We start from the raw sequence: 125,204 nt of genomic DNA, 5'->3' as shown, positions 1-125,204 counted from the left end.
CAAACTGCCATAGTTTTTTAGTCAATTCAAAGAACTGCCCTCAACAATCCTCCTTTTTTCGAAACAACCCCATAGCAACTCAACGTATAAAAATGTTGCAGTCACACAAAAGTGTTATCAATGAACAAGTATAGCTACTTGATTCTGACAATCCCAATTGCTTCTCAGCACCAAGGTTACAACCTGCATTCTGACCTAGTAAATTTTGGAATTATAAATGCATTATAGCACAGTAAGGATTGAGAGTTAGTCATCAGGCCTGAGCATCAGAGAAATAAATGTCTACGTATCCCAATGGAAGTTATTCTTATTAAGGTATTTTAACAGTATTAAGCAGTCTTTCATCAAGCATTTGCTAATTATGACTCCATTCAAACCCTCTGTCTCCTCCATATCTCATTTAGAAGCTTAGTCCTCTCCCCCACCATGTCTAGTACCTCTTCATTCCTCTTCCTCTGTCCACTACACCATATTCCCCCACTATTACATTATGAACCATCCTTTTCTTTCCCTGTCCATCCCACTTTTCCTTACTGCAAAAGGTTACACTACTGATTGACTCTTTAGTAGCCTTTTCTTTGAAATCTTATGTAAGGATCCTTTCAATTTCTTCTTCATGAACTTCTTCTCAGCCAATGATATTCTCCTCCTTCCATAGGCGAATACATATGGGGATGCGGAGGGCATGCGCCTCCCCCTCCCCACTTTGCGGGGCTGCCTGCATTGCCGAACATTGTAAAAGCACAATTGCTAGTTTTTTATACCACAAGGTGGTATTGTCTTGTATACGACATCAGTTTCAATATAACATTCCTAAACATTGCATGTGAATCCATTATTTTTTGATTACCATAAAAGTAAAGCTAGCTTCAGATATCTTTTACATCCCCCCTCCCATCCTAGCGTTTTTTTCTGTGTCCTACACCCACTGCCTCCTTCTATCCTCATACTCCCATCTAGTTCCAGTCTACTCCCTCACGGCTTAAAATGGCCAACTCCCTTTCATTCTAAGTACAAATCCTTTTCTCTTCCAGCCTACCAGGCACTTTAACTTTTAGTACTGTTTTCAGAATCTCTTCAGTACTCCTTCCCTCAATGCAAACCCTCTGTCTTATCCGTAGATGGATGGATGTACCTACACATTTGAAGGAGATCTGGTATGAATGTAAGGCCACTCAGCGGCGTAATTAGGAATATGGCTTGGGGGGATGGGATGGCCTAGGGTGGCTACCTCTCCCCCCTCCAACGCAAAATCTCACGAAATTTTTGAAAGATATTAAAAGGACTGGAAATAAATTTTACATCATTTTCGCACTAAAAATTGAACTTTGAGCAGATGCATTTATTATTAGTCAAAATTAGACAATAGTTGTAAATAATTTTTTTTATATCTCTGAGGCTCTAGGGTGTGGGAACTATCCCCTCCCCATAGTTATGCCACTGAGGCTGCTCTTCTCTGATTACCATATCGTTAAGGCCAGAGTTTGTAAATGGCAAGGTGAACTACATTGAATTTTGTGCCAAAGTAAAAATTGTTCGTTAAAAATCCACGCATCCATTTTTATGTGTGTCTGATATTATTTTGGACCACAGAAAAACTGTTAATTTACCAAATTCACTGAAAAATATCCTAAATCTGCTCAAAACTCTATAAATGTTCCAAAAATTTCTAAAATATATCAGCAACTCATTTCTAATTGCTCGATTGAAATGCTTTTCTTGATAATGTTTGACTTCATCGCGCAGCTAAGAAGTACATGGCGGGGAAAAAGTCACTGAAAAGGCATTAAGAATATTCAGCCGAAAGTTGAAAAATTTAAGTTACATTATAATAAGTATGTAAAAGTTGGTTAGTTTAAGTATATGAAAATTTAAAAAAAGAGCTCAGAGAAGCTGATTTCACTCATTTTTACTTCCTGTGGTCTTGATGAAAGGAGAAACCGAATTTTACTTTCTTCATAATTATAAAACTCGGTGAAAATGTTTTAGAGGACAATGGAATCGATTGTGATGAAGCTTGGAAGTTTACAGCTTTATATATTAATTTCATGACGTCATTAACTCATGCTGAGCGGGTCAACAGCTCCTCTGCTACTTCTAGACCTCTCTCATCCATCTCACATGATTCGGATCATTAACACTCCCACGAACGATTCCCTTCGCCAGGCTCTCAATTACGTTTCGATGTGCGTTTAGACCTCACCCACAACCGGCATACAACGGCCGCGTTTAACTATTTTTCAAGTGTAAGGGTCGTCACCTTCGTATGTTGGTTAGTAGTACCAGTGGCGCAGTGAGGGGGGTTATTGGGGGATAAAACACCCCCCCAGAGCTGAGAGAAAATTTTGATTTTAAACCATTTTACATAATTTGATTGATATTACTAATGAAAAAGTGTAAGGATTAATAAAATCTCCCTCAGAAAGCCGTAAAACTCACCACTTTGAACCATTTATCTTAAAAGTCCACAATTTAATAATCGCGTACCTACTGCTTATCCTGGGGGGTATTCCATACCCCCACACACCCAGGTATTAGTTGCACATTAATCCCCCCCCAGCCTTAATTCCTAGCTGCGCCCCTGTGTAGTACCTACTGCTCGTTGTTGTTGAGCTTATTTGGAAGTATTTTATCCAGTTGGTTTTTCCATTTGCTTTTTTTCTCTTTAAGTGTCACCGACAGGTGGAATGAGTTCTTGTTCTCTACAGGCGAATGTCAGTAACCTCCGTTTCTGAAACATTACGCCTCAGGATAATTTCTTAATTCTTGTCACACCTGAATTGTGTTCTGAAAAACGGTGAAAATAATCTTCTAATGAATTTTATTCCCTCTGATTCTTTTCATGTCCAATTCAATAATGCAAAGGTACGGCACGGCGTATTTAGGGCGGCTTTAGCATTAAAATTTAGATTAAAATAATAAATACATTTATTGCATTTATTCTAAAATTTGCCCCCTCACAATATAATGTATGGTTTGGATTTGGCGGTAAAAGTTCACCCTATTTATACGTATTTCCCTGATTTCCCTTCACCACATGTGAAAAATTGAGATCAATCCCAGCAAGGGAGTACCAAGTATCAAAACTGGGAGTGGAAGGGCAAGCCGTGGTCACTCAAGTTGTTAGGAAAGGTTAATGAAACCACAATTTTGAGGAAATTATGACAGCGATTTATTTGTTTTAAAAATTATTGCTTGAAAAATTAATGATTTTTATTTTAGTTCCATGTCTTATACTAATATCATTTATTTTCATAAGAAAAGTTTTCTCCAAAATTTTCGTTCGAACTAAATTTATTTTCCCTTCTACAGGGGTAGCTCTCCCCCTCCTCCCCCTGCTGGGTATGCCCATGAATCCCAGAGATTTTCATTAACTCTATAATATGCCTTTTGTAAATATGAGCAATCACACCTTGTATACCTTCATTAAGATTTAAATTACTTCAGATAACTATATTTATATTCATTCAGTACTAATTTTACTTTTTTCTTATTCTGCACAGGATAAAAATTGTTATATGTATTTCACAGCCCAAAACATTCACGTAAAAATTTCTCGAAATTATACTCAATCCCCCTTCCCTTGGGCTACAATCTTGTCGCGGTCGAAGGGTAGGAGCGTGACGAAAGGTAGTCCACGTGATGGTGTCATGTGAAAAACACTGTTGGAATGGAAGGGGGAAATATACCAACTATCTCTTCCCTGAAAACATGGAGTACAACCGAATGAGCCTCACAATCTTATCGACCGAGTGCAAAGGGCAGAGGTCGGTCACGGCAGCGAGGTCGGCAAGGTCCTCGGGGTCGTCAACATGCGAAATCCTTGCAGAGACTTATCATCATCATCAGCAGCAGCAGCAATGAAGAAGTAAGAAAGGAAGACCAAGATGATGGTGAGGAAGAAGTCGGCTATGAATGTATGGACGTGGAATGTGAGGACAATGGTGAGGGCGGGGAAGTTAGAAAATATCAAAAGGGAAATGGATAAAGGGAGGATAGATATCTTAGGGTAATGCGAGGTGAGGTGGAGGGATGTCGGGGACTATTGGAGTGATGGGTGTAGGGTTATATATGGTGGTGGGGAGGAAAGCCAGCAAGGGGTAGCTTTAGTATTAAACGGGAAGATGGGTAAGTGTGAGGCAGGTATAGACCAGGTAAGCGATAAGATTCTGGTGGTAGAAATTCAGGCGTGGCCCACCAACCTTGTGACGGTCCAAGTTTACATGCCCACTAGCAATCATAGGGAGGAAGAAGTAGATGATGTGTATGAACAGCTCGAGGAAATAATTAGAGACACACCGGGTAAGAAAAAGCAGGTAGTGATGGGGGACTGGAACGCCTATGTCCGGAAAGGGAGGGATGGACACGAAATAGGAGATTTTGGACTAGGATTACGGAACGACAGGGGAGAGAAAGCAGCAGAATTTTGCAGAAGAAACAAACTATTCATGTCAAACACGTGGTTCAATCATCATAAAGGGCGAAGGTACACAAGAAAAAGTCCAAAGAATGTGGGGAGATATAAAATAGACTACATTATGGTAAGACAGAGGTTTAGGAATAGTGAGAAAAACTCGCGCAGCTTCCCTGCAGCGGATACGGATTTGGACCATAACCTAGTGCTCATGATATGCAACGTAAGGTTCAAAAGACTTATGAAAGGCAGGAGGGCGAGGAAATGGAATGTAGATGCACTGAAGGGGACTATGAGGATAGAGTATCAGGAACTAGTGGACAATAGTATCCGGGAGACTGGAAGTGCACAGAATTTAGAGGAAGAGTGGGATTATATTAAAACGGGAATAGTCAATGCGGCGGAGAAGTCAATCGGCTCCGTTGACAGCAGAAGGATGAAGAAGCCGTGGATAGCGGAGAACATGATAAGGGAAATGGAGGAGAGGAGGAAGTGGAAGGAAGTGGACGCAGAGGAGGGCAAAAAAATGTATAGGGAATCTATTACGACGCGAAACTGAGAGGACAAGCGAGGCTTGGTGGAAAAAGACTGTGAGGAAATGGAAAAGTTCCAGAAGGATTGAGAAGTAGACGCGTTGTACGCTAAAGATAAGTCGCTATCAGGCGGTAAAAGAGGGCAAGCCATGTCTAAAATTACGGCTAAAGATGGGAGGATGCTGACGGAAGAAACAGGCTGGAGAGATTGAGTTCAGAGGAGGAGAGTGCAGCGGAGTAGGATAATCTTGGGCGGGGGAAATTAGATTCGGAGATAGGGAGAGCACTTCGTGATATGAAGGCTAGTAAAGCAGTAGGCGTGGACAATATCCCGTGTGAGCTTCTGAAGAATATATGGAAGGAAGGTAAGAAAAGTTTGATCGAACTAGTACGCAGTATTTATGAGGAGGGATGCTGGCCGGAGTATTTCGTGAAGACGGTTTTAATTCCGCTTCCGGAAAAGAATAAAGCTGTGGAATGCGGAGATTATAGGACTATCAGCCTAATATCGCGTGTGGCGAAACTGGTACTGAGAATATTGAACAGACGAATGGAGGCGAGGGCAAACGAGTATTTGGGCGGAGATCAGTTTGGTTTCGGATGCGATAGCGTGGAGAGGAACCTGGAATATGACCAGGACGTATATGCCTGTTTCGTGGATTTTGAAAAAGCGTTTCATAGGGTGAGCGGGGTATAGTAAATAATATTCTCAAGAGAATAGGTGTAGATTGGAGGGATAGGCGACTGATTCGTAATCTGTATATGACCCTGCGCAAGTGAGGGAAGACTGCGCATAGACTGCGAAAGTGAGGGAAGCGGACGGAGAGACGGTGGGAAGGTTTGGCCGAGATGTCCTCTATCGCCGCTGCATTTTAACGTATACGCTGAGGAGATGGTAAGAGAAGCTTGGGACGAGTTGGAAGCTGGAGTGAAAGTGGGAGGAATGATGTTTAAATCGGTAAGGTTCGCGGATGATCAGGCGCTGATTAGCCAGTCAGCGAGGGGAATGCAGGCTCTAGTGGATGCGTTAAGACGAGCGGTGCGAGGAATATGGGATGAGGATTAATTACAAGAAGACTAAGGGTATGCGGTTTTGTAAAGTATCGCGAGGTGTCACAAAATTAGGTGGGGAAAAACTTGAACAGGTAGAGCAGTTCAACTATTTGGGCAGCACATTAGAGGAAAACGGTCAAAGTAGCAAGGACAACAGGAAGTGAATTGTACTAGCAAAGGAGGCGTTCATGAACAGTAAGGAGCTTCTGAGAGGATCGTTATGTATGAGTTTAAAGAAAAGGTAGAGAAGAGTTTAATCTGGAATGTAGCTCTCTACGGTGCGCAAACGTGGACGCCATTTAAACCATTTAAGAGTTGATATCCTTCCTGAATTCAAATATTTTATTATCAACTTATTTTTTTCTGCGCCCGTAAATAATCTTATTGATTCAAACTCGGATTGTGCAGCTAGTCATGCACTAAATAAATTTACCTCCCTCTTCGCGCGATTTCAAAATATTTCGTTGGGCGGTAAAATTTTCCCCTCACTATATTTATGTGCCTTTCATTTATAATTTCTAACGAATATTTTTAGACTACAATCAGTTTATGTCATAAAACATTGTTTATTTCGCTTTAAAAATCATTCAAAATTTTTAATTCTGAATAATGCCTAAATTCATGCATAAAATTAACCACGAGCATTAAATTATATGTCATCATTGTATTCATTATATCAAGATCGAAAGTAATCAACTTACAGAAGGTGTTCCCCATTGCGCTATTTAAGATAGGACTTCTTAATTCTCTCAAACTTCTTCAAAACAGTCTCCAGGCTCTCCAGTCTCTCGGCAGTCTTCAGTTATCGATGCTTCATTGAAACAATGACTTCGTTTTTACGGAGCAAGTATAACCATGGCAGCGGCAACAATGGGTGTACCGCAGATTTGCGGCGGATCATTCTCTGGGAATCCAATCCTTATACCTTGATTCGTTGTGAATCTACTCCACCTTATAAATTTGGGTCATTCCTCATCATTTTAACAGACGCTTGTCCTTTAAATACTCAGTATTTTAAAGGAATTATCTGAAGAAGGGTGTATAATTTATTCAGTTATTAATTATGCGATAAACTTGCAATTTCTAACCTGCTTGAAATAAATTTTTCTATTCGGAATTCCGAAAAATATTTCAGATTTTCTCAGAGCAATTCACCGACTACTCTTTCCTCGATATTTCGCTGTGAACTTGAATTGATTTATTGGGTATTGAGCGCTGTATAGCGTAACTTTCTTATGTTCAAATTCCTTCGATTTTTTACCTAAAGGCCGTTTTACACGGTACACGGAATTGCGCAATCTGACGTACGTGCGAAGGCGCAATCAAAATTGCGTCGTGTAAAGCGGAGAATTGATAGAACACATGCGAGAATGCGTAGATGCGAGACGGCAAAATGCCCGTTCTACTTTCGTTTGTGCATTTGCGAAATTCCGCGCCATTTTAGAAATTAATGCAGCTCCAACCTGCGCAATTCCATGCGCAGTGTAAAACGGCCTTTACACAATGGACTTTTTGAACAATTTTATCTCTGTTTCCTGAGGTCCTTTCTAACATCGTTGTTGCACCAGCGAGGTGCTTTACATTTCAGTTTTTTCGGATTATATTCGTTGGTTACTCAAAGTGGTATTTCGAGGAAGTATTTCCATGATGGATCGGTGCATTTATCCTCAGTTTCAGCTACCAATTTCGTGTACATATCATTAAGCATCTCGCCAAATTTTTATGAAGTCGCATTTAACAAATAAATCAATATTTTGTTTTTGTTTTACAGCTGACTACTTCAGTTTTTAACGTTGTAAAATTACTCTGTTACCACTCATACCGTCAATAATATCGATTTGTTTTATTAACTGAGGAGGTCTTTGTGCCGAAGGGTCTCATATTTTATTTCCTCTCGTAGCATTGTCATTTACTTGGGCAAGTGAGTGATTTGCACGGGCGTTGAGTAAGATGTCGATAATTTCTCCATTAATTGAATTTGGTTTTACAGCGTGAGTATCCCAAGTTAAAGATGAGAGATTAAAATCTCTCCGAATAATTACTAGTATTAAACTTTTATTCTCTCTCTCTCTAAGTAGCTAAATGTTTGATTTTCTACTTGATAAATAATATCAACTTCGGAGTTTGGAGGTCCATATAAAGAGCAAATATGAATACTCCATGTGTTCGTTGTTTAATTTTACTCCATACGCTTTCTCTTCCATTGTCAGTTATTTCGTAGGCGGTGCTGTGTAAAAGTGATTTAAATGCTATAACACTCTTCCACCTGTCCTAGCGCGTCGATCGTCGGATTTTTATCCTGGAGAAAAACCTTCGCAGTCACTTCAATTCTCTGTAAGCCAGCTCTCCGTTCCCAGGGGTGGTCTGGCCATGTTCGTTGGTCAGCAATCGCCGAGGGACCCGAGGATTTTTCAATTTTATCCTCATGTTAAAAAGGCCAGATTGGCGCCCATGCGATGCCACTCCACGTGACGTCACAGGGACCTAGTTTCTATATCTGCGAGTAGATAGGAGTTTTACATCGTCTGAGGTTACCCAATGCATGCATGAGGCACAGAGCTCAGTGAAAAATGTCTTAATAATCACCTATTAAAATTGTCTATGATCGGAAAGTTTCCTTCGTTTGATAGGGTATTTATAATCCTTATTTAAGCCAGCGCTACTTACTAGCAGGGTACTCTGCTACCAGCTAGCATCCTGCGTCGTAACAGCGCTCAAAGCCTCGCCCCAAGGTCGCCTCACTTGTGGAAGAGGGAACCAGAACGACGTCACACTGAGTTTTTCCCGGCATTCATACTTACCCGTCGCGTTCTCGCGCGCTTGAAGAGGTGCGAGAGTAATAATTTGCGTAATTTTAAGATAAATGGTTCAAAAATGGTGAGTTTTACGGCTATCTGAGGGATTATTATTCATCCTTACACTATTTTATTATTAATATCAATCCAATTAAGTAAACTATAAAATTTCTCGGAGCTCTGGGGGGCTTTTATCCCCCAAACCCCCCTCGCTGCGCCACTGGCTACCAGGTAGCGCTTGGCTTAATTAAGGATTGCCTTATTAAACGAAGGAAACTTTCCGACCATAAGCAGTTTTAATAGGTGATTATTAAGAGATGTTTCCCTGAGCTTCGTGTCTCATGCATGCATTGGTAATCTCAGACGATGTAAAACTCCTATCGACTCGTATAGAAACTAGTTCCCTGCGACGTCACATGGAGTGGAATCACATGGGCGCCAATCTGGCCTTTTTCAAATGCGGTTAAAATTGGCTGTTGCCAATTGCCATTCGTCTAAATTGGACTTTCTAAAACCGAATAATTTGTTTATTATGAATACATTAATGGTGGGTCACGAATCGCAATCAATGCCTTTCGTTTTCTTTGATGAAGAAAACTACCCTATTCTAGGATGCTCCTCCCATCACTTGAATACATTAGTCCAGGGGCGGTCTGGGGTGATTGGGGGCCCTCGGCCGGAGCTTATGACGGGGCCGCTCTTACTAAGAGGCTTTTCGGGCTCCCCTCCTCCCCCGAGAAGTTTTACGAAATTGCCTGCCCGGGAATGGATTTTGACGCTGTTCTGGCACTTAAAAGCCAAATAATAGTTAATGAAAAATAGCTATTTCTTAAGAAAAAAATATGATGAAATAGAGAACTTCCGGCCTCGGTGGCGGTGGGGTAAAGTCCTCGCCTGCCAAACCGTAGGTCGTGGGTTCGAATCCCGCCTGGGTAGGTGATCCCTATCCAGGGCATGGATGTTTGTGTTGTACTTTGTTAATATTGGAAACCCTCGTTGTAAAAGGCCGTTATGTGCTGTTTACGGGGGATGTGATAAATAAATAAATAAATAAACTTCGCAGCTTGTAAAATTTAATGATGCATATTGGATCTATCATCTATTATTTAGTGCATTTTCTTACTTGAAACCGGGCTGAAATCTAAAATAAATACTCTTTATAAATAATAAACTTTTCGAATAACCCTTTCAAAAGAGCATCAAGCTCTCTTTTATAGTCTGAAACCTTTATCTTAAGTTTTATAAAGAATTATATCACGGAATGTGTTGTAAATAAAGCAACTAATGAAAATGCAGTATTTTAAACAGCAAAAAAACTTTGGTTCAAATACTCTTGACTCTTTTAATTACACCTCTCACACATGCCTCCCTATAGACGCGAGCGTTATCGGGGCCCTCGGCGATCGCTGACCCGCAGACCAGGCCAGACCGCACCTGTATTATAGTAAAATCTGTATGTTCTGCAGCGACCATTCCTGGTATATTAAAAGCTGATATCATAAATTAATAACATCTTGTAGCGGAGGAATCATCCATGACAACGCGGATTATTTGTTTTAACGACGATGAGATCAAAACAGAGGATTGAAGATATTGTGTTTTGAGAACGAAGTAAGAGTTAATGTGTACCACTTCTACTGAAATAAATGTGTTAAGTGTTCCGGAAATAGGAATAGTTGTTTTTTTGGAACCCTCGCACGTAACAACTGGTGTCAGAAGGGGACAAATACATAAATTATAGTGTTTGTTTTTTGTATGAAGCACGACTTATTTTCAATCGAAGTAGGAGCATGGCTTCAAAGGCAGCTAAGTTAAGTGAGTTGAAAGGTGCGGATTTGAAGCGCGAGTTGGCGGAACGTGACATGGAGACTAGCGGGACGAAAGCAGTCCTTCAATTGCGACTTCGTGAGGCGCTTCAGGCCGAAGGCGTGGACCCCGAGGATTTCTCCTTCGAGATGGAAGTCGGCGCGCATGAATTCACGCATTTCCTCACTGTATTTAAAGAAGAGCGTGCCGAGTATTCCAGAACTTTGAAAGAAATTGCCAGTAATATTCGCACGATCAAAGACGAATTGCTGGGGAAGATCTCTGAAGTAAAATGTGGGTTGGAAGACGACGTCAGAGAATTAAAGGACAAGCTTGAAAATGACGTTAGCGGAGTAAAAGATGAGCTGGAAGCAGATGTCAACGAGATGAAGGAAGAACTAAAATGCGTCACTTCGGAAGTACAAGGCGTGCAAGAGAGATTAAGGAACGTAAAAGAGGATTTAAAAAATGGTTGAAGTCGACGTAGAGAAGCGTTTTGAAGATCGTCTGAAAACTCTCGCTCAAGAATTGACGCAAACGGGCACTGTTGGAGTATTGTCAGGACTAGCACCTATAGTCCAGGAAATGAAGCATTTTGGCTTGCAATTTTTTCAAACTGAATCGATTTTCTTGAAATTTTCACAATAAGTAGGGAATATACCAAGAATCAAAATCTATATCATGCCGACGGGCGCTTTTACCCTGGGGGTGGTTTCCACCCCATCTCGGGGGTGGAAAATTTTAATTATATTTTGACCACAGGAATCGATAGAAAAATAAATTCTAAGAATAAAATGTTCTTTTCATTTTCTGCGTAAAATTAATATTTTTCGAGTTATTTGCGATTGAAAGTAACAGTTTTTTGATGAAAAAATTTAATCGATTATAGGAAAATAACTTGAAAAGTATTAATTTTATTAGGAAATTGTGAATTACAAAACTGTAGCTTGTAAAAAATTAAATAAAAATCTTATTTTATATTTCCTTTATGACCAAATCGGACCGAGCTACAACTTGTTGATGGTTATGTATTGTTTGTCATACGCTAAATTTTAAAGGTTCAATACCAAATAGCGGGAAAAATGTAATTTTCGAGGAAAAATTATGTAACCTGTTTAAAAGTGTTTTTTAAAACCTTTCTTATGATGAGAAAAAATATTTTTTATCATGAAATTTGAGCGAGTTATGATTAAAAATAAGATCAGTCCTTACTTTTTTGTACGAAAAAATCAGTGAAAACAACTCCTTATTACCACACTAGACAAAATTGATCAATGCCCTTGAGTATTTCTCTTTATTTAAGTTTTGTTAATTGATTCTAGAAGTTTTTTTAATTTACAACTCTAAATTTTGAAAAAATTGGAGGAAAAAGTGAAAAGTCATTTTCTACAATTTCGTTAAAAATGCTCTTTTTTTCAAAATAACTCCAAAAAAACTGGAGAGATGAAAAAAATGCAGGAGTAATAAATTGTAGCTTCTTTATTTTCAAATATTTTGGTGTGTTTTAATTTTCTATACAATAAATATTTGGTGAGATATTGATAATTAAAACCTCTATTTCCAAGGGAGCTCCACCTTATTTAAACCCTTAAATCCCTCCCCTTTCAAAATTAATGACTCGAAAAAAATTTAATTCACATGAACTTGTAATCAGTAAAAACCCTACAAAATACAATTTAAATGAACTTTTTAAATACCAATGTTTGTTGTACCAATCAAATTTATTTTCGAAAAATTCGAAATCCACAATTCAGAGCATAATATTCCTCATAATCAGCATATACTTTGTGTACTTTACATTAGAAGCTAACGATACACTCAAATTTGCTACAAAATAAACACATACCCATAAGATGTATATATACATACACATATGTGAGTAGGTGTGCTCTCGCTACAGGTGTGAAGACTGGAAGCCATACAGTCTCCGTTTGATTGTGCTTCATGTAATGTCTACATAAATGTACATTTATTTGTTTATGTTACCATGACGAAGTTTGTTCTGTTTATCCTATTGTTATATCTTTTCTGTGCTGTGATTAAAATCATGAGAGAAAAAAGTGAATACATAATAAAAGGAGTAAGAAAGTGAATAAGAAGATACAATGTGATAAATAATTTTTATTTTTAGGGTAAATAATTTTTTTTACATTAACCCCCAATAAGGGTTGATTTTTATGGGTAGAAATGCCTTAAAATTATTTTCCAAACAAAAAAATAATTATACAAATAATTTAAACTAAATTTTACCCGTATTTAGCTTTAAAAAATAATTTTTTAAGTTCCAGCTTTTAGGGGTAGTTTTCACCCCTAAAAAATAAAAGGCGCCCTTCGGCATAATATAGATTTTGAAGAAGGGGGTATGATTAGTCTAATCCCAAGTATTTATGCAAATCGATTTGGTTTGAAAAACATTTTTAAAGGAGGTATGATTAGTATAAACACAAATTTTTATGCAAATCGATTCAGTTTGAAAATTCTTTTTTACATTAACCCCCAATAAGGGTTGATTATTATGGGTTGAAACACCTTAAAATTATTTTCCAAACATAAAAAAATAATTATACATATAATTTAAACTAAATTTTACACGTAATTACCTTTAAAATATAATTTTTTAAGTTCCAGCTTTGAGGGGTAGTTTTCACCCCTAAAAAATAAAAAGCGCCCTTCGGCATAATATAGATTTTGAATGAGGGGGTATAATTAGTCTAATCCCAAATTTTGGTGCAAATCGATTCAGTTTGAAAAAATTGCAAGGTTTTTCACTTTTATGAGCTTCATTTCCTGGACTACTAGTATCAAGGCCGTGCGTGTAAAACCACCTACAAACGACGGCAAGATTCCTTGGTCTACTTACTTCAAACAGTTTGAAGCCGCGGCCAACGCCAACGGGTGGACGAAGGAAGACAGAGCTACGGGCTTGATTGTGGCGCTGCGAGGAGACGCTTTGAACATTCTTCAAGCGATGCCTGACCATGAACACAGGAACTACGAGTGTCTGGTGGGCCGACTTGAAATTAGGTACGGTCACAAACACCTTCAACAAGTCTACCACAAGCAATTGCTCACTAGATGTCACACCCTGTTATGTGCCGTGTGTCGTGTTGTAAGTGCATTTGGTTCTTCCTTCAGCAGTTAATTGCAATAATCCAACAAAGAAATAAATCTTTTTCCTGACCAGAATGCGAGCCCGGGTATTTCAAAGTGACGAAACTAAGGAAATACCTCTACTTAATCGGAATGATTAATTTATGATTAATATTCTTGTGAATGTTTGCATAAGATATTGCTCTACCCATTGTGCAAAGATCAGTATTCCTGCTTCCCTCGTCGAAAAGGTATGCAGATTACTGAGAAGACGTGAATATCCTCGTTCATCGATTCGATAGTTTACTATAGCTAACCCAACGAATGAAGTAATACCTCCAATTACCTTAGGTTCATCGATTCACATTGATAAATAAAATGTCAGGCACAAGGCACAAAGCGCTCAAAGGTGAAGACTTTCTATTTCAGAGTGATGCTTAAGAATAGGTACCATGATTAAATATTTAACTGAAACCTACGAGTGATATTCAGAGTGGAAAAGAAATGAAGAAAAATTGTTCATGATTAATCTGTTTTATAAACAAAGCCTTTTTCTCTCCATTTCAGTTGATTTCAGTCCATTTTTGCCATAATGAATGAGAATGTTCATGTATTATGATCATACATTAATTCTCGTATTTCTTCACTCAGTACTGTCACTGTCTCCCACTCCCATAGAAGCCATTCACAAACCCTCTGCATCCAGCTCACACAGTTGGACACTTTGGTGTAAATTCCATACTTGCTGCATTTACTACATCCTTCACCAAAGCTTGTAATGCCAAAAATGGTCCATCTCCGATTTGATCCAACACCGCCTTGTCCAGAAAGGCAGAGAAGAAGCCCACCAGAATCCCCAGCACAAGAATCCATCCTTCCCTAGCAATACACAGTAGAGAACATGTTTGCAGTAATGTAGAATGCATTCCTCGTACACATCTCTACAAATTTCATTGGACATAATAGAGACCTAAGGAGAAAAAGAAAAGCATTAAAATCAGGCTTTCTGCCTCCATGGCCGTGTGTTCAAAGCAGGTTTCACAATATCATCTGTCGAGATCCAGGTGCACTTGTCATTGTTCACGACGACTATGATTCAAGTGATATTGTGTCAGGATCTTACTTGAAGATCATTATGCAATTGAAATACGTATCAATAAAATGTAACACAGTGATACCATCATATAAATCTTTGAGGTGTGAGTGAAACTAAATGCTTGCTCAGAATTAAAATCAGCTTAGTCACATGAAAATGACATAGAGTTAAAACATAAAGCTGAAAAAATTATTGTTACAAGTATTCATCCACTCCAGTTAAGCTATTGAGTATTAATGGATGAGATACCTTAAAGGAAAAGTTTTTCGACGAAATACGAAAGGATTCCAGCAGTCTTTTGGGTTTACAAGCAACACGGTCGGATTCTTGGCCACCCATTTGTATGTATCTGCTGCTGGAGACAGAGGCGTGGGAAGGGGGAGGTCTGAGGGTCCCGGACCCCCCCAAAATATAAAAACACAATTATTTTCCTACATAAAAGATAACAAAATATTAAAAAATCATGTATTTGTATAATATTTCTTTAACAAATAAAGTTTTTGTATTTATGAAAAGTGTTAAAATTAGTTTAAAACCCATTACTTAGTACCCTGTTTTTCAAAAAATTTCCCCCCTGATTTTGGACCCCCCTCCCCCCGAACGAAATTCCTGGCTGCGTCACTGGCTGGAGATTAAACTGATTACCAGTCATCCAACCGTGATACGGGTACACCCAAAAGAGAATATCAGTGGGCATCATGGACTGCCAAAGGTTTAACCTATTGATATAAAGGAGTATTTATTTTGAGAAAGGATGGGTGAGTTTCACTTTTCCCTTCATTCTGATCTGTTTGGTTCCTGACATTGGGTTGTTGTGACAGTTCCTCATTCTGGTTTTCATAATCTGCTCTTATAAATCATTTTTTGAGAAAAAATTTTAAATGCTGTCAATGATTTTTACTGGGTTATTATGAAATCTAACTACAATAACGCATTTCACAAGAGCATGATTGGATCAATTGCTGTTGTATATTTTTAGTAAGTTGACATGATTGATTTTTTTTTAGCTAGCAAAATCTCTTTCTCCAGGCACGGAACTAGGGTGGGGTAGAGGGGGCACGCGCCCCGGGTGGCATATTAAAGGGGACAGCAAAATTTGTAAACTTTATTTTAAAAAGTTATTTGATTTTCTAATTATATTATTTGACACTAATTATAAATTTATAAATTATTAAACAACAGGAGCAATAAAAATTCTTAATAGCAAGTATACAATGTGTAATTTCAAACATTGCATCTAAAAAATAACTTATGGATGTATTATATTTTAGCGATTTGGGGGGGGGGATGAGAGGGCCTCAGGGGAGGGGAGCGGCACACTGAACTTGGCCTCCCTAACTAAACTCCGGCCCTATGTTTCGCCACTCCGCCTTTTCATCACGTATCTACATAATACCCTACGAGCCACCTCTAGGGTGTTTGGCAGGGGGTGAAAAATCACCAACATGCAGCATGCAAGAGGACCGCCACATGCACACCGCATGGTCATAGAAATATTACGCACACTAGAAAAATATACATGCTTATTCGTAAAAAAAAATTCTTATGGTTAGCAATTCCTACAGCAAATACATGCAAGGTTAGAACTATGAAAAAACATGCAATGAGTGATCCTAGCGAGCGACGCCATTAATCCTATCAATTGAGACAATGTTGCTATCCTTAATATTACGAGGGAAGAATGACGTTTCAAATCTCTCTGTTTTGCAGCCTATTTCTTTTATTTTTTCTCATGATCACGTCTACTGTAGTACGATGGTAAACGAAGGATATGATTCACGTCATCTGAGAAAATACCTTCTTCGAATTTCCTAAGTAAGTTAAGCCTATGCTTCGATCTATGCTCCTGTAAAGATTCCCATCCTGACTCGTGTAACATACTGGAAATGCTGCACTTTTTGTATCGTTAGTCTTTCATCCAATCTCCCTTTTTCTTGCCTTTCTTGTGTAAGGGGTCCTGATGAAATACCCATCGTAATGGGTCCCTCAAGAATTTTTCTTCCCTTGCGTTGAGAGCAACCAGAAAGAGCATGCAGTATAGCCATGTGCAGTGCCCTAGTGCAAGGTTGTATTCAATGAGCGAGAGAGGGGAAAGAATACAGGTGATAGGATGAGTAGAAAGATGCTCTTCAAGCAAGGGAATGCGTTACTTACGGCGAAACAGAAACACATTCCTAACGAATGAAATATTCTTACCCACTGCATCTACTCCCTCCAGCCCCTCGCCTGAATGTGCGGAAAAGACAAAGTTTTTATTATATAATTAAGTACATAATTATTCAGTCATAAATGTTCAACTTTTCCATAAATTAACTCCTGAAATAATCAATTTGAATATATGTACTATTAATTGTGTTGTGTTGTAATCTTTTCACGGAAAAATAACGTTTTTTTTATTTCTTAAAAAATAAATAGAAACAACACGTTTTGGCAACCAACAATTGCAATGTTGTTATCTGAAATAGAAAAAAGTTGAGTTCCATTTCCGAAATAATGTAACTGTTCCAAATCCACAAAAAACTAAAATCTCAACGAGGTATCGGCCCAGACTCGTCTAAGAAACTTGATTCAATAGAAATCATTGATTGGCCTGTTTCGCAAACGGTGATTTGATAGGGACTTTAAAATGAATGGCATCCGGCGATCCTAGCGGAGCAAGCAGCGTAAATTACGGAGGTAATCTACGACTCGATAAGTTACGAAGATACTCCAATCTCGAAATATGAGCAATGGGCGCGGAGATTTCTTGCTTCATGAAGACCTTTGGAACTATTTTCAGCCGTGGAAATAAGTAAATAAACTATGTGTTGAATGAAGTAACAGCGGAGGTGCCTAAACAGCAGAGTAAGCAAGCTAAAACGAGATCGAAGATATATGTATTACTTCGTCAAGAACTGAAGACTAAGGTCGTGGAGTGCAAGACGGTTAAGACGATGCGGGAAAAGCTGAAGACAACATTCGAGGATTGAGGTGTTAATCGTCTTGTTACTCAAAATACCAGCTGATTCAAATCAATCTAAGGCCGTGTTCAAGCATAGACGATTATGTCCAAAAATTTAGCGCGATCGATGCGATGTTAAATGTCATCGGGAAAAAGATCGATGACGGAACTTTTGTTTCGGGGCATTAACACCGGAGTACCTACAGGGAGTTTCAAATGGCGCACTGTGACCGAAGCCATCAAATCCGAGCTGGTGAGGCAGTGTGTGCTGATGGAAGGCAACAAGCGAGCCTCGGAGTCCGAAGGACAGGAGTTCGCATTCGTCGTCAAACACGACCAAAGGCGTAAGGGAGAAAAGCGTGGAGGCAGGGGCAGTCTGCGGTGATTGGAGGTCCTCCCCTGGAAAAGTATAGGTAATTGCATGCCCAGAAATGGATTTTGACGCTATTCTGGCTCTCAAAAAGTGGATTGAAGTTAATAAAAACAGCAATTTCGTAATAAAAACACTATGAAAAGTGATAATTTTACATATTATAAAATTGAATCTATTATGATTCTGTAATTTATTTGGTTAATTTGTTTCTTGAAATTGGGCTGAAATCTAAAAAAACTCTTAATTAACCTTTTCGAATAACCCTTTCGAAAAGCATCGTATCCTAATTGTCCATCATATCACGTGGGTCTGTTTTATCATCTGATGCCTTAATTATATTTATTTTTTTTCACTCTGCATTTTGTAAATAAGGAGCTAATGACAACGTATAATTTTGTAATTGCAAAAAAACTTTGGTTCAAGTAATATGAGTTTTTTTATATACATTTTTCATGCCCGCTTTATGATAGACGCAAGCGTTGTGGGAGCCTCCTATTAAGTTCAGGGCCCTCGCCTATTGCCGACCAGCCGACCTGGCCATACCACCCCGGCGTGAAGGGCATAATGGTGACCAGCGCAGCATATATCAACTGCAGCGCAACGGATATCAAGGAGACCAACGCGGCGGGCGGTGTTCGCACTCTGCTATGGGAGCTGGGACATCGGAGTGGCTCCGAAACTACAAGAACGTAAATCACGACATATTGTGCTCTAGAAAAGCTTTCAAATGGAATTTCTGCAAATTATTACTGCACCAGTTCTCTTTTCTTAACTTCCCATCCTGGTTCCAAACTGATGAATTCGTCGAACCAAATGCCGAAGAACTGTATCCCTAATTGGAAAATCCATATTAGAAAATCTAGATCAGTGGAAATGACCAATTACCTTGAGAAGATCCATCTCGGAATGGCTGGTTCATTAGGCTCATATGCCCTCCCTACAGGAATTTCTGGCTGGTCTGTCTCATACGACCTCCCTGTGGCCCTCAACCATCTAGCACCATTGGGGTCTTCACCCTCGTACAATCTGCCCAATTCATCCACCGCTTCCTCTGGAATGGTTGGCATGCGAGGGTATAGGCGGAGAGCAGCTTTTCTCATTCTATGCCCCCTGGTCTTTTCCCACCGCATGAGATGCGATCTCAAAGACCCCTCCATTCCAACCTCTTCTTCCTCCTCCTCCTCACATTGGCGATTGTAGCAACCTGTGCCAAACAAAGAGAAACCTCTTCGTTAGTACATTTCGCTAATCAGGTAGATTTTTTCAGACGAGGCCGCTTGGTCTTCTTCATCCGAAGTGTCTCGTGTTTTCTTAGGGACCCCTCCATTCTCTCCTCCTCTTCCTCCTCCCTGCGTTGGGGACAGCAGCAGCCTGTGCAAAAATAAAAAAGGAGTAATATCAGGGTGAACCGGAGTTTGAACCCCCTATTCGCCAATTTGCGCCGCGCGTTATGGTTACTTCATTTTTTTTAACAAATCCCGGATTTATTATCGAATTTACCCATTTATAAAACGTTCGAGCATGATTTCGATGGAATCTGTGGATTATAAGAAGAATTTGGATGAATGTTTTTTGAAAGAAGTGAAATATTCTAGCGTATATTTCGCATTGTTGCCTGTATACGGTCAGAAGTATGTGTTATATTGGTGTATGAAAGAAGGTTTCATCGTCCAAAATCGTAGTCAAATTGTTTTTTATTTGAAATTATAAATTTCTTATTAATTATTTCTTGTTAATTATATGTTGTAAGTACAAATAAAATTATGTGTTTAAATTTTATTTTTGCAGTAATTTTACACATTTTTCAAAAAGTTTATCGTACGCCGACCACGGGGTCAAACTACGGTCGCGCCAAAAATCATTACTATCAAAGGTTTCTAAGATTCAAATTAGGTTTAGGAATAACATGAAATTTAGTTTCGTGAAAACTGCAGAATTTAAAGACTTTCCATGCAAGCATTTTAAGTAAGGCTTTAGGTCAATAGAAACAAGCTATTACCTTAAGAAAAATCAGCCAAGAATTGCTGGCTGATATGGCTCATCAGACATAACACCTATGGCTCTCATCCATCTGGCACCGTAAGGGTCTTCAACTTCATCTCCATGCAACCTGCCCCCCTCATCCTCGCTTTCCTCTTCAATGGGTGACATGGGAAAATATGAGGATCTAGGAGAACAGGTATTCGCAAGCGAGACCCCCTTCCACCGGATTATATGTGCTCTTAAAGGCCCCTCCAGTTCATACTCATCTTCCTCCTCCTCCTCACATTGGCGATCACAGCAACCTGCGAAAAAGCATGAGAAACCTCTTCGTTGGTGTATTCGCTAAGAACGTTACCCTCCTCAACCTCGTTGCCCTCCTCTTTGATGAGAGGCATTTGTGCCCACCTGTAGTTGGTGAGGAGGGCAGGTGTTTGGAGACGCGGCCCCCTAGTATTCTTCATCTCAATTTGATGGTGTCTTAGGGACCCCTCCAGTCACTCGTCCTCAATGCCCTCCTCCCGTGGGGAACTGCAGCAGTCTGTGAAAAAATAGAAGAAAAATGTCATCATTATTAAATGACTCTAAGGTTCAAAGAGGGTTAAAAAATAACACATTGTAATTGTATTAAATTCCCGTATGCCATTCATGCAGAGTTAACAATGTTTAGTCATACATACATGTAAGAATTATTTAGGAATCCGTGATATTACATGCTGAATTAACTATTGAATGATTTCCATATTCCAACAATAAAAGTTATTGTGGCAACCAGGGCTAAACATGCGTTCAAAACATTCTCTTTAAGGAGGAACCTGCGCTTCGAAATACTGCTTTCATTAGTTAGATAAACTCGATAACAACGAGTTAAAATTGCTCAATTAGTCATTCATAAAAATTAAAAGTAATGCTAAATCAATCAAAATAGCTGTACAATGCATGAATTTTACTTAAAATGGAATAATCTAGTGATATGAAGAATGGCTGTTATATTGACTCTTAGGTATCGGAAGAATTTAAGTACTTTCTCTGGAAATACAGTAAAGCTTTATAACTACATCATTTGTGATGAATAAAATGAACTTAACTAATGAGACCTTTTGCTCTGTTAATTTCAACCTAATTTGGAAAAATGGTTTATTTATAATTGCTGACCACCAACTTGACAACGCTGCCAACATATCGTAGTTTCACAGCGGTTGAGCACCTTTGTTTGTTTACGTTACCTCGCTGAGTTACGTTGCATTGTGACAATATTACTCGTTTTATTATCCCTTTTACTTAGCCTTAAGTTATTAAATATACCTTTGGGCTGAAGTGATGGCGTCATTATGCCGATTTAAAGGCAAATTTGTGTCTGAAGGTAAAGGTAAGAGCTTGGATTATTTGAGGAAACGAAATGTGGCCAAAAGTGAATCCATCAATTCCATCGAAGCGATTTCAACGAGTGCATCTGTTGAAGGATACCGAAGCGTTTACGTGCATTTTTAATTTATTAAGAAATTTTTGCAATATTTCCCAACATAAAGTGTCCATCATTGTTTAAATAATCAATGTTTATGTCTTGATTTATGAAGATTAAAGTCCCTGTCGAATGACTGACACAAAGCTCTTTAATGTTTATTTCTTTGTAGATTTTCCATTCAATAGCCTCATCCATACTATTAATAATTAATACTAATATACTAAGGAGTTGATTAGTGAAAATTAGAAACTAATGTGTCAGTTATAACCCAAATGTAATTCGAATCATTAGTATCAGGATAATTAAATAATACTTGTTCCTAGTGCCGAAGTTTCAGTAAATTTGGAAGGCTGGCATTGCAACTTCTACGGACTCACTTATGTCAGCTGCCATCGATTGTTCAGGAATGCATCCTAATTTTTATCCTCCTGCAATGACTTCATGAATAGGTAAATGTATTTACTGTTGTTTTTTCAAATTATGCTAATTGGACCTTTGGAAAACGTATCAAAGTAAATTGTTTGGTCAGTGAAAAAGGAAGTACTCTTGTCTATTTTATTTTATACTTTCGAAGAACTACAAGGGTGAATATTCGATTAATTAGTACGTTCGCGAAGTTGTATGTCCAAATACTACATAGTCGGTACCCAACAACAATATGCTTGTCTCGTGGTACATTCATTTACCTGTACACCTTATTCTAGACATTTAATATCAATTAAACTGATGATTAAATACATAATGCGCTAGATTTTCTACTTTACGCTTAGAACTTCTATTTAAATTAGTATTTTCTACATGTTGAAAACGATGCATATTTTTCGAAATAAACGTAAAAAAATTTGAAGTAGTATTCAGAAGAACAGATAAACTATCGCAAGTCTCATTATATTCTATCATTTTCGCTTTTGAAGCGATACGCCGACAATTTCAAGGGATGTATTGAATTCCGGTCATGATTATTCGCATGTTTAATAAAATGTAGTCGCATATAGGAATTACTTTAACAACCAGCACTGATAAATTTCATACTTCGGTGTATAGCACGTTTCGAGATGAACTGAATATTCGTTTAATGATTACGTATAAAAATGACTCCGAAAAATCCAATTCACTGGAATTATGCAGCGGTCGACAGGTGCAATATCGCTCTTCATATTTAACCTCCGTATATTTGCAACGTTGCCACTACCTCCGCCGCATAATGGCTGCTCGCTCTGCAGAAAACCGGAAGTATGTTCTTTAAACTTAAATACTGGCGCTAACATATCGGTAACCCCTTCTAAAAAAATAGATATATTAAGCATCGATGTCTATTCTATGCTGTGCTAATTTTTCAACGACATATTTCGGGCCAAATTTGAGATAAAAAATGTTTTACAAGGGAAGGTCATCATTCTCCCATAAAGACAATGTATTTCAAGGTGGAAATCCGTCATTTTCAAATCCATAAATCTTTCTTAAAAGGTCGGTGACATAATAATATTTTTTCACTATTCGATAGAAAAAATAATGAGCAACAACATATGTCAAAATAAGGGGAGGTTTTCGAGCATGTTTGAAATGATGGTTCCTCCTTAACAATTTAATGCATTTTTCCAGCCTTTATATCAACTCACCAACCTGTCTGTTTGTTTGTCTGTTTGTCTGGTACAAATCTTGTAACTCAAATTTGACTCACTTCCTGTGAAGCAAAAACGCTGAAATTTTGCACACTTCTTCATTTCCGATGACAATACATGAAAATATAACTTTTTCTCTCCAACCACCCCCCAGTCAACATATAGCCCCCCAAAACATGTTTTTGATCTAAGAAGTTCCAAATGGTTGATTTTCGTGTATACATTTAATTTGTGAAATCTGTACAACAGCTAATTATGATCTTTATATATTTATTAACAATTGTAAGGTTTTGTAAATGTTTGAATATTGTTTTACCGTTACATAAAACGTACGGGGTGGCATTTTTAACATAGTGGGGTGGCATTTTTAACATAGGGGTAGGCATTTAAAAGCATAGGGGTGGCATTTTGAAACATAGGGGGCTTACCATTCACTGAAAATTTAATAAATATAGTGACTTTTTTAATACGTCACTTTTGGTTTTTCGGGGTAACTGAGTTTTTTTGCTTTGTGTCATATATAAACGTTGCTCATCCCCTGTAATCTAAATATAAAGGCTGGTTTAAAAAAAAAAATTTTTATAAGAGCTTATTCTTTTCAAATATATTAATTTATCCAGATTTATAATTTCAACGTGAATCGTAAACCTTAAGATTGAAAAAAAAATTCTTTATGTTTGAAACAGCACCTTCACGATTTAGTGGGTGTTTCGAATGATTTAAATGCTACAGAAGTCTGTTGATCGTTGATTCGAGCATTCAAAACGACGTAAAGGACTGGTAAACGTAATGCAGCCTCAGAGTGAGTTATTTATCGTGTACCACAGAGTTTTGTAACAATTTTTCCCACAATTCCCGAGCATAATTTTAATGACTCCAATGCAATCTTGGTTAATTCGGGTGAGCAGTTCATCCAAAATTCTTTCGGAACAATTTATTTTTATTCCAAAAACTTTATCAAGCGTATTCGTAGAACAGGAAATCATTGTTTGCACTCCACTCTCCAGGCATAATTTTTTTGCGAGGAGAAATGAGAAATTTCTTCGTGTTTTCATGAATATAATTCGGATAATAAAAAAGATAGCAAATTGTACAAGATCCGAGCAGTTAATCCGCAGACAGTTTTAATTCCTCAAATGTCTCCTTGCACTCCTATTTTGCGTATTTTCATATTTGAAACGTATCCGCCTAATTCGGATGAATCTTGACTAGCTTCGAATAGGTTGGTTTCCTGTTGTTTTTTTTTTGCTAAATCGAAAGATTATTACTCCTGGAGTACGCATTTCACGCTCTTAGATTGTTAATGACGATATCTATTTTTCGAGGTTAAATGAAAAGTGAAAAATTTCAAGCACGCGAAAACGCGACGGCTAAGTAGGAATGCTGGAGAAAGCCCGTGTGACGTCATTCTGGTTCCCGCTGCCGCCGAGGAAGGTGACCTAGGGGCGAGGCTTTGAGCGCCGTTGCGATGCAAGCTGCTAGCAGGTAGCAGAGTAACCGGCTAGCAAGTAGCTCTTATGGCTTAAATAAGGATTATTAATACCTTATCAAACGAAGGAAACGTTCCGACCATAGGCAGTTTTAATAGGTGATTATTAAGAGATGTTTCCCTGAGCTCTGTGCCTCATGCATGCATTGGTAATCTTAGTCGATGTAAAACTCCTATCTACTCGTATAGAAACTTGGTCCCCGTGACGCCACATGGAGTGGCATCGATTGGGCGCCAATCTGGCCTTTTTCAAATGAGGTTAAATTGACCGTTAACATTCGTCTAAACTGGGATTTCTAAAAACCAAATAATTTTTTATCATGAATACACTAATGGTGGGTAACGAACCGCAATCAATGCCTTTTATTTTCTTTGAGGAAGGAAATTACCCTATTATCCCGCACACGTTGTATCATTGATCAACATCATGGCTGTTAGGCGATACTTAATGAAACTTGGTGACAGGAAACATGATAAAAGATGCACTGATTTGAATGTTCCACAGAAGTTTATTTACCCGATACAGGTTATGCAAGTACTGTGGACTTATTCATTTCCTTCACCATCCGTATATTCCCGAGTAACGCACATTTATTATTTGGCCGCAAGATTATATTGAAGAATATATTCTATCTTGCAGCATAGCGAAGGCACGGTGCTACATTATTAAACTTGAAATGCCACAGCTTCACTATTGCTAGAAGCTTATACTATGATCGGATGATACGGAAAAAAAGTAATCCTTCAAGTCGCGAGACCCGCACTACATATTTACGCGTATCCTGTACGGCGCGAGACCCGCAATACAATTGATTTGATCCCCTTTACTGCTAAAAAGGCCTATTAAATCGAGGGGCAATATGAGTCACGGTTACAAGTGAACTCATAAAGTATCAATAAAATGGATTCACTTGGGGAGAAAATTGCTGGCCTACCCCACGGAATAGAAATCTAAATAGGTATGTTGCTTTTAGAGTTAACAGAGGTCGTTCGACACAATGAATAACACAGGGAGCAGGGGCTGATCCAGGATTTCTTTCTGGGAGGGGCACAAGCAAGGCGGTATCCAGGATTTTGTCCAGGGGGGGCACAAGGATACCTCGTCATACAAAACAAAATTATTAAAAATCTAGTATATTTTTTAGGGTCTGGGGGGGGGCACGTGCCCCCGTGCCCCCCCCCCCCATTTACCTATTACATTGTATATCAAAGAAGTAACGTAAAATTGCAATTTTTTAAAACAATTTTGTGTACCTACTCAATCTGCTTTCCATCAGAAATTTGACGTCGGGAAGGCCTGACTTTACATATTTTCCCTCAAAACAGCATCCTTCACTCGGAATTTGCACATGAAGAGGTCAGGACTTGGAATATTGTTCCTCTAAACGTTAGTCGTGGCAGATTACCGGTCATTCATTCATATCAATAGATCATTACATTCTAAGAAGTTTTCAGTCAATTAATTAATTGTAAATTGGCATTTTCAGCTATTGCAAGCAATTTCTCTTGGAAAGGGTTTAGGCTTTCACAAACAGCTATAGAAGCAGAAACACATTGAAAAACGGAATGATATGGAAATGCATTCCATTGAGATAGGCGAATTTATATCTACATTTACAAACTACCTCTCTTCGGGGCATTAGGAAACTACACATTAAAAAATAGATAGAAAATGGGCTAAATAAAAAATTACAAAATTGCGATTCCTATACCAATCCGTTTGGCAATATGTATATCTCTCATAATTTACGGCTGACATCGGACAAAAAATTTTAAAAGGCGATTTCCCATTCTCCTATTTGAATGAATCTTATTGATTGTTAGCAGCCAGGCATATTTTTATTCAGTGAACTCATCTGAAATTTTACATTGAATCAAGGAATAGGGCTGGGATCATAAGAAAATTAGCCACAGTGAATTCAGTCACATTTGTCCATTGCAGGCACTGTCATGGTTGTATGCTTATCTACGGAGAAAAAGGCAGCCCTTCCATGGAGTTGAATTCAACCTACTCTATTTACTCTATGTACAAGAACCATTTGGTGCAGTATGGCCTAGTGCCATAGGGAGGATACACGAGCACAATGAGCCAGCTACTCCAGGCTGGCTCTTCCTATGGTAATTGGTTATTTCCACTCATCCAGAACCTTACTAAAAATATTTAATTGATTGTATTAAATATGCTGATAATCTGCAGTTTTCATTAGGATTCAGTTCAACCAATTCAGGCATGATATATTGGAAATTTGGCATGCTGAAATGAAAGACTTCCATAATCAATTAATGCGTACAACATATTTCAACTCACAGAACAATCATCTGTTGCCATGGCTCTACCATTCACTTCATTTCATTATGATTACTTACATATGTACTAAGAATTCAAAGCTTATGTGTATCATGAAACATATGGATTAATTTTGGATGCAATCAGATAGCATTCTTTCAGTATATGCAACCTGCACACTAAAAAAACATCCACATAGTAAATTTCTAACGTTATGTCAGGTTAAACTATCTAAACTACTTCATTATCTTAGGAAGTAAACTGAAGTACATCACCAGTGGTGTAGCGAGAGGGGAGATCCAGGGGGTCGCCCCCCCAAAATATAAAATCACAATTAATTTCCTTCATAAAAGAAAAAATATTGAAAAATCATGAATTTGCGAGACAGTCTTTGACAAATGAAGTTTTTTCGATTATGAAAAGTGTTAAAATTAGTTTAAAACCCTCTATGTATGTACTTAGTACGTAACTGTTTTTTCAAAAATTTCCCCCCCTGGTTTAGAGCCCCCCACCCGAACAAAATTCCTGGCTACCCCACTGTACACCACCATATGTCAGTATTGAATAATTAATACTGTGAGGAAACTCAAGTAAAAATTTCTCCCTTGAAACTTGACTAAAACTGGGCTGAAACCACCTTGAAACTCACTGCCTTGCTTCTATGCTGAAACTGCATTGAAATTGAAACAAAACAGTGGAGTTTGGAAGAGGGATGGCAGTGCAGTAGCAGTGCAATTAAGTACTCCATCTACTCCAATGAAACTCCCTTGGCCGACTAAACTGAAACTCCCTTGGCTGGCTACACCGAAACTCCCTTGGCTACAGACTAGACTGAAACTCCCTTGGCCAGCTAGACTGCAACTCCATTGGCTAGCTAGACTGAAACTCCCTTATTTGGCTGAATACAATTCCCCTACCCAATCCATTAAAATTCCCTTGTCAAATCCTATGAAGCACAGTAAATTAACAACTTGCACAACCCAGCCAACAGTGGATGATCACATATCAGGTTTCTCCCACAATTTTGCATGCATGATAAAAGATATAAGGTGGACTGGTGATTGCGATCAACAATAGTTATTACTCCAATGACCTCAACATTTTTCAAGAAACAATTTATTAGAACTTGAAAATACATCAATAAATTAATAACTGTTAAAAGCACATACAAAAATTTGCTAATTGAAAGAGGCCCCGGAAGTTAGATGCTCCTGCAATAGAAAAGAAGCATGGCTGATGAGAGTCACAAACGACTTAAACCAAAATCAAATTAGCAAAATTGCACATTAAAAAAACTCTTGGCTTATTAGTTACATGGTGCATTAATGTGAAGCATTCAAAATATAGAAAGCAAAACTTAAATTATCACTGAGGAAGCATGCACTTTGCATCATGGTTCAATTGAAAAACGAATTAGCGATGACTCGTTACTTAGGCTACGTGTGAACTCCAAACGAAAACCACGCAAGCTTCCAAATCTATCAGCCGTAACTAATAAGTATAAGCAGTAAATTTACATTGCACTATAGCGATACCCACCCGCATTCCTTATTTCTTCGAAAGCCCGCTCGAGCTCATAGAGTCCGTTAGGGACTCCGCAGGATGACAAACGGAAGGTGCGGCATCCACGGTCAGCGGCATTGATGACCGGTCGGTGTATTCTCCTCCTCGTCCGGGGTATCCATGAGGCAGGAAAAGTGGATGGCAGTCGCCTAGGCGTTGAAAGAAGAATTCGTTATTGGCGGCATGAACCCCGAAAAAGGAGCTCGAAATCCTTAAACCTGCCTGGATTAAAACACGAATTCAATGTCAACGTTCTCATGGCTAAACATGGAAGGAATAAGCATGCCATCAGAGAAGTTAAAACGCTTACCTCCAATTTTGACTGCAGTCACCACCACCGACCTCGTTCTCCCCTTCACCTTAATTTCGATTAATTCTTGCCGTTAACAACCGTCGAAGTACCAGGAAAATATTTGTCATCAATCTTTTCATGCCAAAACCCACGCTCACCACTCGTCTTTCGCTCCTAGCAACTTGAGAGAAATAACGGCATCCGACAGCTTTACGCGCGGGAAAAGATATACGTGTTGCCAAAAGCTAAATTTAAAAAATACATTGCCGCTGTAAACAGGGGTCGCTTATATGTGTGGTAGATGGGTTGGTAAAACTTACGAAGGGAAGCACACTTGCAGCAAGGGAGTAGCAGTCCAAATTCATGAGGGAGAGGGGATACCCAAATGCTGCAGCAGCTCTGTGGCAGGGCAGTAAAGGCATTCGGCAAGAGAGAATCAGTGGAGTTATTAAGTTGGCCTGGCCTATGAGCCTACCGTCCAGTTCAGTGTCAGTAGAGCTCATGTGCAGCAAGGCAGAAGCAGTTCAAATTCTGAGGGAGAGGGGATACCCAAATGCTGCAGCAGCTCTGTGGCAGGGCAGTAAAGACATTCGGCAAGAGAGATGCAGTGGAGCCATAAATTCGGCCTGGCCTGAGGCTATTGTCCAGTTCAGTATCAGTGGAGCACACATGCAGCAAGGGAGAAGCAGTTCAAATGCAATGGACTTGCAAGGGAGAATGGCATCAGAGTTTCAGTTGAGTGCCCTTTTTCTTGTTGAGGACAAGGCAGTGCAGTGCAATCACAAGGTTGTTTCAAGGCAGTTTCCACACATTCAGTGGAGTTTCAGCCCAGAATCAGCTCTGTTTCAAGGGAAAAATTTTTACTTGAGAAGAAACATCATAACTTACGTGATTAAAGCTCTAGTCCTGGTTTACTTTACCATGCCAAAAACTTTTCGGACTCAATAGCATGTCCTAGCTTCCAGCAAAGTGTCTAATACTTTTATATGACACCGACAGTGCTTCTTTGTATGTTAGTCTGAGTTAGAATTATACAAAAAATAATAACATCCAATTCCAAAATGAAAGGAGTCATTTCGACCCCTATCTCACTTCTAGTTTTAACTGCCTGTCAAGGAATCATGAGTTATCTCCGCATCTTCACCAACCAATACATCATACGTTTCAGTTCCATCTATGCGAGAGATACAATTTTGTATCTATCACATAGATAAGAGACTTATTCTGCACTTCATTGCTGTTGAGTTCTTTCATGTTCATGCTACCATAAAATGAATACCAGCAATAAATTTTTTATCTCCATAACTTCCTCAATGATACTGACAATTGTATCATTGCAGTTCTGTTAAAATGTGTCCAAAAAGTATCACTTCACAAAAGAAAATGAATAATGCCCAATTTATTTAAAGGGAATGTTATTTTTATGCTAACCATTTCTCAACACACTCATCTTTGAATGATGTTTTCATTTCAGAACCAGAACATATGCGGTAAATCCCCTATAATGGCAGTCCTCTACACCGAGGGCAGACCCAAATCCACCGAGACCCTTCCAAACACACATCGCCACTCCAACGTGACCTCAAACAGCAGGTTAGTTGACATCAATGAAAGAAATTATATCTTCCATAAGCCCTACACATTCAATGAAACTATCAGGGATGTGAAATTCCCTAGCAATATACGTAAGTATGTACGTTTAACCCTTAACCGGTGACGTGCGGTCTGAGAGACCGCTGAAATTTGACCGCTGACCGTTCTACAATTATAAATATTTTCAAAATTGATATTACAAAATATCTATAATCCTCGTGTCATAATTTTGTATAATAAGGACAACACTCAAATTTAACGTTGTATTATTTATTTATGAAAATTTGCGACTGAATTTTAGTAGCCGTCTGTGAGACTTCACGTCACTAAATACAAAACGTTGTTAAAAACAATTCCTAATGATTTTTCAAGAATGATAATAATTCATAATTTGTAAGGAAGCATTTTTAGTTGCAAAACGTGGATAATTTAGTGCTTAATTAAAAAAGTACGATAATAATAACTTTCATAATAGTTGAGAAGTCAAAGAAACATTAAACTAAGCGATAAAAATGACTGCAATGTTTTATGAATTTTTGTTTTATGGCGGCCTCCCAGACCGCACGTCACTGGTAGTGTAACAAGAATTGCACATCACTGGTTAAGGGTTAATATCCACTTTACACTTTGCTTTGGGCTACAAGCAAAAGTCGTGCGAGTCCACATTACTACTCAAGCTGCATTGGCACCATATAACTCCACAAATTACTCTCGGTAGAGGTGCTCATGCTAATTAGGTCAAAGAATTAAAACCAGCAAATAAGTATTCTACAAGGTGGTGTCACATACATATGTATAAGAATTGGATGAGATAAACTGATAGATCATATATCAGTCATTTTACAGTCACCATTAAACAAATTGCCTCAGCCAATGGTTATTCCCAAAATTTAATAGACAAATTGATATGTATTTAAAAAACAGAGCAGATTGGCTATCGACCTAATGTTTTCCATGGACAAGATAAAAAGAAGCAGTGGTTCACAATGACGAGGCCTTCTCATCATACTTCAGGTGGTTAAAGTTTATGAGCTCACTGGGAATCATAGGGTGTAATAACTTAAGTTGATGGAGTGTATTTATGAACAGCTCAAGGAAATAAAATTTAGAAAAACCAGGATGGGAAAATGTAGTAAAGTGAGGGATGGAAATGTAATACAAGAACTAGGATCTGGAATGAAAAACAACCACAGGGAGAAACACATACAATATGACATGAACCATTAGGCACTCCAACAAAATTCCTCTTTTTCCCTCTAGGGCTGAAAGACTGACCACATATAACACCATACTATTGGCTTGGATTCAATAGTTGGCCTTGGCTGCAAAAGGTAAAAAAGAGATATCATTACAATTTTAGCAGAGACAGAACGACCTGCAACATTTGAAAGTTTCTTTAGGCCATTGAAATTGTGCCCATATGGGCACACAAGCTTAAAATACCCACTTAATATTCGTCAATAGTTTACCCCAACTAATAATACCCAAAAGATAACCAACTTTTCTAGAAATTACTGGGAGTGAAGAGGACAATAATCTGCCTCTGTAGATTTTCAAAAATGCTAGTTGCTTCCCTATCTTTATGTCACCCAGGGGCACAGCTAGGAATTAAGGCTAGGGGTGGTTTAGGTGCAACTAATACCGGAGTGTGTGGGGTTATGGAATACCCTCCAGGATAAGCGGTGTGAGTGAGATAAATAAATTGCGGAATTTTAAGATAAATGGTTCAAAATGGTGAGTTTTACAGCTTTCTGAGGGATATCTTATTAATCCTTACTCTATTCTATTAGTAATATCAATCCAATTAAGTAAAATGGATTAAACTTTAACATTTCTCTGAGCACTGGGGGGGGGGGTTTATCCCCCAAACCCCCCCCCCCTCACTGCGCCAATGATGTCACCGTAATTTACATTAAACTTCATATGTGTCCAGCTGCTATCCCTGGAGGTGTGGAGGGCGGCTTTGCAGTAATTCTGACTATAACCGTGGCTGTTAGGGCAGGCTCTGTCTAAAGGCTTGCCATTGCCAAGGAAGTGGTTCCCATTGAGCAGTCAATCTTTGGCCTCAAGTCATGTGCATTCTGGGGATGGAGCCAAGTGCAGGGCCCTCAAAGCACTGCAGCTTGGCCATGGCAACGGGTCTTTATACCGCATCTACCATTTTGTTATAACAATGCTTGTGGGGTCGTTCCTGAGAGGTATGTGGGGAATGCATTTCCCCAAATAATTTACATGTGGAATATGTTCCACAGAGAATTTAATGAGGAAATTATGGATTATTGTAGAATGGGAAAAATACTTTTAAATCACCATTTCCATTAGATACATTTTGTTAGTCAGGGGGAGGGCCCCCTTCCACTGAGGGACATATTCCATACTATCCTAGACTTGCAGGAAGCCTGTCCCCATCAAAGTTTTACTGCAATTGAGGTCAATGAACATGCTACTGCTGTGAAGCATAGGTTCTTAAGTAACTAATACCTAAAGAGCTACACCATTTTTCTATTGACAATTTCAGTTCAGCATGATGTTCAGTTCAAAATGATGGGAAGTAGTGACAATTTAGCAAAAAGTATCTCATTCATCTCTCACAAATTGAGTCCACTTTCTGAGCTGCATTGCATTGCTCAAAAGAAATAAAAAGCTAAGCCACCCCGAAGAAATTACTCGAAGAGTGAATGAATATTTTCTGAATTCATAATGATTGATAGATGTGTGACAAGCAGAATAAATTTCAATTCTAAAGTTCTTCCAAGTTGATACCTACAGCTTCAATGGCTTCTTTCTTGGATGTGTTACAATGAGACCCTCACAAGAAATAATTAATATTCCACTGCAGCGAAATCTAGTTGAAAAGAATCATATTAGTCAAAATGTCATAAAAAAGACCCTAACAAAGAATTTTTTAGGGGAATTTATTGCTCTTCTTCTCTTTTTGGAGAATTGGATCAGAATCTGTGCTAAAATAAAAACAATTTCACAATATTCTATACATACAAGGACAAAATCCAAAAATTTAAATTTTAGTTTATATTGCTTAGGCTCACGAATCAACATAACCTTTGGCAACTGGCAGAATCATGTAATATGTTAGAAAAAATATGCATGTACACACACAGGGGCGTATCCAGGATTTCTTTCTGGGGGGGGCACAAGCAAGGCCGTATCCAGGATTTTGTTTGGGGGGGGGGGGCACAAAGATAACCCGTAATACAAAACGAACGGGGCCGTATTAAAAATCATGCATATTTTTTTACGGCCTGGGGGGTCACGTGTCCCCCTCTAGATCCGCCTATGTACACACACATATTATATTATCTTTCAACAAAATATTTAGTGTAGCGCCGGTTCGCTGGAGAAGGATATTCAAAATAACGTTCGCTCACTTCGAGGTCCAAAACACAACTCTTTATTTGTTTCTCTTTTACAACGGGCCCAAAAGCCCTTTTCCCGTTGAGGGCTTCACGCCCCCACCTCTTGGGTTTCCCCCAAGAGTCCATGCCCTGAGCAGCCAACCGCGCGCTCCTACATTTAGGATTCAATAGCCATTGTCAAAAACCACAACACAAATTAAATTGTTTATTGACTAAGGACAAACTGTGGTTATGCAAAAAAAATGGCATTTGGTTAACATAAGCATTAGACTCGAAGGTTGCCATCTATATTGTAGCAGCTCCACATATGATTACCATGAAGATTGCATCCATCCCTTGTGAGATTGTACCCTAGAGCCTTCACTCCACTCAGAATATCTGGATGGTCACAGTTGGTTGCGATAATCGTCCTTGTAGTCTAGGGTGATGGAGTTATTATATGTAGATGAGTAGCCCAAATAGATGTTGGCCTGTGGTGAAATTTTGATGCCTTTGACTTTTTGCTCTATCATGCTAATTTCCCATAAGTTTCTCTGGGAGTTAATATTGTGTGCCTGTTCATCATTGATGAGTGAACTGCCTGCCAGACATTTCTTGCTTGAGGTGATTCCTGCCTCTATGGTCGTATGTGGCAATATTTTTTTGCCTTCTTTGGACATTGTTGCACATTTTACGAGGGTTGTACCAAAAGTAAGGTTCCCATAATTTTTACGAATACAAAACTTTTTTATTGATATTAATTTTCACATGGTTGAAAAGCTTACACTTTTTCCTATTTTTCATTTTCAATGTAGTCTCCATTTTTTTCGACACACTTTTAAAGACAGTGCTTCAGCTTTTTTATCCCTAAGTTGAAGAAGTCTCCCACCAACCTGTTGAGGAAGTGTGTGACCTCTGCTCGGACTTCATCGTTGCTCTTGAAGCGTTTGCCCGCGCCTAAGAGTTTTGTTTCAGGGATATAATGAAATACCCACACTTCATCTCCAGTGACGATAGAGACCAACAACTCCTCCTCCCCCCCTAATATTGTTGAAGAAATTTGCGAGCAGTGTCAAGGCGTTTCTGTTTAAGTTCTTTCAATTGTGCCGTGAGTCCAAAGCTTCAGAAATGCGTCCAACAAATTCACGGACAGTGACCCTCCGATCTTTTAGCAGCTCACTGTTGATCTTCTGGACAATCCAAACTCGGCGGTCTTCCACTCCGTTCTTCATCATGAACTTCCGTGCGACCCTCAGCAAAAGCCCTGCAACATTTGTGGACCTGCTGAACGGACACAATTTCTCAAAAATTTCGTAAGGCACAAATCAATCGCCTGCTAACTATCTTACCTTCCTGTATGGGTCCTTATACGCTGCGTATGAAATTTGAAAAAAAATGTATTTATGAATTTTTTTGGTGAAAAAGTTATAACTTTATCTTGAGTACGAAAGGAATTTTGAATTTTTAATTTTCTCAAATATTTTTACCGCTCCATTATTTAAGGCGCTTGCTATTTCCCGGCCTTTTTTGTGGATTTTTTATTCAACTGTCAGCTTGCAGTTTTCAACACTCACCTAAAAACTGCATGGAAAGTTTTTGATGCCTAATCTTCTATATATATAAAAGAAAGTCGAAAATCGTGTTAGTTAGAACACTTCCCAAGTAACATTTTTGGTTGGCCCTCTGTTGGCAGATGGTGGGACACAGCGGTTGGCCCATGGTATGATTTGGCCACCTCGCCAACCGTATCCCAACCAACGATTCCCCAACGATGGGCCAACAGAGCATTACAGTCGGGCCTTCGTATTCCCAACCCAAGGCCAACAAATCTCCAACGATATACCGTTGGCCCTTTTACATTCTGCCATCCGTTTCCCAACAAAAGCTATATTTTACTGGCATTTCTCATTTTTATAGAATGAAAGTTAAATTAATTTACTTTCTCACTTGATATGATACCGGTAGATAGAATCTTTACCTTTAACTCCCTATAAATCAAAATGAAATTAAATACATAAACAATCAATGCTATTGGACAAAGTAAGGTTACAGTGGTTAAAAGTGGAAAACAAAAAATCAATATCAGTTCAGAAGGTTCCCAACTTTTATTTTCACAAATTAGGACAATTTTTATTAGGACAAAATTAGGAAAATTTCAACAGCACCTTTCCATATTACAATATGGCACACACAAAAACTCTCCATCTTCTTTGTAGGGCAACAAAACACACTTAGATAAAATCTGGGTGGACTGCAATTTGCATCCAGGTACTAATTTTTTTACTACAAATATACCAATGGTACCACTTCTAAGAGGTAATTCAAAGAAATCCTCCTTAATTTCAAACATGTCACACTGCAAGATGTACACCCCTGAGTTATTTGATTCAATTGCCTTCACAATTCCTATTCTCTGGTCTTCGCTAATGAAATTTTTAAGTTTAGTCCATTTTACTTAATTGGATCAGTTATAAATTAATTAATCCTAACACAATATATTACTTATAGCATAGTGTTAGGATTAATCAAATATCCCCCAGAAAGCCGTAAAACTCGCCATTTTGATCCATTATTCTTAAAACTTTCCTGGAGGACGACCCCGCAACTCCTGCTTTCCCTGGCGGGTATGCAATACTCCCACACTCCTAAGTATTACTTGTGCCTAAACCCCCCCCCCCTATTGGAAAATTCTTATAAGAAAATTTCTTATCAGAAATTGGACATATTTCTTATGATAAATATGTCCAATAATTTTTTCTTATATAAGAAAATTTCTTACAACTATCAGTTACAAAATGTTATCAATAAGAAATTTTCTGATGGAAATATTTATTATAAATATCATATCAACATGCTTAAAACACTTGCGCAAACTTCTATAAAAAGCTACATAAGATATTCATCCCTACTGAGAGTACAAAGTTAGCGTTATACCTGATTCAATCCAAATGTAGACGCCTATATCTGGTATACAGCAAACCTAATGATTTCCCACGAACCAAATGTAGATGTCTATCATTGGTGTGCATCAAAAAGGACACTCAAGCTCTGCAAAGTTCACCTGACTGGCCAGACAAGTCGATATACCATAGAGGTCTTTCAGGGCATGGGTTCTGTATAGGGTTAACGTCCTCACATGCTAAAAGAAACTAAAATCAATGAAGCCAACGATAGCCTAGAATGATGGACTGATAATTGAATACGACTTTGGCAATCACTACACAATGAAAGATACAGGAATCGCAATATGGAATATGATTTAACCTGGAAAATTAAAGAAGCAAATGAAATAAAATTCAAGTTCGACTGGGGATAGGTACTTAAAGAAATTATATGGGAAGGAAAAGTAAAATTTGATAAATCAAATGCATATGAGCAATGTTTATTTAAGATACCAGAGAGATGAGACCTCTACATGCAGATTTGGATAGATAATGAAAGAAATAAACAAAGCAAAATGGAATTTGATGCCATTTTGGAGAAAAGGATATGTAGAATATGGCTAACAATAAGTGCAAGATTTAGGGATATTAATAGGAGTCACAGAAACACTGATTGAGTATAATAGTTGATATATTTTCCATAAAATAATAACTGTGCAGATGTTATTTAGGTTTACTCATATAAATTCAATCTCATTCTCTTCAGAGAGGTCTAAATCACTCACTTTGTCCATTGAAACACTGTTTTCATTAAAACTTCCACTGATACTAGATATGCCACAGTCTGAAAAAATATACATATCGATCTATCTAAATTAATGATGAAAAGTTTAAAATTCCACGAAACTATCTGTTTAAGGTAACATGATTTTAGGAATGCCAGTTTTGTAAGACTTACCAAATGAGATCAATGACTTATTTTTGTTAGAAGCACTCGACTTATTTTATTTAACTGCTATCACAAATACATAGTGAATGATTAACATATTAAAGCAATCCCTAACAACCAAACAAGTTTTGTTTGTTAGGTTGCTAGGGAACCATGTGAACCGTATCCTGCAACGTATGCAATCGTACTATAATGGTATGATGTCCCAACGGTGGCCCAATGATAATCCATTTCGTAGGGCCATCGTTGGGGATTTCCGTTGGGCCAACAGCATAAACCGTTTCGTTGGGCCGACGAACAATATCTGCATTGGGCCAACAGTGGAATTTGGTAGGCATATCCACCCACAATGAGCCAACCGTGACTACGGTTCCCCAACGGAGGCCCAACGGTCAATGTTACTTGGGTTATAACTCGAGAACGGCTGCACCGATTTCAATGAGATTTGGTTCTTTAGATTCGCCTCAGGCGGGGTTAACATATAGGCTATTAAAAAAGGATAATTTCACAAAAAAAATTCATCTCTTTCCTATGGACATGCTTTTAGGAGTTATAGTAACACAACAATTGATAAGTTGGTCAAAACTACAAATTAAATAATTTGTTTTGTTTTCACCACTTTAATAACTGAATTTAGTAACAATATAACATTTTAATTACTAAATATATTCAAAATATTAATTAAATTGAAATTACATTTAAAAAATTTAATTCGAGCTAATTGTAAGCCCAGCCGTGGCCCAGCTCGAGTTGACACTTCACTACCGTGTTTGTAAACAAATCTCCAAGCAATTGTTTACAAACGTAATGTCCGTGTTCCTGTCGAGGAATCGAGTAGTTTTAACTCATTTCCTTGGAATGAATACAAATTAGTTTCAGAGAAAGGTGAGCTCATTAACAAAGAGTTCCAGAATATGATTGATCACCAAAAGAATCAAAGATGGTTGATTTAGCGAGCAAGAACGAAGATGTGGATGACTAAAACGAGGTAAATTCAAATAGTTCGTACTCTGCATGGATTCGAATCTTTTAAATGTGTAACAAACGAAGACGAAATCACCAACTATCTATCTGAATATTTTAAGTCCTTGGACGTACCTGGCTTACCAAGGCACGATTTACAGCAAAGTGTAATTTCTGTGTTCATGATCTTTCGAAGCCTAAACCAACCATAACTATCCACCGGAACGTGTTTGGTGATTAAAATAATTGCTAATGAATGTGATTCACGCAACTTTACTCAAAGGAAAATTCAAAGGTGAGGAAGTCCTTATTCCGTAGATTCCATGATCTCAACTCATATGCCCTTTTGAGCTTAAACGTATTAAATTTCCAATTCGTGTTGCATTCGTGATAACGAATAAAAAATCGCATGGTCAGTCTTTCAGTTTTTGTGTTGTTTGTGCTCATGTACTAATTAAAACCCATGATTTTCTCATGGTCAATTTAACGTGCATGTTCACGAGTCGATAAACCATCCTCTGTATTTATTCCTTCGCTTCAAGTGCGAAGCTAGGATAGGGGGTTTTGGGCGCAGCTAATACCACGGGTCTGTAGGGTATAGAAAACTCGCTAAGGTAAGCGGGAAGTGTGGGGGCACGGGTCTGTAGGGTATAGAAAACTCGCTAAGGTAAGCGGGAAGTGTGGGGGCACTTCCTTCAGACATTTTTTAAGATAAATGGTTCAAAATAGTGGGTTTTGCGACTGTGTGAATAGTTAAATATGTTTTATTTGTTAGTCATCCGTCCCCCTAATATTAATGACAAAATCTTTCATAAAAAATTCTCTAAGCTCTTGGGGGGGGGGGGGGAGTTTATCTCCCAAAACCTCCCCTCGCTGCGCCACTGCTTTGCTTCGCTAAATTTATTTAGCTTCATCTTGCGCCTGATAACAATACAAAAACTGTTGTTTATCAGAAGGTGCTTGACGCAAGATATTAAACCCGAATGTGTAGGGCTCACCGTGGTGCGTTTACGCATGCAGTACGTTTAAGCAGAGCATTTTTTCCAAACAGAGATACTGAAACTGGCGCGCCTTAGGTCATTTAATGCGAATGCTGCCTCATAGGGGCTTTTTTTGCACGATATTGAGCATCAGTCAAGCGTCGGTCTGGGGTTGTGTCAACCTCCCCCCTGAATGGGCCAAGTGTATGCAACAGACTTGGACCTAAAAACATTTTTTTTACAGCTAATAACCAACCACAGCTAATAATAGCCAACAACTGAATGCGTATAATTTTTATTTCATGAACTGCTTTATTAAACCACAATGCCCAAAATTTCTTAACCTAAAATGTAAGAAAATTTGTTGAAAAAAATCCGCGTAAACGTGCTCCGATCCACCCTATGTAGATTCAATAAAGAAAATGTCTTTCTGACTGAAATTTTGGTACTCATCTACGTTGTTTTATTGAATTTGTATCCTTATTTTATTATAATAAACATGATTAAAAACGATACAGCCGCTCTTGATTTATAAATGGTGTAAGTAAACTGTAAGTTCATTGATTGTTAGGCGGTACGAAGTTCGCCGGGTCAGCTAGTTTCTTATAAAGGTAAACATTTTTATGTTTTTAGCTGAGTTTCGACGTTGCTATATTCAGTTCGGTATTTTTGGCCAAAGTTACCTATTTTTGTATGGTGAGAAGCAGTCGCCTACTAATTGTAGTATCACACGATAAAGGTCCATATATGCTGGGAATAAAATTTGGATAAAACTATGAAATTATTTTTGGTGAAAGAATTGTAACTTTATCTGGATTACAAGGGGAGTTATGAATTAGTAATAGTCTCACCTCGTCAAGCTTTCCTTACTGACCTGAGTCTGCGCTGAAAGCTCCCACCTCCCAAGGAGATCGTTTTGCCATTAGATACCCTGTCGATTTCTGAAACAACAATGCCTGTTCACTGTCCGTTTGATGTCTGTTAATAGCCTGTTGGAGATTAGTGAACAGAGTATAAATAGCCAACGAACAATCTAGGGTCACACACAAGAAGGAACAACTTACGAACAGCCTTCCAACAGTTTTACTTTGTTTGCAGCTTGTTCCTTAACAGGCAGGCAACAACCATTTCGGGAACAATAGTGAACAAGCTTATAACAGGCAGGGGCCAGTTGGTAGTATGTTTCACCGAACAGGGAATGAACAGACAAAAATGAACAAACACTAAACACCCTATCGATTTTCGTAAAAATAATGCCTGCTCGCTGTTAGTTTGGAGCCTTTTGGAGATTTTGAGAACAGATTATGAACAACGTACGAACAATTGTTTTAACAGACGGGCTGGTTGGTTATAGGATATACCTAACAAGGAACAAACAGTGAACAGGCAATAAACAGACAGGGACAGGTTGGTTATCTGTTTCACCTAACAAGGAACGAACAGTGAACAGGCAATAAACAGACAGGGACAAGTTGGTTATCTGTTTCACCTAACAAGGAACTAACAGTGAACAGGCACTAAACAGACAGGGGCAGGTTGGTTATAGGATATACCTAACAAGGAACGAACAGTGAACAGGCAATAAACAGACAGGGGCTGGTGGGTTATCTGTTTCACCTAACAAGGAACGAACAGTGAACAGGCAATAAACAGACAGGGGCAGGTTGGTTATCTGTTTCACCTAACAAGGAACGAACAGTGAACAGGCAATAAACAGACAGGGACAGGTTGGTTATCTGTTTCACCTAACAAGGAACGGACAGTGAACAGGCACTAAACAGACAGGGGCAGGTTGGTTATAGGATATACCTAACAAGGAACGAACAGTGAACAGGCAATAAACAGACAGGGGCTGGTGGGTTATCTGTTTCACCTAACAAGGAACGAACAGTGAACAGGCAATAAACAGACAGGGGCAGGTTGGTTATCTGTTTCACCTAACAAGGAACGAACAGTGAACAGGCAATAAACAGACAGGGACAGGTTGGTTATCTGTTTCACCTAACAAGGAACGGACAGTGAACAGGCACTAAACAGACAGGGGCAGGTTGGTTATAGGATATACCTAACAAGGAACGAACAGTGAACAGGCAATAAACAGACAGGGGCTGGTGGGTTATCTGTTTCACCTAACAAGGAACGAACAGTGAACAGGCAATAAACAGACAGGGACAGGTTGGTTATCTGTTTCACCTAACAAGGAACGGACAGTGAACAGGCACTAATCAGGCAGGGGCAGGTTGGTTATAGGATATACCTAACAAGGAACGATCAGTGAACAGGCAATAAACAGACAGGGACAGGTTGGTTATCTGTTTCACCTAACAAGGAACGAACAGTGAACAGGCAATAAACAGACAGGGGCAGGTTGGTTATAGGATATACCTAACAAGGAACGAACAGTGAACCGGCAATTAACAGACAGGGGCTGGTGGGTTATCTGTTTCACCTAACAAGGAACGAACAGTGAACAGGCAATAAACAGACAGGGACAGGTTGGTTATCTGTTTCACCTAACAAGGAACTAACAGTGAACAGGCAATAAACAGACAGGGACAGGTTGGTTATCTGTTTCACCTAACAAGGAACTAACAGTGAACAGGCAATAAACAGACAGGGGCTGGTGGGTTATCTGTTTCACCTAACAAGGAACGAACAGTGAACAGGCAATAAACAGACAGGGGCAGGTTGGTTATCTGTTTCACCTAACAAGGAACGAACAGTGAACAGGCAATAAACAGACAGGGACAGGTTGGTTATCTGTTTCACCTAACAAGGAACGGACAGTGAACAGGCACTAAACAGACAGGGGCAGGTTGGTTATAGGATATACCTAACAAGGAACGAACAGTGAACAGGCAATAAACAGACAGGGGCTGGTGGGTTATCTGTTTCACCTAACAAGGAACGAACAGTGAACAGGCAATAAACAGACAGGGACAGGTTGGTTATCTGTTTCACCTAACAAGGAACGGACAGTGAACAGGCACTAATCAGGCAGGGGCAGGTTGGTTATAGGATATACCTAACAAGGAACGATCAGTGAACAGGCAATAAACAGACAGGGACAGGTTGGTTATCTGTTTCACCTAACAAGGAACGAACAGTGAACAGGCAATAAACAGACAGGGGCAGGTTGGTTATAGGATATACCTAACAAGGAACGAACAGTGAACCGGCAATTAACAGACAGGGGCTGGTGGGTTATCTGTTTCACCTAACAAGGAACGAACAGTGAACAGGCAATAAACAGACAGGGACAGGTTGGTTATCTGTTTCACCTAACAAGGAACTAACAGTGAACAGGCAATAAACAGACAGGGACAGGTTGGTTATCTGTTTCACCTAACAAGGAACTAACAGTGAACCGGCAATAAACAGACAGGGGCTGGTGGGTTATCTGTTTCACCTAACAAGGAATGAACAGTGAACAGGCAATAAACAGACATGGACAGGTTGGTTATCTGTTTCACCTAACAAGGAACGGACAGTGAACAGGCACTAAACAGACAGGGGCAGGTTGGTTATAGGTTTCACCTAACAAGGAACGAACAGTCAAAAGGCAATTAAGGTGGTCCAATAACACAGATAATATTCTTTTTTCAAAAGCACTTGTAAAAAAGTACTCTTTATTTAATATATATATAAATACCCAAACAAAAATTCTTTTATATACTCTGTACAAAAATTATTTCTGAGTAACAGTATTTTTTAAAAATCTAAATTAATTTTTATAATCTTGGATCATAGAAATGTTTATGCAGACTAAATCCTCAACCATGGAAAGCATGGCTACAAATTACTTTGTACAGAAATTATCTCAAGTGTAGCAATTATTTAAAAAATTAACTTAATTTATTACTAGCGACATGAGGGCAATGAATATGCAGATTAATTATTATACCATTGAAAGAGTTACTTCAAATCTACACTGCACTAAGATAATATTTCAAGAGTAGCAATTGTTAAGAAATTAACTTCATTAATAACAAACAATATCACAGATATGTATATGCTGATTAAACACTCAACCATGGAAAGCATTGCTACAAATCACACCATACAGAAATTATTTCAGAGTGGCAATTGAAAATAATAAACTTCATGTATGAGAAACAAGATCAGTGAAATGTATATGCACATTACACACCCAAGAATGGAAAGCATTGCTACAAATCACACCATACAGAAATTATTTGTAACAAAATTTAAAAAAAATTAATACATAGCAAACGAGATCACAGAAATTGAAAATGCAGATGAACATTTTTACCATTGAAAGAATTACATCAAATCTACACTGTACACTACAGAAATAATTTCAGGAGTAGCAATTTTAAAAAACTTAACTCAATTTATTACAAAAAAGATCAGTGAAATGAATATGCTGATTAATTACTTTACCATTGAAAGATTTGCAGCAAATCACATGATACAGAAATTATTTCATTGCAGTAATTAAAAAAAATAACTTCATTTATTACAAAGAAGAACAGTGAAATGAATATGCAGATTAGCTATTCAACTGTGCAACCAAACGGAATAATCGACACATAATTATGACACCCTTGAGACATGCGAATGCACGGCTGTGCAAGGTTTGCAGGATTTATGCACTGAAGTTTTCCAGAATTTTCATAGAATTTGATGTGATCAGTATTTGCCATGATATTTGAAACCACTCTGCGGTATTTGAAATATTTAACACCTCTACTATAATCGCAATAGAGCCATCCATCAACAGGAGAATATGATTCACTGACACATAGCGCCCATCAGATAACAATGCACATGAATCATCATTCTTCTTTCCCTTGCTGTACACAGCTGTGCAATATTTTGTACTGCCACAAAGTATTCTCTGGTAGCATTTGTAATACTGTGACACATTGGCATACTCTGTAAGAATTGTTTGTTCATCCTCAGTTAGAGCACACAGATCTCCACCCCCTAGGAGAACGAAACCATCCTCGGACTGCAAACACTTCTTCAGTCTTGATGAATTTTCTATTTCGGAGCAAAATTCAATAGTTTTTTTTGACTTCACCAGCTTTGATTGCAGCTGTGGTAATGAGCGGAAGACTATGAATTTTTTGGCCATTTCCAGAATAATTGATGATGGACACTTAGATAATTTTCTGAGGTACCTGTTTTGAGCCTCATACATGAAAGCATTATGGGTCCAGAGAGGTCCAAAATTTTGAACGCCCTCGGCTACATGTGAGAGGAGATGAACATTATAACGCATCTCCTCTGGGCCAAAGTACTTCTGGAAATAGAAGGAGTAAAGCATCAATAACTTGTGGGCCGCATTAATTTCTTCCGATGTTATTGATTTCTTTAAAAGAATGTATGTGCTACTGCTTAGCATAGCCAGATGACGTAAATGCTTTTCTTTTAACAGATCTTGCAGGCTAGGAAACATGTAGAAGAGTAGCCAGGCCCTCCATTCACTCGCTCGCCATGTTGCAATATCAGTCAGAGGGCGAGGGTCCCTAATCACTGAGGAGTTGGACTGCAATCTGGAAATCCTTTTATCAATGATGCACTTTAAGTGCTCCATTCCCATTCTGTCGTTCATGCCAACCCAAAATTTATCTTTCCGTTCTGAGGCCAGAAGCAATTCCATGTGGTGCTTTGTTGTCCCAAGTAGAATGTTGTGCATATAGTCCACAACAACACTACATTCAAAATTAAAATTACTCAAATGCATGAGAGGAGTCAAACCGTTGACACCTCTGTGAGACTTGTCTTTGACCCCAGGCATATTCATACGTTCAAGAACTTCTTTTAAATCCCCACGGATGCTCTCATTTGATCTCAAAGGTGCAATCTCACCAATGGGGTATCGAATCCCCTTTCTCGTATTTTCAGCCCGTTTGTAACAAAAAGTACAGCCATGATAAGCATTAAACTTTTTCATGTTGAGTATTTTGTGCCGAGCCCCAGAATCTGCTATGCAGCATAGCGGTATGAGATGGCTTGTCACAGGCTCACCATCTTGGAGCCATTGGACTCCGTGTTCACTTAGCTCATTGGCCTCAGTCACAAATGGTTCCAAAATGTTTTCGAAATTGGGCTCCTTTTTTCCTACATAAAGGCCAGCTAATATTAAATATTTCGACCTCTGACCATAAGGCAATTCATTGATAGTGACATATATAGGCCAAACACTTTGAGTAGATGAATCTCCATATGCCAAGCCATCAAGGAAATAAGAATAAGAGAAGTTGTATGGGTTGGACAATATTCCTCCATTATCAAAATATTTCCTGTACACAGATCCACCATAAATGTCTGAGTATACTCCATCACAGGTTGGCTTCTGAAACCTATATTTCAGAACCATTTCTATGAAGTTTTTGTCCTTCAGATATGAGAGCAATTGCGACTTCATAGAAAGTGATAAAAAATAGTTCTGGGAACTTTTCATTTTTAAATTTGCCTTACACTCCTCATTTGAACAATTTCCATCTAGCAATTCATCTCTGGGCCCTAAATATTTATCACATACATGGCAAAACATATGAAATTTAACATTTCCTTCATAATTCTCAAAATTCTTGAACAGAGATTGGATTTTCTGTGGAAATCTCTTACCAGAAATTGACTGGAAAGCTCTCAGAATGTCATTCTGGGCTGCCCAAGTTAATCCATGCCTACAACCCAAAGCTAAAGTCATAAAAATGACATCTCCAGCAGTTACATCAGTGCATGGGCATAACTTTTCAAAGTACTGCCTATTGAATGGGTCATCATCATCACTTTCGGGGGGAACACTGCGGGGGTTCTGAGATTCAACGTTAGTTGGAGAGTGGCAGGGTGACAAGGTGGATTGCATTCCAAAGGGTGTTGGTGGTGCAGATACCGATGACCAGGAATGGTTCAAGCCTTGCGAACCTTGTGAAGAGTAAGAATAGGATCCATCAGAAGAAATGCCACCAGAACATTCTTCTGAAGTATCGGGCTGAGAAATGTCCTTTCTATACTGACAAGGAGGCTCCTTGTATGACTTTCGCTTCTTTCTCCTCCTCTGTCCCTGAAAAATATAAGAAATAAAATTATCAGCTGTGAAATATATAATAACCATTTCATTATGACATGAAATATTGGTAATCAATTTGGTGAAAAGTTAACCCCCAAAATAGTCAGATTTACAGAAGGAAAGTGAGACACTTACTTCCCTAACTGCCGTTGAAGGAACATCACAATCAGAGTTACTCGAGGATGTTGAGCCATCGTAAGAGACATAAGAGCAACTGGATCTTTCGGAGTCTCCTACCTGTGCATGAGAAAGTGAAAATAAACAACACACTATCAGCATCATTGGATGATGTCTACCACAGTCATGGCTCATCATTACACTTAGCACTGAAGCAGTCTTCTTTAATCTCTGGGGGATTTCACTTCAAATCAGGCAGAGGGGTGTCAGGTGACCATCACCAATTTCTCTGAAAGTTATATACTTATATGAAAGCAGTATCCTTACAATGAATAATGATCACTTTATGTCAGCTCAAAACCGAACCGTTATAGAGTTATTATCCCTTGAATGTTGCTAAGTTAGGCCTCACAGTAAAAAATGAAAAATCACATAAATGCTGATTATTGTTTCATTTAGAAGAATATGCATTAATTCACATTAAGACATAATTTTCAAGTAATTTTAAATAATAATGTACAAATAGGACTTGTTTAGTAAAAATGAGTGATTATTTAACAAAGTATTATTTAAAAAGGCCACCTTTTATTTTCTTTTAAATTTCTCTTATATACTCTGCATAAATATAAATTTGTTAGTGTCACAGCTTGTATGCATGTGTGGTTTGACCCACATTTCTGAATGTACTCCCCAGAATTGAAGTTTCTCAGGTTGTAGTTTGTGGCATAATGCTTGTCCAATTTACAACTCCAACTTATAAATTCAGGTATAAAGACACAGTATTCAATATCCTACCATGAATGACTTCATTGGGTGGGACTTCACCTATAGGTAGGCGAGGTGTGGCTATTGTTTCGACGAGGAAGAGATTTTCCTTAAGGAATGATTTTTTTCGCTTCAAGAGAAAATCGCTCTCATTACCTTCGTCGCAGACTTTTTTCCAAGATTTCTGCTTAGTATTCTTAAGAAACCTCTACTTTACACCGTGATGTGAATTTCCCGAGTTATATATTTCGTAAACGAAAGATAATGTCTACTTTATGTCAAATTTCACGTGAAAAACGGGTCCGCCATTTTGCGTTGTAAAAAAGGTCAAATGAGAACCAAAATCTTCAAAATTCATGGAAAGTATAGGCAAAGCATCAAGTCTTGGGAATATTACGTTTTTTATTCCATAAAAATCATTCCAATGCAACACCACCTGCTTAAATTCAAAGGTTTCTGAAGAAAAACGAGACCGCGCGTGTTTTTAAAAAGTTGGTCATGTTTGGGCAACTGTATCTCAGTAACGGATCGTATTGATCTAAAATGGCTCATACATCTATAGTTGGTAATCATTTATAAGCATTTAAGCCAAGTTTGAAGTCTCTATCTCAAAAAACCTCATTTTGGACTTTTGTCCAGCTTTTTTCGATTTCAGCCCACTGTGCCGTCGTTGCTAGTTTGCAATTGAAGCTATTATAAGCTATTCTAGCCATATTACCGGGGTCCAAAGAAATGAACAGACGCAGCGACCGAAATGTCTGGAATGAATGACAAAAGCTTCCTGCAGAACTATAAAAGACTAATAATGGTAACAATATGTAATATATTTGTGTTTTATATTGTATTGTTTATATGTGTAAAAGTGCATTTTGTTGCGCAATTGTTTTGGCGCCAATAGACGGGAAGTAGCGTTCCTGAACCACTCAAGCTGCGACCTTGAACGAGCTTAGTCATTACACAATAAAAAACAGTAGATACCGTAGCGACATATTTTTACGTACTCATTATCTTTGCAATTTATTCTTAATTTGTATAGGATTGGAGAAGGGAGAAGGCTAAAATGGAGGAGTTATGGAAGATATGAATCAATAAAACGTAATTAAAGAGGAGAAATGCTCCTAGAATGCTGTACAAAACACAAATATGCGGTTGACAACGCATTGTCTAATAATGACGCGTAAAGTGTGTATTCGTAGAAAATAGGTACTTAAGATTTAATTAACAAGCAAAATTTCGTTTATCGTACATTTCAGCGAAGCAGAGGTTTAAAATTAAACGAAGGTCTGTAAAATCTACCCTAGGGTAAAGGTCGGCTTTAATCATAAAAACATGAGGATGAAAATCCATCTTATTTGATAATATTTCTTAAAGTGTAACACCGGAAGACGAAAATTGAAGTCATGAGGAGAAGAGAAATAGTCCAGAAGAAGAAATGGATATCAGATGAAATATTAGACCTCATGGGAGACAGAAAGAAAATTCAAGAGATGGAAAACGGAAAGACAGAATAAAGTGCTAAGCGATGCGAACCTATGCGGTGATATACAAAATAACATCTCGCATGGAGAAGTGGGAGCTAACTATATAATTGTGAGGAACCATTTCAAGGAAAAATGCAAGTATTTAAGTGGCACGAATGCATTATATTCTGATTGTGAACGAAGGGAAATCTTAAGAGGTGGAAAGAATACCTGGAAGAGTAACACAAAGGAAGCAAAAATGATCGATGAGGAAAGAGAAGTAGAAAAGAATGAAATGAGAGCCAACATCCCATGATCGGAATTTGATGCAGCCATGCAATGCAAGAAATGAGGAAGAATAAGACTTCAGAAACGAACGATGTGCCAGCAGAGCTAATTAAAACTGCAAAAGATTAGACTTTAAACCTACTCCGAAAAATATCTGCGAAATGTACACAAGAAGAGATACACCAAGTGACATCGAGAAGAACATCATCATTCCTATTTCAAAAAAGAAGAGGACAGAGTAGTGTGTAGCCCATAAGAATGACACGAGGGTAACATGCGTCAAAAATAGCGAAAATAATCGTTTAGTGGAGAATAGAACGAGTAGCAGAATAATTCCTCTAAGAGAAATTAATTCCTCTTAAATTCGGAAACGATATAGGCACAAGTGAAACAACAACATAGAAATAGTGGTATACAACATAGAAATAGTGGTTATGGGACTGATCATGACAAAGAAAACGCAACAGAAAAATCATAGCATTTGTCAACTTGGAGAGGGCTTTTGACAGCGTGAATTTGAATTTCATAATCAGCACACTCAAAGAAATGTTAATTTTTTACATCTACCGAAGGCTTTTCCACGGTCTATTTGATAGCCAAGTAGCCGTGATTGAATTTGAACGTAAATATGAAGAAATACAAATGACGAAAGGAACGAGACAATTTGTGCACTTTTTCCGAAAAACAATATTTGTGAAATCGAGAAAACCTCCAAAGAAATGGAAGGCTTCAGGAAAATGTATCCATGGCGAAGGAAATAGCACGTTGCAATGTTTTGACGAAAAAGCAGTGATGACTGAGGAAAAAGCTTTTATAAAGACGCTGATAAAAATTAAGAGAGAATGCACAACCGGAAATCGAAAAAAAGAAATCCTAGATAAGCATTGAAAGAGAGGAGACTAGGAAAAATATTCAACCAGTAATACGAAAGCATAAAGAAGCGAAAGTTCCTAGGGAGCAGAGCAACCAGCGTTGGACGAAACAAGACAGGGAAAGCCAGTGCAATAACTCTAGGAAAGGAGGCATTTTATGCTAATCATGGACGACGAAAGAGGCAAAAAAATGAATAGCAAAAGTATTCGTTAAGTGGTGCTGACGAAGACTGATAAAAATAAAATGGTACGCTCACGTAAGGAATTGAGAAAGTGATAAGAAGAGTGGATGCAAAGAGAAGTCTTTCAAAAACCATAAGAAGAAGACGGATCAATGGCACGGAATACGATGGCCTGATGAGGACGATTTTCAACGGACAAGTGGATATGGGAAGAAAGGCAAAGGAAGGCGTCGAATAAACGAGCGATTAAGAGTGTTGGAGGGAAGAAATGCGTAAATATGAAGAAGAGGCCATCAGATGGGAAAGCGGAGCGGGTCAAACCATTATTCGAACCATCGCTCAAGAATATTTACTGACAATATTTTTCTCATAAATGTGCATGAGCAGTGATTTTAGCTACAATAAACAAACTCAGACGATTCAATAAAAATCGGAGATACTACGGGTCGATTGAATACATGAATGCAAGAAGAACAATATAAGAAAAGGGGGATTAATGGAAATAATTACTGTCCTTGCACGCACAGATTAGGACGCCTGATGTATGCTGAAGTTATTCGGGAGTTATTTTTGAAAAACAGTGTCTGATGGTAAAGCACAGGAGGGGATTCATGCGTAAGTGGAAATTTATTTTTGCAAAAAATGGTCAATATCTGCTTCTTGCACTCAGGTCTTCGATTGTTCGTTCAATTGGTCTAGCCCATTGTGCTGAGAGATCCCTAGCATGGGGTTCGGGTTGGTGTGGTGGCTAGTGTGTTGGCTTCCCACCCTGCGGGCTCGGGTTCAAATCCCGGCAGTGGCAGAGAATTTTCAGAAACTGCCCCATCCCTGCTTGAGTATTTTGTGGTGGACATTCCAAGCGCAACACTCCGTCCGTCAGATGGGACGTTAAGCCGTTGTCCCCTTGGCGCCTTTCGTCAAGAGAAGGCTAATGCCGACGCCGGGTTTCTCTCCACCCATCCTTCCCTCATGGCGCAAATAACCTCAGCTGTCGGTCGCCTCCTCCAAATACCATACTACCATACCCATTGTGCTGAGATATCCCTAGCAGTACAACGTGTTACAACATATAAGGTCGCCTCTGGAATCCAAGTAAAGTGGTCGACTAAGGATATGATATTCGAAAAGAGATAATTTATAAATTCTACTGTAGGATGAACTATTCGACATTAAGAAGACTGCTGAATGAAGGAAGCCGACGAGACGGTTATGCGGTAAGTTCAACGACATGCACCGAGTTGCCGAAAAACATAATTGCAGAAAGTTAGACCGCTGATTAAAACGTTTTCGTAGTGCTACACTCTTATTAACCCCATTTATTTTACTTGCCAAGATTATTCAAGCTATTATTGCACTTAATAAAAAGGCGAAATTGTGTTTCAGCGATCTTCAAAGTCACTTAAGATGTCAATTTTCAGACATTACTCAACGAACGAACCTTCACTATGTTGAGTAAGACTGAGTACGTTGTAAATATTCAAATGTGAAGAAAGCGCAGAAAAATCTTTGTCAATTTTGAATAATAATATCATCGGGTTCAATACTGTGAGAAAAAGTTGAAGTTGTTCGAAGTTTTATTTAATCATAGGATCCTCCAATGAAAGTTTATTTCCTCACTGAGCGGTGTGCCATTGACCAAATTGCTTTCAATTGCACGTCGTATCGTGCATCACACTACAAGCAACAGGCACGCAAAGTGAATTATTTATTTTTACCATAGTGAAAGGGCCACTAACTCTTTGGTCCCCAAGCGAATATTGTTTTATAGAATGAATTAATTGTTCATTCACTCCACACGGTATTTACCACTCATGTTTCCTGTTGATAACAACCCTACACCGCAATATAAGATGAAATTAAATGGGATTAGTTAATTTTGGTTTGAAAAATAAAATATAAATTCAGAGCCAGTCTCGTTAGCACTTCTCCACTGCGACCCTTGATAATCTGTGACAGTGCGTAAGACGTGAACGAATAAGACTACCTATTATAATATTGGAAGGGAGAACATTTTAAAATCATCATTTAACAAATTCCCTCCGTTCCTTAAAGACCTGTTTAAATAAACTTTGAAAATATTCTTTTGTAAAATTAGTAATTATAAAAAAAACATTGCAACCCATTTGTAGAGATCTTATCTAAAGTAGCCAAGTCAGAGAAGGGGAGAAGTGAAATCCTTGGAATTCTAAATCATATATGGTTGAGACCAACAGTTACAATAAAATCCAAGAAAACAAAAGCCATGGAGGTAGGAAGAAACAGAAGTGGAAAGATAAAAAACATATGTGTGGGCGAAATGATTCAGGAAGAAGCTACGGAGTTCTGCTACTCTGGTAATGTGTTGAGTAAGATTTAGTACGATGTGAACATTCAAATGTGAAGAAGACGGATAAAAATCTTGTAAATTTTGAAGAATAATAACATTGGGTTTAATACTGTGTGCAAAATTTCAAGGCGTTCGAAGTTTCATTTAATCACAGGATCCTCCAATGAATGTTTATTTCCTCATCGAGCGGTGTGCAGCTAACCATATTGCTTTCAAGGACGCCATATTGTGCATTATACTACAAGTAACGGACACGAAAATGGAATTATTTACTGTTATTTAGTGAGAGGGCCACTAACTCTTTTTTCCTCAAGTAAATACTGTATCATATAATGATTTAGTTGTTCATCCACTCCACACGGAATTTACCACTCATTTTTCCTGTTGATACAAGCCCTTCAACACAGAAAAATAGATGTAATTGAATGGGTTTAGTTAATTTTTGGTTTGAGAATGAAAATATGAATTTAGTCCCAGTCTCGTTAGAACTTCCCCTTCATAATAATCGAACCATCGGTTGTGAAAAAGGCGTTGAGTAGCGAACGAATAGGGCTAGTCGAATATTGGAAGAGAGTACATTTTAAATTCATCAGTTAAGAAATTCCCCGTTCTTTTAAAGATCTGTTGAAATAAACTTTGAAAAGATTCCTTTATGACCTTAGAAATTATAAAAAAAAACATTGCAACCCATTTGCAGAGGTCGTAGCTAAAGTAGCCAAGTCAGAGGAGTAAAGTGAAATCCTTGGAATTCTAAATCATATATGGTTGAGACCAACAGTTACAATAAAATCCAAGAAAACAAAAGCCATGGAGGTAGAAAGAAAGATAAGTGAAAAGACAACGAACAGGAAGAAGTTATGGAGTTCTGCTACTCTGGTAATACACAGGAGATTAATAACAAATGATCGTATTAAGTCAAAAAAAGCATTGCGTTAGCCAAGAAAACGCTTCGATTTAAGAGGTCTCTTATAGGGAGAGTAAATATCAGCGCTATTGCTGGGACTACGAAGAAATTGCTGAAACATTGTGAATGGAGTGTGTTGACACATGGATGTAAGACATTGGCACTAAGGAAGGGTGAGGTGACCAAACTAAAAGCAGACTTGGAGGAGAGTAGAGGGACTATTAGAGGTGGACAGACAGAATTCTAATTGAGCACATACCAAATGAATTCCACTCGGAATAAAGTAGGTATTGAAATAAAATAAAAAAATAAACTTATGGCCATAGGACAATAAATAAAGCACCAAAACCTCATACAGAATCTTGAAGAAAGAAATATTGTTATCCAAAAAAGACTAGACGACAAAGACGATGTTTCAATGCCTTTAAGTATTGGCGATGGAAATAACGTCTCTCTTCCGAAAAATTCAGGAAGCCGAGTTTAGGATTAAGCAACCATGTTACACATATTTGATCTTACTTTCAACCATATGTTTCACAAAATTATGTTTTCTTACTATGCAGGCATTAACGGAGGTGATAGATGTTCTAAAGGATAAAAAAACAGCTGAGTAGGTTAATTAGTCGTTACCCTAACTATGCATCGGAGTATCGCGAGTATCAACACAAAAATAAACATGAGATAATCTTCTTGCATGATGTTTACAAGTTAATAACCCCCTGCCAAACACCCTATAGATGACTCGCAGAGTATTATGAAGATGTAGATCTAATTCAAGGATCTCCTAATGGCAAAGAATCCTGAATTGATGCTATAACTGAATGCATTCGAAGTTAGCGATAAGTCAGCAGCCTTCGCCTCAAATTTTACTCCATCCTTAAGATATCACCGCAGGAATATATCAAAAGCTGTTGGCGTTGCGAAGAAGGCAGCTCATTACAGGGTGATAGATTTTCAATAAATATTTACGAAAGAAAAAAATTAAGATTACTTTATCACGTTAAAATACTATCTAATAACAGCATAGGAATCAATAATAAGTAAAATTGAGACATAAACGTGTTAATGATACAAAGGAACCAATATATTGCCCCCCTAAAATAGCAGCGTAATGAGCACGGTAAAACATTATCTAAGTGCCAAGATACCGAGAAGATCACTCTTCAAGGTATTCAGAGGACACAACGAATACTCAAATGTTGGTGAGATTTCAGATGCCACTAAGAGGTCTAATGGTACATTTTGAAACAAGTAAACTATTCGAGGGAAAATATGTACAAAATTCCTTCACCTCCGTCTCGAAAATCTGCATCAAGAAAACCTGAACCCAAAAAATTCCATGCATCTTATCTGTTATTCTCTCCGATAATTGATTTTTTTAAGTTCATGTATGGACAAGGCAAAAAAAATAGAACTGCTTTTTCGTACGCATAAGCACACACATCACTGCATGGAAAAATTCCTTCTATTTCCAGCAAATAGGAAAGACTAACATATCAATGGCAAATACATTTTTGGCATATAACATAGTGAAATGTTGAAAGAAGAAATCTACTTACCATTCATTCCGCACTGCCTCTTTCCAATGTGGAAGAATTCGAAGAAATAACGCTCGCATAGCTAACTCACCACTGCTGTCACAAAGACTCGATTCGCTGGAAATAATAAGAAAAAGACATTCATTAATATAATGGTGTCGTCATTCAGGAACCAGGAGAGCAAAATGCACATTAGCTGAATTATTACATCCGGCTACCATACGGCGACGAATAAATTTAGACAGGAAATGAAATTAGCGAGAAATGATAGTTAATCCACTTACAGATTCAAACGTCTTTGCTAATTGATTGGCTTTGGGCCACGTAAGTCCAAGAAGAGAAAATTAAATACGAAAACTGAAAGGTCTCGGCTGGTTGAATTCGGAGGAAACTCCCGAAGAATTGCGATATATTTGAGGAATGACAACCACCTGCCGAGTACACAAAGTAGAGGCGTCTATTTCAACACTCAAAACGAAATATCAACAACTGAGTCCCCCGCATAACACCATGTGACCGATAACATCAAGGTACGGCAGCCTGCAGTCAAATGGGACAGTCTAAAAAAATTCGATTTTCTCGGTGACAAGCTCCCGAAAACTCTCTTGAGAACTATCTTATGCCAAGAGCCCACGAATACGTGAGTACTCGATTACAAACTCTTTCAGCCCAAAGATGGGATACAATTATCATTGTATTGCATAGCTGATCTCAAGATACTTAACAAATGAACCGAGTAGCACGTACGGATGACCTAGGGTAAAGCACTTCGTCAACGATTCACAATCACTCTAATAATGCTCAAATAATGAGAATCCACCTTAGTGACAAAGTGATCACAATATTACCAATGGATCGCTGCAATGGACAATCCAACACCATCTGATACGTGAGATATTCAGGAAACATTACCGAACATAGATTACGAGGCATCGCACTCACTTATGAACAATCGAGACGTATCTCGTCTTATGATAACAATCGAATCCGTGAAAGTGAATCAACTATAACCATAATGTACGGATTGGAAAAATATTCAAACTAATCTCCTATTGACAGGAATAATTAAATCATACAAAACACATACTAAGATATCACAAAAACACATCCTTCAAGCGCTGAGGATCTTTACAAACGATAAAACAAGATCGTAGACGGAATAAAGTAGTGAACTCACGAATAATTTTCGGCATAAACACAGCACATCTAATAATATCTCAACCCCAAAAATGAAACAGCAATGAATTAGATATGAAACGTGTAAACTGTGACTTAAACATGGTTGCTCACTTACCTCTTAACTCCACGTCGGCTATCATCAGACTGATGAGGATCGCAGCTCCGCGGGAGCGAATAGCCACACGTGAGTGAAGGTCGCCCATGACGTCACGAAGAAAATGTCCCAAATATTTTCTTAAAAACTATTAAAAATGGAGTTTTTGTGTGAAATAAATTAATAGGATTTATATTAAATTAATTTTTAAAGATAATGATTTATATCAACTCGTGTAAAATAATTTAGTTATTTGAAAAATTGTTTTTACTGGAGGGGAAAAAATTACTACGTCACCTGAAGATCCCCTCTCGCGAAATTTGATTGGCTTTTGTTTTCTTGTCTTTTATTGGCTTTTGTTTACTGTCCTCGTCTTACGAAATAAATTCGTTAGCTTCGGTGCCCGGACGCCTTTGACTTAGGGACAGTTTTAGAGCTCCATTCAACCACGTGCCACTGGATTCCATTGTGAATCCTCCCCACCTCCTAACTTTCACGGCACACATTGATATTTCTCCCCCACCCCACCGCAACGGTTTTGCTAACTGTCATCGGATTATGACTCATTCATTTATTCTCGTCAATTCAAACTACTTGCACCCTGTTAGCGTAACAGTGTCTATTCCAACGGACCACCGTCTTTGACTTCTTCGACATCGATGGACATACCGGACGGACAACGGACATGCAGAGATCAAACCATCGCACAGTGGGCGGAAATCGGAAAAAGCCGGACAAAATTACAAAATGGCTTTTTTTGAGTTATAAACTTGAAACTTCGCAGGTATACTCAAAAATGATTGAAATTTATTGATATGTACTTCATTTGACATAGATCCTACCCGTTACTGAGATACAGAGGCTCAAACGTGAGCAAATTTCCATAAAAACGCCCGTCTTCAATTTTCTCTGAAAATCTTCCAAAGTAAGTGAATGGTGAAGTTATGGGTGGATTCTTGCCGAATAAAAAACCACATAATCTGTTAGCATGGTGTTTTTTCTTTAATTTTCCGTAATCTTAAAGAATACAGCCCATAAATTCTTACCGTGCAGTAACAAAATGGCGGATACTGTTTTTCGACGAAGTTTTACATTTAGGTAGAGTTTCAAATAGGTTTTCGGCAAGGTCGCGCAGAGTAACTTATATGAGAGCATTGGTTGAAGATTTCTTGAGGTTTTTATTCAGTTTTCTTTGAAATAAGTTTGCGTCGCCGGAAATTACATTGATTTTTCGATCGCGCGGCAGGGTTCTTTTCCGCGCGTCGGGAGTTGGATTAGCCGCGCCGCGGTAAGGTTATTGAAGCTGTGCGGGTTTTAACGCTCAACATTCAGCGTTTTTATGTTTTGCTTCAAGACACCAATTCTCAAATGGTCTATGGTGAAGACAGTGGAGGTTTTTCATGCGATGTACTTGCACGTTTCATCGAAGTTCATTTCGTTATCTTTGGATACGATCGAAGACCATGCTTCTATTAAAAGCGTTCAAACCTCGACAAAGTGAGTTGTTTTCCTGGGACTCATACAAAAAGACCTACCAGAAAGATACCAGCTGAGACCCTTATACCTTCTTCAATCACCGATCCCTGACCCTCAGGATTCTAATTTCGAAAACGGTCGTTTTATGACACCCTGGAGTGGAGCCCTTGGCCGTCTTAACGGAGGTATTTCCATGGGAACTTCTAGCTTTTTTAAAATGTGCATCATACCCTCAGTTCTACTTTGACATACAGATTACCATGTCTTTACTCGTTTACCATACGTTCCTCCCCGTGTACGCATTAGGGCATTGGATAACCATAGGTTCGACAAATTTATTATTTCTAAATTTTACATAGGCTTCATCCGCCATTCCATAGAAAATGCCACCTCACATTATTACATTACTTGATATCTACAAAATAATATTGGAATTGGTAAAAAAATCATTCACTCGGTAAAAAGTATTTGCTCCATTATTTATCGCGGAGGCTGAATTTAAGACAAGGCCATGATGCTCTGAAATTTCTCAATGACTTCCTGACAAAACGCATTCTATGGCCATACCTTAAGAAATGGGTAGAGAGTTCTCGATATAATGAATGATTTTTGTGTCGATACAAAAGTTGGCTCGCTGGCTCTATAACATTTCCAGAATTTGTTATGCATCACTTTCCCGATACTTCAACGACAGCTGGTTGAGTATTGTATTTTTGTTAAACAACTATTCCTCTCAAATAGATTGACTAAATAAAATTCCCCCTGTAGCTTCATGCTACAAAATTTGTATTATATTTGCCAGGCATTCCAGGGCGGCCAAAAAAATGTCGCACCTAATGTGTTAGACCACGCAGAAGAAAATTCAAACTTTAAAAACTACTGCTACTACTGCTGAGCTTGCTCTCGCGGCATCTGTGAGTTTGAGAGAGAAGGGAGACACTGCAGCAGCTCACCTAATTGCAGAAATAACAACTGCGACCCCTACTCGGGCTAAGAGAGTTCTTTCAAAGTGGAGGACGAGTGAAAAGGTCCACCCTGAGATGACAGTGGAAGAGGCACTGTCATTGATGATTGCCTCTGATTTGACCAAGCGTCAACATGGGTCTTTTCGTAGGACAGCTCTGAGCCATGGACACGAATTGTATCCCAGTTATGATAGAATAGCGATAGCAAAAAAGGCAGCTTATAACGAAGGAATTAAAATAACTGAGACCATGTGCAAAGTAAACCTTCAAGCACCACTGAACCACACCATATTGGGAACAATAGCCTGCTTAGCCACCACTTCCACCTCTCAAGAATTAAAATGTGTGGTGAACTACAGATTAATCTCTAAGTACGGTTTTGATGGAAGTTCGGGCCACTCTCAATATAAGCAAATGTGGCAACAAGTGGATGTTTCAGATAAATTCCTAGTCATGAGTTCCCTTGTATCTCTTAGTTTGATTAAAAAGCAGCAGGCAACAAAGGCGCTACAGGTAACGACTGAAGTTTCCACTTTCTCTTGGTTAATTACATTTATCTCTAAACTTTTGATAAAGAATTTAAATTGCATCGGAGGCACTTCTCACATATAGGCTCTACAATTTTAGATGACACTATCTGGGGAAATCCACTGCCGACGTCGACACGATTTTGTCATCCCATCCGCTTTAGGTGAAAAAAAGAGACAAAAGAAGTTACAAAATCAGAAAGGCATTACCTATATCGAAAGGCAGGTGGATGGTCTTAATGATTTCAACTCTGGATTTTACACTATCAAGTTCTCTTTACTACTGATCATGATCAACGGAAAAGTAATGTTTACATTGCTTACCTTATTTTCCTAATTTTTTCTTAATCTTAAAACCCATTAACCTTATTATCCTACAGGGAAGTATAGTCATTTCGAAATTAAGAAAAACGATAGTTTTAAGTTTGCAACACACTGAAGGACAGCTGAATCATGGGGTTCTAAATCTGCGGTGCAATAGCGTCGGGTATGAATAACTTAGGAGATGTAAAATATCGTTCACCTGATATCGATAAATATTCTATTGGTTTGTGTACGCTGCACTGCCACATATGATTTTCTGAATGCATATTGGATATGTCGTATCGATTGGAATTTAAACAGTGGCATTTGATAATTTAAATTTTGATTTATTTTAGTTAGGAAAGGAATGCTAAGAAAAGTTTCAGCTAAAATTGATAATATAAATTAAAATAACTATTTTGAAAAAGATGTTCGGGGATTTATTCAAACACGTACTTACAGGCAGGTGGAAGTTTGAAATTTCTACGCTCCACAAGCAAATTAAAATCACTTTCACAAATTCTGCGCACTCAAGAGAACTAAACTTTCCTTCACCACAGTCAAAGTAGAACTGAGGGTATGATACACGTTTTTAAAAATCTAGAAGTTCCCATGGAAATACCTCCGTTAAGACGGCCAAGGGCTCCACTCCAGGGTGTCATAAAACGACCGTTTTCGAAATTAGAATCCTGAGGGTCAGGGATCGGTGATTGAAGAAGGTATAAGGGTCTCAGCTGGTATCTTTCTGGTAGGTCTTTTTGTATGAGTCCCAGGAAAACAACTCACTTTGTCGAGGTTTGAACGCTTTTAATAGAAGCATGGTCTTCGATCGTATCCAAAGATAACGAAATGAACTTCGATGAAACGTGCAAGTACATCGCATGAAAAACCTCCACTGTCTTCACCATAGACCATTTGAGAATTGGTGTCTTGAAGCAAAACATAAAAACGCTGAATGTTGAGCGTTAAAACCCGCACAGCTTCAATAACCTTACCGCGGCGCGGCTAATCCAACTCCCGACGCGCGGAAAAGAACCCTGCCGCGCGATCGAAAAATCAATGTAATTTCCGGCGACGCAAACTTATTTCAAAGAAAACTGAATAAAAACCTCAAGAAATCTTCAACCAATGCTCTCATATAAGTTACTCTGCGCGACCTTGCCGAAAACCTATTTGAAACTCTACCTAAATGTAAAACTTCGTCGAAAAACAGTATCCGCCATTTTGTTACTGCACGGTAAGAATTTATGGGCTGTATTCTTTAAGATTACGGAAAATTAAAGAAAAAACACCATGCTAACAGATTATGTGGTTTTTTATTCGGCAAGAATCCACCCATAACTTCACCATTCACTTACTTTGGAAGATTTTCAGAGAAAATTGAAGACGGGCGTTTTTATGGAAATTTGCTCACGTTTGAGCCTCTGTATCTCAGTAACGGGTAGGATCTATGTCAAATGAAGTACATATCAATAAATTTCAATCATTTTTGAGTATACCTGCGAAGTTTCAAGTTTATAACTCAAAAAAAGCCATTTTGTAATTTTGTCCGGCTTTTTCCGATTTCCGCCCACTGTGCATCGCCGCGGAAACCTACGTTCTACCGACATACAGATTCATCGACGCGAAAGGTAAGTGCACGCTGGAGAAATTAAAAAAGGAATTAAACAATGTGTGAACGCGAGGTTACAGTTGGAAGGCAACCAGGCGCAAACAGCGACTTGCTGGGACGAAATTCACGTGAATGATCGCGATTAAGTGAGTGAGTAAATTATTATCAATGTGCATTTCTATTGCCATCATAATTTTCATGGCATTGCTTAATACACCGGTTGTTGGAAAATTTCCATCAAAATACGACAAATAGGCAGATGTTTGGCATTTTATGATGCAATTTCACTAGTTATCAATCCTCTCTATAGCTCCTAAAGGGGTAATAATCGATATTCCTTCGAAATAAGGGGTTTTCCGATGGACTCTCAAGAATACAAAAAACTTCTTAGTTTCCGTCTCTTATGCACGTCTTTCAGCAAACTTCTTCATTACCGTTTTTCCAGGCAGCGACCCTAAGATTGGATCTGCTTCACTGCTCCAATAGATCGTGAGTACGGAGGGAGGGTAAGATTTGGTACGAACGTGCTTGCGGTGCAGAAATTCAAGGGAGTGGTCGTGATTACTTGAGTGTTGAAGTGCAAATCCTATCTATCAAGTGCCGTCATCATAGATAATAGATTGCTTTTACGCAGCTCTCCACTCCTCTCTCCTGTCAGCTGACCTTTCCATAATTACGCCTATTAATACCTTCGTATTGAGTGAGCGATGGAATTGATTATATTTTCGTAAACCCAATCAATTGCACTTTTACGCCCCAGTACAAATTTTCAGTCGCGCACTTTAACTGGCACACATAAATTAATATCCCACGAAATCATCGGGTGGCATTGGATGCGTTATCGGCATTTTTTTTTTTAATGTCCAGTTTAATAAAAATTCATTTTTTTTCATTTTCTCAGGTTACCTTCCTATTCTCCGCTAGATTTAATTAGTATACAAAATATGTGGTCAGTCATTGACATTTTCTGGTGTCATTTGTTTATTAAATTATCTTATCGGTATATTACCAAGAAAAGATGTAGATAACGATGACATTTATTCAAAGCATATGTATCATAAAATGATTATCAGGTGTATATATGTACTTCCAAAAACCTTTCTCATGCCGTGTTCTTTTGTGTAATTTTTCAGTTTCGCTGAGCTGAGCGTTTTCCTTGCCATTGACCTTGGTGTTCGTTGGGGCTGCTGTGACGTATATGAGCATGATGTGAGAAGAAAATCTGGTGTGGACGCCTGGTACGAGCATGTTTGCGGAGGCGAAATTCACGGGAATAATCGTGATTAGGTAAGTGAAAAATTTTGCTTTCACATTCATGTGAAAATGTAATTTATATGGGCGAGCTAACTCCTTCCCCGTCTATAAGGTGAGTCTCCATCTCAAACCTGAATCAATCCGTGGAAATACCAAGCGACCATCGGACCGATTTTCTTCCGACCGCGACCTTCAGTTTTAGCACATTTTTGGGGAACCGTTTGAGCCCCCACCTGCAAACTCCTCCCTCGCACCAACATTAACTGACGACCACCTCAGCTTCGAATGAATGACCGTATCCTCAAGTAAAAATCCCCAATCCGTCGTTTTTCCCAGATGATCGTGTATGTTCTAAGCACGGTAGAGCGTAGCTAATGCGAATAGCCACGAGACAAAGTCCACATTCTCAAAAAGTATGCATATTCGAACATAGCCAAAAGTTTGACGCCTTAATCATTTAAAAAAATATGGAAAATTGGATTTCACTATGGTTCTGTCTTTATATTATTATATCAAGTTAATAAAACCATTTCATATGAATTTTTGCCCAACGTTTCAATGAAATATTCCTAAATTTGTACATATGTAATTTTTAGTCTCTCTATCTTACGTTCCGATGGATAAGAATCCAAAGTATCTAAGGTCCTGTGTTTTGACATCCGGTTTCATAATGATCCACTGTAATTCATAACCCGCAAGTATTCCCTTAAATTGTAATCAAAGTATATATAATTAATTATGAAGCTCAATTTATGTATTTCAGACTTTCATGGTTTTGACATAAACAATATGTTACTGCTAGGGATTGAAATCAAGGGTAGAGATTCCTATTTAGATGTTTTCAGCTGATCCTTACAAGGAGTGCCTGCAATACAAGTAACCAATAGGCATCAAAATACAAACATTAATACGAATTCATCATGTTGTTTTTGAATCAGACATCGCCTAATGTATTATGACGTTGGTATTAATGACCCTCAGCTGTACTCCAATGCTAATGCTTTGTTCGCAAAAAAAAATGAATCACTAGTCTAATAATGGATCAGAACCACCAATGACTTAATCTTTCAATCACAGAAAAAACTGCGTTTCAGTCCTAAATAGATTTTAGAGTACATAACATTATAGAGATTTGTTCACTAGAAAGACACAAATATCTGACTTTTTACCATTGCAATATTCAAGAAAAAAATTACCCTAAACCAAGTAATGAGTATCCAGAGTAGAGTTACAGAATATTAATTCGATGTGAGCCAAAATACCCTCTTTAAGATATTCATTCCCCAACTAGATCAATTTAGGAAGAAGACTACTCCGGAATAACAAGCAAAATAAACCATGCGATCCTTTTTCAGCCGTTCAAGAAAAACTTTTCTAATAATTTTTCTAGGAAAAGTCACTTTTATTTTGTGGGCGACTAATGAGCAATGGCGGATAATTGCAGTGCATTTTGGTACTGAGTACTTATTTTTCCTCCCGGTCTCTTTGATGTTTAAATTTCTCTCGTCACGTGATACATACGACGGGCATACGTATTTGTTTGAAGGGTAACCCCGCCCTCTGCGAATCCTTATACTTAATGCAATGATAGGTGGGAAAAAAATGTACAACTCTATCACTCAGAGAAATTCGTTATTTTCGGATTCACTCGTTTGCATTTTCTAGTGCTGTAGGGTGAAGGTAAAGAATTCTAAGCAGACTTGGCGTCATTAATGAAGCCAATATAACTGTTTCTCAAAATTAATTGTATAGATAAAATAAGATTTAATAGGTGTAATTATCATTACATTCTTGATTGATTCCTTGGATTCCGAGCCATTTATCTCTTTCTACGAGAATGGAGCCAAATACTAAGATCCCAGTATCGTTGGTAATGCTATTCCTCTTCTGTGCAACACAAACAACTAACACAACAAACTTCACTACGCAATCACCACAAGAAGCTTCCTCACATATACCATCGAACGCACTTTACACTATGCATTGTGCTGATCCAGGTGTTTCCTAATTCCGATTTTTTTATCACTCCACATTCAACAATGCACTTCTTCACAATGCGCAACGAACAATTTACGTGTTTTGGAATACATAAATCATCTCCTTCATGTTATTATAAAATACAAATGATAACTTTACAAGACGGAAGAGGCACGCCACTAACACAAGAAATAATCTTCAACACTCTCATCTCATGGCTGATCACCAACTGAGCTGTATTCCGAGTTGCTTCGAACCGATCTGAAATTTTCTCCGTCCTCAACTCTGAATTGCGTCATGCCGAAGGCCTCATCCCACTGCCGCTACATGACCACAGTTCGAAGCTTTTTTAGTCCGAAAGCAATGAAGTAAATACAAACAGTTGAGCAGGAATGATGCGTCGTATTAACCGCTCGTGTGAAATTCTAGCGATTACTCACGTAATTCTGAGTAATTCTTCCCTTCGAGAGCATTTTCAAGTATTATATAAAAGATAAAAGATCAGCCTTCACCGTGGCATACGATGGAGTTGACTCAAAATTAAATGTATCAGGTGAGACAAGGACTCATGAAACCATGCAATGGAATGACGATCGCTATATCAGCTGAAGTACAGTCGCCCATGAGACGTACCGAGGGGACTATGAACTATACGTTGGAAGGATGTTGACCCATTTATTTTAAACGCGAAGTCTACGGCAAATTCTAAAGAAGGAGGCGCGAAGGTTACAATGTAAAGAATTATCCATTCTGCTTCCTCTCACCACGCATTTATACGGCTTTACAAAAGAGGCAAAGTGATCCAAAATTCTTAGGTAAATCAGGTAATATTAGGTAAGGACGTTAACCTAATATACTCAGTATGACTGCATGATGTTTTATGCAACAGTGGTACAACGATAAACGCCTTAGAGGTGATAGTATTTGGAAGCATTAGTTTTTACATTTCACTGAATATGTTTTATTTCATTCGTGAACCAAGACATACTTCAAACGAGATGGGTACCAAATAACATAAGTAACGCGTCGCTCTATCCCAGAAGCTTGACGGCAATAATTGGCATGCAAACTATACCGAAGTGTTCTGCAATACACCATTTCAGCAGACATTGCATGCTGCTCACGCTATGTGCTATTTCCTTATGCTCCGTTTCCCAGTTGCCCGAGAAACGTAGACTGGAGGACGAAGGTTTAGGAAGAAGGCTCACTCGGCCGACTGATTGAATTGGACCGCGCGCCGCGTGAACGAACGCCATTTGACTCCAGAGTGCGATGCTCAGCTGGATTTCTAGCCACGGCGCGGCAGCGATGGAGGGAGCTGTGGAGGGAGAGGGCTTGATTTCGTTGGATGAGTCCAGCGAAATCTCGAAGGGAGGCTATCTGGGGGACTTAGAAAGCAAGGAGGAGCTTCTACCTGTCTCCCACGATGGCAGCGGTGAGCAGCGGCACAGGGAGGGGGGGGGGGAGTTTGGGGGATTTAAACCCCCCAAAGCTCAGAGATATTTTGAAGTTTAATCCATCTCACTTAATTGTATAAATATTACTGATAGAACAGTGTAAATATTAATTAAAAATCATCCCACGGAGGGCCGCAAAACTCACCATTTTGAACCATTTATACACTGAAAAAACACTTTGGATATGAGAATCGTAGGTTTGGGTGTCACCCCCAAACCTGAGATGAAGGAAATGACTTGCCCATACATTTGGATGTGTCACCCAAAGGGAATGGATGATGAGGAGTTAGTTGTTTCAACTAGTCCTTTGGTGCTGTATCCAAAGAAGATGAACGAGTGCTTTGGGTGTGAGAACCAAAGCGTTGGGTGGCTCATCAGAACAACGCTTGGATCCCGAATGAAAAGTTTAGATCACCTGCCCAAAGGATTGCGCCCCTACCCCTTCCTCCCTCCTTTTCAATCCCATTACACCATAATGTCGTTTACACCTTCAGATCCTGTTGTATGCTGGATATTGGTGATTGGCCCAACGATTGATAAGCAGCACGAATTAAGCTTGGAGCGTGCGGGCAGGCGCTATTGCGTCACAACCTTGGTTGACAAAAGAAGACCGCATTTGAATTTTCGTCATCTCGTCGCTAAGCAAGACAAACTGCCAGACCAATTTTCCCGCAGAGCAATAGTGGCAGCATTGATTTTGTTGGGATACTTTTTCTCCCATAGTAAAAAGCAAATAAGGTCGCCCCTGGAATAGAAGTATAGCTGTCGCTCAAGGATATGACGTCCGAAAGAAGAGATAATAAATATCATCCACTAGAAAAATAAACGACTGCATACAGATGTGACTTCCGAATTAAGACAGCCGATAAGGTTTTGCAGTAATTTTAATGGCATGTGAAGAGTTTCATTTTCTAAATATTATATTAATAACTAAATATTTATCCGAGTTCTCCACTCTTATCGACTCCATTCTTTTTACTTACAAAGCTAATTCAAGTTTTTATTCGAATTAAAAAAAAGAATACTCAGTATTTTAACGTTGTTCATAGACGCTTAACAAATGTCAACATCTTGAAAATTCCTTTCACGCACCATCAATGTGTTGGATAAGATCGAGAACTTCGTAAAAATTCAAAGGTAAATAAAGTGGAATAAAATATAACGTTTCGTAACGTAAACAAAAATAATAAAACCATCGCGTTCAATGTAGTGAAGAAAATTTCAAGATTTTAAAAGTTTTCTTTAATCCCAGGAGCTTCCGATGGGAGTTAATTTTCTTATTTAGCAGTCAAGAGGACATCACATTGATTCCAATGCCATCGTAGGGAACTTTACTAAACGGGCAACAGACGCACAACAGAAATCATTTATTGTTATCATACTAAGAGGGCCATTAACTTTTCTGTCCTCAAATATTGTTTCATGGAATGAACTTACAGTTCTTACACGCGATGAGGAATTTACCACACATTTTTCTATGCTCAGGTTGATAACTATCGTAACTTATACAAAAAACTGCAATTAATTAAGTGTGGTTACTTTTGATTTGAGAAAGAAGAGATAAATTTAGAATAAGCGTTTTTTAGCGTTGCGTTTTCTTTTTCTGATCAGTATACTTTATGAACTGTCAGTGAATAAAAGTTTTTGCGTGAGCTAGAAGTTCTTCTACTGCAATAGAACACTATTGAATAATACCAAATGTTCCTCCGACGTCAAAAAGTATAGCGTAAGCCAAGAAACCCCTTCAATTTCAGAAAAGTCCCCTAGTATGACTTGTTAGCACTTACCCTTTTCGACCCTTGATAGTGAAAGAATAACACTGGTCGGCATCGAAATCCTCCCACGAGGGTGAAAGGGTGTACCGGATAGATTTCGAGATCTGATTACGAATATCTAGCTGATAGCCACTTTGCTAGTATTGTTGAAGAGGCGAAGCCAGTTATGGAAGAGTTAGACGCAGAGATGAGTGTTCCTCGTCTTGCAGGTAGACAAAGACACAGGGAAAACTGCGATCATAGTGATGATGCTACGACGTATTGGAAAAGAACTGTGTTTATTCCAACGCTGGACCATATTACGACTGATATGAAAGAACGTTTTGCTGAAGAAAACATTTATCATTTAAAATTTAACATACTTTTGCCCTCGCAACTAATGAAACATACCGGTAATGATCTGATATACAAATTTAATCAGTGCTTAACTGATCTACCGTTATTTGAAAAAGAATCACCCTATGTGATTAAAAAGAGACTAATGGGAGAGATTATTCAGTACAAGCAAACGAGCATAAACGCCTTAAATGACCTTAATTCTGTTGTGCAAGCGTTGTCTGTTAGTCCTACATCGGATTATCCCACTTTGCACACGCTGTACAAAATATTTGCGTGCCTACCTGTGTCTATCTCTACAGTAGAGAGAAGTTTTTCTGCTTTGCGGCGTACGAAGACATGGCTGAGGACGACAATGAAGGAGGATCGACTCAATGGTTTAGCTCTGATGAACACTCACCCTGACATCGATTGTCCTATTGACGATGTAATTACCGAATTTGCCAGGAGGAATAGGCGCAGAGACTTCATTATTTAAGGTAGGTGTAGAACCACAATTGTAACTTTTCATAACCAATAATTGGCATAGTGTACGTGGATTATGAGTTAAAATTAAGCTTTCTTAAACTCTAAATTTCACTTGATTTCCATTTTTTATTACGTTGAAAGTAAAAGTTGGTCAAGATATCTTTAGCGCCCCCTCCTTGAGTTTTTTCTGTATCCGCCCCTGGACAAGTCCAGCCATTTGATTCAGTGACTTACATTGATTAATGTATCTAATAATGAGTTTTCGCTCAGCTTCAGTCGTCTCAGTTGCCTTTCGTCCCTTGCCTGCCAACACTTGAGGTCGCCGTTCGGTCAAAGATGCGTCTCATCTCGCCACAGCCAAGGAGAAGCATGTGCGCCCACAGCAATGTCATCGGTGGGCTGCGATAATCGCGTGTAAATCCACGTGAACCACTTTTTGCGCGCGAAAGTTTTGCATGTTCGTCTACTGGAATCAATTTATCGCACAGTAGCAACGAAGTATAGATCTTTCAAACCTTAACCAGAGCAGTTAATGATAATACTACATCAATGTTGAATCCAGAGAACGAGTGAAACGGGGTCAAAATAGTAATACATAGTTGCTGGAAACAAGAACCGTCCGAAATCCTTTTGCACCCACGGTAACTAACTTTAATTTTTCCAACCTTTGTGTGTATTCAACGGTATTGGGCGAGATGTTGTGGAACATAATGATAGAATGATAAATGAAGAGCAAACTTAGTGAAATTCCACAGTAATTTTATTTTGGACGACGCGTTTCAGCGACTTTACTTCGCTATCATCAGGTACAAAATGACATATTTTCGTCAAGAATTCACATATATATATACAATCATGCAAATGGGAGGGGTATAGTTATGAGTCGGCGGAAGTGGGAGAGGGGTTGGGGGGTGAAGGATGTGGGAAGGGGGTGGGGAGGTGGTTGGGATACGTAAGGATTTGGGGTTCGGTTGAAGGTTTGAGAGGGGGGAGGGTTAACAGCTGGGAATGACTCAGGAACTCAATGTCATTCAAAAGATTTTCCTTGCGTTTTCTTCTCCTGGTTATCTCCCATTGCTCGAGCGCGTCGAGCCGACGTCCTTTTTCTTCGAAGGCCAGTATTTTAGGTTGGAAACTGCATGAATGGTTCTCGTTGATAAGGTGAGTGGCTAGCTTGGATTTGGTGTCTTTATTTTCAATCATCTTTTGTGCTCTGCTGTCCTTACTTTGAAATTCCGACCAGTTTGTCCTACATATGTTGAATCACTTGTGTCGAACGACCTCTGTTAACTCTAAAAGCAACATACCTATTTAGATTTCTATTCCGTGGGGTAGGCCAGCAATTTTCTCCCCGAGTGAATCCATTTAATTGATACTTTATGAGTTCACTTGTAACCGTGACTCATATTGCCCCTCGATTTAATAGGCCTTTTTAGCAGTAAAGTGGATCAAATCAATTGTATTGCGGGTCTCGCGCCGTACAGGATACGCGTAAATATGTAGTGCGGGTCTCGCGACTTGAAGGATTACTTTTTTTTCCGTATCATCCGATCATAGTATAAGCTTCTAGCAATAGTGAAGCTGTGGCGTTTCAAGTTTATTAATGTAGCACCGTGCCTTCGCTATGCTGCAAGATAGAGTATATTCTTCAATATAATCTTGCGGCCAAATAATAAATGTGCGTTACTCGGGAATATATGGATCGTGAAGGAAATGAATAAGTCCACAGTACTTGCATAACCTGTGTCGGGTAAATAAACTTCTGTGGAACATTCAAATCAGTGCATCTTTTATCATGTTTCCTGTCACCAAGTTTCATTAAGTATCGCCAGACAGCCATTATGTTGATCAAAGGACCTGAACTCAAAAACTGATACAACGTGTGCGGGATAATAGGGTAATTTCCTTCATCAAAGAAAATAAAAGGCATTGATTGCGATTCGTTACCCACCATTAGTGTATTCATGATATATAAATTATTTGGTTTTTAGAAATCCCAGTTTAGACGAATGTTAACGGTCAATTTAACCTCATTTGAAAAAGGCCAGATTGGCGCCCAATCGATGCCACTCCATGTGGCGTCACGGGGACCAAGTTTCTATACGAGTTGATAGGAGTTTTACATCGACTAAGATTACCAATGCATGCATGAGGCACAGAGCTCAGGAAAACATCTCTTAATAATCACCTATTAAAACTGCCTATGGTCGGAACGTTTCCTTCGTTTGATAAGGTATTAATAATCCTTATTTAAGCCATAAGCGCTACTTGCTAGCCGGTTACTCTGCTACCTGCTAGCAGCTTGCATCGCAGCGGCGCTCAAAGCCTCGCCCCTAGGTCACCTTCCACGGCGGCAGCGGGAACCAGAATGACGTCACACGGGCTTTCTCCAGCATTCCTACTTAGCCGTCGCGTTTTCGCGTGCTTAAATTTTTGCACTTTTCATTTAATCTCGAAAAATAGATATCGTCATTAACAATCTAAGAGCGTGAAATGCGTACTCCAGGAGTAATAATCTTTCGATTTAGCAAAAAAAAACAACAGGAAACCAACCTATTCGAAGCTAGTCAAAATTCATCCGAATTAGGCGGATACGTTTCAAATATGAAAATACGCAAAATAGGAGTGCAAGGAGACATTTGAGGAATTAAAACTGTCTGCGGATTAACTGCTCAGATCTTGTACAATTTGCTATCTTTTTTATTATCCGAATTATATTCATGAAAACACGAAGAAATTTCTCATTTCTCCTCGCAAAAAAATTATGCCTAGAGAGTGGAGTGCAAACAATGATTTCCTGTTCTACGAATACACTTGATAAAGTTTTTGGAATAAAAATAAATTGTTCCGAAAGAATTTTGGATGAACTGCTCACCCGAATTAACCAAGATTGCATTGGACTCATTAAAATTATGCTCGGGAATTGTGGGAAAAATTGTTACCTAACTCTGTGGTACACGATAAATAACTCACTCTGAGGCTGCATTACGTTTACCAGTCCTTTACGTCGTTTTGAATGCTCGAATCAACGATCAAAAGACTTCTGTAGCATTTAAATCATTCGAAACACCCACTAAATCGTGAAGGTGCTGTTTCAAACATAAAGAATTTTTTTTTCAATCTTAAGGTTTACGATTCACGTTGAAATTATAAAGCTGGATAAATTAATATATTTGAAAAGAAAAATGCATTAAATTGTTAAAGAGAATGTTTTGAACGCATGTTTAGCCCTGGTTGCCACAATAACTTTTATTGTTGGAATATGGAAATCATTCAATAGTTAGTTCAGCATGTAATATCACGGATTCCTAAATAATTCTTACATTTATGTATGACTAAACATTGTTAACTCTACATGAATGGCATACGGGAATTTAATACAATTACAATTTGTTATTTTTTAACCCTCTTTGAACCTCAGAGTCATTTAATAATGATGAAATTTTTCTTCTATTTTTTCACAGACTGCTGCAGTTCCCCACGGGAGGAGGGCATTGAGGACGAGTGACTGGAGGGGTCCCTAAGACACCATCAAATTGAGATGAAGAATACTAGGGGGCCGCGTCTCCAAACACCTGCCCTCCTCACCAATTACAGGTGGGCACAAATGCCTCTCATCAAAGAGGAGGGCAACGAGGTTAAGGAGGGTAACGTTCTTAGCGAATACACCAACGAAGAGGTTTCTCATGCTTTTTCACAGGTTGCTGTGACCGCCAATGTGAGGAGGAGGAGGAAGATGAGTATGAACTGGAGGGGCCTTTAAGAGCACATATAATCCGGTGGAAGGGGGTCTCGCTTGCGAATACCTGCTCTCCTAGATCCTCATATTTTCCCATGTCACCCATTGAAGAGGAGAGCGAGGATGAGGGGGGGCAGGTTGCATGGAGATGAAGTTGAAGACCCTTACGGTGCCAGATGGATGAGAGCCATAGGTGTTATGTCTGATGAGCCATATCAGCCAGCAATTCTTGGCTGATTTTTCTTAAGGTAATAGCTTGTTTCTATTGACCTAAAGCCTTACTTAAAATGCTTGCATGGAAAGTCTTTAAATTCTGCAGTTTTCACGAAACTAAATTTCATGTTATTCCTAAACCTAATTTGAATCTTAGAAACCTTTGATAGTAATGATTTTTGGCGCGACCGTAGTTTGACCCCGTGGTCGGCGTACGATACACTTTTTGAAAAATGTGTAAAATTACTGCAAAAATAAAATTTAAACACATAATTTTATTTGTACTTACAACATATAATTAACAAGAAATAATGAATAAGAAATTTATAATTTCACATAAAAAACAATTAATTTGACTACGATTTTGGACGATGAAACCTTCTTTCATACACCAATATAACACATACTTCTGACCGTATACAGGCAACAATGCGAAATATACGCTAGAATATTTCACTTCTTTCAAAAAACATTCATCCAAATTCTTCTTATAATCCACAGATTCCATCGAAATCATGCTCGAACGTTTTATAAATGGGTAAATTCGATAATTGATCCGGGATTTGTTAAAAAAAAATGAAGTAACCATAACGCGCGGCGCAAATTGGCGAATAGGGGGTTCAAACTCCGGTTCACCCTGATATTACTCCTTTTTTATTTTTGCACAGGCTGCTGCTGTCCCCAACGCAGGGAGGAGGAAGAGGAGGAGATAATGGAGGGGTCCCTAAGAAAACACGAGACACTTCGGATGAAGAAGACCAAGCGGCCTCGTCTGAAAACATCTACCCCCATCATAAGCTGCTGATTGTTGCGGATGCCTCTGATCAAAGAGAAGGTTGTGGAGGGTAGGAACGACGAAGACCCATTCAGTGCAGCATGGCTGAGTGCCATAGGGAAGGTATATGAGTCCGATGTGGAAGGAAAAGAGGAGGACAACGAGGTTGACGAGGGTAACCTGATTAGCGAAATGTACTAACGAAGAGGTTTCTCTTTGTTTGGCACAGGTTGCTACAATCGCCAATGTGAGGAGGAGGAGGAAGAAGAGGTTGGAATGGAGGGGTCTTTGAGATCGCATCTCATGCGGTGGGAAAAGACCAGGGGGCATAGAATGAGAATAGCTGCTCTCCGCCTATACCCTCGCATGGCAACCATTCCAGAGGAAGCGGTGGATGAATTGGGCAGATTGTGCGAGGGTGAAGACCCCAATGGTGCTAGATGGTTGAGGGCCACAGGGAGGTCGTATGAGACAGACCAGCCAGAAATTCATGTAGGGAGGGCATATGAGCCTAATGAACCAGCCATTCCGAGATGGATCTTCTCAAGGTAATTGGTCATTTCCACTGATCTAGATTTTCTAATATGGATTTTCCAATTAGGGATACAGTTCTTCGGCATTTGGTTCCACGAATTCATCAGTTTAGAACCTGGATGGGAAGTTAAGAAAAGAGAACTGGTGCAGTAATAATTTGCAGAAATTCCATTTGAAAGCTTTTATAGAGCACAATATGTCGTGATTTACGTTCTTGTAGTTTCGGAGCCACTCCGATGTCCCAGCTCCCATAGCAGAGTGCGAACACCGCCCGCCGCGTTGGTCTCCTTGATATCCGTTGCGCTGCAGTTGATATCTGCTGCGCTGGTCACAATGATGCCCTTCACGCCGGGGTGGTATGGCCAGGTCGGCTGGTCGGTAATAGGCGAGGGCCCTGAGCTTAATAGGAGGCTCCCACAACGCTTGCGTCTATCATGAAGCGGGCATGAAAAATGTATATAAAAAAACTCATATTACTTGAACCAAAGTTTTTTTGCAATTACAAAATTATACGTTTTCATTAGCTCGTTATTTACAAAATGCAGAGTGAAAAAAAATAAATAAAATTAAGGGATCAGATGATAAAACAGACCCACGTGACATGATGGACAATTAGGATACGATGCTTTTCGAAAGGGTTATTCGAAAAGGTTAATTAAGAGTTTTTTTAGATTTCAGCCCAATTTCAAGAAACAAATTAACTAAATAAATTACAGAATCATAATAGATTCAATTTTATAATATGTAAAATTATCACTTTTCATAGTGTTTTTATTACGAAATTGCTGTTTTTATTAACTTCAATCCACTTTTTTAGAGCCAGAATAGCGTCAAAATCCATTTCTGGGCATGCAATTACCTATAATTTTCCAGGGGAGGACCTCCAATCACCGCAGACTGCCCCTGCCTCCACGCTTTTCTCCCTTACGCCTTTGGTCGTGTTTGACGACGAATGCGAACTCCTGTCCTTCGGACTCCGAGGCTCGCTTGTTGCCTTCCATCAGCACACACTGCCTCACCAGCTCGGATTTGATGGCTTCGGTCACAGTGCGCCATTTGAAACTCCCTGTAGGTACTCCGGTGTTAATGCCCCGAAACAAAAGTTCCGTCATCGATCTTTTTCCCGATGACATTTAACATCGCATCGATCGCGCTAAATTTTTGGACATAATCGTCTATGCTTGAACACGGCCTTAGATTGATTTGAATCATCTGGCATTTTGAGTAACAAGACGATTAACACGTCAATCCTCGAATGTTGTCTTCAGCTTTTCCCGCATCGTCTTAACCGTCTTGCATTAAACGACCTTAGTCTTCAGTTCTTGAAGAAGTAAGAAATAAATCTTCGCTCTCGTTTTAGATTTCCTGCTCTGCTGTTTAGGCGCCTCCGCTGTTACTTCATTCAACACATAGTTTATTTACTTATTTCCACGGCTGAAAATAGTTCCAAAGGTCTTCATGAAGCAAGAAATCTCCGCGTCCATTGCTCATATTTCGAGATTGGAGTATCTTCGTAACTTATCGAGTCGTAGATTACCTCCGTAATTTACGCTGCTTGCTCCGCTAGGATCGCCGGATGCTATTCATTTTAAAGTCCCTATCAAATCACCGTTTGCGAAACAGGCCAATCAATGATTTCTATTGAATCAAGTTTCTTAGACGAGTCTGGGCCGATACCTCGTTGAGATTTTAGTTTTTTGTGGATTTGGAACAGTTACATTATTTCGGAAATGGAACTCAACTTTTTTCTATTTCAGATAACAACATTGCAATTGTTGGTTGCCAAAACGTGTTGTTTCTATTTATTTTTTAAGAAATAAAAAAAACGTTATTTTTCCGTGAAAAGATTACAACACAACACAATTAATAGTACATACATTCAAATTGATTATTTCAGGAGTTAATTTATGGAAAAGTTGAACATTTATGACTGAATAATTATGTACTTAATTATATAATAAAAACTTTGTCTTTTCCGCACATTCAGGCGAGGGGCTGGAGGGAGTAGATGCAGTGGGTAAGAATATATCAATCGTTAGGAATGTGTTTCTGTTTCACCGTAAGTAACGCATTCCCTTGCTTGAAGAGCATCTTTCTACTAATCCTATCACCTGTGTTATTTCCCCTCTCTCGCTCATTGACTACAACCTTGCACTAGGGCACTGCACATGACTATACTGCATGCTCTTTCTGGTTGCTCTCAACGCAAGGGAAGAAAATTTTTTGAGGGACCCATTACGATGGGTATTTCATCAGGACCCCTTACACAAGAAAGGCAAGAAAAAGGGAGATTGGATGAAAGACTAACGATACAAAAAGTGCAGCGTTTCCAGTATGTTACACGAGTCAGGATGGGAATCTTTACAGGAGCATAGATCGAAGCATAGGCTTAACTTACTTAGGAAATTCGAAGAAGGTATTTTCTCAGTTGACGTGAATCATATCCTTCGTTCACCATCGTACTACAGTAGACGTGATCATGAGAAAAAATAAAAGAAATATACTGCAAAACAGAGAGATTTGAAACGTCATTCTTCCCTCGTAATATTAAGGATAGCAACGTTGTCTCAATTGATAGGATTAATGGCGTCGCTCGCTAGGATCACTCATTGCATGTTTTTTCATAGTTCTAACCTTGCATGTATTTGCTGTAGGAATTGCTAACCATAAGAATTTTTTTTTACGAATAAGCATGTATATTTTTCTAGTGTGCGTAATATTTCTATGACCATGCGGTGTGCATGTGGCGGTCCTCTTGCATGCTGCATGTTGGTGATTTTTCACCCCCTGCCAAACACCCTAGAGGTGGCTCGTAGGGTATTATGTAGATACGTGATGAAAAGGCGGAGTGGCGAAACATAGGGCCGGAGTTTAGTTAGGGAGGCCAAGTTCAGTGTGCCGCTCCCCTCCCCTGAGGCCCTCTCATCCCCCCCCCCAAATCGCTAAAATATAATACATCCATAAGTTATTTTTTAGATGCAATGTTTGAAATTACACATTGTATACTTGCTATTAAGAATTTTTATTGCTCCTGTTGTTTAATAATTTATAAATTTATAATTAGTGTCAAATAATATAATTAGAAAATCAAATAACTTTTTAAAATAAAGTTTACAAATTTTGCTGTCCCCTGCAATATGCCACCCGGGGGCGCGTGCCCCCTCTACCCCACCCTAGTTCCGTGCCTGGAGAAAGAGATTTTGCTAGCTGAAAACAAAAAAAAAAATCAATCATGTCAACTTACTAAAAATATAGAACAGCAATTGATCCAATCATGCTCTTGTGAAATTGCTAGATGCGTTATTGTAGTTAGATTTCATAATAACCCAGTAAAAATCATTGACAGCATTTAAAATTTTTTCTCAAAAAATGATTTATAAGAGCAGATTATGAAAACCAGAATGAAGAACTGTCACAACAACCCAATGTCAGGAACCAAACAGATCAGAATGAAGAAAAAAGTGAAACTAACCCATCCTTTCTCAAAATAATTATATCAATAGGTTAAACCTTTGGCAGTCCATGATGCCCACTGGTATTCTCTTTCGGGTGTACCCGTATCACGGTTGGATGACTGGTAATCAGTTTAATCTCCAGCCAGTGACGCAGCCAGGAATTTCGTTCGGGGGAGGGGGGTCCAAAATCAGGGGGGAAATTTTTTAAAAAACAGGGTACTAAGTAATGGGTTTTAAACTAATTTTAACACTTTTCATAAATACAAAAACTTCATTTGTTAAAGAAATATTATACAAATACATGATTTTTTAATATTTTGTTATCTTTTATGTAGGAAAATAATTGTGTTTTTATATTTTGGGGGGGTCCGGGACCCTCAGACCTCCCCCTTCCCACGCCTCTGTCTCCAGCAGCAGATACATACAAATGGGTGGCCAAGAATCCGACCGTGTTTCTAGTAAACCCAAAAGACTGCTGGAATCCTTTCGTATTTCGTCGAAAAACTTTTCCTTTAAGGTATCTCATCCATTAATATTCAATAGCTTAACTGGAGTGGATGAATACTTGTAACAATAATTTTTTCAGCTTTATGTTTTAACTCTATGTCATTTTCATGTGACTAAGCTGATTTTAATTCTAGTAAGTAAGCATTTATTTTCACTCACACCTCAAATATTTATATGATGGTATGACTGTGTTACATTTCATTGATGCGTATTTCAATTGCATAATGATCTTCAAGTAAGATCCTGACACAATATCACTTGAATCATAGTCGTTGTGAACAATGACAAGTGCACCTGGATCTCGACAGATGATATTGTGAAACCTGCTTTGAACACACGGCCATGGAGGCAGAAAGCCTGATTTTAATGCTTATCTTTTTCTCCTTAGGTCTCTGTTATGCCCAATGAAATTTGTAGAGATGTGTACGAGGAATGCATACTACATTACTGCAAACATGTTCTCTACTGTGTATTGCTAGGGAAGGATGGATTCTTGTGATGGGGATTCTGGTGGGCTTCTTCTCTGCCTTTCTGGACAAGGCGGTGTTGGATCAAATCGGAGATGGACCATTTTTGGCATTACAAGCTTTGGTGAAGGATGTAGTAAATGCAGCAAGTATGGAATTTACACCAAAGTCTCCAACTGTGTGAGCTGGATGCAGAGGGTTTGTGAATGGCTTCTATGGGAGTGGGAGACAGTGACAGTACTGAGTGAAGAAATACGAGAATAATGTATGATCATAATACATGAACATTCTCATTCATTATGGCACAAATGGACTGAAATCAACTGAAATGGAGAGAAAAAGGCTTTGTTTATAAAACAATTTAATCATGAACAATTTTTCTTCATTTCTTTTCCACTCTGAATATCACTCGTAGATTTCAGTTAAATATTTAATCATGGTATTCTTAAGCATCACTCTGAAATAGAAAGTCTTCACCTTTGAGCGCTTTGTGCCTTGTGCCTGACATTTTATTTATCAATGTGAATCGATGAACCTAAGGTTATTGGAGGTATTACTTCATTCGTTGGGTTAGCTATAGTAAACTATCAAATCGATGAACGAGGATATTCACGTCTTCTCAGTAATCTGCATACCTTTTCGACGAGGGAAGCAGGAATACTGATCTTTGCACAATGGGTAGAGCAATATCTTATGCAAACATTCACAATAATATTAATCATAAATTAATCATTCCGATTAAGTAGAGGTATTTCCTTAGTTTCACCACTTCGAAATACCCGGGCTCGCATTTTGGTCAGGAAAACGATTTTTTTCTTTGTTGGATTATTGCAATTAACTGCTGAAGGAAGAACCAAATGCACTTACAACACGACACACGGCACATAACAGGTTTTGACATCTAGTGAGCAATTGGCTGTGGTAGACTTGTTGAAGGTGTTTGTGACCGTACCTCATTTCAAGTCGGCCCACCAGACACTCGTAGTTCCTGTGTTCATGGTCAGGCATCGTTTGAAGAATGTTCAAAGCGTCTCCTCGCAGCGCCACAATCAAGCCCGTAGCTCTGTCTTCCTTCGTCCACCCGTTGGCGTTGGCGACGGCTTCAAACTTTTTGAAGTAAGTAGACCAAGGAATCTTGCCGTCGTTTGTAGGTGGTTTTACACGCACGGCCTTGATACTAGGTGCTAGTCCTGACAATACTCCAACAGTGCCCGTTTGCGTCAATTCTTGAGCGAGAGTTTTCAGACGATCTTCAAAACGCTTCTCTACGTCGACTTCAACCATTTTTTAATCCTCTTTTACGTTCCTTAATCTCTCTTGCACGCCTTGTACTTCCGAAGTGACGTATTTTAGTTCTTCCTTCATGTCGTTGACATCTGCTTCCAGCTCATCTTTTACTCCGCTAACGTCATTTTCAAGCTTGTCCTTTAATTCTCTGACGTCGTCTTCCAACCCACATTTTACTTCAGAGATCTTCGCCAGCAATTCGTCTTTGATCGTGCGAATATTACTGGCAATTTCTTTCAAAGTTCTGGAATACTCGGCACGCTCTTCTTTAAATACAGTGAGGAAATGCGTGAATTCATGCGCGCCGACTTCCATCTCGAAGGAGAAATCCTCGGGGTCCACGCCTTCGGCCTGAAGCGCCTCACGAAGTCGCAATTGAAGGACTGCTTTCGTCCCGCTAGTCTCCATGTCACGTTCCGCCAACTCGCGCTTCAAATCCGCCACTTTCAACTCACTTAACTTAGCTGCCTTTGAAGCCATGCTCCTACTTCGATTGAAAATAAGTCGTGCTTCATACAAAAAACAAACACAATAATCTATGTATTTGTCCCCTTCTGACACCAGTTGTTACGTGCGAGGGTTCAAAAAAAACAACTATTCCTATTTCCGGAACACAAGGTGTAATTAAAGGAGTCAAGAGTATTTGAACCAAAGTTTTTTTGCTGTTTAAAATACTGCATTTTCATTAGTTGCTTTATTTACAACACATTCCGTATTATAATTCTTTATAAAACTTAAGATAAAGGTTTCAGAATATAAAAGAGAACTTGATGCTCTTTTGAAAGGGTTATTCGAAAAGTTTATTATTTATAAAGAGTATTTATTTCAGATTTCAGCCCGGTTTCAAGTAAGAAAATGCACTAAATAATAGATGATAGACCCAATATGCATCATTAAATTTTACAAGCTGCGAAGTTCTCTATTTCATCATATTTTTTCTTTAGAAATAGCTGTTTTTCATTAACTATTATTTGGCTTTTAAGTGCCAGAACAGCGTCAAAATCCATTCCCGGGCAGGCAATTTCGTAAAACTTCTCGGGGGAGGAGGGGAGCCCGAAAAGCCTCTTAGTAAGAGCGGCCCCGTCATAAGCTCCGGCCGAGGGCCCCCAATCACCCCAGACCGCCCCTGGACATGTATTCAAGTGATGGGAGGAGCATCCTAGAATAGGGTAGTTTTCTTCATCAAAGAAAACGAAAGGCATTGATTACGATTCGTGACCCACCTTTAATGTATTCACAATAAGCAAATTATTCGGTTTTAGAAAGTCCAATTTAGACGAATGGCAATTGGCAACAGCCAATTTTATCCGCATTTGAAAAAGGCCAGATTGGCGCCCATGTGATTCCACTCCACGTGACGTCACAGGGAACTAGTTTCTATACGAGTGGATAGGAGTTTTACATCGTCTGAGATTACCAATGCATGCATGAGACACGAAGCTCAGGGAAACATCTCTTAATAATCACCTATTAAAATTGCGTATGGTCGGAAAGTTTCCTTCGTTTAATAAGGCAATCCTTAATTAAGCCAAGCGCTACCTGGTAGCCAGTGGCGCAGCGAGGGGGGGTTTTGGGGGATAAAACCCCCCCAGAGCTCCGAGAAATTTTATAGTTTACTTAATTGGATTGATATTAATAATAAAACAGTGTAAGGATGAATAATAATCCCTCAGATAGCCGTAAAACTCACCATTTTGAACCATTTATCTTAAAATTACGCAAATTATTACTCTCGCACCTCTTCAAGCGCGCGAAAACGCGACGGGTAAGTATGAATGCCGGGGAAAAACTCAGTGTGACGTCGTTCTGGTTCCCTCTTCCACAAGTGAGGCGACCTTGGGGCGAGGCTTTGAGCGCTGTTACGATGAAGGATGCTAGCTGGTAGCAGAGTACCCTGCTAGCAAGAAGCGCATGCTTAAATAAGGATTATAAATACCCTATCAAACGAAGGAAACTTTCCGATCATAGACAATTTTAATAGGTGATTATTAAGACATGTTTCACTGAGCTCTGTGCCTCATGCACGCATTGGGTAACCTCTGACGATGTAAAACTCCTATCTACTCGCAGATATAGAAACTAGGTCCATGTGACATCACGTGGAGTGGCATCGCATGGGCGCCAATCTGGCCTTTTTAACATGAGGATAAAATTGAAAAATCCTCGGGTCCCTCGGCGATTGCTGACCAACGAACATGGCCAGACCACCCCTGGGAACGGAGAGCTGGCTTACAGAGAATAGAAGTGACTGCGAAGGTTTTTCTCCAGGATAAAATTCCGACGATCGACGCGCTAGGACAGGTGGAGGAGTGTTATAGCATTTAAATCACTTTTACACGGCACCGCCTACGAAATAACTGACAATGGAAGAGAAAGCGTATGGAGTAAAATTAAACAACGAACACATGGAGTATTCATATTTGCTCTTTATATGGACCTCCAAACTCCGAAGTTGATATTATTTATCAAGTAGAAAATCAAACATTTAGCTACTTAGAGAGAGAGAATAAAAGTTTAATACTAGTAATTATTCGGAGAGATTTTAATCTCTCATCTTTAACTTGGGATACTCACGCTGTAAAACCAAATTCAATTAATGGAGAAATTATTGACATCTTACTCAACGCCCGTGCAAATCACTCACTTGCCCAAGTAAATGACAATGCTACGAGAGGAAATAAAATATGAGACCCTTCGGCACAAAGACCTCCTCAGTTAATAAAACAAATCGATAATATTGACGGTATGAGTGGTAACAGAGTAATTTTACAACGTTAAAAACTGAAGTAGTCAGCTGTAAAACAAAAACAAAATATTGATTTATTTGTTAAATGCGACTTCATAAAAATTTGGCGAGATGCTTAATGATTTGTACACGAAATTGAACTGAGGATAAATGCACCGATCCATCATGGAAATACTTCCTCGAAATACCACTTTGAGTAACCAACGAATATAATCCGAAAAAACTGAAATGTAAAGCACCTCGCTGGTGCAACAACGATGTTAGAAAGGACCTCAAGAAACAGAGAAAATTGTTCAAAAAGTCCATTGTGTAAAGGCCGTTTTACACTGCGCATGGAATTGCGCAGGTTGGTGCTGCCATAATTTCTAAAATGTCGAGGAATTTAGCGAATGCATGAACGAAAGTAGAACAGGGGCATTTTGCCGTCTCGCATCCACGCATTCTCGCATGTGTTCTATCAATTCACCGCTTTACACGACGCAATTTTGATTGCGCCTTCGCACGTACGTCAGATTGCGCAATTCCGTGTACCGTGTAAAACGGCCTTTAGGTAAAAAATCGAAGGAATTTGAACATAAGAAAGTTACGCTATACAGCGCTCAATACCCAATAAATCAATTCAAGTTCACAGCAAAATATCGAGGAAAGAGTAGTCGGTGAATTGCTCGGAGAAAATCTGAAATATTTTCCGGAATTCCGAATAGAAAAATTTATTCCAAGCAGGTTAGAAATTGCAAGTTTATCGCATAATTAATAACTGAATAAATTATACACCCTTCTTCAGATAATTCCTTTAAAATACTGAGTATTTAAAGGACAAGCGTCTGTTAAAATGATGAGGAATGACCCAAATTTATAAGGTGGAGTAGATTCACAACGAATCAAGGTATAAGGATTGGATTCCCAGAGAATGATCCGCCGCAAATCTGCGGTATACCCATTGTTGCCGCTGCCATGGTTATACTTGCTCCGTAAAAACGAAGTCATTGTTTCAATGAAGCATCGATAACTGAAGACTGCCGAGAGACTGGAGAGCCTGGAGACTGTTTTGAAGAAGTTTGAGAGAATTAAGAAGTCCTATCTTAAATAGCGCAATGGGGAACACCTTCTGTAAGTTGATTACTTTCGATCTTGATATAATGAATACAATGATGACATATAATTTAATGCTCGTGGTTAATTTTATGCATGAATTTAGGCATTATTCAGAATTAAAAATTTTGAATGATTTTTAAAGCGAAATAAACAATGTTTTATGACATAAACTGATTGTAGTCTAAAAATATTCGTTTGAAATTATAAATGAAAGGCACATAAATATAGTGAGGGGAAAATTTTACCGCTCATCGAAATATTTTGAAATCGCGCGAAGAAGGAGGTAAATTTATTTAGTGCATGACTAGCTGCACAATCCGAGTTTGAATCATTGAGATTCTTAACGGGCGCAGAAAAAATATAAGTTGATAATAAAATATTTGAATTCAGGAAGGATATCAACTCTTAAATGGTTTAAATGGCGTCCACGTTTGCGCACCGTAGAGAGCTACATTCCAGATTAAACTCTTCTCTACCTTTTCTTTAAACTCATACATAACGATCCTCTCAGAAGCTCCTTACTGTTCATGAACGCCTCCTTTGCTAGTACAATTCACTTCCTGTTGTCCTTGCTACTTTGACCGTTTTCCTCTAATGTGCTGCCCAAATAGTTGAACTGCTCTACCTGTTCAAGTTTTTCCCCACCTAATTTTGTGACACCTCGCGATACTTTACAAAACCGCATACCCTTAGTCTTCTTGTAATTAATCCTCAACCCATATTCCTCGCACCGCTCGTCTTAACGCATCCACTAGAGCCTGCATTCCCCTCGCTGACTGGCTAATCAGCGCCTGATCATCCGCGAACCTAACCGATTTAAACATCATTCCTCCCACTTTCACTCCAGCTTCCAACTCGTCCCAAGCTTCTCTTACCATCTCCTCAGCGTATACGTTAAAATGCAGCGGCGATAGAGGACATCTCGGCCAAACCTTCCCACCGTCTTCACGAAATACTCCGGCCAGCATCCCTCCTCATAAATACTGCGTACTAGTTCGATCAACCTTTTCTTACCTTCCTTCCATACATTCTTCAGAAGCTCACACGGGATATTGTCCACGCCTACTGCTTTACTAGCCTTCATATAACGAAGTGCTCTCCCTATCTCCGAATCTAATTTCCCCCGCCCAAGATTATCCTATTCCGCTGCACTTTCCTCCTCTGAACTCAATCTCTCCAGCCTGTTTCTTCCGTCAGCATCCTCCCATCTTTAGCCGTAATTTTAGACATGACTTGCCCTCTTTTACCGCCTGATAGCGACTTATCTTTAGCGTACAACGCGTCTACTTCTCAATCCTTCTGGAACTTTTCCATTTCCTCACAGTCTTTTTCCACCAAGCCTCGCTTGTCCTCTCAGTTTCGCGTCGTAATAGATTCCCTATACATTTTTTTGCCCTCCTCTGCGTCCACTTCCTTCCACTTCCTCCTCTCCTCCATTTCCCTTATCATGTTCTCCGCTATCCACGGCTTCTTTATCCTTCTGCTGTCAACGGAGCCGATTGACTTCTCCGCCGCATTGACTAATCCCGTTTTAATATTATCCCACTCTTCCTCTAAATTCTGTGCACTTCCAGTCTCCCGGATACTATTGTCCACTAGTTCCTGATACTCTATCCTCATAGTCCCCTTCAGTGGATCTACATTCCATTTCCTCGCCCTCCTGCCTTTCATAAGTCTTTTGAACCTTACGTTGCATATCATGAGCACTAGGTTATGGTCCAAATCCGTATCCGCTGCAGGGAAGCTGCGCGAGTTTTTCTCACTATTCCTAAACCTCTGTCTTACCATAATGTAGTCTATTTTATATCTCCCCACATTCCTTGGACTTTTTCTTGTGTACCTTCGCCCTTTATGATGATTGAACCACGTGTTTGACATGAATAGTTTGTTTCTTCTGCAAAATTCTGCTGCTTTCTCTCCCCTGTCGTTCCGTAATCCTAGTCCAAAATCTCCTATTTCGTGTCCATCCCTCCCTTCCCCGACATAGGCGTTCCAGTCCCCCATCACTACCTGCTTTTTCTTACCCGGTGTGTCTCTAATTATTTCCTCGAGCTGTTCATACACATCATCTACTTCTTCCTCCCTATGATTGCTAGTGAGCATGTAAACTTGGACCGTCACAAGGTTGGTGGGCCACGCCTGAATTTCTACCACCAGAATCTTATCGCTTACCTGGTCTATACCTGCCTCACACTTACCCATCTTCCCGTTTAATACTAAAGCTACCCCTTGCTGGCTTTCCTCCCCACCACCATATATAACCCTACACCCATCACTCCAATAGTCCCCGACATCCCTCCACCTCACCTCGCATTACCCTAAGATCCTATCCTCCCTTTATCCATTTCCCTTTTGATATTTTCTAACTTCCCCGCCCTCACCATTGTCCTCACATTCCACGTCCATACATTCATAGCCGACTTCTTCCTCACCATCTTCTTGGTCTTCCTTTCTTGCTTCTTCATTGCTGCTGCTGCTGATGATGATGATAAGTCTCTGCAAGGATTTCGCATGTTGACGACCCCGAGGACCTTGCCGACCTCGCTGCCGTGACCGACCTCTGCCCTTTGCGCTCGGTCGATAAGATTGTGAGGCTCATTAGGTTGTACTCCATGTTTTCAGGGAAGAGATAGTTGGTATAGTTTCCCCCTTCCATTCCAACAGTGTTTTTCACATGACACCATCACGTGGACTACCTTTCGTCACGCTCCTACCCTTCGACCGCGACAAGATTGTAGCCCAAGGGAAGGGGGATGGAGTATAATTTCGAGAAATTTTTACCTGAATGTTTTGGGCTGTGAAATACATATAACAATTTTTATCCTGTGCAGAATAAGAAAAAAGTAAAATTAGTACTGAATGAATATAAATATAGTTATCTGAAGTAATTTAAATCTTAATGAAGGTATACAAGGTGTTTTTGCTCATATTTACAAAAGGCATATTATAGAGTTAATGAAAATCTCTGGGATTCATGGGCATACCCAGCAGGGGGAGGAGGGGGAGAGCTACCCCTGTAGAAGGGAAAATAAATTTAGTTCGAACGAAAATTTTGGAGAAAACTTTTCTTATGAAAATAAATGATATTAGTATAAGACATGGAACTAAAATAAAAATCATTAATTTTTCAAGCAATAATTTTTAAAACAAATAAATCGCTGTCATAATTTCCTTAAAATTGTGGTTTCATTAACCTTTCCTAACAACTTGAGTGACCACGGCTTGCCCTCCCACTCCCAGTTTTGATACTTGGTACGGCCTTGCTGGGATTGATCTCAATTTTTCACATGTGGTGAAGGGAAATCAGGGAAATACGTATAAATAGGGTGAACTTTTACCGCCAAATCCAAACCATACATTATATTGTGAGAGGGCAAATTTTAGAATAAATGCAATAAATGTATTTATTATTTTAATCTAAATTTTAATGCTAAAGCCGCCCTAAATACGCCGTGTCGTACATTTGCATTATTGAATTGGACATGAAAAGAATCAGAGGGAATAAAATTCATTAGAAGATTATTTTCACCGTTTTTCAGAACACAATTCAGGTGTGACAAGACTTAAGAAATTATCCTGAGGCGTAATGTTTCAGAAACGGAGGTTACTGACATTCGCCTGTAGAGAACAAGAACTCATTCCACCTGTCGGTGACACTTAAAGAGAAAAAAAGCAAATGGAAAAACCAACTGGATAAAATACTTCCAAATAAGCTCAACAACAACGAGCAGTAGGTACTACACAGGGGCGCAGCTAGGAATTAAGGCTGGGGGGGGATTAATGTGCAACTAATACCTGGGTGTGTGGGGGTATGGAATACCCCCCAGGATAAGCAGTAGGTACGCGATTATTAAATTGTGGACTTTTAAGATAAATGGTTCAAAGTGGTGAGTTTTACGGCTTTCTGAGGGAGATTTTATTAATCCTTACACTTTTTCATTAGTAATATCAATCAAATTATGTAAAATGGTTTAAAATCAAAATTTTCTCTCAGCTCTGGGGGGGTGTTTTATCCCCCAAAAACCCCCCTCACTGCGCCACTGGTACTACTAACCAACATACGAAGGTGACGACCCTTACACTTGAAAAATAGTTAAACGTGGCCGTTGTATGCCGGTTGTGGGTGAGGTCTAAACGCACATCGAAACGTAATTGAGAGCCTGGCGAAGGGAATCGTTCGTGGGAGTGTTAATGATCCGAATCACGTGAGACGGATGAGAGAGGTCTAGAAGTAGCAGAGGAGCTGTTGACCCGCTCAGCATGAGTTAATGACGTCATGAAATTAATATATAAAGCTGTAAACTTCCAAGCTTCATCACAATCGATTCCATTGTCCTCTAAAACATTTTCACCGAGTTTTATAATTATGAAGAAAGTAAAATTCGGTTTCTCCTTTCATCAAGACCACAGGAAGTAAAAATGAGTGAAATCAGCTTCTCTGAGCTCTTTTTTTAAATTTTCATATACTTAAACTAACCAACTTTTACATACTTATTATAATGTAACTTAAATTTTTCAACTTTCGGCTGAATATTCTTAATGCCTTTTCAGTGACTTTTTCCCCGCCATGTACTTCTTAGCTGTGCGATGAAGTCAAACATTATCAAGAAAAGCATTTCAATCGAGCAATTAGAAATGAGTTGCTGATATATTTTAGAAATTTTTGGAACATTTATAGAGTTTTGAGCAGATTTAGGTTATTTTTCAGTGAATTTGGTAAATTAACAGTTTTTCTGTGGTCCAAAATAATATCAGACACACATAAAAATGGATGCGTGGATTTTTAACGAACAATTTTTACTTTGGCACAAAATTCAATGTAGTTCACCTTGCCATTTACAAGCTGTGTCCTTAATGATATGGTAATCAGAGAAGAGCAGCCTCAGTGGCATAACTATGGGGAGGGGATAGTTCCCACACCCTAGAGCCTCAGAGATATAAAAAAAATTATTTACAACTATTGTCTAATTTTGACTTATAATAAATGCATCTGCTCAAAGTTCAATTTTTAGTGCGAAAATGATGTAAAATTTATTTCCAGTCCTTTTAATATCTTTCAAAAATTTCGTGAGATTTTGCGTTGGAGGGGGGAGAGGTAGCCACCCTAGGCCATCCCATCCCCCCAAGCCATATTCCTAATTACGCCGCTGAGTGGCCTTACATTCATACCAGATCTCCTTCAAATGTGTAGGTACATCCATCCATCTACGGATAAGACAGAGGGTTTGCATTGAGGGAAGGAGTACTGAAGAGATTCTGAAAACAGTACTAAAAGTTAAAGTGCCTGGTAGGCTGGAAGAGAAAAGGATTTGTACTTAGAATGAAAGGGAGTTGGCCATTTTAAGCCGTGAGGGAGTAGACTGGAACTAGATGGGAGTATGAGGATAGAAGGAGGCAGTGGGTGTAGGACACAGAAAAAAACGCTAGGATGGGAGGGGGGATGTAAAAGATATCTGAAGCTAGCTTTACTTTTATGGTAATCAAAAAATAATGGATTCACATGCAATGTTTAGGAATGTTATATTGAAACTGATGTCGTATACAAGACAATACCACCTTGTGGTATAAAAAACTAGCAATTGTGCTTTTACAATGTTCGGCAATGCAGGCAGCCCCGCAAAGTGGGGAGGGGGAGGCGCATGCCCTCCGCATCCCCATATGTATTCGCCTATGGGAGGAGGAGAATATCATTGGCTGAGAAGAAGTTCATGAAGAAGAAATTGAAAGGATCCTTACATAAGATTTCAAAGAAAAGGCTACTAAAGAGTCAATCAGTAGTGTAACCTTTTGCAGTAAGGAAAAGTGGGATGGACAGGGAAAGAAAAGGATGGTTCATAATGTAATAGTGGGGGAATATGGTGTAGTGGACAGAGGAAGAGGAATGAAGAGGTACTAGACATGGTGGGGGAGAGGACTAAGCTTCTAAATGAGATATGGAGGAGACAGAGGGTTTGAATGGAGTCATAATTAGCAAATGCTTGATGAAAGACTGCTTAATACTGTTAAAATACCTTAATAAGAATAACTTCCATTGGGATACGTAGACATTTATTTCTCTGATGCTCAGGCCTGATGACTAACTCTCAATCCTTACTGTGCTATAATGCATTTATAATTCCAAAATTTACTAGGTCAGAATGCAGGTTGTAACCTTGGTGCTGAGAAGCAATTGGGATTGTCAGAATCAAGTAGCTATACTTGTTCATTGATAACACTTTTGTGTGACTGCAACATTTTTATACGTTGAGTTGCTATGGGGTTGTTTCGAAAAAAGGAGGATTGTTGAGGGCAGTTCTTTGAATTGACTAAAAAACTATGGCAGTTTGAAAGATGGTTGGATCTGATCTGAACACACTTTTTAACAATTTTAATGCTGCATGATTTACAATCCCGACAATTTCCTGGTATCAACAAAATTTAATATATTCTCTTCTTCTTTTGCACAGGTTGCTGTTTCCAAAGACAACAGGAGGAGGAGTATGGGATAGAGGGGGGGGAGGAAGGGCAGCGGGTGGAGGGGGGTGAGGGGGTAGGGCAGGTGGTGGAGGGGGGTGAGGGGGAAGGGCAGGAGGTGGAGGGGGGTGAGGGGGTAGGGTTGGAGGTGGAGGGGGGTGAGGGGGTAGGGTTGGAGGTGGAGGGGGGTGAGGGGATAGGGCAGGAGGTGGAGGGGGGTGAGGGGGGTGATGGGGAAGGGCAGGAGGTGGAGGGGAGGGAGGAAGAGGAGGAGGAGGAAGAGGAGGGTTTGGAGGGGTTGCTAAGTCAACATCTAATTGCGTGGATTAACACCTGGGGGTCTCGCATCCGCACACCCCCCCTCATCCTCCATCCTCCAATAATACTTGCTCGCATTGTAGAGGAACGTGAGGATGAGGGGGCGGGTGGGGATGCAGGAGCAGAAGACCCAAGCGGTGCCAGGTGGATGAGGGCCATAGGGAGGGCATTTGAGCCAGAGCAGCCAGCCATTCCAGGCTGGCTTTTCCAAAGGTAATTGGTTATTTCCATTAATTTAGACCCTTTCATGCCGATATATTGTTGGCTTCATCTGACGAGCATTTTCATATGCAAAAACTTAAGGCCACATATAGCCATCATGGACTTATTAAGGCGTATAAGCAAATGTCCTCTATAATCAACACAAAGAAATGACATTGACCAATGACCACTGAAGTAGCAATTGTCGTAGGTTTTCAATCCCTGCCTCGGTCCAACTTAGTGGAACCTTTGTGCCACTCCTTGGCAATTTGGCCCGATCTTCCTAATCATTTATGATCCTTCTCAAAGCAAAAATATCTGGTGAACTGGCTCAACTCTCAATGATTTTTGCAAGGAAAAATGTTTTCCATACTCTAATTTTTTATAATTAGAAATGAATTCTAAGTTGCTCTGTGAGTTATAAATTTTAGTGGAATTTTAGAGTTATTATTATAGTGTGAAAGTCTTAGGAGCTGGTGTGTTCACATCTGATGAAAAATACGTAATGAGAAAAGTACTGTCCTCTTGAATTTGTTACTATCAATGCTGAAAATCCATCAAATATTCTGTAATGCTAGAAAATATTAGTTATTTTTAAAGTGGCAAAGTTATTGAAAATCATAAAAAATATTTATTTTAGAAAAATACCTCTAATGCTATGATTTGACCAAGAAATCATGCTAAGAAAGGGTTGGAGGGTCGAGTCCAGTGGCCGGGGTAATGGTCGGACACCTCGTTGTGTTGGGTCCCAAATCGAGGGGATGAGAAAACTTGCGGAATTCCTCCCAAAAACAAAGTTCCTGGGAGGAAGGTGTAATATTCTCATGCACATCATTCCCAAAATGTTTCCACAAAAACATTTTCCTATCCCAAGTACCAGTAGGAAAGGGTAAAAATATTTAAGAGCTTATGAGAAACATCCTGAAATTCTACAGTTTTCATGAAGAATAAAAAATAGAATTTATAGCATATTTATAAAATGTATGGATTTACTTTGCATACAAATTGATACCATTTTTCCAGTATAAGCAACCTGCACATTATGCAAGCACTACCATAGCAAATTTATGGCCCTGTTGAGCTTTCTTAACCACTAGCTTGATAGAGGGAGTAAGCAGAAGTACGCATTCAAATGGCAGAAGTGAATCATTACTATTGGGAGACAACCATGCCAAACAACAGTACAGAATTTATGGCACATCTTTGCTTCCAAATACATGTCAATCAATCTTACATGATGTGACCGATGTTGATTCTTTGTGTGGTCGGTAGTCTCCGTTATAAGCACACTCATCTGAGAACGATAATATTTTCATTTCAGAACCAGAACACCCGGTTCACCCTCCCTATGGCGGTACCAGGCACCGAGGGCAGACCCCCATCCACGGCAACCCCTCCGTAGACCAACAGCCAGAACATCCGGCACCTCTATTGCAACCTCCTCCTCAAGAAGCAGGTTAGTTGAAATATGGTGGTTTCCTAATATTTTTTTATTGCCTAAATCGATAGATTATTACTCCTGGAGTACGTATTTCACGCTATTAGATTTTTAAATGACGATATGTGTTTTTCGGTGGGTATGTCATCGGTGGTCGGTAGTCTGCATTAGGCCCACCATACACGTTCAGTTTGGCCTCAAGGCCTGGACTGAACGCAGAACTAGCAGTGTGTGGCAATACCTTGAGGTGGATCGTTGGCTGGACGGCCGAATGGGAATCCAATGAGGTCCGGCCTCAAGGCCAAGCGACCTTGAGGCCGGACCTCATTGTTTTCCTGTCCGGCTGACAATCCGCCTCAAGGTATCGCCACACACTGTCAGTTCTGCCTTCAGTCCAGGACTGAACCATCCAGACCTTTAGGCCAAACTGAACGTGTATGGTGGGCCTGAGGCTCCGGCCAAACTGTGCGGTTCCGGCATCACGGCCTGGCCTTGAGGCTGGGACGGAACATGCATGGTAGGCCTTAGAAGCATGCTCATCTGTAAACAATTATATTATCATTTCAGAAACACCCTCCCTAACACAGCCCCAGACAGCGAGGGCAGACCCCCCTCACCGACAACCCCTCCATAGAATAACCCCCCAGGACTACCGGCACCTCTACTGAGACCTCCTCCTGAAGCAGCAGGTAAGTTGAAATTAAAGACAGATATTCTATTTCATATGCGTTTCAATCATTGAAAGAAAATATGTATAAGGGTTGTCAAATTTAACAGCACTTTAAACATAAAATCCATTCCACCCTTTCCTTTGGGATAAAACCTTGGAGAAAATTGAGAGTTCCCATTACCATTATTTGAGAGTACATTACTAAAGCTGAAGAAGCACAAAATAAATCTAAATTAATCTCAGTAGAGGCTCCCCTGCCATTCAGGTGGTAAGATAAAATCCTTCAAAAAGGTATCCTTACTTTCGATGTCATATAAAAAATGCTGTTGAGATATATGTACCTGGGAAACCGTAACTAATTTGAATGTAGGTTTTCGCAGCGAGGGGCATCGTTGCGAATGGCTTCCGGGAGCACAGAAAGCTACTCCCAGATCCCATTAGCAACTTACCAACTACTACTTCTCTGAAAAGGTCGTTCCTCCTCTTCTCCGTCCACTTCACCTCCATTCTTCCCCAAACTCTCATCTCGAACGCCTCCTGTCTTTTCTCGTCTTCCCTCCTAATCGTCCATATTTCCGCACTGTAAAGCGCTGAACTCAAGGTCTCTCCGCAAGCCTTTTATTTAAACATATATTTAGTAGTATATATAGTAGTCAACCCTTGGGATGGTTTGCAGCAGTCATCCATGTCCGTCTGTCCTCCACCAGCCTCTTCAGCTCCAGGTAACTGTTGCAGCCCCTGTCCTTCATTACTTGGGTAATGTAACTCAACCTCGGCCTTCCTCTGCCGCTCTTCCCCTCCACGGTGCTCTCAAAAACTGTTTTTACTAATCCATCATATCTCAGTAAATGACAAAACCCATTTATTTCTCCTTGCAGTTAAAATATTCCAGAGGTCTGCTTCACTCCCAGTCTGTCCACTATTTCTTCATTCTTAACCCGGTCTACCCATGAAACTTTTAACATTCTATGGTAGCACCATAGTTCAAAAGTATCAATTCTTTTTTTCTCTGCTGCTCCTATTGTCCAAGTTTCGCTACCATAAAGCATTGCGCTCCATACAAACGTTTTGAGTACATTCATCCTAATCTTGATACTCATGTTTTTTGAAAGGTAATTGTTTCTCTTCTTGTTGAATGCTATTTTTGCCTGTTGTATTCTACTGCTAATTTCCCTTTTGCTTCTGGCATCCGTGGTGATCTTGCTTCCTAAATACGTGAATTCTTCTACATTGTTCAGCTGTGTATTACCCAAGGTTATATGTGCTGGTATTCCTGTTTTGCTTACAACGAGTGTGTTGGTTTTGGTCCTGCTTAACTTTAGATTGTATCTAGCCAGCGTGACTTCCATCTCCCTAAGCACTTCTTGTAGTTGGTCTTCACTTTCTGCCAAGACTGCTAAGTCGTCCGCAAAACATAGTTTATACATCCTCTGCCCATGGACCTTAATTCATGCTTCCCGTAAGTTGCTCTCTGCCTCGTCCAGTGCTCTTTGTAGGTATAAGTTAAATAGCGCAGGTGACAATGAACATCCTTGTCTCACTCCTTTTCTAATTTTGGCCTGCTGTTCATATTGTCCAAATCTCAGCACTGCAATTTCTTCTCTATAGAGACCCCAGATAATTCTTCTGTCTTTGTAATTTATCTTTTCTTCTTTCATTACGGTAAAGAGCTGCTTTCAATCAACACTATCAAAAGCTTTTTCAAGATCAACAAAAGCTATGTAGGTGTTCTTTTCTTCACTCAATCTTTTTTCTAGTATTATTCTAATGGCAAGTACTGCATCTCTGGTCCCTCGACATTTTCTAAATCCAAATTGGTCTTCGCTGAGGAGGGTTTCAACCTTATCTTCAATCCGCCTTAGTACGATGTTAGTCAGTATTTTAGAAGCATGTGTGACAAGGCTCAATGTGTGGTATTTTTCACATCTGTTGTCTGATGTTTTCTTTGGGATTGGTATCATTATACACTTTTGGTAGTCTGAGGGAATGTCATCTGTTTCGTAAATCTCACACACTAGTTGATATAGTGCATTATGTATTACTTCTCTAGTCATCTTCAATAGTTCTGTTGGTATGTCATCTATGCCAGGTGCTTTATAATTCTTGAGTTTTGATAGTGCTTTGTCAAATTCTCCCCTCAGTATGCTGTCTCCTTCCTCTTCTTGATTGACTTCACCTTCGTTCTCAATCACTGTGCTTGTACTATTTGTCATATATCCATCTTATAACTCCTCGATGTATTGTTTCCACATTTTTCCCAATTCATCTTGTTCATAAACTATTTTGCCATTTTCCTTCCGTAGTCCATTGCTTCTAGTTTTATGATTTCCAAAGAATTGCTTCACTATTCCATAAGCCGAATCCATTTCATTACCTTTCATATGTTCTTCAACTTCTTGGCATTTTCCTTCCCAGAAGGCCTCTTTTGCTTTTATGGTTTCTGTGTTTATTTTGTTTCTGAGAGCCGTGTAGTACTGTATTTGTGCTTCGATTGTATTATTATTTTTTAATGTTCTTCTTTCTTCAATTTTTGTACAAGGTCGGCAGTTATCCATGGTTTCCAGTTAATCTGCCTCCGCTTCCCTTATACTACTTCTGCTGTTGTTAGCACTCTGTTTTTTATCATTTCCCATTTTTCGTTAATAGTCTTTGGCTTCTCAGTTCTTTGTTTATTTGTTTGTTCTTTGAATAAGGAAAGCACTTCTTTTTCTTTTAACTTTCCTATATTCCATTTAACTGTATACTTTGTTTGAAGCTTATAAAACTTTAAATTACACTCTGATAAGACTAAATTGTGGTCGCTGTCAATATCTGGTCCGGCATAACTTCTGCTGTCTTTAATTTGGTTTCTAAATCTCTGCTTCACCAGTATATAATCAATCTGGTGTCTTCGTTGTCCATCTGGTGCTTTCCACGTGTACCTTCTGCGTGGGTGATGTTGATAACATATATTTGTTATTATTAAATGATATCGGAAGCAGAACTCTACTAGTCGGTCACCTCTCTCATTTCTTTTGCCCAAAACAAAAGGTCCAACAATCATTCCTTCTCTTCCTTCTCCGACCGTGGCATTCCAGTCGACCATGATTATAACATTTTCCTCCCCTTTTATTCCATCTATCAACTCAATCAGCATATCATAGACTTTCTCCACTTCTTCATCTCCTTCAATAGTAGTTGGCATATACACTTGTATGACGATAGTATCTTTTGGTTTTGTGTTTAGTTTAACGAGGATTATCCTTCCGTCAAACTGTAGGTATCCTTTAGGTTTCTTTCCAGCTTCTTTGTTCATCACTGTTGCAACACCTCCTACTCCAGATCTACCTTCAATTGTTCCTGTGTGTATTGCCTTTTAATCTCCGCTCCAGAACTCACCGTCATCTGGCCATCTTGTCTCTGCAATGCCAATGATATCTATTTTCATTCTATCCATTTCCATCCTTAGATTCTCTAGTTTTCCTGCCTTAAGGAGAGTTCTCACATTCCAGGTACCAACTCACATATTCCTATTCTTTTTATTATTTGAAACGAAAGCTTGAGCAGTCCCCTCCTGGAGATCTGAATGGGGGACTAATCCAGAATATTTTACTAAAGCTTGTTCCATCATGACTACTGATACTTGAGACATCCAAGGATTTTTAATGTTCATTCCATCATAAAGGTCATTTTCTATTTTTTATATGCAGTACAAATATTGTCCACCAATTAAAGGTATTAGTTAATATTTTATGGTGCACACGAACTTTCTTCCAATTCATTCCAATATGCATTTTACAATAAAATGTAAAATTTAAATACCCATAATATACCAAGAAATATGTAATATTAATACGAATACACTATAAAATATAAAGTAAAACCTTTTATTCATCGACAATATTTGTAAATTTATCTGTATATCAACTCAATACGATTTTATTTTGTTTTGGATATCTAATATGATTCTTCAATCAACCAACTTTTTTTTACCAATATTTCCTTTCTTGTCGAATGCTGACTTAAAATACAAAGTATTTCATTGAGTTATGTAGGTATGAACCACCACTTTTGATAAGTTATAACCATATCCTATTTATTGCAAAGGTAGAGTATATTTTATAAGTGCTTGGAGATTTTCTATCCATCAATAAGGAAGTGCTTTTTAAAAGCTATCAAGAAATTATTACTTAGTATAACTATATCCCAGCATAATTTATCTGATCTCAAAACATCTTCAACATGCCTTTGGTATTAGTTTTTTAGTCAAATTAGTTGAATATCTATATGTATATTGAAAATTAAGCGAGACATATCACATTTTGGCTCCAAATGAGTAGAGCTGATATTTTAGGTATGACATAAGACCTCCAAAAGGCATAGGTTCGTTCATCCATTTTATTTTATGGCCGATTGTGATAGATTTTGAAAATGAAGAGACGGGTATATTTCCATTTTTCGGTCCATTACGTACTCCCGTGCTATTCCCGACGAAAAATATGCAGACTAAACCCTTGCACAGATAAGTACGTGACATCATGAACACATGCCAAGAGGGTCGTCGCTATTCCGCCACTCCTCGACCTAACCCATAGGTCTCGCGTGGTTCACCACTCCTTCCCTCCGTGATATGATCAATTTGAACGAGTAAATGATATACTGTGTATAATAAAATTTATTCTTCCGTGCATACATTTTCTTTTACAGGTTATTATATCCATTCAAGGAAGTAAGGAAGCCTGTAAGGCAATAAGCCTGTGTTTAGGCTAACTTCAAATTTCATTAACTGTGGAAATGAAAACACTTAGAACCAAAATACACAATACCTTGAGAAAAAAAAAAACATTTTGTGCATAATAATATCATGACTGAATTGACTGTAAGATGAAATACAACATGTAATGTACAACACATATGATGCCAAGTGTGTTTAATACAATATACCAACCCTTTACAATAACTTTTCAATGTCATCAAAAGTTCTCATCCATTTTTTTAATCAACTTTATACATTTACCAATAGAATTTGTTTCTTAAATAGTAAATGGGAGCATTTTATACAATTTTGGTCCCATATACAAAAAACTCCTTTTGTACATAGTTAAATTAGGCTTGTGCATAGAGATCGAGAAACCTCTACGAAAATAAAACAACACGTTGCTCCCATATATTTTGGACTGTATCCACGACACAAAAAAAAACATTTTTAACACTTTATAACAATACATATATCTTAACGTGAGTATGTTAAATTTAATGAATAAAGGACGGGAATGTTCGTAACACTGTTTAAGTAATAATAGTCTAACATTTTTTTTCTGCACTGTACTGAGCTGAAATGAACCAAAACTTTTAATGACGTCACCAACTCTTGAAAAATGGGAGGTAACTTTCGCGTACTTTCATTTCAAACTTGGGAAAGAAAGACTGAATGGGGTCTACTTAATTTTGTTGCCTTTTACCTTTTCTTTCTTCTCCCAAACTACAGAATTCTTCTGATGAATGGTACTTTAGGGCAGTGGCGTAACTATGGGGGGATGTGGGGGATAGATCCCCCCAAAACCTGAGAGAAAAAAATTATTTTAAAACTACTGCCTTGTTTTGATATATAATAACTGCGTCTCATTAAAGTTACATTATAACTACCAAAATGAGCTAAAATGCATTTCCAGGCATGTCATTTTTCAAAAATTTTCTCGGACCCCGATTTCTTTTGGGGGGGGGGGGAGTTGCGCCCTAGGCCCCTCATCTACCCCCAAAGCATATTCCTAGTTAGGCCACTGCTTAAGGGTGTGAATGAACTGAAATGAATGAATTTTATCGCTATGGGCTATACTCATTGGGACCTTTGGCCTCTTTCCTACACACGATAAAAGGGTGCAGTCGTACTTTCAAGCGAGCAATTGGAGCAAAGCTGCACAGAAGCCTCCTTGAGGAGCGCCTTCGACTTCTCCATGGACACTGGGTGACCAAGGTGGAGAGTCACCGGGTCATCGACAAAGGAACGGACAGGATTCAGGTGGACCTGAAGCACAGGGTCATGGAGTGTCAAGGCAGGCAGACCCTTAGTTATCAAATTTTTTAAATCTTAAGTGATTTTTAAATTAAATCATTTTTATATTACGCAAGAGATAGGGAAGTAAAAGTGATGTAGGATGCTACTTAGGACATGATTCCTCTCTGGACCTCTGTGAACTTTTTACTCACTAAGATTCATAGATACTAAACAAAGGGATAATTGGGGAATCCCCTTTTAATGGTACCATTAGACTTAATATTCTTGCGACTGTATTGATTGAAGCATTCGCCATACATTGGCTTCAGTCCATTCGCAGCCAAACATTTCTCTTTTCCGCGTATTTTTTGTATCATTTCCAGTGACATTTACACAACCGTATTCGAGGCTTTCTTCGAGTGCAACGATTATGTGATTTTAGAATTGCATAAACGTTACAAAGGAGAAAAATCATGTCCCAAGTAGCATCATATGCCAATTTTACTTCCCCATCTCATAGGCAATATAAAATCGATGTCATTTCAGTAACATCATATGTCAGTTTTAATTCCCCATCTTTTACGAAATATGAAATTGATCAAATTTAAGTACAAAAGCCTGGTTGCACGGTACATTAACCCATTAAGTTAATTACCCATTAAGTTAATTAACCATTAAGTTAATGTATGTTTGCGTGAATGATTTTGGTGGACCGGAACGGAACATGTATGAATGCATGAACCAAATTAGAACAGGTTCTATTTTCTTTGCATGCATTCGCACAACAAAGTTGGGTGGTTAAACGGTACATTTTGGCGTTCATTCTCGCGTTCGTACAATTAGTCATTAACCCGAACGTGTAAATGTACTGTGCAACCAGGTCTTAAGATAGGATTTTAAAATTTGACAACCTTACAAGAGATGCAAAAAAATATATCCGTCTATCAAAATTTGATTTCACTACTATTTGATATTTTACAATCACATAACCATCTCAAAGAGGAAAAAATCATGTCCCAAGTAGCATCATACGTCTCAATCTCTTCCGTAACATAAAATTGATGCCATATAAATATCGTTTTGGGTTTAAAAATTTGATAGCTCGATGAATGATGCCAAAAAATCATCCTATATAGGGTCATTTTTGTGTGTATTTTACTGTATTTGTCATGTACACGTGTATCAAAATTTGATATCAGCGCCATTTGGTATTTCACAATCACATAACCGCTACACTCAGAGGAAGGTACGTTAGAGTAAAGGTAAGTGGAAGTCACAAATATTAAAAGAGAGGATCCTTAAGTTGGCCTCTAAATTTGTTGTCACCCACCGCGCATTGAAGTGGGTTTACAAAAGTCGCAACTCGTGTCCCTGAAGGATTAATTGATCCAAATTTCACGGTGAAATAAGCTACGTATAATTAGGAGTGTTAATCGAAATGTATATATATCATGATGTCATCTACCAAGTTTTCAATGCTATTCCTCCCAAACGCAAACATTATAATGCAAAATATTCTTAAAATAAAGGTTGATCGCATTGCACTCATCACCGCGCTGCGGACATTTTTGAAAATGGATTAAAATACGACTGAAGTGGCAACAAAAATCAGCCTTCTATGGGATGGAATTGGGCCTCCTCTATGCAGTCATATTGCTGGAAGAGATGCAAAAAAAATGTGTCGTAAACACCCAAAGAGGAAGTTCCTACGAAAATGAAAAGGAGACTTTGTTGATTTAAACTAATTTATTTTGTCTGTACAACATGTTTCGAACCATAGAGGTCAATATCAAGTACTAAAAATTTGAATGGTAAGCAAACATATATACTCCTTGACAGGGGCGCAGCTAGGAATAAAAGCTGTGGGGGGGGGTTTAGGTGCAAACCAGCCAGAGCTCAGAGAAATTTTTGAGTTTAATCCATTTCAGTTAATTGGATTGATATTACTAATAGAATAGTGTGAGGATTAATAAAATATCCCTCAGAAAGCCGTAAAACTCACCATTTTGAACCGTTCATCTTAAAAGTCTGCTATTTATTAATACTGCACATACCGCTTATCCTGGTGGTTATTCCATATCACCACACACCCAGGTGTTAGTTGCACCTAAACCTCCCCAGCCTTAATTCCTAGTTGCGACTCTGCTGCCAACCAGACCACCAGACCTTATTTTTTTGCAAGGCGAATCTCAGACTGTGCTAACCGAACATGTCGTTGTCGTGTTCACACTGTGGCACCCGTGATGGAGATCGTGCTTGCTAAACCACTATCGGAGAATAAACCCGTCTTAAACGCTTTACCACGACGGACAAGAGTGTGAGGGTTCAGGGTGAACCCTTCGAGGATACAACGCGCCGGGGCCGGGAACCAAGCCCGTGGTTTATATGCCCGATCACCCGGGGTGGGGCTGGAGAGGAAGGGAAAAGGAAAGAGGCGCCGCCGCGATGGGAGACCGACGATGCATCTGGGAGAGGAAAGGTACGGAAGGAACGGGACCGGGAAAAACACCTCAACGCTGTAGAAGCGAAAAGGGCCTTACTAATAGCGAAACGAGGCAAGCCTACGATCTCTAACGATCTTGGAGGATTATTCTATGAGGAAGAATAATCCAACGATCAGATCGTGAGAAGCCACGATGGACAGTTTTCAAAGCACTGCATAGAACAATTTACTTTGTACGGAGTCACGCACAAAGGTGCAAAGTTACATGCATCAAGGATGGAATTCGCCATGGAAATTAGGTCACCTGTTGGTCGCCTCCTCTAAAAACTTTACCATCACCCACGCGGAGACTCAAATATAGAGGTATAATAGGATAGTTGAGGTTAACACTGGGGCGGATCCAGGATTTTTTTCTGGGGGAGCACAAGGTTCTGACAGGCAAACGGTCTTCTCATAATAGATATTAAAAACAACATGCAATAATTACTGTGCGACATTTTCTCTATATTTTAATATGAAAGTTATTAATATAAAATTACATGATAGAGGCTCCGTAATACCCCAAACAAAACGAGCGTAATGATAGCCGCATAATTTATCTTCTTTATTTCATTATAGTTTTGGGGGGGCATGTACCTCCGTCTCCCCCCTTCTTATTCCGCCGATGTACATACGAATATGTGCAGGATGTTTCATTCGTGCTCGGACCGTCTCATTTTCTGGCTTATCACTTGTTTCAAACATGTGCTATAGTGTTGAAATTTTCCTGTTGCATAGATTTTACCCTTGTCAACATTTTCCCCTATCTCGAATTTGAAAATTATTTTCTGCTTTTTCTCAAACGCATTTTATAAACTCAAGGCACAGGCAAAAAGCTGAAAAATGTGATCTTCGAGCAAATAGGTGACGGCAGTTTTTAACGAGAAACACGTGAAGATAAAAGGAAAATAATTGGCAGTCGGTCCGTTTTGCTTACGTATGTCCTAGTTTTTCCGCCTTCATTTTTGCATTACATTTCAGTATACAGAAGTAACCACAGCGTAATAAAGAACTGAAGCACCATAGTGAAATTACTCTAATTACAGGACCTCAAGTGGGTAACAATATTCCATCACTATGGAGCCATATATTGATTTGCTTCGGCGAAATGAACTTTTATACGAACGTAAGATACATCCAAATGTGTGACTTAGGACTTTGACAAAGGATCCATCCCCACTGACAACTTTATTTTGTTTTTTTTTTCCCCCACCTTCTGTCATTAAATATTAATGGGAAGTCATGTTGGATAAGTATATTTTCAAAATGAAAAATAAAAACAGTGTTTATTGCAAAATATTATTCGACATCATGACTGATGCATTTTAGCCAGGAACGAATTTAAAGCACAATGGGTACCTCAGTTTTTCATATATCTTAAGAAAGTTATCCTTAGTTATTTCTCTAATCGGATTGAGTGATTTATGTACTCTTAATATCCGTCGATCGTGGTATCGATGATGTGATCGTGGTTTGGTCATTTGTACCTATTATTTTACCTTTGTATAGAGATAGCCAGGGATGCTATTTCTTAGTGAAAGCTCTCGCTGGTCATCACGGCTGTATTTTAAGTTTTCGGGTATACTCCTTGCACTATGCTCGAGATGGTCATTTTTATGGAGGTGAATAGGCAGGGCAGTATTTAAAATATAAGTTTTGTAAAAAACGTATTTGAGATGAAGTTGTCGTTTGTAATTGACAAGTAAACGACCTTAAAGCAGTGGCGGCGCGTGCGTACACGCACGTTAGCAAGTGCACACCCAAAGGTGAATAAATTATAAAAGAAAACTATTCCTTTGCAAAGAGAAGGATAAAAATCCTGTCTGCATATGCAAGAAACATGAGCCTCCGAACGCTACAGCTAAAAATTTGAATTGCCGATAAGCGCATAATGAAAGATCAGTTCACCTAAAAAATAACGGCAACGTTAGGTACCAACTTTTACTCTTAAACTCATCACACTCGTTCCTTGCAGTTTCCTATATGTACACGTGAACCAGCAAATAGGCGATAGTGGACATAGCCTTGTCTAAAACCTCGGTCAATGCTTGAACACCCTGATCACGAATTCAAAATAATAAATAAAACGAAAATATCAGGAGCAAAAAGGATTCTTCTGTCGCTTAATAGAAGTGTTCAGTTGCAGAATTAGTTTTTGATCATGGGTTGGAGAAACCCGTGGGTCTTGAGAAAAGGTACCCCCTCAGCCGAAGGGGGGATTTTGGAAATTTGGGATTTTCAAATCTCAAAAATGGTGGTTTAAGGATACATCTTTGATAAAAAAGATACAACTATGCATAGGTAGGAAGTCATACCAAAGTGTGTAAAATAGGCCCAAAGTTTCAAATTATGTAGTTGACTAGCTATCGGAAGTAGCCCGAGGACAGCTAGGCTTTGAGGTGGCAATTGAACCACGCAGAGCAATATTTTAGGTAATCCAATTTTAAACGAGACCAATTTTGAAGAACTCCATTGGGAAAATCTTCTGTTATTTATATCGTTCCTTTGATTAGAATTCACGATTATCAATCTTCTACTGCATTTAAGTCAACAACTGCCGTCAATGACAAGTATGCTGGACCAAAATTTCAACTCCATCTTTATTTCAGAGTGGATTTTATTATACAATTTTGCTTCTTGACATGGTGACTGGAAAGTATGTTAGGAAGCAGAGTTTCGTGACCAAAAAGGCAGGTGCTACAGCTAAACCAAACGCTATCATACCCCACTCCCTCCGTTGTCAGCAGCTGGTGTAGCACAAATACAAATAGTCAAAACAACTACTTTCAGTTCAGAGTTTAATACTCGTAAATGGTACTGTGAATCGAAACTAGTCTCATGAAATTGTTTTATGAAGTGGTAAATAGCAGTACATTCTGTAGTAAAAGATGGAATGGTTATACATCGACCTTATACACTTGGTTTAATGCAGCCACTCTGGTCAGTTTCTTAAGTTTTTCTCTTTATCTTTCACAAGTTGGATTTTTTCTAGAGAAGCAGCTCTATATGTACCATTTTTATCCATTTAGGTTGTTGGGGAACATAAAATATTGGAAATTCATGTAGATAAAGGGATGGCTGATGGCCAGAAAGTGGTCTTCACTGGTGAAGGTGACCAAGAACCAGGTTTGGAGCCTGGAGACATTGTGATTGTGTTGGATGAGAAGGAGCATGATGTTTTCAAGTAAGTATAGGTTCCTATCTAAAATAATCACCTATATTTATGTACTTACGGCTCATTTTGTGAGGTGTTCATCATGGGTGTGTGACTTATGAAGTAGAAGTACTGGTATGGTCCCCTTGAATTGTGGAAGACATTGTCTGGCAAGCATTCTTGGAGTTATTGTTGGCAATTGCAAATCCTACTTAAATAGTATGATGGGTTCCGTATAACTTTGCACTGATAAGGTAATTGTTTAGGTAGAATTATGGTGTTTCTTTGTTCTTTGTGCCAAAAAGATTTCCCCATTTTGTGAAGGACTAGGAGGTCTTAGTATTGCATGTCAAGTGTTCTTATTTTGGCCTCTTTTCTTGTGTTTATTTTTATTGGTAAATGCAGTAGAAGCCCAGTTTAGTTATTATGGCATTTTATTAGAATATCGTTGTAGCGAGTGATAGTCTTTGTACTGCCAAACAGCTTATGTCTTACATGTAACATAAATTGGATTTATCTAGGTCAAAAAGGTCTTTCAACTGTAGTACGACAGTTATTTCTCGAGGGCCATGCACAGGGATTGACTATTTTGTTTTGTATTAGATGTTCATGAAACTAAAAATACGAGATCTTTGTCAGATCTGACACCTAAGCCAGTTAGATCAAGTTAAGATTTAAACTTAAGGAGAAATTGGAAAAACCTAGTGTGCATGGGATATTCAGAGCTCATTGAAAAAAATCTACTGCTATTAACATGTGAGAGAGCTTAACTTATTCCCATCAGCAGAGATAAGCACCGAATTAGTATTTAAATACAGTAAAACTTTGATTGTACGCAGTTGGAGGGACCGAAATATGGGCATTGTGTACAATCAAGAGTTTGTATTGAGATGAAGTATAGTTTTCAGGATAACTCTTGGTCATTATTTAACACATTCAGTGCGGATGACATATATATATGTCATGAGGGCTTTTCCACTCAAGCGGATGACATAAATGTATGTCTTCGGGAGCTCGTTTTTCCGCTGGTCACTAGGGTGCTCCGAGCGCGCCTAGCGTTACTTTTTCACCCTCCCGCAGTTCGGGATTGACCTTAAACCATTGCAGAAGTGTCCGTTTCTAGTTCTACGTGTTCCTTCATTTTTAGTGTTCTTTTGTTTACTTTAGTGCTATTTTTGGAACAATTTGGCAGGTTGAGATTTTTCTTTTCAATTCCTTCACCTCTATTTCATTATTCCTATCGTAAATATCATCATCATGTCTTACATATGGATTATCTTTTTTAATTTGTTTCTTTACCTTCATTTTTTATTTATTCATATTTTATGTGCTATCACAAAAATTATGAGTAGACTAACTTTTTTATTAAAGATATTTATCCCCGTTTCATACTCACTACATAATAAAAAAATGATCTTAGTGCGGTGCTTCATTTAATGATGTTATATTTGAATTTGTTTTTGTAGGAACATTTTTTATTAATGCAAATTACGTTTATCCTGGGTGATTTTTTTTGGGTCTTTTTCCTACTTTTACGGCATATTTTCTCATTAGTTTCCCTAGGTCAATTACCAATCCTCTATTCATTTCGATTTTATTTCATTTTCTGAGTTATTCATACGTGTTGGGTTAGTTGCAGATTTTCTTCCTTTTCATAAAAAAAATAACATATTAATGGCGTATGCAACACTGCATTACATTATCTACAGTATTGGTCTGTATTTTTTTACTCGTTTATTTGTTTCCTTAGCTTTGTAAACAAAATTGCGGAAAAGAATAGACTCAGAGGTATTTTAAGCATTACGGCATTTAACCATTATTTATGCCCTTGAAATAGTATTTTTATCTTATTTTTTAATTTATTCATATCTTATGTGCAACCACAAAAATTATTATCAGACTTATTTTTTGTTAATAACGTGTATTCCCGTCTAAAAACTTACTATTTTATTCCAAAATGTTTCCATGCGGTCCATAAGGTCGTATTTTATACTTTATTAATAATTTTAAAATAATTATTGCAAATTACGTTTTTTTACATAATTTGGATTTTTTTCCTAATTTTACGGCATATTTTCTCAGTCATTGCTCCGCATCAATTACTTGTCCTCTGATCATTATGGTGTTTTCATTTTGTAGGTCATTAATACATTCTAGTGTTAGGTACACATACAGTCTAAATTTTCATAAAAACTAAGGTATTAATCACATATGCAACACTCCATTACACTAATTGTACTATTTTCCTGGATAATTATTAAGGCTCAAGGTTGGAGTCCCTCCCTACCAGCGGCACTCGCAGAGTTTATTTCAACTTGCAAATGATATTTCCTTTGAAATAATCCTCTCATAGACGGAGAAAAATGCAGAAAGCATTTTCCTCCAAAATCCTTCACCAAGGGCCTTCACTAAGGGCATAATGGATTGGAAGCCGTTGGACAGGGAGAACTGGAAACTTCCACACATGGGCGCAATTAGGGTTAACACGATTTCTAACGATTGGAGGTCAGAATTAGTGTGAGTAGCGATATTCGGGAGAAAATGTGCCATGATAGGTTTTTAGGAATGATGCAGGCTCTTCATTTCTCCGCTAACCGTGAAGGCATCCGTGGGACAGTGACTACGATTTGCCCAGAATGTGAAGGTCAACCAGGGCTCTGTCTAAGGCCTTGCTTTCAAATATATCATAAACATTTGTGAGAACTTTTATTGAAATGTTTCAATTTTGCAATAACTCTGAGGTAACATAGATTAAAAAAAATGTTTATCCCATAAATTTATATTTTTCTTGCCGTTCATTGTGTGTTCTACTTCTGTGACTTGAAAAAATTAAATCTGTGGCCGTTGAAACAAAAAAATACACGTTAAGACTAATTCCAAGATATTTTCGTCATTAACCTAAGGAATCAACGGTAGAAGAAGTATTATAAACAGAAATATGAAAAGTTCACTTCTTCATGCAAGGAAAATTGCATGTGTGTAATGCGGGTTGCGTGAATTGTCAATTACTGGTGACGGGTGGCATACATGTATGTCATTAGGGTTTTCTACAAATTGCTTGAAATAGAAACAAAAAAAATTGCAAATTCTGTTGGATTACTTCCAAGACCACCGTTATGAAGGAAAATCACCCATCCGTCACTGGAGGTTTCGGTGAAAATATCATCCGCATTGAATGTGTTAAAGAACGCATAGAAATACACTTTTGTATAGTTCTCATTTGAGCCTGAACCAGATCCAGAAAAAGTCTCATATGTGAGGCTTTACGGTAAAAGAGCATGAAATCCTTTTCAATCGCATCAGATATATATTTCCCGGATTCAATTACTCATCTGGACGCAAGAAAATGAATCCTAATAATTTTATTTATTCACAAGCAACACCATAGATGACGTGTTACCTTAAGAGAAACAAGGTTGCATTTTTAATGCACTGCTGCACTAGTAAATGTTTGGAATTTTTCAGTGTTGAAGCACTTGCATATGCTGGTGCACTGAGTCTTGCCACATTTTATTTCAAGTGTTTGTGCATCTCTGTAACTAATGAAGTACTTTCATTTTGCGTATTCATCAGCATTGAGATTTTTTTTCCTTTTTCAAAATATTCCCATAGACTATTAAACTGTACATACCCTATATACATGCTCAGTACATGTATCAGGTGTATTTCATTACCCCTTTAGCTTCGGAGACTGGGAGAGTTTAGCTTATGAATGTATTTTTTTTCAGTCCATAGTTAACATTCTTTAACTCCCCTCAATATTATTGTGGCCAATTTTCTCCTTTTAAATTGTAAGGGTTTATTTTTTCCTTTCAATGTTTTACAGTTCACTTTCGGCGCAAAGAAATCGTTGTTTACCCTGGTGATGGTGATGATGAAGATGATGTGGAGCAATCTTATTTAAGCCCTGGAAATGTGGCAGAGAAGAAATTGGAGAGTTCAAAGAAGCCACCTGTTGGCCATGGATTAAATCGGCGAGCTCAGGTATGTCAGGCAATTCCGTGAAAGTGGATGCAATAGCTTGTGTGTGTGTTTGTGTGTTATATTGCTTTGATAACATTGAAAGCCGTCACTTTGATTAAGATAATTTAATTATTCCAGACCTTAAAACTCTTGACATTTCATTGCATCTGGCTAATGCCTGATTAATTATGCATAGTGTGGCTGGGAGTATAAGCCCTTTATATAAGTCATGTTTGAAATGATTTGATTGTGGAATTCAACAAAGTTCTTTTATTGTTCAGGAAGGAAACAAATTCCTACATCTATTTTTTTCTGAAAATTTCTCTCTTATTTCACCATTTCTGTTAGACCCAGAAAAATAGTGCAGATCGTGTTTTACTTGTCTCTCTGAAAGACATCTGTCATTAATATCTCAAGCAATCTAAGATCAACAAGCAGCATCCCAAGTGTCTAGTGACACTCCCTACCTCATGTGTAATTCCCTCTGTTCCCCCGTTGCAGATTTTGACTTAGAACGCAAAGCCATTCATGGTAATAGAAAAATTCAGCAGTTTATAAATAGTGCAATTTATGATAACAAAGGCGGAAGTAAAGTGATGGGGTGACACCAATGAATTCAGTTTAATCCATAACTGATCTATATACACAAGCATCTTGCTTACCATTCCTTTTGACTCTGTTACGTCATTATAAAGTGTTTCTGTTTGGAAAATTGCAAAGTGTTTCTTTTAGGTAAGTCACAAATGTTGAGAACTCCTCACAGAAATTAGTGAATATCATAGTGTTAAAATTTCTTCATTTTAATGTGCACAGTGCACCCTGGCTTATTTCTCTAACACACACATACAGGTGTCTGGTATTTTGCCAATTTGCTCACTGTTCATTGGCATACCTTAAATACCCGTTGATTGCATGGACTATTATTTTTTTTATTACCCACCCAGTAAACACGTATGACTCATGCATGAGGTCATAAAGAAGTCTGACGAATTTGTAGGACTCCTACAAAAGAGTCCCAAATGGCCTCATAATGATGTCTCCGTGAGGTCATATGCACTCGTATGGGAATTCTTTTCGCGGTCTCACACGACTCTGAAGGAGCTCAGTCAAGAGGTCTTATAGGACTCCTATAACAGTTCCAATATGATATAGGCGCAAATGTGGCGCCTCCACGTGTGTGATAATGGAACTACCTGGAGAACCAGAAAAATTACCCACTTCGTAATAATTCCGATAGATGGCTTTGAAATAGCCTACAAAAACGCCGGGGCCCCTACCAGCCCATTAATTAAGATTTCAAAATACTTTACGCACCTTTATTTAAGAAAATTCTCCGATGACATAAGTACCCGACGTATCCAATTAAAATAAAGCAAAATAATACATTTAATGAGAACCATAGGTGGAAATACGGCAGAAAAACAAAATGGAATAGACAACTTCATGATATTTATAAATTTATTCTTCATAATATTAAGTCAATAAACAAACATCACGAGTTTTTGAATTCTTCCTCTCTGCATACTTTACGCTGTCTCCGCTTGATACAGCCACTGCCTCTCCACTCTCTCCAAGGCGACACTACTTGCTGATGTCGGGTTCCATTTCATAAGAGAGGCTGCAAAAAAACATTGAACTTAAGTTTGTTGAGAGTTATAATTGATAACATAATAACATCAAATAAACCAGATAAAGACTATTTATCTCATTAGCAGTCCCTAAATACTCCCAGGGCCGGTTTTAGCACCGAAGATGACCGTTTTAACTTGGTTAATTTTAGGAGTAACCGAATTAGTGAACTACTTTTGATTAACTCTTACACTTAATTACATTCCTATTGCATTATAATGCTCTTAGAAGTTAACTTAAATACATGGTGTACGTTATTTCCATGCTTTATCGTTCCATAAGTTACATTACGAAGTGAAATCAAGCAAATTATAAATCGGTTAGCACTTTTGTTTGTTTACGTCATGATTTTGAGAACTGAGAAGTTTATAAACTTCAATGATCTTAGGGAAAACTGTTTTGTGAACCCGAGATAATAAAATCATTGCTTGACCACGCACTAGATATGATCGAGATAGTGTATATTAGCGGAGATAATTTAAAATGCGATAACAGCAAATTTATAAGGATACGATGAATGAATGAAATGAAACATGAACAACAACAAAGGCACGTTACAAAACGTGTTCCACCTAAATATTTTACATGGATATATTTACCGATAATCAATGATAAGCATGAACTTAACCAGCTTTTAAAATAGTATAATTAATGGATTTTCTCATTAAAAAGTGGATAAAGAATCGGACACATAAAATCATTGAAACCCTTCCAAGTCTCCGTGCACGTAACACATCATGATGTCCACAATTGTCTAAGGTTCGTGCCGATCTCAGATCCGATGGGATCCTGATTCACGTTCGTAGACACAAGGAAAAACACGAGCAAGAACTAGGCCATGGAGTACACACGATATTAAGCATAAACTTGACGTTTGAGCTCAAGGCAGTAGAATAACACGACAACACAATGGCGGACCTAGCGGAAAGTGGAAGTGTCAGCTTATTTAATAGAATCGGAGGGAGAAGTTTACGAACCCATCTCTTAATATAAAGAGTTAATTGAAGGAAGAAAAAATATTGTACACGCAGAAATATATAATTACGATTGAAATTATAATTCATTAACATATACATGACTTGATTTTTAAGGCCTCATGTGTGTGTGATCTTGAAGACCCCATGAAGTGTGAGGTCTTCAAGACTTCATGAAGTATGCGGTCTTAAAGACATCAGTCATGTGACCTCATGAAGTGTGAGGTCTTAAAGGCCCTTTCATGTCTCTTAATGTGGAATCTTAAAGGAGTCCAACGTATGAGTTCATATAAGACCTCATTACGAACACTGTGTTGACTGGGCAGTGAGAAATGGGTGGTGGAATCCACGTGGAACCCACGTTGAGTGGTGGATATTTGGTGGTGGTGGATATTGAGTGGTTGGACCCACGTGGAATCCACGTTGATTTCAAGTGGATTTGTGGTGATTATCATAAAATGTTAAACAGAATTTCTAATTTGTGAAACTTAACTCTCTGGTGACATTTCGTCATTTATCATCCTGAAACCACGCTAGTTATGTGAAAATATATCGCACATTCTATTTTTATATAATTCGTGGAAAGGCAGCCATGAGAGCACACGAAAAATCGTAGACACATATATAGAAGGTTTAGATATAGAGTGGTTGAGGTTTTAATGGTTTTAGGACAGCACCTACTGCTGTTTTAATTTTTCCACCAAATTTCCACGTGGGTTCCACGTTGATTCCACGACCAAAAACACGTGGTATCCACGTTAATTCTCCACGTGGGTTCCACGTGGATTCCACCACCCATTTCTCACTGGGTTTACTTCTTGCAGTATGATGATAGTTTTTAAAAAGATTTTGCACAGTGTGTTATAAAAATAATAGATGAACTAGTTTCTTTTACCTTCTCCTTGACATTTGCAACTGTCTCAATTTACTGTAGTTGATCATTTTGTTTATTTAAGATATCTGCCATATGAAATGAAACATTAAGTTTTATTGATGGAACGGTCTTTCTTTTTAGGGTAAAAATATTATGAGAGTGGCGTGTGGATCAGCTCACACGTTAGCGTGGAGCACAAGCAAACCTGTTTCTGCTGCTGCCCGGCTACCGGCTCGTGTACCCCTAGAATACGATCTCTTGAGGGTCATTCCAAATTCGCAATTACCCTTCACAATCGCCTTCTCCTGTTGCACAATTTCTCTGATCTCTTCTGTCCGAGTGTTGCCATGTTTCCTTTGGGAAGTGGTGTGAATCTAGGGGCCTCAATGGATCCTGCAAGTGGACGTGGGAGGAAAAGTGGAGGTGAGGGCAGTGGAGGAAAGACCTCAGAAGATGATCACAAATCTGGAGATACAGAATGGGAAGGACCCCTTTGTGGGAACTTGGATAAGCTGCGTGGCATTTTGGTTTCTACTGCAAAGGAAACAACTTTTAGAAAGGTAAAGTCTAGGTGTTTTTATTTTGGCATACTAAGGATGCCAGGGCTTTTTTGGTGAATATGTATGTTTGCATTTAATAATTATAATAAAACTTATTAACTTCATTGGGATAATACATCCATGAGTTTCGTCAAGACAATACAGCATAAAATACTAACATATAAAAATTTAAGATACGAACGAGCTATACAAACACACAGCTATCAGTGGGAGTGAGGTCATAGGTTAATACACAACACCAGTAAAAATTAAAAAAAAACTTAAAAATTCATTAAAAGCCTGATAGCAAAATCGCGATTATCCAGGCCAATGATGGAGATAGTGGGCACCAATAATCAGACAACATGGGTAATCCAAATTTTCCCTTTCATTTTTTGTAATGTTTATAATTTATGCAAATCAAACAATTTTTTATTATTTATGTGCAAAGTCTGTTATTTTAGATTGCTTCCCGGAGTCATTGAGAGCTTTCTTCAAACCGACCGCGATCTTTTTTGTGGCAATTACCATATTTATCTGAATGTAGTCTCCTCTAAAGTAAAGGTGGGACTATATTCAAACCTTTTTTTCCCCCAAAACTTAATCCTCAAAATTAGTGGGGGGACTATATTCAGGGAAATATGGCATGTAATTGTACTCATATTCCCTGACCTCCATTACCCCAGCAAACTGTTGACTCAGGTGAGTGCTTGGCTACGACTCATTAGGCCGGTGCTTATTTATTTAAAATGATCCGATTTAAGAATTCGTGGTCTCAAAATGTTTAAATGGTGAGAAAACAATTGCCTGCCTGAGGTGCCTAAAAGCATCTTTATCTTGAGTATCTCTGATGATTTTGATTTTTTAATTGCATTGTGATAAATTTTTGTGCTTCCCACCAAAAGTTTGCTTGTTCATAACCTCATAGCTGAATTACCTCGTAAGGAAGCAGATATTTTTCCACAAGTGCTGTGATATAATCAAATATGTTACACAATATTCCTCACCGTTGTGTGTGGTGTAAATAAATTTTTGTGCTTAATATTACGTGAATGTAAATAAACTTTGATATTTCATTCCAGGTGGTGCAAGCAACAATGGTGAGAGATAGGCAGCATGGTCTTGTGATTGAACTGAATAGAATCCAAGTTCAAAGGTCAAGATCAAGTGGAGGATTGGCTGACCCTCATGGTGTCCGCTCAGTTTTTGGTCAAATGGTATCAAAGATGGAGCTCTTGTTCCGCGGAGATGCTCTTCTGCTCCCTCATCGTGTGTGGAAAGTAAAATTTGTCGGTATGTATAATCCCAAAAATGAGAATTGATTCTCAACCTTCTTTAATTTTCAGTCACATCACATGTAATATTTTTTTATACAGTTAGCCAGTTGGTTAAGTTTAATGAAATATTAATGACAAGACATCAGGCTCTCGATATAATATGCTGTGAAACAGTGCTGGAATTTTAAAATCCCTAATACTAGAAATTATGGGTAAGCAATCATTGGAAGAGTGATAGATGATGATTCCACTGTATTTAGGTCTTGTACAAAATTCCATAGAGTTATCGTAGGGAAACATACTAACGTCATTGGTTTATGAAAGTGTAGGGGCCACTGTATCATCAATGGAACAGAAATAGTTGCATAAAATGGACAATATGTACTTAAGTGTCTTTTGTTTCCAAGTTTTGGGAACAGAATGTATTATACGATTTGAAAATGATGATTATTTTCTTGGCTGCACTGTATTTACCTCACCATTCTGTTAAAACATATATCATTATTTTGACAATTCATGTGAAGAACCACATTTTAAATGACATTTTGCCTGTTGTGCCCTCAGGTGAAAGTGTTGATGACTGTGGAGGAGAGTACAGTGAGAGTATAGCAGAAATGTGTGAGGAATTACAAGAAGGAGCCGTTGCACCTCTGGTACCTACTCCCGATGCACGTGGTGACCATGACTATGCTCCATCCCCAACCTCTGTGAATGCAGCTGGGACTAATGGCAATGCATCATCCGTTGGAAGAGATGCTTGTTTCCTTCTCAATGCACAAGCTAATACTCCCTTCCATATGAGAATGTTCAGGTTTTTAGGTATGCTATTAAGGGTATGGTTTCTAAGTTTGGTATCTCTGGTGTCTTCTTTTCCCATTGAGATAAACTGATCTCATTTTTATTGTTTATTACTTTCCCACTTATTTGGTAAAAAATGTTTTTAGAACAATATTGTAACCGGTGCATTCTGCCCGCTTACATAGTGGCGCATGAGACGGGAGTGCGAGGTAAAGGAAGGCCGTTTTTTTTTCTTTTGATATGTGTCCGTGTGAATGTGTGCGTGAGTGTCATGAATCATTGAGTCCCCATTTGATGTTTCCCTATTTTCCTCCCCACAATGTGTAATGCTTTCTCCCCCCCCCCCCTCCTGAAGTGTGCTAGTCGAACTCTTTAGACGAAGAAGAGCGTGGTTTCCCCCCCCCCCTCGTGTCCTTGGTGAAGTGACCGTCCAGCCCCAAGTGCATCATCCTTTTTTTTCCCCTGACCCCTCCCTCCCTGGTGTTTCCTCCCCTCATTGGCTATATAATGTGGTGCACCGGAGGAAAGAGGGCTTAGATGATTTTCTTTTTTGGCGATTCCAAGCAACAAAAAACGCTCCCAAGAGTAGGCGGAGTTTGGGGAGGCAGAGAAAAAAGTTGGTGAAGAGATCCCGAGAGAGAGAGGGTGCCCAATGCGAGTAGCAGTTGCAAGGTAGACTCGTGGTGCTGATGAAAGGATCTCCCAACTGTCGCAGAGAGGCCATCTCCCACTCGTGAACCTGCCGGAGTTGACGCAGAGCAGCCTACGCCGCGGAACCGAATCGCCACGATCAGCAGATCGAGAGCCCCGAAAATTCGACAAACTGTAAGAGAAAAGCCACGAAATCCCATTCCCCACCCCCCCTCCTTCCCTTCCCCCTCTCAAGGAACAGAAGAAAATTCCCACTTCACCAAGTCAAGAAGAGAATTCATTAAAAACGTTTGTAAAATTTCCCCCCGCACAAGTAGAGAAGAGGACAGTACTTCCCCTATTACCGTGTGAATTTCAGTGCAATATCTATTTCGTTGTTTCATATTTCCATTCCCCCGTTTCTTTTTGTTTTTTATTTATTTGTCCCCTTTTCTTGTGGTTTTTGTATGGGTTATGAATGTGAAAACGTGTAGCGTGATTTTTTTTGGGTTTAGGTTAAGGACTGAAATTTTTCTGTTGTGCAGCATAGTGAATTATGCGTTGTATTTCATTGAATTCAAGGAGAAGAAGTTAATTGTTACTTTTGCCATTGATTTGCTTGTATTTGTAAATGATCATATTTAAACTCATTAAATTTATGTTGAGCGAACTACGCAGTCGAACGGCTTTCTTTATCCGAACGCTCCTGTCTCAGGTCTCATCACCCCTAAACTTCCCCTCCTACCCTTTCCCAAAATCCCATTCCCTCGCCCCAGGTGCACGGAATATCCCCGCTACACCTCTGCCCTCCCCTTTTGCCCTCCAATCTCCCCTTCCCCGAATGTGCCCCGCGCGGTGGGGTTACAATATATGATAATTTTTAGTTAAGATATAATAAAATTTTCTGATACTATGTATTATTTTCTTGACTTTTATCATTGCTCATACGTGTATTTGCTGTTATCCTTTTAGGAGTCTTAATGGGTTTGGCTATTAGGACTGGAAGCCCATTAAGTCTTAACTTAGCAGAACCTGTGTGGAAGCAATTAGCAGGACTCTCCTTGATGCCTGCAGACTTATCAGAAGTTGATCGTGATTATGTTCCAGGTAAGGTTAAGCATCATTCATGGTTAATTTGGTTCTGAAGATGGTTAAAATTAGTGAAATGGTACAATGAAAATGTACTTGCAAGTCAAGGTAGATGTAGATATTGTAAATTATGAAACATTTTTACATTTTATTTAGGTTTGACGTGTATTCGTGATATGGATGGTGATGAAGCAGCATTTAGAAGTCTGGCAATGCCATTCTCAACTCCATCATCCACTGGCCATGAGATTCCTTTGTCTACCCGCCATCGCGGAATCACCCCTAGTAATCGACATGAATATGTCAAGCTTGCTTTGCATTATAGGTCAGTTGTTATTCTGTAAAGTTTGTTCCCTGTTGTATGGCATAAATATTTTCCATTTTTATGATGACGGAATATATGAGCTATAATTTATCAGAAATACAGATAAGAAGTAGCCACCCATAGTCATAATCTCCCTCATTTTTCTTACCAGACTCATATGATATCTAATTTCTCTTGTTGTCTTTCTTTCGATCTTTCCTGACTCAACATTATTCAGACTCCATGAATTTGATGAGCAAGTTGCAGCTGTTAGGGAAGGCATGGCACGAGTTGCACCAGTGCCTCTGTTATCCTTATTTAGTGGCTATGAATTGGAGACTATGGTCTGCGGCTCTCCAGACATACCTTTGAGTCTTCTAAAATCTGTTGCCACCTATAAAGGTGAAAGAAACTTCTAAATATAAGATTATTTTTAATTTTAGTTGGGTTATTACTTTCTTGAATAAAAGTGGTAAAAGTTGATCAGAAACATTTGGAAAATAATCAGGCTTTTACAAACATTAATTTTCCAAATTCTGGGAGAAGTTTTTTGCAATGAATGTCAATATGGAGGAAGTTAGGTGGCTCATTGTGGCTTCCTGTCTCAGGAGTTGATGTGCCTTGTGAATTGCCTCTCTCATAATTTAAAACAGTGTAAAAAGTTAAAACAAAATCATGTAGTATTGATTGTCATAGTAGTTTCCTAAGTGCTGTGAGAATTCAATGCTTCTGTGAGGAAGTATAAAATCTTATCACCATTACTCTCGTATTAAATGGTTATGTTTCGTTGTGCTTCATTTTTGCGCTCGTATTTCATGGATATAAGGATAGGTATAAAAATTTCAGTAAATGATGAAAACTTCGGGCCTGAGTCATTAGATAAAATTTCATTGTAGGAGATGCTTAATGGGATTGTAGCTAAATTTTGATACTTTTTATAGGTGTTGACGGTAATGCACCTCTTGTCCAGTGGTTCTGGGATGTGATGGAGGAGTTCACTAATCAAGAGTGATCATTATTTCTTCGATTTGTTTGGGGAAGGACTCGACTTCCAAGGACTATTGCTGACTTCAGAGGAAGAGACTTTGTATTGCAGGTTTGTACACCTATCTTTGTTAGTATCTGAGAAGTAAAGTGTGTCCCAATATTTTCACCATTGCTGAGTAAACATTAATTTGTATGATGATCATATGGTTAATATTTTATTCTACACAGGTTTTGGATAAATACAACCCACCAGATCACTTCTTGCCTGAAAGTAACACATCTTTTTTTCTTCTTAAGATGCCAAGGTGTTCTTGTAAGGTAAGCTTTCAATGTGCCGATAAATTTTTCAAAGCTCATTCCTTTTTTTTAAAATTAATTTTTTGTTTAGGATTTAAATTTTTTGCAACTTTGTTATCAATATTTAAATGGACTCTAATTGGATACTTAATATTGTGCCCTTGCCTTTACTCTAGTGTGGTTAACTAACTACAGTGGCGTGCATATTGTAACTCACCCGTCCGCACTCCGTCCGGGTTCACTTTCAGAGGGGTGGGGGAGGATAGTTTGGAGGGATTGCTGAAGGTGAGCGGGTCGTGGTTCGATGGCTAGGGGAAATGGAGGGAGGGAGAAGGAAATAGGAAGATAAGTTGGGGTAGGTTCACTTGCTGAATGGAGGCTGGCGTGTACGAAATAATGAAGGCTTACGTAACAGTTTACAATTCCAACAACACGTTTAATGATCACTTCAAATAGGAAATGTTCCAAAAAATACATAAATGAATAACTCTTTGAATAACACAAATTAAATTACTGTTACTGGCCAGTTAGGAACCTAATAACATCAATTAATAAATGACAGAAAAGAAAATAAACCCTGATTACAATTGTTGGCGTGAAATATCATAAAATAGCTTAAAAAATGACAAACGCCAATTCCAAATAATCTCTTATTGTCCTACTAACTACCATTAATCATTCACACACACACACGGGGACACGGGGGGGGGGGGGGGGGGGGGGGGGGGGAAATTAACCCCTCAAGCGTGACTTTAAATGCCCGTGGACGTTCTCTCAGCGTGTGCGACACAGCGTTTGTGTCGTCCGATTGCCATGCCTCAAGCGTGTGCGACGCACCCTATGCGTCTGAATGTTTCATTAGGCATTCCTATCTCTTAAGCTTCCATATATGTACTTTTAGTGAGTATATATGTGAGACACATCTGCCTGCTATCGTTCTGTGCCCCTGTGTGGTCTGTGTTTGCGTTCTCGTATTTTTTAGAATATTTTTTTCTAGCTGATGTCAGGAAAGAAACGCTTCCTCTAGGGTCAGCGTCTGGTGAATGCTAATGAAAGATATCCTTCCACTCAAGCTCTGGTTATGTGCTTTCTTAGCGATTGTGTGTGACGTGTCGGGATGCTGAATGCTTTCGTCTCTGGTTCATTATCATCTGCTTCTCTGCCTCATCGTTTCCTTTCTCTTTCATCGAGGCAATGATAGTGAAGGCATGGTCCGTCCAGGCATTGTCACTCAACGCCTCACGGAGCCTCGAAGACCGGCCAGCATCCCCGCATCTTGGTATCTTATTTACGACGTTTGAGGCTAAGGGTTGGGGTGTTTTCATCCCTACGCTTGCTTTGGTGATTTTTTTATTTTTTTTTCGGCCTTGAATCCACTCCATATCTGTGCCCCTCTTTAGTTGACCATGGCTTCTAGCTCGCGTGAGTTGTGCGATGAGCAAGTGCTTGACGCTTTGGAAGAAGAGAGCGCAGGATGCTCAGATGCTACTTCGTAAATTTCAATTGGATACTCTCTGGATTCCAGTTCCGAAGAGAGCGATGGACCTTCTCATTTTTCTGTGAATCTTCAAGAAAATAATTGGCAAGAGATCGACAGTGCTGACCCTCCTCAACCTTTTGCGTGTGAATTAGTGGGAAAACAAATATTGCCTGTTTCGTGTATAGATGATCCCTTGGCATATTTTGAGTTATTTTTTGATGATGAAATAATTTCAATTATAGTGACTGAGACAAACCGCTACGCAGCACAGTTTCTTGCTCGTGAGAAAGAGAAAATTACGAAGCAAAATAAATCACGCTTCCAAAAGTGGGTCCCCACAACTCTGGGGGAAATAAGGGTGTATTTAGGTTTACTGATGTTGATTGGAATAATTCAGAAACCAAGCCTCAGAATGTATTTTAGCAGAAAGCATTTATTAGAGACTCCATTTTTTCCCAATGTAATGAGTGAGCAAATATTTTTATTGCTCACCAAATTTCTCCATTTTGTAGATAATACCGATGAGGAATTTGTAAAAAAGGATCCAAAATTGTATAAAAATTTACCAATTACTGAATATTTGAAAAACAAGTTCCAAAAAGTGTATATACCCGGTAAGGAAATCAGTGTAGATGAGTATTTGTTGTTGTGGAAAGGTAGACTGTCGTGGAAACAGTATATTCCCATGAAAGCTTTCCGGTTTGGGATAAAATTGTTTGAACTTTGTGACTCCGCAGGGTATTTATGGAATTTTATTATTTACTGTGGCTCAGGGACAAAATTGGGCTGTGAAATCACTAAGGACACAGATCTTTTTTCAACTACAGTTGTTCTAAGTTTGTGTGAGAAACTATTAGACTCTAGTAGATGTGTTTATATGGACAATTTTTACAGTAGTCCCGATCTTTTCCATAGGTTAGTTCAGAGGACAACAGATGCTGTTGGAACCGTGAAAATCACGCGTAAAGATATGCCAGTAAACCTCAAAAAGAAACTAAAGAAAGGAGAAGTTGTTAGTGCAAAGTGTGGGGAATTGGTTGCTTTGAAGTGGAAGGATAAACGCGATGTTGCATTGCTGACTACAAAGCATTCAGACCAAATGCAACCCGTAAGTCGAAAGGGCGGGCTAGAATGTGTAAACAAACCTATGTGTGTAACAGAATATAATAAATATATGGGCGTTGTAGATTTAAAAGATCAACTTTTAGAATCGTTCCTGCTAGAAAGAAAAAGGTCAAAAGTGTGGTACAAGAAATTATTCAATCACTTAGTTAATACGGCTGTGTTAAACGCGTACATTTTATACCGTAAGGCTGGTAATAACAAAGATCACCTAGCATTCAGAATGAGCTTAGTGAACAAAATAATTGCTAAGTATCACGGACAAAATTTAGAACAGCGCAAAGGACGGCCCACTGATATCGAAACGGAATGTACGCGATTGACCGGGCAGCATTTTGTTCAACAAAACCCAAAAACTGAGACATTTAAGGTTGGAAGATGAAAGTGTGTTGTGTGCACAAAAAACGGAAAGAGAAAAGAGACAAGATATTGATGCAAAAACTGCCCAGGAAAACCCACACTCTGCTTAGAACCCTGTTTTGAGCAGTATCACACACAGGTCAACTATTAGCCATCGGATAAGAGGAGCAGGAAAAAGTTAATGGGTCTGAGAATTGTAAGTACGTATTCATAATTATAAAATTTAAACAATTGTTTATATAATATATTTTTTTGGATTTTTTTTGCATAGTGATAAGATTCAAAAAAATATTTTACTTCATGTCTGCACAAAATCTGAAGTGCCTCTAAATTAAAGCACCCTGGGTGGTTTAAATGCCTACGATTAAAGCACCGTATAGGGACGGAATAGCGAGGACGCATATGCTGTGTCGCACACGCTTGAGGGGTTAAAAAAAAAATATATATAAAAAAAATGTATGGGAAAATATCATTGTTCTTCTTCTCTTGAATGGAAGAAAGAGGGAAATGGGGAGTGGGGCTCTTCTGATTCTGTTGAAATTTGGGGATATTGGTGGCTAGAGTACTTATCACTCTCGCTGATTTGCTGGTTGAGAAGATTTCCTCGGCTGACTCGATACTGTGACTGGTATCGCTGTGGGATGAGAGAACTCCTGTGTTGGCGCCGTGGATTGACGTCTTCTGCTGTGCGTGCTAGGAAGATACCGTCTTATCTCCTCTTTCCAAAGTCACCGCCGTTTAATACTCGCGTCTTTTTCCACGCTGGCTGCCTCCCTTTCTTTCTCTCTCCTCACAGAACTGGTGCTTCGTCAAGCAGAGCCTTCGGCTGATTTCTCCAGCAGAATAGTCCTTGCATGTCGTCCGCACTTCGCTCATATAGCCACTTTCTGGGAGGGGGATGGGTGGACGGAAAAACCCCGGGCATCGGGTTTTTTCGGCTATTCTTCCGTAGGGGAAGGGAGGTGGTTTCTGTGGAGGGCGGGGTTGGAGGATTTCATCATCTCCGTACGCAGGTGTTCCGGCTTCACAGTGGGATGGGGAGAAACATGCTACGAATCACGTAGGCACCGGAACTTTCCACTTCGTAGACGGACGAATCGTGGGAGGAATGGGGGACGGAAAAATACAAAATCTAGGCATTCATTCATCACTTCACATTCACACACACATTCACACAAAATTACATGAGCATTTACATAAAATTAAATAACACTTTACAATATTTATTCGACCCTTCATAATTTACGCAAGCCTTCCCTACCTCGTAAATGCCTCTTTACTACACCATGTACCGAGCCAAACGGCAATGGCTACAATATGTGCCCTATTTTCTTATTATCTAAATTACAGCATGTACATGATTATCAATCCGTCATGAGTTCATTCTTTATTGTTGATTTTTTGCAGACTGTTCTCCGTGAAAAACTAAAGTATGCAATCCACTTCTGCAAGTCCATTGACACGGATGAGTATGCTCGGGCAGCAATGACATCAAGTACGGCATCCACCACAGTTCCTCTTGGAGTTGGTGGTGGCAGTGGACTTCCTCCAGGCAGTGGTGCTGGAGTTGATGGTTGTGGCAGTAGTGGGATACGAGGAGTCATGGATTGGATGACACCACCACCACTTCGAAAGATAGTGAGGAAGGTGGTGCTGTTGGAGGTGGCCAGCACATAGGCCGTCGGGGAGGGGGAGTTGCGGGTGGCTGTAGTGACAACAATCCACTTGGAATAGTTGACATTGAAAAGGATGATGATGACCTCGATAGCAACGAAAGAGACGGCATTCAAATGTGTTATTTGTAATCTGCTTGAGATAAACTGGAGAAAATATCTGTGATGAAGTTGGCACATTGCTAGGGAAATGAAAGCCACTGAAAAGGAAATAATGATTCCTTGAGATAGGTGGTGCACTATTGGCCGTTTGAGCTGATTTTTTTCTTCCTGTTCTAGTCAGTTGTTCATTTGAACTATTCACTTCGCAATAGCCTAAGGCAATGAAAGATTTGGTGGAATAGTACTTTAGTTTATTTATTTCAAAAAGGCTTTTGTTTATTTGAATGATGTGAATTGCTTTTGTATAGTACTACTGTTTTATCATGAGTACAATGTATTTGCCTTTTGTATTTTTATTTTAATGAAGAGTTTATCAAATTGTTTTGCCTAAATAAACCATGCTTAAATGCAGAATATGTATGTGATTTACAAAAGTAAGATCCCTAGCAATATCCTCACACTATGCTGTGAACTTCTGATCGCTCTTGCCTACAATTTCTACGATCGGGACAAAATTTGTGGAACTTTGTTAGGATATTGCATAACTGTTTACTTTACGAGCCACTCTTTGATTAACTCTGTCAATTGTTATCATATAGTGGCTTGGCATAAACATTAAAATATGTAATTTGCCAACCTGAGTAGTCTCCCAGCCTTGTGGTCCTTAAGTAGACTTTTGTCTAGCAAAGAGACATCACAGGCTTGACAATAGGGATTTAATAGCAAATATTTTCTGAAATAGTTAAGGGAATACTGAAAAAGGCAATTCTTTTTCTCACACAGTCCCTGGTTTGTGATAAAAATGCTCTCATAAGTATCACCATCACTGGTTTAAAATTTTTATAATCAGTGTGATGCAGATGTCCATGCATTTTCCTTATGACTAGGGGCACCGAATTTTCGCGAACCGCGAAACGCGAATTATAACACGAAATTTCCAAGGCTGCGCGAAATTCACTTGGTTCCACGAAATTTCGCGTTTAAGCACTTTTCCTGCGAATTTGGCGCGATATTTTCTACCATTGCCGATAAAAAATACCCCGTCACTTCGTCTATTTAAAAACCGGTATCAAGGGCCGATCGCGTAAAGTCGGTGCTTTGCAACTGGCTCGGAACTGTGGCGAGGATTTGAATTTGGCGCCCAAAGCCGAAATGGTCTGCAGCGTATTCATGACCAAAAAGTGAAAAAAAGTTAAAAAAAAAAAACGCATAAATTACTTTAATCGCATTTAAGGTTCGTCAGTTTGTCGCTCTCGCCAACATTGTAACATTCTGTAGCCGCGGCCACTTAGGCCGCTCTCAAACTGACTCTCGTCACCTGACGCTCGTATTTCAAGCTGACTTTTCGCCTGCCGCCGTCCACAGCACGGTGACGTTCTCTCATGTCTTCAACGAGCCCACGGCGCCCATTTCAATACGGCCCGGCGATGCGCCGTCTACGTCGTGAAATATAGACTATGCTACATAGAGACCGCTTTCAGACGAAACGTCGCGACGTTTCGCCGGCCGCCGTTCACGTGTAATTCAGGCGGCTTTCTGACGAGACGACTCCCTGCAACGCCGTGTGCCGTGCAGTGGACGGCGCCCGCGGAAAATCGTTTCGTCTGAAAGTGGTTTTAAGATTGATTCATGTATATATACAGTAATTCTTCGACATACGAGCAAGATGCGTTTCGAGAGCCTATTTGTAAGTTGATAAACCTATATGCAAGGCGTCGGAAAGTGTTGTTATCCTGCAGAACGCAACACCGCATTACAATTTTGCGTTAATCCATGGCCGCTCAGTGGTCCATGTTGTCGCTGTACCGGCGTATTGATCAGTTTATTGTTGAGGTTATAAGAACTGTGACAGTGAAGCATGCAAATAAGTTGTCAATTAAAGTAACAATTTAAGCTACCAACATCACAGAAAATGTATTGTGATCTGACTTAGAAGTTACAACAAAAAACTTGGTGAAAGAACCAGTGGCTGCCTGATGTAATGAGACATATTGGTCGATCATGCATTCTTAACAACGTGTTATTTAACTTTTTTACTTGGCAAATAAAATTATGGGGGCATTTTTTTTTACAGAGCTTTCCTGCTGATTAACATCTTTGGTGAAATTATTTTCATTCACTTCTTGTGGTTGTTCATTTAAATTTGCCATTAATTCAGATAGTTAGAGTTCATCCTTGGAACTAAGTATCGAGAACCAGTGGGGGAGAACCAGGCCGGAATCGATAACCGAAAAAATTTAAGAACCGACTCAACCTTAATTTATTGAATTCCTTTACCCTAGTCCGCAATGCACAGTTTGGAAAAGAAAATGAATATCTTCTCTCAATAGTCTCAACAAAATCTGTGCAACTTTCTATGGGTGAGTTCCTGAAGCAAATTGGCGTATAGACTAATATGAACATAATTCACAGTGTCCGGCGATATATAGTGGAAATGTTTTATATTCATGAGGATAAAATAAAATGGTTAACTTCCACACACTTTTTTATTAACAAACTACCGACCCGGTTTCGACACGTAGTGTCATTATCAAGGTACCCATTTTGGCTTCCCAAGGTCTATATATACCGTCCAGCAAAAGGTGGGGTGGAAAGGCTTGCAAGGGAGGGGGGGGGGGGGACAGTTTGACTAAAAGGAGCGCAATAAGGAAGGTCTTTGGAGGAGGGGTTGGGAATAGGGATTACGTAAATTAGTGAATCGGTGAGGAAGGAAGAGAAGTCATGACAACCAGGAGAGGAGCGGGTGTTGGCGAAGGTCAGAAATTAAAAACATCTATATTCCTGCCCGCTCTTATAAGAGCGGGCAGGAATTTTCAGGGATAAAAGAGGCGATTGGGTAAAATACACTTCATCGTTACAAAGATTATGCGGGCTATTAATGTTGAAGGGTGTGCTCAATAGTTTCTTAATGTCTGTCTGCTATGATCCTGTATCGATTGTTCGATACTATCGATTGTATTGGATGTTTGTCGATTGTGTGCGCGCACACTTCCGGTGCACGCTAGTGTTCTCTCTGTGTGTTCGCGCTAAATGTACCATTGAGTTGTATCCGTTTATATCCGAATATATCTTGTTGAACTAACGCTGTGTGACTCTTATTACCACTGCCATAACTCCTTACAACAGGTTATGGGCCCAGGGATCGTGCTGTGTGGTGAT

General features: G+C 38.9%; 5 protein-coding genes and 1 pseudogene across 12 annotated transcripts; 3 read left to right on the top strand and 3 right to left on the bottom strand.

Annotated features, from left to right (window-relative positions):
* Positions 1 to 10,585: 10,585 nt before the first annotated feature.
* LOC124160496 (scaffold attachment factor B2-like) lies at positions 10,586 to 11,077 on the top strand. Its single transcript, XM_046536354.1, has one exon. The coding sequence runs from the start codon at positions 10,586 to 10,588 to the stop codon at positions 11,075 to 11,077; it is 492 nt and encodes a 163-aa protein (XP_046392310.1).
* A 3,132-nt stretch (positions 11,078 to 14,209) lies between these two features.
* Positions 14,210 to 20,839, bottom strand: LOC124160595. 8 transcript variants are annotated; one of them, XR_006865208.1, is made up of 5 exons: positions 20,490 to 20,744; positions 20,101 to 20,386; positions 18,987 to 19,472; positions 15,037 to 15,218; positions 14,603 to 14,661 (listed from the first exon to the last, which is right to left on the bottom strand). XR_006865208.1 is itself a non-coding variant. In XM_046536479.1 (4 exons), exons 3-4 carry the CDS (start codon positions 19,256 to 19,258, stop codon positions 14,399 to 14,401), a joined length of 444 nt encoding a protein of 147 aa, XP_046392435.1. In that variant the 5' UTR covers positions 19,259 to 19,472; positions 20,101 to 20,386; positions 20,490 to 20,738; the 3' UTR covers positions 14,210 to 14,398. The 8 variants fall into 8 exon arrangements, 1 of the variants encoding a protein (XP_046392435.1); XR_006865205.1 differs by lacking the exon at positions 14,603 to 14,661 and adding an exon at positions 20,795 to 20,839 and having other exon boundaries at positions 14,678 to 15,218; positions 20,490 to 20,622; XR_006865206.1 differs by lacking the exon at positions 14,603 to 14,661 and adding an exon at positions 20,758 to 20,826 and having other exon boundaries at positions 14,678 to 15,218; positions 20,490 to 20,622.
* A 22,205-nt stretch (positions 20,840 to 43,044) lies between these two features.
* Positions 43,045 to 56,431, bottom strand: LOC124160594. Its single transcript, XM_046536478.1, has 4 exons — positions 56,311 to 56,431; positions 55,038 to 55,133; positions 46,700 to 46,801; positions 43,045 to 46,558 (listed from the first exon to the last, which is right to left on the bottom strand). The coding sequence occupies exons 2-4, from the start codon at positions 55,038 to 55,040 to the stop codon at positions 44,129 to 44,131; spliced, it is 2,535 nt and encodes an 844-aa protein (XP_046392434.1). The 5' UTR covers positions 55,041 to 55,133; positions 56,311 to 56,431; the 3' UTR covers positions 43,045 to 44,128.
* Positions 56,432 to 71,680: 15,249 nt separating this feature from the next.
* Positions 71,681 to 78,501, top strand: LOC124160779. The gene is made up of 6 exons (XM_046536815.1): positions 71,681 to 71,768; positions 71,904 to 72,036; positions 72,140 to 72,426; positions 73,060 to 73,289; positions 73,396 to 73,714; positions 78,051 to 78,501. Exons 4-6 carry the CDS (start codon positions 73,268 to 73,270, stop codon positions 78,139 to 78,141), a joined length of 432 nt encoding a protein of 143 aa, XP_046392771.1. The 5' UTR covers positions 71,681 to 71,768; positions 71,904 to 72,036; positions 72,140 to 72,426; positions 73,060 to 73,267; the 3' UTR covers positions 78,142 to 78,501.
* A 915-nt stretch (positions 78,502 to 79,416) lies between these two features.
* Positions 79,417 to 79,896, bottom strand: LOC124160494 (scaffold attachment factor B2-like). The gene has a single exon (XM_046536351.1). It carries the CDS (start codon positions 79,894 to 79,896, stop codon positions 79,417 to 79,419), a length of 480 nt encoding a protein of 159 aa, XP_046392307.1.
* A 10,154-nt stretch (positions 79,897 to 90,050) lies between these two features.
* On the top strand, positions 90,051 to 122,459 carry LOC124160149 (annotated as a pseudogene).
* Positions 122,460 to 125,204: the final 2,745 nt, after the last annotated feature.

This window comes from Ischnura elegans, chromosome 6 (genome assembly GCF_921293095.1).
Source record: "Ischnura elegans chromosome 6, ioIscEleg1.1, whole genome shotgun sequence".
In the NCBI taxonomy this organism is placed as follows: Eukaryota; Metazoa; Arthropoda; class Insecta; order Odonata; family Coenagrionidae; genus Ischnura; species Ischnura elegans.
This window is presented reverse-complemented; position numbering and strand designations above follow the sequence as displayed.

Bases quoted from the DNA above. Each gene is read 5' to 3' on its own strand.
- LOC124160779 (XM_046536815.1), top strand. From the start codon at position 73,268: ATGGCTGAGTGCCATAGGGAAG. The intron at 73,290-73,395 runs GTATATGAGTCC...TGTTTGGCACAG, and splicing joins GGCTGAGTGCCATAGGGAAG to GTTGCTACAATCGCCAATGT. The intron at 73,715-78,050 runs GTAATTGGTCAT...TTTTCTCCTTAG, and splicing joins CCGAGATGGATCTTCTCAAG to GTCTCTGTTATGCCCAATGA.
- LOC124160494 (XM_046536351.1), bottom strand. From the start codon at position 79,896: ATGGCTTCAAAGGCAGCTAAGTTAAGTGAGTTGAAAGTGGCGGATTTG.
- LOC124160496 (XM_046536354.1), top strand. From the start codon at position 10,586: ATGGCTTCAAAGGCAGCTAAGTTAAGTGAGTTGAAAGGTGCGGATTTG.
- LOC124160595 (XM_046536479.1), bottom strand. From the start codon at position 19,258: ATGGAGGGGTCTTTGAGATCGCATCTCATGCGGTGGGAAAAGACCAGG. The intron at 14,571-18,986 runs GTAATTGGTCAT...GTGTATTGCTAG, and splicing joins CCGAGATGGATCTTCTCAAG to GGAAGGATGGATTCTTGTGC.
- LOC124160594 (XM_046536478.1), bottom strand. The intron at 46,559-46,699 runs GTAAGTGTCTCA...TATATTTTTCAG, and splicing joins CTTCAACGGCAGTTAGGGAA to GGACAGAGGAGGAGAAAGAA.